This window comes from Phascolarctos cinereus, unplaced genomic scaffold, assembly GCF_003287225.1.
Source record: "Phascolarctos cinereus isolate Bilbo 61053 unplaced genomic scaffold, phaCin_HiC Scaffold_4;HRSCAF=312, whole genome shotgun sequence".
Taxonomy (NCBI): domain Eukaryota; kingdom Metazoa; phylum Chordata; class Mammalia; order Diprotodontia; family Phascolarctidae; genus Phascolarctos; species Phascolarctos cinereus.
Genome location: NW_027555847.1, coordinates 450,769,501 through 450,913,679, shown reverse-complemented (window position 1 = coordinate 450,913,679; position 144,179 = coordinate 450,769,501).

The following is a 144,179-nucleotide window of genomic DNA, read 5'->3' as shown; positions in this document are numbered from 1 at the left end:
AGAGAGAGAGAGAGAGAGGAGAGAGAGAGCGAGCATTTAGTAAACATGTAATATGTGTCAGACATGATTAAAAATACCAGCATAACTTCTTAAAGGAAAGGTCATGTCAAGATAACTCCATTTTCTTTTATGAAACTTGTTGATGAAGAAAATGCTATGAATTATAGTTTGCATAGTTTTTAGATAAGCATTTGATAAAGCATCTCACACAACTGCTGTGAAGAAAATAGAAAAATGTGGATTAAATGATGATGGATTCAGAGCTGGTTGGATGACTAGTCTGAGAGTGGTTGTTAATGGTTCAATGTCGATATGGTAGAAGGTCTACAGTGGAGTGGCCAGAGATCTGTGCCTGATTTTGTATTTTTTGACATTTTTTATCAATGACTTGGAGAAAGATACAGATGAGATGCTTATCAAATTTGCAGATGAAACCAGGGTGAGGTGAAAAGATAACATACTGAAAGACAGAGTCAGAATCCAGAGTCTAAGATCCAGAAAGGTCTTGAAAGGCTAGGAAAGTGGGCTGACTTTAATAAGATGAAATTTAGCAGGAATAAATGTAGAATATTCTATATAGGTTCAAAAATATCAACTTTACAAGTATAGGATAGAGAGGCATGGTTAGACTAGTTTGCCTAAAAAAGATCTGGGAGAATAAGTGGAATAATACTTAATGTGAGTCAGTAGCTTGATGTGACAACCAGAAAAGCTAATGAAATACTGGGATGCATTAAGAGAAACAATGCTTTGATGAAATAGTACATAATAATTTCTCTGCACACTGTCCTTGTTAGACCTCATCTGGAATAATGTGCTCATTGTTCCTTGCCTTGCCTTGCTTTCCCTACCCTTTCCTACCCTTCTTTTCCTTTCTACCACAGTTCTGTAGTTCAAGAATGATATAGAAAAACTGGAAGGCAACCAAGATGGTGGTTGGCCTTGCCTGAGTATATGTACTATGACTATTTTTTGAAGGAACTGGGGATATTTAACCTGTTCCTCACTTGCCTGGCTGAGCCATGTTGCAACACAGAGTTCTGCCATGTTGACATCTTGGCAAGATGACTGGCTTTTGTTTTTCTGTAGCACAGGGAGAAGGGGCCATAGTTGAGTTCTCTTACAAGCCCATGGGTGAGTTTATGTAATCATGACAAAGCATGGTGACAACTGAGGCATGGGGTGCTTAGTGAATGTGTTAGGGATTACAGATTAATCATTTTTGCTATTAGTTCAACAGGTTCTTACCTCATTAGGTCTCTTAGACCATGAAGAAAATGGAAATTGCTTTAACTCTTGTCTATAATTCTCATTTCGGAAAAGTTTAAGAGGCTGTGAGGATTGGAGAAATTATTTATTTCTCCATCTTGTTAATCACATGACCTAGAAGTCCTATATTTATCTTGAGGGGCAGCTAGGTGGTATAGTGGATAAAGTACCAACCCTGGAATCAGAAGGACCTGAGTTCAAATCCAGCCTCAGATACTTACTAGCTATGTGACCCTGAGCAAGTTACTTAATCCTGATTGCTTTGTCGAAAAATAAAAAGGGGAAACTGATTGTTTCCCCTCTAAACTCATTTTGAACCTGAGACCTAGGCATAACCCAGATACAATTATATGACTAGATATTGGTGATAAGGAGGCTAAGATTGACTGAGGTTCTCTTCAGTTTTTTGATATTAGTTAAATGATCCATTAGCACTTTTCCTCATACTTTTTTTTAACATTTCCTTAGAAAAGTGTACCGAAAGACAATTGACAGGCGGCTGGGTGGCACAGTGGATAGAGCACTGTCCCTCAGGAAGACCTGAGTTCAAATCCAACTTCAGACACATAACACTTAATAGCTGTGTGAATCTGAGCAAGTCACTTAACCCCATTGCCTAACAACAACAACAACAAAAAAGACAATTAATAGGCTGAAAATATTCTCTTGCCCAACACTTGATAAAACAAAGATCTGACATTGTGCTTCCTGTTATGATAAAGACTTTTCTAAAATAAATAACTTTTAAAAAGAAAAGGAAATTTCCCAATCAGATGAATAAATGAATGAATTCTCACTATAAGGCCACTAATGGAAATCAATTGAAAAAAAGAACTATGAAACTATTTAGTCTTAATCCTTCTAAAAACAATAATGATGGTAATAATTGTCCATATGATTTGCAGCATGTTTTCCTCACAATAACCTCTTGAACAAAGCAAACAAGTAATCTCCTCAAAGGAAATCAATTAAGTAGATGCAGGGTGTTGTCACATACTAAAAACCAATCTTGGAGTCTTTTCAATATTCTATGCCAAGTTCCTCTAACTGAATCATGGGGCTATATTTTTCAAACTAAGATTTTACAATAGAAATAAGCAGAGACTTCTTGGGGGTGGAGCCAAGATGACAGAGCAGAAGAAGCAGCCAGGCTCTCTCAACATTATCCTCCAAAAAACTTTAAAATAATACCTCAAATCATACTCCAGAATGTCAGAGGGAACAAAAGGTCAGGGAGAGACATTTTCCAGTCTAAGACAACTTGGGAGGTCAGAAGAAGAGATCTGTGACCCTAATGTTGGGTCTGGCATCAAGTCCACTTGGTGTGAACACCAGCTATAGGCCTTGGAGGTACCAATAACATCAGCAGCAGCTTCAGGAGTTCCCAAGCCAGAGATGGTAAGGGTATTGGGCAACAAGTAAGAAAGAGACCACAGGTAACCCCTGTGCTAGCCCTAGCTACAGGACAAGATGCTACTTGGCAACTTCATTGCCTATACCCACTTCCAATCCAAAGTATCAGAACAGAGAGGAGTAATTGCTGTTGCAAAGCAGCAGGAACCCTGAGGAACAATGTTTTTAGTCACAAGAGAGCAGAGATGACATTTCTCCCCAGATCATACCACCTTGGAAGCACTGAAAATTTCTGAACTCCCAGATTTACCTCTGAAAACAGTAGTGCCTAAAAGCCTGAAGCTTGAGACAATGCCCTCCAACCCCCACCCCAACATTCAACCCAGGAATTTTTAACATATAGTTAAAAGTCAAGAAATAGACTGCAAAACAAGAAAATGAATATATATATATATATATATATATATATATATATATATATATATGTACATGTACACACACACACACACACACACACACACACACACACACATATATATATATATATATATATATATATATATATATAATATATATATATATATATATATATATATCCAACTATAAAAAGCTATTATAATGACAGGGAAGATCAAGACACAAAGTCAGAAAGCAATAATGGTGAAATACCTACAAGGAATGCCTTAAAATAAAAATGAGAATTCAACACAAGCCCAACATGAATTCCTAGAAGGGCTAAAAGAAAAATGATTTTCAAAATCAAATAAAAGTGGTAGAGGAAAAATTGGAAAAAGAAATGAGAGTAGTTCAAGAAAATTATGAAAAGGCAACTAGCAGATTATTTTTTTAAAAAGGCAAAAAAATACTGCAGAAAATAATATCTTTTTAAAAACTGACCAAATGGAAAAAGAGGTACAATATTTCATTGATGAACATAACTCTTTAAAAGCAGAATTGGTCAAATGAAAAAAGAAGCACAAAATATCATTGAAGAAAATAATTCTTTAAAATTAAAATTGGGCAACTAAAATATGATGACTCCCTGACACAACAAAAAACAATAAAATGAAGTCAAAAGAATTAAAAATATAAAAGAAAATGTGAAATATATTATCAGAAAAATAACTGACCTCAAGAATTATTGGACAGCCTGAAAATTATAATCAAAGAAAGAACCTAAGCATGATATATCAAAAAAAATTATGAAAACTGCCCTGCAATCCCAGAACCAGGAGGTAAAATTGAAATTAAAAGAATCCACTGATCACCTCCTGAAAAAGATCCCAAAATGAAAACTCCAAGAAATATTATAGCCAAATTCCAGAGCTCCCAGGTCAAACAGAAAATATTTCAATCAGCCACAGAGAAATCATTCAATTATTGTGAGGCCACAGTCAGGTTCACAAAAGATTTAGCAGCTACCACTGTAATGGAACAGAGGGCTTGGGGTAGAATATTCAGGAACGCAAAGGAGATAGGCTTACAACCAAGAATAACTTACCCAGCAAAACTGAGTGGAAACCTTCAGGGGAAAATGGTATTTAATGAAATAGAGACTTTCAAGCATTCTGGATTAAAAAAAAGACAAGAGATAAATAGAAAATTTGGCTTTCAAATACAAGACTCAAGAGAAACATAAAAAGGTAAACATAAAAGGGAAATTATGAGATTCAGTAAGGTTAAACTATTTATTATTCCTATGTGGGAAATGATAGGGCAGTTAGAAGGATTCTACATAGACAGAGAAAATAGGAGTGAGTCAATTATGTTGAGATGATCTGGGAAAAAAATGATGAGTGAGAAAGAGGAATGTGCTAAAAGGAAGAAGACAGGAGAAGTATGGAGAAAATTATTACACATAAAAGAGGCACACAAGGAAGAGCTTTTACAGTGGAGGGAGAAATAATAGTAGGGGTAGTGATGTTTGAAGTTCACTCTCATCTGAATTGGTTCAAAAAGGGAAGAATATATAGATATACATACATACGTATATACATATAAGATCTGCATTGCATATACATATGAAAAGATCACACATTAGGTCAATATGTTATATTTTAGATTATAAATTAGTTTAAGAAATTCAGTGGTCAGAAGCAAAACTGACTTTTGAGCAAGGACAGAATAAAAAGTGAAAGAAAGTTATTCAGAAGAAAATAGGATGAAGTGAAATGCAGTTATTAATAATATTGCACATGCGAATGGAATAAGTTCACCTATAAAAGAGAAGCAGATAGCAGAATGGATTAGAAACTAGAATCCAACAATATGTTGTTTACAGGAAATATACTTGAAACACATAAGGGGCTAGAACAGAATCTCTTATGCTTCAGCTGAAGTAAAAAAAAAAGGTAGTGGTAGTAATTATGATTTCTGACAAAACAAAAGCAAAAATAGACCAAATTAAAGGAGATAAGCAGAGAAACTACATCTTGCTAAAAAACCCCAACAACTATAGAAATGAAGTAAATCAATACTAAACATATATGCACTAAATGGTATAGCATCAAAATTCTTAAAGGGAAAGTTAAATGAGTTACAGGAAGAAATAGACAGCAAAACTATATTAATGAGACATTTCAACTTTCCTGTATCAGAGCTAGATAAATTTAACCATAAAATAAATAAAAAGCAGTAAATGAGATGAATAGAATTTTAGAAAAGTTAGATATGATAGACTTCTGGAGAAAATTGAATAGGAATAGAAAGGCGTATCCCTTTTTTCTTAGCTATGCAGTGCACAATCACAAAAATTGACAATATATTAGGGCATAAAAACCTCACAAACAATTGCAGAAAAGTAAAAATATTAAATGTACCCTTTTCAGACCATAATTCAATAAAATTACATTCAACAAAAGGTCTTGAAAACATAACAAAAATTATTTGGAAACTAAATAAACCAGTCCTAAAGAACAAATAGGTCAAAGAGCAAATCATAGAAACAATTAATAGTTTCATTAAAGAGAATTATAACAATGTACAACAAATCAAAATTTGTGGGATACAGCCAAAGCAGTACTTAGTACTCTCTAAACATGCACATCAATAAAAGAGAGAAATAGTAAATAAATGAATTTGGCATGCAACTAAAAAAACCTCCCCAACTAAATAACAAAATTGAAATCCTGAAAATCAAAGGAAAGTTGAATAAAATTGAAAATAAAAATATATTGAACTAATAAAACTCAAACTAGTTATATGAATAAAAAACCAACAAAATAGATAAAGCATCAGTTAATTGGATTTTAAAAAAAAGAAAAAAGAAAACCAAATTGCTTGCTTCAAAAATGAAAAAGGTGAATATATCATCAATAAAAATGAAATTAAAACAATTGTTAGGCATTATTGTGCCCAATTACATGCCAGTAAAACTGACAATCAATGTGAAATGGATGAATATTTCCAAAATTATAAATTGGCCAGATTAATGGGAGGAAATAAAATACTTAAATGATCTTATCTTAGAAAAAGAAATTGAACAAACTTCTAAGAAAAAGCAAATCTAGGACCATATATATTTACAATTGAATTTCATTAAATATTTAAATATAAGCTATTTGAAAAATAGGCAAAGGGGCACGTAGGTGGTGCAGTGGATAGAGTGCTGGCCCTGAAGTCAGGAGGACCTGAGTTCAAATCCAGTCTCCGACCAAATACAACACTTACTAGCTGTGTGACCTTGGGCAAGTCACTTAACCCCAAATGCCTAAAAATAAAAAATAAAAATAAAAATAATCATTCTTAAAAAGAAAGGAAAATAGGCAAAGAAGGAATCCTATTAAATTCCTTTTATGACACAAATTTGGGTTTTGATACCTAAAGCAGGGACAGCAAAAACAGAGACAGAACTTAATAAGTCAATTTCTCTAATGAATATTGAAGCAAATTTTTAAAATAAAATACTAGGATGGAGATTACAGCAATATATCACAAAAGTCACACATTATATCAATAGATGCAGAAAATGGTTGATTTTGACCAAATACAACACACCTATTCCTATTAAAAAGGAATAAATGAAGTCTTTCTTAAAATGATTAGTATCTATCTAAAACTATAAGTAAGAATTATCTGTAATGGAGATAAACTAGAAGCCTTCCCAATAAGATCAGGAATGAAACAAGGGTGGCTGTTGTCACCACTATCATTTAATATGGTACTAGAAATGCTAGCTATAGTAATAAAAAAAAAGAAAAAGAAAAGAAAAAGAAATAGAAGGAATAAAAATAGGCAATGAGGAAAGAAAAGTGTCACTCTTTGCAGATGATGTGATAATATACTTAAAGAATCCTTGAGAATCAACTTTAAAACTAGTTGAAAAAATTAACAACTTTAGCAAGTTAAAGGTTATAAACTGAGTCCATGTAAATCATTAGCTTTTCTATATGTTACCAACAAAATCCACCAAGAAGAGATAGAAAGAGAAATTCCATTTAAAGTAACTGCAGAAAATATAAAATAATTGGGAGTCAACCCACCAAGACAAAATCAGGGACTATATGAACACAATTACAAAATACTTTTTACACAAATAAATATCTAAACAATTGAAGAAACATTCATTGCTTAAGGGTAGGCTGAATCAATATAATAAAAATGATAATTCATTTAAATTAATTTACTTATTCAATGCCATACTAATGAAATCACCAAAGAATTATTTTATATAGTTAGAAAAAATGGTAACAGAACTCTTCAAAAAGAACAAAAGGTCAAGAATATCTAAGGAATCAATGAGAAAAAATGTGAAGGAAGTGGCCTAGCAGTACCATATTTCAAACTCTATTGTAAAGCAGTAATCATCAGAACAATCTAGGACTGACTAATAAATAGAGTGGTAGATCAGTGTTAGTTATCCAGTACACAGTAGTAAATGACCTTATTACTCTAGTGTTTGATAAACCCAGAACATCCAACATTTTAGGGCAAGAACCCACCAATTGACAAAAATTGCTAGGAAAATTGGACAGCAGTTTGGCAGAATCTAGGCACAGCCCAATAACTCACCATGTATACCAAAGTCAAAATGGAAACACGAACTGAACACAAAAGGTGATATCAACAAATTACAGGAAAATGAAAAATGCATAATCAGATCTATGAATGACGGAAAAATTCATGACCAAATAAGAGATAGAGAGGATCATGGAAAGAAAGAAAAAAGCTTTATAACAACCAAAACCAATGTAACCAAAATTAGAAGGAAAACAGGAAATTTGAAAACGAAAATTACAGCAAGTTTCCCTGAAAAAGGCTTTATTCTTCAAATATATATGGAATTGAGCCAAATTTATTAAAATATGAGCCATTCCCCAACTGACAAATGACCAAGGGATTTGAACAAGTAATTTTCAGAAGAAGAAATCAAAGTTATCAATAGTTATATGAAAAAATTCTCTAAATTACTATTATTTAGAGAAATGCAAATTAAAACAGCTCTGAGGTACCACTTCACACCTGTCTGAATGGCTAAGATGACAGAAAAAGAAAATGACAAATCTTGGAATGGATATGGAAAAACAGTGATATGAATGCACTGTTGGTGGAGTTGTGTACTGGTCCAAGCATTTTGAAGAACAGTTTTGAACTATATCCAAAGGGCTATAAAACAATGTATACCCTTTGACACAGAAAAAACGCTACTAAGATTGTATTCCAAAGAGGTCAAAGTAAAGGGGAAAGGACCCATATGTACAAAAACATTTATAGTACCTCTTTCTGTGGTGGCAAAGAATTGGAAATTGAGGGAATGTCCATCAACTGGAGAATAGCTGGACAAGTTGTGGCATATGATAGTGACAGAATGCTATTTTGCTGTAAGAAATGAGAGGGATGATTTTCAGAAAAAAAAATACGTATAGGTATAAAATGAAGTGAACAGAACCTAGAGAGCATTGTATAAACTAATAGCAATATTGTAACAATGATGAACTGTGAAAGACTTAGTTATTCCGAACAAAACAATGAACAAAGACAATTCCAAAGGACTCATGAGAAAAGCTTTCCTCTTCTACATAAGCATAAAGAGTACAGAAGCATACTTTTTTCACTTTATGATAATTTTTTAGAATATGATTAATATGGAAATATGTTTTGCATTATTTCAGATTTATTATTGATACCATATTGCTTGCCTTTTCAGTATGTGAGAAAGGGTAGAGAGACAGTGACAGAATTTGAAACTCATTTTTAAAAAATAAATGTCAATAAATAAATAATGTGAAAATTAAAAAAGCAAGTTTCAGCTAAGGGACTCTCTCTTTTTCTTTTTTCTTCTCATTTTAATTTTTTTTATTTAGTATTTTCCCCCAGTTACATGTAAACACAATTTTTAACATTCCTTTTTTAAAACTTTGAATTCTAAATTCTCTCCCTTTCTTCCTCCTTCCCTCTCCCCCAATTGAGAAGGCAAGCAATTTGATATAGGTTATACATATGTAATCATGCAAAATATATCCATAATAGTCGTTTTTGAAAAGAAAAAACATAGACAAGAAAAAAAACTCAAGAAAAATAAAGTAAAAAACAATGTGTAATTCAATCTATATTCAGATATCATCAGTTCATTCTCTGTGGATGGATAGCATTTTTCATCATAAGTTCTTCAGAGTTGTCTTGTATTGCTGAGAATAGCTAAGTCATTCACAGCTGATCATCTTATAATATTGCTGTTACTTATACAATACATTTCACTTTGCATCAGCCTGTATGAGTCTTTCCAGGTTTTTCTGAGACCATCCTACTCATCATCTCCTATAGTACAATACAATAGTTGAAACTGCATAATTGAAACCACAACTTCTTCATCTATCCACCAATTGATGGGCATCCCCTCAATTTCTCATTCTTTACCCCCAGAAAAGAGCTGCTATAAATATTTTTGTACATATAGGCTCTTTTTCTTTTTGTTTTTATCTCTTTTTGGATATAGACCTAGTAGTGGTACTGCTGGGTCAAAAACTATGCATGGTTTTATAGCCCTTTGGCATAGTTCTAAATTGCTTCATAGAGTGGTTGAATCAGTTCACAACTCTACCAACAATGCATGAAAATCTCATTTTTCCCACACCTCCTCTATTTGTCATCTACCTTTTCTGTCCTATTAGCCAATCTAATAGGTATGAGGTAGTATTTCAGAATTATTTTGATTTGCATTTCTCCAATCAATAGTGAGTTAGAGTGTTTTTCATATGGCTCTAGATAGCTTTGATTACTTCATCTGAAAATTGATCATATCTTTTGATCATTTATCAATTGAGGAATGGCTTTTATTTTTATAAATTTGATTCAGTTCTCTATAAGTTTTAGAAATGAGATCTTTAACAGAGAAACTTGCTTCAAACTTTTTCACAGTTACTATTGCTAGCTGTATTTCCCTCCATCCTATTGCCCCCATTTGTTCTAGTTTTTCTCTCATTTCACCCTATTCCTCATCAAAAATGTACTGCTACTCCTCCGCTAACCTGCCCTTCCTTCTCTTCTCTTATCCCCTTGCCCTCCTACTCTCCTGTAGGGTAAGTAAGATAGAGTTCTATAACCAATAAAGTGTGCATGTTGTTCCCTCTTTGAGCCAATTCTGTTGAGAGAAAGGTTCACTTACTCCCCCTCTCCTCTCCCCTCTTCCCCTTCACTGTAAATGATTTTTTCTTGCTTCTTTTATGTGAGATAATTTACCCCATTCTACCTCTACCTCTCTCTTCTCCCAGAACATTCCTCTCTTACCCCTTAATTTTAGTTTTTAGATATCATCCCTTTGTATTCAACTCACACCTGTGCCCTCTCTCTAGATATACACTTTCTAACTACCCTAATAATGAGAAAGGTCTTATGAGTTACAAATATCATCTTCCCATGTAGGAATGTAACCAGTTTAGACTTATTAAGCCCCTTATGATTTCCCTCTCTGGTTTACCTTTTTATGCTTCTATTGAGTCTTCTATTTGAAAGTCAAATTTTCTATTCAGCTCTGGCCTTTTCAAGAATACTTGAAAGTCTCCTACCTCATTGAATATCCATTTTCCCCCCTGAAGGATTGTACTCACTTGTGCTGGGTAGGTGATTCTTTCTTTCTTTCTTTCTTTCTTTCTTTCTTTCTTTCTTTCTTTCTTTCTTTCTTTCTTTCTTTCTTTCTTTCTTTCTTTCGGCTAGGCAATGGTGTAGTGACTTGCCCAGGGTCACACAGCTAGTAAGTGTTATGTGTCTGATACCGGATTTGAACTCAGGTCCTCCTGACTTCAGGGCTGGTGCTCTATCCACTGTGCCATCTACCTGCCCCTGGGTAGGTGATTCTTGATCGTAATCCTAGCTCCTTTGTCTTCCTGAATATCATACTCCAAGCCCTCTCATCCTTTAATGTAGAAGCTGCTAAATCTTGTGTTATCCTGACTGTGGCTCCACCATACTTGAATTGTTTCTTTCTGGCTGCTTGCAATATTTTCTCCTTGACCTGGGAACTCTGGAATTTGGCTATAATATTTCTGGTAGTGTTCATTTGGGAATCTCATTCAGAAGGTGATTGGTAGAGTCTTTCCCTTTCTATTTTGCCTTCTTGTTCTAAAATATTTGGGCAGTTTTCCTTGATAATTTCTTGAAAGGTGATGTCTAGACTCTTTTTTTTTTTATCATGGCTTTCAGGTAGCTCAATAATTTTTAAATTCTTTCCTGAATCTATTTTCCAGGTTAGTTGTTTTTTCCAATGAGATATTTCACATTGTCATCTATTTTTTCATTCTTTTGGATTTATTTTATTGTTTCTTGATTTCTCATGAAGTTGTTAGCTTCCATTCTTTTCCTCTTTGACCATTTGGGTTAGTCTGTTTTTAAGGTGTTATTTTCTTCAGTATTTTTTTGTGTCTCCTTTACCAAGTTGTTGACTCACTTGTCATGATTTTCTTCCAGCACTCATTTCTTTTCCCAATTTTTCCTCTACCTCTCTTACTTGATTTTCAAAATCCCTTTTGAGCTCTTCCATGGCCTGAGACCAATTAATATTTTTTTCTTGGAGGCTTTGGAGGTAGGAGCTTTGACTTTGTTGATTTCTTCTGAGTGTATTTTGATATTCCTTATCACCATAGTAACTTTCAATAGTCAGAGTTTTTTTTCCCCATTATTTGCTCATTTTCCCAGCCTATTAGTTGACTTTTAATTCTTTATAAAGTAGGGCTCTGCTTCCAGGATAGAAGGCAAACTGTCCCAAGTTTCAGAGGGTTTGTACAGCTGTTTTCAGAGACACTTCTAGGGACCTGTAAGTTTTTAGTTCTTCCAAGGTGGTATGATTTAAGAAGAGGTGTTTACTACTCTCCTGGCCTGTGTTCTTGTCTGAGAGACCATAAGCACTCATTTTTGCCCTGGAATTGTGAGGAGGGTACCCCCTCTTCTGCTGCTTCAAGCTCTGCTATGTTCCTCTTCACCTTAGGACTGCCACCCAGGACTGTGACTCAGATCTGAGTATAGACAAAGCAACAGACTCCTGCTTTAGAGCTAGCAAAAAGATGCCTGTAATCTCCTTCTGACCACTTGTTTGATCCCTTTACCACCTGTGGGCAGAGACCTCCTGAAGCAGCCACTGCAGCTGCTGAATCAGTGGCTCCCAAAACCTGCTCCTAATTCCTGGGGGCTGAGGTTGTGCTGGCATGGCCTATGCTGGACTGCACTCCATTCTCACATTGGTGTGACAGACCTTTCCTGCTAACCTTCCAAATTCCAAGTTGTCTTTGGTATCTGTGGGCTAAGAGGTCTGGAAACTGCCACTAGTGGCAATGATTTCAGTTTCCCTGAGGCCTGCTCTGGGTTTGCTGGAGCCAGGGCTAAGCTGGCACAACTTGGACTGGACTGTGCTCTCCTCTCACACTGGTGCAACATACCTTTCCTACTGATCTTCCAAGTTGTCTTGGGCTAGAAATTTGCTTCACTTCATCTTTTTGTGGGTTATGCTACTCTAAGAGTCATTTTTTAAAAAAGGTATTTGAAGAGGTTTGGGGGAGAGCTCATGTAAGTCTCTGCCTTTACTCAGCCATCTTGACTCAGCCTCCCCTAACTCTCTTTTTCTCCCCTATTTTTATCTCAAGCACATAGCACAGTGTCTTGCACAAAGCACTTTCACAACTGACTATTTTCTTTATATTGGAGGACCTGAAATTAGAACACCTAGATTTGAGTTCTAGCACTGCCATTTATCAGCTGTGTGGCAGTGAGCACCTAACTTTCCTTTCCTTATCTTGAAAAATACTTGCACTAATTACAGCATATGTTTGCTGTGAAAAATTAAGTGAGATAATGTGTTTAGTATACTTTGTGGAGAGGTGACAAAGACCGTTCTTAAGGAAAGATTAATGAGGGCTGGAGGGAATTTTTTTTCTTTTTTCTCCTTTTCTGCTAACAAAAATCCCCATATTTTGTGTCTCCATATATTGTCTCTGTCTTTACCTATCACCCTTTTGTGTCTTGAGACTTTTGTAAAGCATCTTATTCCCTGTGGAACCATCTTTGTATCCCTTCTTCTTATCCCTTGTAACTGTAAAACAGTATATAAATGTAAGCTATTAGTATTCTGTTCCATCCCATTGAGAAAACAGTTTAGAGCATCTTAAGGCTGTTTGGAGGATTCATCAATCTATCCTCAGCTTTTGGTTTAATGGATAGGAACAGTCTATGGGCCAAACTGTACAGCCTTAATGTAGATCTCAGGTTAATTTCACACTTTTCAGTATGTTGATTAGTTTCACTCAACAGTTTTCTCTCTTTTTTTTATTTCTTACAACAGATGTCTTTTTGACAAAGGGAAAGTATAAAGATTCACTGAAAATAAAGATAAATTTATGTTAAAAAACAAATAAAAACTGTATCAAACCACCTCCATTAAAATCAGAATAAATAGGAATGTTGGCCTTGTATAATTTATTGTTAGGTCAAAAATCATTTAAGTATTTTACTATGTGCCAGGTACTACTTTAAGCTTAATGAATATTAAAAAAAAAAAACAAATTATTGTGAACTTAACAAGATGAAACTGGGGATAGTTATCCTGAAGAAAAGTTTCTTAGAAAGCTAGCCTTGAGGTCAGGAAGAATTGGGTTCCAGTCCTACTTCTGTTACATAGTGGTTTGGGACCTTCAGCAAGTCATTTAATCTCTCCATGCTCTGAGTTTCTCAATGTCTCTAAGTTGTAGAGAAATGTGTAGACCTTTACCTTGACTGGTAGAGGAAATTTCCTCATCTGACAGTTGCTAAAATCATGGAAATTATAAGTCTAGGTCTATTCCTTAGTCCCTACAAGAAGAGTCAAGGACGTTATAGCTGTTGAAGTAATCAGAGGGCTGATATGTGGGAGAGCCCAGAGAGTAGAGCTAGTAGTGACAAGAAGGATTTGCAAAAGACATTTTTAGGATTGATCTCAGGAATAACTTCCTGACAGAGCTGTCTAAAAGGAGAATGGACTGCTTTAGGTAGCAGTGTGTTCCTCCTCATGGGAGTCCTTCATGCAAAGATTATATAACCATTTGTCAGCTATGGCAATAGAAGGGATAGTTTATTGTTAGTCAGTAAAAATCATTTACTAAATGTTTACTGTGTGCCAGGCACTGCTATAAACTTGGTGAATATTAAAAAAGACAAATTATTGTGAACTTAAAAAGGTGAAACTGGGGATCTTGAAAAGCTAAGACGCTATGGTTTGGGCTACATGACCTCTGAGGTCCTTTTTAGTTTCAATTCAAAGTTGAATTGAAACTAAAATTGAAATGCCAGTTGTTATGGCATTTCAACTGGGCTAAGGCCAAGTAACCCCTGCTTTTGTTTGACAGTGAAACAACTTAATACAACCATGAAGTGAAATAAACGCATGTCTTCCTTCTATATAAAATAAGATACCAAGTGTCCTCCTTTGTAGATCACTTAAGTCTTTTTCATGGTAGGACCTTAAGAAAGATTAGACCTATTAGCTAGTTATTACAAGAAAGAACAGCTTACAGTAATTAATCTAATCATAATCTCTTATCATCCCAATTTTCTCTGTGTCTTACAACACTAAGCCTGTTTTTTTCTTCAAAGTGACACCCAATCTTTCCACTCCTCAATTATTTCCCAGCCTTTCACAGACTACACTTTACTACCTTCCATAAAGTTCTGAGATCTATAGAAGCTCTCTTAGAGTAAATTATGCAGTACATCAAATCAATTTAAACAGAATGATTCATTTTCCAAAAGTACTAGAATTTTAATTGTTCAGATGTCTTTCTTCCTTATTTTCTGTTTCTGTGCTATGGTCTAGATAGTACAGTTTGCTGGATCAGTGCTCATAATAGGCAAAACATTATCACATCTTAAATATGTTCACAAACACTTAAGGAATTCCAGACTTCATAAATCAGGAAATGGAACACTTGTGTATAATGGCAGGAACAAAGATATGACCATCTCTATGTGTAGCTAAGATGGAGAGGAGAAGAGAATCATGGGAATTTAGTAGATTGAGAAAGTGGGAAGTTAGGCTACTTGAATGAGTATAAATATTTATGTTGAAGTCCCTTGGTATGAAGTCAGGAACTGGCTAGTTCTATTACACCATGATGCTGGCTAGCATTTCCCCTTGAGTTCAGCTAATAATCAGTGTATTAAGACCTTCTGGGTCTCTATGCACAAAGACTATGAGAGCCTTTACTGTTAGTCAATAATGAAAACAATCAAACAAACCTATTATAGCTCATTAAGTTTTTAAAAATCCTCACATAACACCTTTTAAATAAAATTTTCAGTGCAATATTAGTACCTCCAAGCTACATGTGTTATTTGAAGGACTAGAGGAAACCCCGTGGCAAATTGTGTGGATCTTCTTTGGAAGACTTATGAAAGACGTAAAAAAGAATCATGTAAGATAAGATTCTAGGGGGATTGTAATCTTCATCTATAGAAAGAGTAACCTTTCTTTTCTCCTTTCTGCCTCTAAGTATACCCCTGGTACCAATTCTTATCAATTGTGGCAACTGCCTTCACCACCTTATTCATCTTACTTGTCAGTACCTCAAACTCCAGGAGTCTGAAACTGAACAGCTTTTCCCCAAAATCTGTTCCTCTTTCTGACTATTTTAATGAGTACCACAACCATTTCCCTCAGACCTCTGTTTTTGACCCTTACCTCTCCCTCACTTCCCACACTCACTTCTCATATCCTATCAGTTGCCAAATTCTAACAATACAATTTCCATAATGTATCTAGATTTCAATCTCTTATCTCTGTTTCCATTACCACCACTCTGGTGCAAATCTCCATCACCATCCATCTAAATTATTGCAACAACTTAACAAAATCTTACTACCTTCATCTTATTACCTCTCCAAATTGGTACCTTGTGACACTGACAATTCAATTTAAATTAGCTCAGCATATTTGTTTAGTAAGAACTGTGTGTACGATTCCATAGAGGAGATATAAAACAATACAAAAAAATGTGTGCCAACCTAAAGAAATTTACATTTTATTGAGGGAAGCCAAATGTAAGCAAAGAGATGAATAGAAGATAATTTGAGTAGGGTAGTATTACTAACAACTAGGAGGATCAAGAAAAAGCTTCAAGAAAGAGTTGCCATTTGAACTGAATCTTACAGGAGAGACTTTCTTTTGGGCAAGGTGGACAGTCTATATAACGGGCACCAAGGCTGGAGATGAAATTTTGAGTTGGAGAAAAGGAAATAGGCTACAATGGTGTATGCTTGAAGAAGACTTAAATGAAATAACAAAACTCATCATTTTTTCCCTGTAAACTAGCCACTCATCCAAACTTTTCCTTTATTTTGAGGGCATAATCATTCTTCTAATCCTGCCAGTGCATAATCTTAAATTTATCACTGACCCTTCCACCTCTCTCCTTCTGTATAACTAAACAATAGCTCAAATTTGTCAATCCAACCTCCAAAACATCTCTCATATTCTACCCTCTCTCTTTAATCATACAGATGAACTCTAACTCAGGTCCTCATTGCCCCCCTCCTGAATTACTGTAGTAGCATCTTAATTTATTTCCCCTTTTTTAGTACCTTCCTTCTCCCATTCTCCCTCCAAACAGCCAAAATGATCTTTCTAAGGTATAGATAAATCATGTCACTCTCCTGTTGAAAAAACTTTAGCTGGTTCTCCATTATCAATAGCATATAAGACAAGCTCCTTTTCCATTTAAGTCCTGCCACAGTCTGGCTCTTATCTCTACTTTCAGCCTTATTTCATACTACTCCCCCTTAAAAACCTCTGCCCTCCAGTCAAACTGGATTACTGGCCAATTTCAAAATCTGATGCACCATCTACTGCTTCTATCCATTCATTAAATATATTTACCATGCTTGGATCATACTCATCTTTGCCTTTCAGAGTCCTTAAACTCCTTTAAGACTGCTCATAATCTTTCACCATCCTATTTTATATGATTTGAATATGAATTTGTATTCTAAACCCCTGTTGCCTTTGGCTGCATGTATCTCTGTTTGACAAGGAGGTCAAATTTTTATTAAGGCAATTCTTTTGGTTCTTTTTTTTATCCTCCTTATGATGACTGTTTTACATTGATTAAACTTTTATATAAAATTGTCATCATTGAAGTAACCATTTCATAGATATCTGTTGAATGGAATTCATTCATTCCTTTCTAAGATCTGACACAACTTCTACAAAATGCAGGTTTCCTATGAGCAAAAGTACAAGGAGATTGAAGTATTTTTTTACATTATAGAAATTGTCAGAAAGTACAAACAGTCCTGTAATTCCACAACTAGAACAAAAAGACTGCCAGAGTATTGAAATAAAAATGAAACCATTCTTTACTTTCAAATGGAGGTACTCCAAAGTTTATATTGAAACTTCATTCAGAAGAGCCATGCTTGCTTCCTCCTTAGTCAAAGTCCAGTATAGGAGTCTCTGCCTATGAACTAAGTTTTTTCTCATCTATTGATCGTTATATTGACTTTCTAGAATGGCCCCTACAGGGACTTTGTTCACACTTTAATGTATCCTCTCTTTTCAGCAAGACAGGCATTTTTGTAGAGACCAATAGTTGGCCTATGGGATCAGTTTTATTATTAAAATGTTGCTGTTTCTTTATAATTAAACATTTCTTTATTTTTAAATTTTTCTATGAATATTGACAACCCAAGTGATAGTGGGGTTAAAGCACATAAGAAATAAATGAACTGCATGGGATAAGTGATGAAATTTGGGGAATTTGACACCAGAATGATTCAGCTAATTCCCAAACAAGAACATGTATTGGAAGTATTGTGAAATATTCCAGCATGCAGTCTGAGATATAGATAATTTTGCTCCAGGAAGAAAGCAGGGTCTTTCATGGTCATCTTTATAGAAGGGGGCCCAAAAAGGACATAAATAGCTCAAAGGGACAACAAAAGCCATATGTGTAGGCTAACAAGACATCTCCCAGTTCTTGAAATCTCTTAAAACTGCCTGTAACCATCTGCATTCCCTATACTAAGAATATGGCAAAGTAATAGGTCCCACTTTAAAAAAAAAACAACATTGGAAATTATCTAGCACATTAAATTAATGATACGGTAGATATTCTCAGGCAGAATTAATTGGTTGGTTTCTACCTGGTACAGACTTTTGCTTATATTTCAACTGAACATAAGATGGCTGATAACAAGGAGGTCAATACTAAAAGGACAGAAAAGGGGGGCAAATTCAACGGCAGAGAATAATTCTCTCTTCTTTTGTTTCCTTCACATATTAAACCATAGAGGTAAGACTGGAACATCTGACTTGGTGTGACTAATCTCTAAATCAATTTCTTATTTGGTGTCAAGCATATGCAGCACTAATATGCCCAAACAAGGCCTGTCCGAGCCAAATGTTGCAAGAATACTTCCTGAGTAAGAGGCCATGTATCTGTACACCACATGTAGAGAAAAAGGAATACTGTTGAACAGAACTTAGATCCTGACATCAATAGAGCCAAGAGGCTGGATGAAATTTACCCTGCTAATGATAGCAATATAACAATAATCATGATAATAGTCATGTAATAATAATGACAAAAAATCAAGGGAAAGACACTAAAGATCAATTAGTTAAGAGGGCTTCGTAAATATCCATAATTTCTTCTCCATTTTCTGGAAAAACTAAGGATTGCCTATTGCTTATGAAAAAATTATTTTTATTTTTTACTTACATGACATTGAACCCAACATGTTTTAAGCTACACATTAGAGTGTATTTGTCTGTCTATAGTCATATTTAATTGATGAAGACAAAGAGGATGCATCTCTGTATTTTAAAGGAATCAGGGTGGTATTTGTGGGCTAATGGTATGCCTAATATAATTTGTTACCTTTAAGAGCTATAATTTAATATAAATCCAGGCAATAAGTCCCAGAATTCTTCTAATATCAGAGGTCATCTAGTCAGTGTCTCCTTCATTGTCTTGAAAAAAGTGATCATTTCTAAATCGACTCTTATAGGGGTTAGTAATTTAGTGAAAACTAGTAGAAAGAGTAGGAATGCTTATGGCTAATTTAGATGAATCACATTCATGAATTTCAGATTATGCAGAGATCACAAAGACATTGTTCAAAGAAGATTAAAATTATAAATCTAATGCAACAAGGTAGTGAAATCTATAATTGAATGTAGGCAGAGGTTTCCTGAGTGTGCTACTGTTTTTGTGTCAAGTAATATTAACCACATCTAAGAAATGATTCCAGTGACTATTCACAATTCATTCCCTCAAAAATGGAGTGATATTATAGTGTGCCTGATTTTCACTACAAAAATATCAAGAGATCAGGCCCTAAATTTTCCTCAATTCCATATTCATTGTGAATGACTTCTGAATGTTATTCACTGGTTTTGTTTTCTGGCAGTAAAGGAACTCCAACTACACGATTCCAGGATGAAATTGTACACCTCATACCAGTAAGATACAGATTAAGGAAAATAGATGAGCAAGCAGGAAGAGTTGCAACAAGAGTTTTAAGCACACAAAAGATTCATAATAAGACTAATGGATCTGGAAAACCAGTTCTGCAGCCTCTTTTTCTTCCCACCCTCTAATATACTCACTCAGCACGCAGTTTCCTTTCAGTCAGATAGAAGCTTAGATGATTAACATTTTGATGTAGGTTTGAGTTATCAAGGGATTTTCACTTGATGCTACAACAAAGCAGGATGAATATATTGATTTGTCTTGTTTACTGAAGCTAGAAGAGCATTTTGCTGACCCTGCATCCAGTTTCATTCTGTAGGGAAGAATTTAGTCAGGCCTGTGATTTAGGTCAGTCAAAAATAAACAAAGAGGAAAAAAATATATATATATATATCATTATATATGTATGTATATATATATATATTATATATACACATATATGTGTGTGTGCGTGTGTGTGTGTGTGTGTGTGTTAGATATAATATATGTATTATAATAGCTTTTTTTTTTAACATTTCCAGGGTAGAGGTGAGTAAGGGGTGGTTAATAAGCAGATAACTCTATCTCCATCTATAAAAATCAGTAAATATTAACAACAATAATGTCAAGGATGATTTTTCCCTAAATATTTGGAGGAACAGAGAAAGGTTAATTTCCTTTGCCTTGACAGAAGTGCACACAAGTCAGTAACAGCATGTCTCATTTGTTAGGGAGCACACATATTATCGATTGTACTAAGCCTAATACAGCCAAGTAAAAGTGAGAAAAATGCATAGGTGGGTAGTAACTGTTAAGGACAAAGAAATTATTTCCAACTTGCCAGTGATTCAAGTACATTATTTTCCGTGATTCTTTAGGCATGGAATTACTTCCATTATCCTCCCTCCTGTTCTTTTTTCCTGCACTTCAGAATCAGATATGTGGAAAAGACAGAAAGTAAGATGCAATTTACAACCTTTTACTTTTCTTTTTTTCAAAAGCAGGGATGCTGACCCACCACTTTTCACTGTGCAGGAGATCATCAATGTTGCAAACTACATTTAAATAATGTTGCTCACACCAAATGTGACCTTCTCTACAATAACTTTCTCTGAGTATTCTTTGTCCTTAATAAATTCAAAGTTCTTGACCCTGCTACTTGGCCATGTAAGCTTGGGCAAGTCACTTATCTCTATGGATCTCAGCTTGCCACCTCACCTTTAAAATCAGGGATGCATTAGATGATAGCTAGGTTCCCTTCCAACTTAAAAATTCCAAGATTCTATGACCATAGTTTCTTTTAAAGCCTAAGAGGTGAAATTTCCATGTCGCATGGTACCATTAGATTTTCCAACAGCAACAATAACCATTAGCTAACATTTGTATGGTATCTACCACATGTCAGGCACTGTGTTAAGCATTTTACAGTTATCTCATTTAATCCTTACAACAACTCTGAGATGTAGGTATTATTATTATTACCCTCACCTTACAGGTGAAAAAACTGAGTTGGACAGAGGTTAAGTGACTTGCCCAGGGTCACAAAGCTATTAAGTGTCTGAGGTCAAATTTTAACTTGGGCCTTCCTGACTCCAGGTCCAGCACTTTATCAATTGTGATACCTTGTAGCTGCCCAACAGGGGACAATAAGAGGTGAGGACAGGTGAGAATGTTAATTGAGATGCTTGAAGAGATTTTCTAGTAAGGGTAACTCTAGCTATGAATTTTAAGAGGTAATTAGTATGTAAGGCAAAAGACTGCATAGATATATGACCCAGAGGGATAAGGTCAGATCAACAGACTATGAAAAACCCTAAAATGTATAGAAAAGGACAGATTGGAGATAAGACAGAAGCAGTCTGGGTCAGCCAAGGAACATTCAGGAAGATCACTTAGGAAAATCAGGCTCAATGCAGAGAAGGACACTTTACATCAGGGCTCAAAGCCAGGAGTAACTAAATGAATGCTGTGGATGAGGTCCAAAAAAGGAAGTGAAGAAAGCTGGTGCACTAAAGCCATAGAATCTTGGAAACGAAGGTTCGCTCAGAGCTCGTGTACTAACTTCTGATAGCTGAAATAGGAATCTCTTCTATTACCTCCTAATAAGCAATTATACAGCCTCCAAAGGAAAAACTTCTATTGAAGAGAAACACTATTTCCTGAAGTAAATACCCTCTACTTGGGACAGCTCTAATCTGGGGGAAAATAAAGTCTAAGCCAAAATTAAAGAATCATAGACTTAGAGTTGGAAAAGACCTTAAAGGCCTCATTTTTCAACGGAGGTAACTAAGGCCCAGAGGGGATGATTTGATTCCCTAAGATCCCAGAGGTTATAAATTCCAGAGCCAGGGTTTGTACCTGGGTCCTCTGATTCCAGAGATAGCACCCTTTCCTTTATAATTTGTCTCCACTGCTTTCATTTATGGCTCTTAGGTTCCAGTAAATAACAGTTTAATCCCTCTTTCCCTCTTCTGCATGATCATCACCCTTCAAATTTCTGAAGATAGGTCTCGTGCAGGGTCGCTAAGTGGCCCAGTGGATAGAGCACTGGCCCTGAAGTCAGGAGAACCTGAGTTCAAACCCAGCCTCAGACCAAACACTTGAGACTTACTACCTGTGTGACTTAACCCCAATTGCCAAAAAACAAAACAAAACCCAAAACCAAAGATTTCTCTTCCTCAAGCCAAATATTTGTACTCTCTATTGATCTTTGTTTGGCATGTTTATTACTCTTCTAATGATTCTGGTTGGCTATATAACTGGAATACACTCCTTCTACACCTTCACCTTTTAGAAATTTCCATTATATTCAAAACTCAGCTCAAAGCACCACCTTCTGTAAGAAGTCCTTTCTGAACCCACCTACGACCAAGTTACTTATGTCTTCTCAAAAGTTACCTTGCATTTATGTCCTGCTTATATATATCTCCCCCAGTAGAATATCAGTTCCTTGAGTGTACTAATGTTTCATTTTTTTGTCCCAAGTGTATTGGAAAAAAAAAATAGTGCGCAAATGTCAGAAAAATGAATCACTAATCCATAATCTGAAAATTGTTCCCTGAAATCCAAGACATAATAAATAATAAACTAGACATAATAAATAGATAGATAGATGGATAAATGAATGGATGAATAAATAAACAAATAAATAAATAAATGAATGAATGAAGGATGGATGAATGAATAAATAAATAAATGTATAAATGAATGAATAAACAAACAAATGAATGAATGAATAAATAAATAGATAAATAAATAGATAAATAGATAATAAATAAAAAATAAACAAATAAATAAATAAATAAAGACTCCCAAGTGGTTTGCATCTCAAGTGGTTCCTGGAGTGTGCTGGAGAGAGCTCATACTGGCTTAAGAGAAGCAATAGTTTAATTTTCAGTGTGAACATTTCCATCTTGGAAATCAGCAAATCAAGGTTAGAGTTATTGTTTTTTCTATTATCTAGACTTAAGAAAGTGATAGAGAAAATGTTGATAACGCAATAATGCATATTAAACTCCAAGGTGTATCATTTGTATGTTTTGCACATATTTATTTATTCAAATAGCTATTTATTAAACATTCACCAGCATACTCCTGCATCCCCTAATACCTGGTAAATAATAGGTGCTTAATAAGTGCTTGTTAACGGAGTGAATCAGAATCAAGGAAACTCTGGGCATAATTATAAAAATGTGCATAGAAAGAACAACCAACACCACCAAAACTGAAACTCAACGTGGTATAATCATAATGACCAATCAATACCAGGTAACAGAGATGAGAGAGCACACTCCCTCCCTTCTTTGTAGAGGTGGGAGAATATGGGCATAGAACTGTCAGTCTTGGATGATGTGTTAGTTGGTTTTGCTAAAATGCTTTTGCTTTTTTTCTTTATTTTTTCTTCTTTGTTGTAGGGGATTACTTATCAGGAAGACAAAGGATATATATTTAGACAGGTAGGTGTTACAGTGGATAAAGTGTAAGACTTAAAGTCATGTAATGCTAGCTGTGTGACCATCAGCAAGTCACTTAATTTCTATCTTCCTCAGTTTCCTAATCTGGAAAATGGGGATGATAAGAGCATATACCTAAGAGGGTTGTTGTGAGTATTAAATAGGATAACATGTAAAGTGGTTTGTAAGCACCTTAAAGTGCTATGTAAATCTAGCTATTATTATTATTATTATTATTATTGCTTTTATTATTAACAGAAAGGTAATGAAAGATGTAAAAACTCAGTTTCAATCTCACAATTCCACAGGACCCATGAATAAGCATGCTACCTATCTTCTGACAAATAGTTCTTGGAGTCAGGATGCAAAAGATATTACAATAAAAATCAAATGATTGCTGCAATTATGACTGATTTATATTTTGGTTTTGTCTACAGGAAGTTTGGAGACTCATTCTGTCCATTACTTCCCATCAAGTAAATCAATACAATCTTTCTTTATTTGGAGTCACTATTTTATTGTTTTGGATTTCAGGGAATAATTTTCAGAATGTGGATTAATGATCATTTTTATGTCATTTGTCCACTATGTTTTTTTTAAATTAAATTCTAACTGCATATATTATGCATTGACTAGCTGCCAGGCCTTTGGGATACAAAGGCTCAAAATGGCCTGTGCCTTAAAGAAGCTTACCTATTCAGTTAGACTATGTCCAAACACTTCTTCTTTAAAAAAAATAAGTAATCTTTTTAATTAACAATTTTTTAAAAAAATGTAATAGGTGTGAATAGTCAAGGAAGATGAATTGCCGCATTGACCATGTGAAAAATGTCTAAATATGCATCCTAAGTTTAAGACCTATCTGTCAGAAGCATTTTGTCATAAGCCTGTTCAAGGGTCCCCTGGAATTGGGAGATTTAAAATGAGTTCTTACGTCTTTCAAAGTCGTACGATTTTGGTTCTGTTTGTTTTTAATTTGTTGAATTTACTTAAGCTGAATTCCTATGTTTTTCAAAGTTTTTTTAAATATTATTATTATATTAATTGTTCTTCTGATTCATCAGTTCACATATGCCTTCCCAAGCTTTTCAGAAACTGTACCTTCATCTTTTTTATAGCACAATAACATTCCACCAGATTCAAATAACATAATTTGTTCAGTTGTTTACGAGTTAGGTGGGCGCCGCACTAAATTACAATTCTTTAAAAAGAGCTGCTATAAATATTTTTGAACACATTGGTATCTTTCCTGTTTCTTTCATCTCTTTGGAGTACAGACTTAGTAGTGTTATTAGTGTGTAACAATCTATGTGATCCTGAACCTTATGTAAATCATCCTCAAGGTCCTGGGATTGGGGTTTAATGAGAAAAGAATATGAGAAAAGAGAGCCTAGCTCCTTTATATTAAAAACAGCATTCCTGGGTCTAGATCAGAGGAGAAGAGAGAGGACATGAAACTCTTGCTCCTGTGGGCATAGGAACCTCAAGTTCTGACTTCTCAGGCTAATTTTATGAGACAAATATTACATTCATTTTAAATACTGGCAAAATTGACATTGAATTTAAAATTTTCAACAAATTTCCTTGACGAATATAAGCACAAAATACAAAATGAAATATTAGCTAATAGAATGCTAAAGCATATTTTTTAAAATCACCCCGAACAAAGAGTATTTTATACCAGATATGCAAGACTGGTTCAAGAAGAGAAAAAATGTCAACATAATACAGCTCACATTAAAAAATTAATTAAATGATTACATTAACATGCGGGGAAAGTCTTTAATAAAATCATTCATTCATGATAAAAATTCTGAAAGGAAGGTGGGGCTAGGTGGTGCAGTGCCAGCTGTGGAGTCAGGAGTGTATCAGTTCAAATCTGGCCTCAGACACTTGACACTTCCTAGCTGTGTGACCCTCTGCAAGTCACTTAACCCTGATTGACTCACCAAAAAAAAAAAAAACCTGAAAGGAATACAAATAGAGGTATTCTTTTTTTTCCTTTGATACAATAAATAACATCTACCTTAAGACAAGAGCCACAACTATTAGCATCTGAGAAACAGAGGTGATTCCACTACGAGAGAGAGAGAGAGAGAGAGAGAGAGAGAGAGAGAGAGAGAGAGAGAGAGAGAGAGAGAGAAATACACAATGCTTCTATTTCTATTGGGCATCCAAGATGTAGGAGATATGCACCGGATTTGTGACTTCAATGACATAAATGCTGGAAAATGAAATTTCCTCTGCCAATGAAAGTCAGCACTTTCTCTATAACTGAAATCTTGGGGGAATTTCTTATGATGCTGAGAGGCCAAGGGACTTGACCTGGGGTCACACTACTAGTACTTGACATAATACTGGGAAATACTATCAATTTTTAAGAAGACTGGAAAAAGAGAAGGATTAATACTGAAAATGAAGAGGTCAAGTATTTGCACAAGAAATCATCATTTGGAGTTTCAAAACATCAATGTAACAATGTATCTAGAAAAAGCAATTGTCTCAAAGAATTAATTGAGACAATTCAATTCCATTTGCAAGAATGAAAGGTGAAAGGTTAAACCATAGAATCATACATGCTATTATATACTAGCAATAAAGATCAAGAAATTATCATAAAAATGCTCATACATAATAACTAACGTAAGATATTTTATAACTAACTGCCTCCCTGTACACCTATCGTGTTAAAAGATAATTATAAAACTATAATGATTTTTAAAAATCCAATGTTCATGAATGGGCCACATTAATATGGTGAAAATGATAAAATCTTGAAAATAATATACATGTTAATATTATAATAATAAAATAGTAATGGTGTTTTGCAGAGAATCAGATAAAATACAATGGAAATTTATATGGGAAAATTAACCAGCAAGAATATAAAGAAAAATGCAAAAAAGTTGGTAAAGATGGTTTTGAGTTTCCCGTCTTCTAGATCATATTATAAAGCAGTTATCATCAAACCTATCTGACTTTGGTCAATGTATACATTTCTATACAAACATACACATATACATACATAGTTTTGTATATATATAGAGAGAGAGAGAGAAAATGTAGGGTTTGAATTGGGGAAAAGCCCTAAAATACAGCAATAAATGAAAAGCCATAAAAACTTAAATTCTATGAAAGGTGGAAGCCTGAACATGGTGACCTGTTTACAATCATAACTAATACACTGAGTCATAATTTGAGATACTATGACCTATGAAACCCATAATAAGAATATTGTGACCTTACAGAGAGAGAAAAATACACAAATAAAACAAAATAGACACAGCCATATGTATACGTACAATAAATATTTCACTAAAATTTAAAAAAACATAGAAAAAAGGTTATTTAACAAATAGATATGGGGAAAATTTGTTTGTTAAATGGAGGAAAATATATTTAGAGCACGATCTCACACCATATACTTCAGTGAATTGCAGCTAAATGCTAAACATCTTTTACAAGTACAAAAATATAAAAGAATTATAGATATTCCAGATTTCATTAAAATAAAAAAGTGCATCAAAATATAAAAAGAAAAAAATATAGAATGAGAAAGTATTGTGGCATGCAAGACAGATACTTATTCTAAAATATATAACAAATTGTAAAAATTGTAAAAAAGTAATTTTCAGTTCCTAATTGATAAGAGGTCAAAGATCATAGTTTATACAAGAAGAAGCATAAGTTATTAGTAATTTAAAATTATTAAATCTCAGCAACAAATCAAAAAGATAAAAAACCTTAGAGAAACAATAGTATGCTTATTAAATTATCAAAAATAATTAAAAGCAATAACATTCTTTGGTGTGATAGAGAAATGTCTACATTCATTCATTGCAGATAAAATTGCAAAATAATAGAATCTCTTTGCTAAGTAATCTCGCATTGAAATTTAGGAAAAAATAATAAATGCTTGAGAATGCTATCAAAAGGAAAAACTAGCTCTTAAAAATATTTTATAGAATTATTTATAATAGCATAAAATTGGATATGATTTGTTTCCATCAGGAGAACATTTAAATAAGGTATATTAATGCAATCTTACATTTGTACAATTTAACAATAAAATATAATTATGATATATGTGTATGAAGAATATATTTCCTTTTTAAATCCATCCTCCACATAGCTCCAAAATTAACATTTCTATGGGACAGGTTAATCCTATTTTCATAAACCTTCAGTACCAATTAGGTAAAATAAAAATTGGGGATACACACACATACACACACACATTTATGATGAGGGCCTGAACCTGGACCTGGTGATTGGATTTTCAAAAGAGAAAGGGAGCCTATATGAGGGATGTGACAAATGTAGACATGATATAACTTGACCACTGATTGGGAAGATGACACCTAGATTAGGAGCCTGGGTGAATGGAAGGATGGAATTTCTTTAACAATAATAGGTACGTAATTGCAACAAAAAAAAAGTATAGATAGTTTCTCTAATTAAAGTCTTTGTATCTCAAATAAATAGAGAACTGAGTCAAATTTATAAGAATATGTTATTCCTCAATCAATAAATGGTTAAAGGATATGAACAGGAAGTTTTGGGAAGAAATCAAAGCAATATAAAGTCATATGAAAAACGCTCTAAATCATTATTGATTAGAGAAATGCAAATTAAAACAACTTTGATGTACCATTGCACATCTATCAGATTAGGTAAAAAGATAGAAGAGGAAAATGACAAATGTTGGAAGGAGTGAGGAAAATTGAGAAACTAATACACTTTGGGTGGAATTGTGAACTCATCCACCATTTTGGGAAGTAATTTGGAATTTTGCCCAAGGAGTTATAAAATTGTGTATACCCTTTGGCCCAGCAATATCACTGGTAGAGCTGTTTCCCAAGGTGATCAAGGAAAAAGGAAAAGAGTCTATACATTTTAAAATATTTATAGCTGCTCTGTGGTAGCAAAGAACTGGAAATTGAGGAGATGTCCATCAATTGGGAAATGACTGAATAATTTATAGTATATGAATGTGATGAAATACCACCACGCTGTAAGAAATGACAAACAAGTTGATTTTAGAAAAACATAGAAAAGCTTACATGAGATATTTAATGCAGAGTGAAATGAGCAGAAACAAGAGAACATTGTACACAGTAACAGCAATATTGTTCAAAGATTAACTGTGAGTGACTAAGCTATTCTGAGTAATATGAATATTTAAATCAAATATGAAGGACTTATGAAGTAAAATGCTATCCATATCCAGAGAAAGAATGGATCTATATGGAATTATATATTGTATGGTTCCATTTATGTATGTGTGTGTGTGTGTGTATATATATATTATATATGTATGTATATATATATATGTATGTATGTATATGTATGTTATGATTTATGTTAGCCTTCTCTAATGCAGGGTTGGGAAGGAGGGAGGGAGACAATTTGGAACTCAAAATATTAACAAAAATAAAATAAATATTTTACAAAACAGTAACAAGGAAGTTAGGTAAAGGAGCCAGTTTTTTTTCTGTTTTGTTTTTTTGCTAAGTAATAGGATTAAGTGACTTGCCCAGGGTCATACAGCTAGTAAGTGTTATGTGTCTGAGGCCTGATTTGAACTCAGGTCCTCCTGCCTCCAGGGCTGGTGCTCTATCAATTGCACCACCTAGCTGCCCCATGGGGCCAGTTATGAAGGAAAGATAATGATTTCAGTTTTGGACATGTTGAGTTTAAGATATCCGTAAGACATTCAGTTTGATGTGTCCAGTAGGCAGTCCTAACCTAGAGGTTAGGAGGAATGTGAGGGCTGGACAAACAGATCTGAGAGTCATCTGCACAGAAATGATCATTGAACCCATGGGAGCTGATGAGATCATCAAATGAAATAAGTACATAGAGAAAAAAGCGGAGGCTCCAGGAAAGAGCCCTGGAGTGCACCCAAATATAGTGGACATCATGTGAATGGATGAAGCAAAGGATACTGAGAAGCAGTCAGACAGGTGGAAGGAAAATCAGGAGAGAGCAGTGCTATGAAAACTTAAAAAGATGAGCATCAAGCAATTTTTTTTTCAATCTTGCACATGCACAGCCTTGTTTGTTTGTGACTCAGTCAGGGTGATGTAAAAAGATTGTCTTGACACTCTAATGGCATTGTTGAAATAAACTTGTAGTGGACCCACTCAACATGTAGTTTTTTCTCCTCTCGTCAGTCTGCAGTGTGTGTACAAGTAAAGGCAGTGGTGATGTGATAGAACTCTGGGAATGGAATTACAAATATACAATGATTGTTACCTACTTACAAAAATAATTATATAGACTAAAAGCTTAGTAAGATGCAGTGTGCATTGAGAGACACTTTAGTCTGGTCTAGTAACATCAGCTTTACAAACATGCATAAATTGCAGAAGAAACTTAAAGACAGAGAGGGAATAAAGGAGAAAAAAACAGAGAAGGTCAACAAATAGGTCCTGTGTGTGTGCAAGAATAAAAAAATGCTCAATAATGTGAAATTTGATGGGAGGCATAATGAGTAAATTTGGAAAACTATTTTTAGCACTCAGGCATATCATTTCGTTGGTCCCTGATGGCTGAAGCACAAACTAAGCATTTACACATAAACACACATATATATCATATATATCATACACATACATACACACACACACAAACATACATACCTATCTTGAAATATTGGAACCACAGTGAATTCTCTCTTGTAATGAAAGGTTAATAAGCAAGAAGCATATATTTCAGTCAATTTTAGATCTGCAAGCTGTTCTAGATGCTGTGGAGACAATCCTAAGTCTACTTGTCACTAGCTTTCTCATTGTTTTCAGGTTCCCTAAGCTTGAGGAGAACATTAAATTCTTACTTCAAGTTAGAGACTTCTAGAATGAACTGCTCCAAAACAAATTTCAATATGAAGTATTTCACTTCCTCTGCCTCTCCTTTCCAACTAATGATGAGATTATGAGCTGGAGAATGTCCTCATAATTTTTAATCTAACAGTATTGTGGTTTTACAATACCAAGGAATTACTTTTTTTGAGAGGGGGAAGAATTTTGGCATTTTCTTTTTCTCTCTTACTTAAGTGAAATTTCTAATTATTGCTAGACTTTATTGTCACCTCCAATTTAAATCAGCCTCTGACCAATGAATTTGTTTTTTCACACATCTAAGGAGGTAGAAATGGATTTACATTTTAGTGTGTATATTTCAAATATTAACTGAGTTATGTAGTTGTGTTTTGTAAATACATAAAAAGCTTTGGGGGATTTGGGGGATTTTTGGCTGCTGCTGTGGCTGTTGCTGTTCAGTTTTGGGGGATTTGGGGATTTTTGGCTGCTGCTGTTGCTATTGTTGTTCAGTTACTTCAGTCACATCCAATTCTTTGTGACTCTATTAGGGATTTTCTTGGCAAAGACACTGGAGTGGTTTGCCATTTCCTTCTCCAGCTCCTTTTACAGATGAGGAATGGAGGCAGACAGGGTTAAGTGACTTGCCCAGGTTCACACAGCTAGCTGAAGCAAGATTTGAACTCAAAAAGATGTCTTCCTAAATATAGGCTCAGTACTCTATCTACTGTGCCACCTAACTGCCCCAACATAAAAAGTTATTTATCCAAAATTGTCTTCTGATTAGCCTTGTCTTGCCGATGCTTGATGCTATATATACAGCAACAGCCTTACTATTCACCAAATCATCAGATACGATGTAAGGACTGACTATCTGAAATTCTATATTAATCCATTTCCCTCTATCTGATTATTTTACTGATAAAGCAGGATATACACATAGTAGAAATATGTACAACAGAAAATATACATATAGTAGAAATGCATATAATTACAGGAGAAATATATCTATATGTGCATATGTGTATGTATTCATGTACATATATACATATGTATATTTGTATGTTAGTATTATAAGCATTAGCCAAATAATTTCTCATATTAATATTCAATAGTACTAAACACTGTCTAGGCATTTTCAGACAAAATGTTGTCAGAATTTTCTACTCAAGAGATTAATTTCATCAGTGGTACAAAAAACTCAGTGGAAATCCCACATGTATGCAGTTGAACTCTAGTTCCAACTCTTGGCCTCTTTACCATTTTTTTAATGTCAACCAGAAAGAGCCAGGAGGAAAATGGCAAACAGACAGAAAGTAAAAGGAATGTCAGAATTGTCTTTGGAAGCTTTTGATATTTTGATGTCCATGGGACTGAAGAAAATAATGGGATTTTAACTTTTAATGAGATAATGCTTAGCAACTCATATTAAAAACTGGGTAGCTGGCTAAAGATCACCCATTCAATCCTAGAAAAAGTTAAGGAAGGAGGAGAAAACTGTCAACATTTCATAATTTTGAAAAAATAAAATTGACTCAATAAAATGATTTCATTAAAAAAAAGAATGCTTCCCTTAACTCCTACAGAAACAAGTACTCTACTGAGATTTATTGAAGAATATAGGAATAGCTTACCAGACCTCAGGTGAAATATGAGAGCTAGTAATATGAATGTATAAGTAGAGCCTATATCAGATTACATGCCATCTTGGGGATGGGAAAGAACAGGGAGGGGGAGAAAATTAAAAACTCAAAATCTTATGGAAGTGAATGTTGAAAACTAAAAATCAATAAATTGTTTAATAAAAAAATGAGAGCTGGCATCTCAACTACTATTGTAATACAGAACATTATTTTGCCATTTTAGGTAGTAGGGCCCTTCAAGCCATGGAAAGCAAAAGTTGGTGCTTAATCTTGCCCCAGACCTCTTTCCTCCTAAATCTAAACAATAGTGAAATGTACTCTTGCATAGCTCAGCATAGCCCATACCTCCAACGCAAATGGATAAGAAAGCTTGCAATATAATTGCTTTAGATAATTATGTTTATACCAGACACCAGGACACCTGGTCTGGTTTGTGTGATCTCTGATCCGTAATAATGGGGTGCTTGGGTGCTTGTGCTTGTACTTGTGCCCCAATTTCTCCTTAGTCTCAGAAACACTGTCTCTGACAACCATTCCCCAGCCCAAGGACACTGTGCCTAGCAGTTATTCATGCATGGGCCTCAGCATGACCCTTATCTCTCTCCCTGGTACACAAAGCTGGGCTGCTGAGGCCCCAGCCCTCAGATCATGTCTCTGGAAGCCTCCCAATTCCTCAGTAAGTTCCTGTGTTGTGAGAAAGCTTTCCCTTGTTGCAGAGCATTCTCTCATCAAGACAAGGGAGAGGGGTGTCCTTGACCAGCCCAAGAACTCTTCCTCTTGCCAGACTTCAAAGATCCATCCCCCTCCCTGTCCTGTATACTCCCTGTACTTTCCCATCCATAGCCCCAAAGACACCTGCATCTTTGGATTACCTCATCAGTGTTCCTCGCATTTCTTCCCATGCTCTTTTCTATATAAACCTTAGCTCGACCCCTGATGGGGGCTGCTTGATTTGGATGTAAATACCCCTGGCAGCCGCGCGCTAATAAATCCACATCTTAAATTATGCCTTGATCTCAACTCGCTGATTTCTCGGTACAACATTATGGTTCTTTGCTGTCTTCCTATAAAATTCTATAAAATGTGTTCTTTGCCAACTCATGATGCCACACAAAAATCAGTATCCATGGATCAAAATTATAGAATGGTAGTAGCACAAGTTGAGCATCTGTGTGATTTTTCTTTATACAGAGAAAAAAATCCTGTCACATATTGATAATGCATATGTGCTTCCACACTTTTCAGGGTCCTAAGACAATGTTCAGATAAGATGTAGCTAAATATGGATTTACAGTGAATGACTCTTCACTTTACCCAATGGCTTGGGATAATGGATTTTAGAAAATAAACAAAGATTCCATTACCTGTATATGGCCTAGATATGTGTTTTAACTCTTTACTTTTTTAAGATAATCCCTAAACTTTGTTGGTATGATTATAAAAAATAACTTAAAATTAAGTAGAAAAATGACTAAAATAATAGTAACCTTTTGGTCAGTCTTCTAGTGTTGGGTCTGGCATTTCCACATGGCAATACATTATAGAATGTCACAATGCCCATAAAATAAAAATTATGAATAACCCAATGGGCAATGGAAAGACAAATAAGCATGAACAGGCTGAGTATAATAACACTAAAGACTCATGTGAGAAATCACATAACAGATTTATTGAGGATGTGTATGACTAGTAAAGTAGAGGATAATCACCTGCATAGGAGAAACAACAGTGAACAGTTCAAGGGACACACTGGAAATCTTCAGATGTTACAGAATAAGAATGTCAGTATGTTGGAGTGTTTCCTCTTTAGATGATTTATGGAAAGAAATGGACAAAAATTATAAAGAAAGATAAAGTTAGTCAATCAACATTTATTAAGTGCCTACTATATGCTGGCAATGTGCCAAGTGCAGAGGATATAATGAAAGGCAAAAAACAGTCCTTGTTCTCAAGGAACTCACAGCCTGACAAGAGAGACAACATATAAGCAATTGTGCAAGCAAGCTATATGTAGGATAGAATTGGAGATAATCAACAGAGAGAAGAGCTAGAATTAAGGGAGTAAAAAAAACTTTAAAAAACCCTTCTTATAGAAGGTAGCATTTTATCTGAAACTTGAAGGAAGTCAGGGAAGTGAGGAGGTGGAGAGAGGAGAGAGAGTATTTCAGATATGGGGAACAAACATTGAAAATGTCCCTGGGTCAGGAGATGGAGTGTTTTCTGTAAGGAATAGCAAGGAGGAGAGTGTCCTCAGATCAAAGGATACAAAACATGGAGATATAAATGTAAGAAGCCTGGGAAGATGGAGGGAGGCACGTTATGAAGGGCTTTGAATGTCAAACAGAAGCATTTGGAGGTGACAAGGTAACAAGGAGGTGGTGGTGACAAGGTCACATTTGTGTTTTTGGAATATTACTTTGGCAGCCAAATAGAAGATGGAATAGAGTGGGGAGAACCTTGGAAAATCAACCAGCAGGTCATTGCTATAGTCTAAATGTGAGATGGTAGCAGAGTTACTGTTTATGTGTGTGTGAAATACATTATAAAGGTAAAACTGACAGGTCTTGGGAAAATAGTGGTTATGAGGGAGGTGGAATGAGAGAAAATGAGACGTCCAGGATAAGAAGTAGGTCATGAGCCTGGGAGATTGGGAGGATGGTGGTACCCAGGGCAATAATCAGGAAGTTAAGGGAGGGTTTGGGGGATTTCTGATCTACATTCGTGAAAGACATAACCATCCTTATTTGGGAGATCCTCTCACTGGGAAATATAAATGTAATTTTTCATCTACAAAAAATCACCTTTCAGTCAAGTGTATAGGATGAAACACAATCAATGAAGAATTATATAGATATTGTGGAAAGGATGTCCTCTTCCTCCCTGGTAATTTGTCAGTGCATTTGTAATCTTAGACTGGTTGTTTTATTTTGTTTCACTTTGGGGGTGGGGTTGTTACTATATATCTCTTGTTGATAATGAGATTCATAATTTACCATATAATGAAGCTTTTGACCTCTTTTGACCTCCATATTGTGACAACTGATTGACATCGATTGAACTTTTGCAAGAAGTGGTGACAACAACATCAATATCTTTGCCTTGTTTCTTTTCTTTTGTCACTCTAAAATACTGTGCTTCTACTTCTTGTCTTAGTTATCTATATGTATATTTGAATTCCTACAACATATTTGAAATTCCTTAAGGGAAGAAAACACATCTTATTGTCCTCTGCCTTCTATCCTCATTGACTCACCTAGCAAGTGCTTTGGATCTTGTAGGATTTTTTGCATGTTGAAAAAAATGAGTGAATGAAATAATTGAGACAATACCATTAGCATGTGTCCAACAAGATTCTGTTGCTATTTGAAAGACCCATGATATCACCTTTACCTTTCAATATATGTTATACTAGCCCTCAAATCATCCCTGAACTCTAGGAAGTAGAGTTCCCCCCCTCCCATGTTCAGTAAGTATTTTTTTTTTAGAAAGAAGGGCACCTAAGTTCATATGGGGAGTTAAAAACAGAGGGCAAACATTTCTCCCTCAAGCTAATAAATCCTATGGTTTCTGGACTTCTTTCCACATTGTGAAAAAAGGAAAGGGAGAGAGACTCCTTATTTGTTTTGTTTTGTTTTGTTTTTCTGAATGGTTGTCTTGAATTTCCCTATAATATGTAAATTCACTGTTACTAAAAGGTCATTGGTCTTAGCACATGAACATTTTTAAATATGCAATGAGATTTATTTATGAATTCATGAAAAACAAAAATAAGCAATGGAGATATCAAAAATGCTTGTGGATTATAAAGTCCTTAAGTACAGGGAGATATACAGAGGCTGCTCAAAATGTGCTTCTTGAATGAATTCATTTTTATTAAGGACAGATTTCTATTCATTTAAAAACTATCATTTAACTCAACTTCTTGCACTTGAAAAAGTATTTTCTGACCTGAATCCAAATGGTTGCCCAATGCATCTCAATATGTAATAAATCACCATTTAGTTTTCTTAGAAATATTCAGAAGTTGCTGCAAGACTTAGTACAGTAATCAGCATCGAATCTTTCTCCTGACATCCCTTACGCACTATTTGCTGACTCAGAATGAATCATGAAACAGACAATACAGACAAAAATAGTGACTTCTGTAGCTAGGATATATTTGGCCAGGGAGTAGACTCAGGCTAAAACCTGATTAATTCAAAAATCAGCACATATATATTATATCACTAGGCTCAATACTGTGCCTTGGGTAATGCACTTTGGACATAAGGAAGAGAGCAGTTTTTTCCTACAGTGTTACATTTCCTGCCTACCCCTGCTCTTATGTTGCTCATTCCCAACCTTGAGTTCTATGGTTTGCTCAGGATTGAACAAGGTTGAAGGGGGGAATGAGCTGACTATCTCAAGGAGATATGCTCTCAACTCCATGAATGTGTTCATAGAGGAGCAACCCCTGTGGGAAAGGGGTCTATATGATCAGCTTTGATTCCAACTCCCTCCACTCCTATTACCACTGTCCAGGGAAGCAATGCTTGTGGAGATTAGACCTTGCAATTGCTTCCACAGATGAGGTAGGCCCAGCCTCTTCAGCAGAGAGAGCTAATGAAGACTCAGAAAAGACAGCTTTTGCAACCAAAGTCCTTGGCACCATCAACTGGTTGACCATCAAAACTTGTTGTGGTTTTATTAATAGAAATAATGATAAAGGGACATATTAGCATCTACCTTTCTATGACACCTATTTCCATCTGAGTTGCAACTGGGACCTCGTATGTATTCTACCTCCCTCCAATGGAATGTGACTTCCTTGAAAGCAGAGATTATTTTATTTTTCTATTTGTAACCTGAATGATTAGTCCAGAATTTTGCACAAAATAGGCACTTAATTAACTAACTAGAGTTATCCAAATGGAATGAACTGCCTTTGGGAATTGATTTCACCATCACCAGACAGTTTCAAGTAGTTTTAATGACCACTTATTGGGGATATTGTGGAAGAGATTCCTGTTGAGGCATATATGTATTAAGTGGCCCCTGAGGGTTTTTTTTAACTAATTTTGAGCTTTTCTGATCTTAAGATGACCTATACATGCTGTCCAAATTCACATCTGCCAAGCCATGTTAGAGGTCTGAGTGGTAATGGTAGCTTACTTTGAAAGAATACTTTAGCGATTACAATGTGCTTTCTTCACAGTACTCCTACCTCACAGTGGGTAGTTTAAGTATAATTATTCTCATTTTTTAAATAAGGAAACTGTGACCCAGAGGGATTTAATGTCTTTTCCAGAGTCATACAGTGAATATATTTCAGATGGAGGATGCAAATGATAGCACACTTCTTCTAATATGAGCTCTCTTTAACTACACCACTCTATCCTCACTATATAAATATGTTGGACCTTATGTCCACATCAGGGTCACAATTTTCCCTTACCTGATAAGGCAAAAAATATTGGTTCTTGTGAGAGGTTTTGCCAATACATTCTCATCTTGCACACTGTAGAGAATCAGAATAGTTGTGCTATTTGGGATGACATATATTATAGTCAGCACCTCCAAATCATAATGGAATGGTGTATGCTCCTTCAGGTTAAAGATCAGGGCTTCTATTGCTAAACCTCTCTTTTCCAGCTTGAGAAGATAACCTCTTCCTCACATTTCATCAGACACAGCCCTCTAGCCTTATCTGTAATATCAAATCTTTTACTGTGTTTTACTATAGCAGGCTGGGCTGTGAGTTGAATAAGGATTGCAAAAGATGGCCACTGAGGCCTTTTCCTTTCCAAAATTCAGTGATTCTGTGATTTGATGATACTATGTACAAGGTTCTGTTCTAAGGACTGTGAATAGAATAATAAAAAAACCACTTCATCCTCCCTCCTTCTCTCTGCAATTTTGTATAACCTGGAGGCCTGCATTTTTTCCCTGCTGCTCTCATCAGCTAGGTATACTTAGCTCCCACTGATGAATGTTACTTTGCAAGATTTGACAAGTACTATTCTGATATTCTAATATCTTTTGAATAAGCCATAAATTCTACCTCTGAAACAGAGAAAGAACACCAAAAACACAGAAACAATTACACTGATTGGCTTATTATGTTGGAAGGTGGTCAATTTCTTGACAAATAATATCTTATATAATAGGTAGAGCAGCATATTGGAGAACAAGAAGTCTGAATTTTAGTTCCAACCTTGCTGTCTAATTGGTATGTGACCTTGGATGAACCAAATAAAGCCCTTTGCCTCAATTTTATCATCTTTTAAAGAGAATACATGTTTAAAAATCTTCCAAAGCCCTTTGCCACCTTTTCTTCTTAAACCTTACTCCCCTCCATGTAATCTATCACCTAGTGGAATTGGCCTCCATGCTACCCCTCCAACAGGACAATCCATCTTCGTCATTTTCAGAGGCTGCCTCTCCCATACCTCAAATGTTCTCCTTCCTCTTTTTGGTATACTTTGTTCCCTGGCTTCATTAAAATGTCAGCCAAAACCCTACCTTCTCCATGAAAGTTTTCCTGAGCCCCTTTAACATTAATTCATTCTCTTTGAAAAATCTCCAATTTATCCCATATATGTCTTGTTTGTTCTTAATTGTTTGCATGTTGACTTCTCTATTACATTGTGAGTTCCTGGAAGGGAAAGACTGGGTTTTGCTTTTCCTTATATCGTCAGGGCTTGGCATATAGCAAGTGCTTGTTGACTTGACATGTTAAATAAAGAGATGAGACTAGATGATATCTAATACACCTTCAAGCTCCATGTTCCTTAAGGTTATGTTTTTAGCAGAGTAGTAGTCAATAAGTGAAGATGCATTTATTAAACAACTACTATGTGCCAGGGACTGGTGAAGCATTGCATCGTTAAATAAAGGTTGGACATCTCTGCCCTATAGTTTTATAGGCTATTGAATCCTCACATCTTCTGATACATATAATATTTTATAGAGGAAAGAGATCAAAGAGAGTTATCTGACCAGAGACCATATGTTATAACGGAATGAACAATGAATTGAAATCATACATACATACTGCATTTGAAATCTTGCCTCTGTTACTTAATAGTAGTGTGACTTTAGACAAATCACTAGATCTTGCTGGGCCTCAGATTCTTTAACTACAAGATGAAGAGTTCAGTTGGTGTACTTGAATGTTAATTACAGTTCTATGACCCCTATAATCTCTCTCCTTAAAGTATTTCCAATCCAGCAGTAATTAGCCATGAGTAGCTTATACATTCTAAGTAACAGTAGCCCACAAATAAGTAAAGACCTGGCATTTTAATGTTTAATATCATTCATGAAACAATGCTGACAAGGTTCCATAGAACTTTGTTTTTAATCTGTCCTGCACTTTCAACCTCTATTTGTATTATAATTATTTGTGTAATGGTCAATACCTGCATTAATTTGGAAGGTCAACAGAGACAGGAAAAACTGTGCCCATTTTTCTTCATATTCTTGATATCCTCCTAGTAGAAAAACATATAATAAGTGCTCTGTGACTGTACATGCAATTTAATTTATTGCTTCTATGAAATAAGAAGTTATTTAAAGCTGTCAAATGAAGGGAACAGGTTTGGTTGTGTGCTTTTCACTTTATTTATTTATTATTTAACATTAATTAGAAATATATGAAATATAAAACATAAACAAGATCAAAATCAAAACTAAAGATAAGCCAATTAAAATGATCAGAGAAATGAATGTCCTGGGCACCTGGATATTAGTTATGTAACTGGCTCCCAAATTTACTTCTTTAAGAAATGTAAAACAAAATAAAGACAAAATTTAAAATTTCTTGTCCTCATCTGATGAAGGAAAAAATATAAGAGGTATTCTCTTTAGCAAGCAAGTCACGTTGCCCATATGTTTTATTAAAAGGTCCCACTCTTGAACCTGCATCCACTTCCCCAAACCATTTCCTGTGTTAACATCCTTGCCAGCTAAAATTAGACAGCTTGCCAAATAGATCCAAGTATTAGACCCAGGTATGTCAACTCTCACTATACCTTATTACATAATCAGATAATGTAATCTAAATTCACTCTCTTTTCCAATTGATTTTGATGAAGTTCCAAATTACATGTCAAGATCTTTATGTTAGGGTAAGCAGAACTTCTAAGTTATTATTGGGCTACCTCCCAAATGGATGTTTGCTACCACTGAGGATGGGGCACTACTGAAGTCTCAAAACATATTTGAATTGCTCCATTTCTCTCAGAGAATGGAGAAAAATGCATTAGCAGAAAAACCTTATTGTAGAAAACTGAATAGTTATTAATTCAATAGCAAAGAACTTCTGGTCCCCCAAGAAGTAAAAGGCCCTAAGCTCACCCTCATGGGTGAGATGAATATGGTTTAATGCTGCCTCTCAGTGCAACTTAAAATATAGTAGAGAAGCTTATTTTCCTTCCTTACAACTTTCCTTTTTAAAAACAGAGTCCACTCACAGAGGTAACATACTAACACCTTTCTCACTAACTTCACATTGACCATTTGACAGGCAGAGAGGTAAATTCAGGTCATCTAGTTTTTATTATGCTACCTCAACTTCACAGTTATTATGATAGCTGCAGTATTAAAGTCAACGAAATCTAATGAACAGTTATGAAACACCTTATGTATATATATATATATATATATGTATATATATATATATATATATATATATATATATATATATATATATATCTTCAGTGTAGTGATAGATCCTTAGGATAAAGATAAAAATGAACCAGTACCCTTGTTCTCAAGGAGTGTGCATTGTGCAGATGAATTCAACATATACATATAAAAGTGAATACAAAGTGCATGGAAAGAAAATATTTTTTAAAAAATTGGCTGGGGATGGGGAGGTAGTAACAATTAATGAGGTAATGAAAGGGTTTGTATAAAAAAGAGCATGAGTTTAGACTTGAAGGAATCTAGCAATTCCAAAAAGTGAAGGTAAAGAGAGAAAGTATGACAGGCACAAGGAACAAATAACTTTTATGAGTATGTGGAGGCAAGAGATGGAATGTCACATGGACACAAGTGGGTCACTGAGGCTGGAATGTAGCTAATATTGTGTCTTTGAACCTTTCATTCACGTTGGAACTTATTCCACACTATGATGAAGAAGAAAATGAGACAGTCTCAAAAGCATTTCCTATCAATAAGGTAATCATTACTTTAAGGTTTCACTGAAGAAAAAGTGGCATGTTGTGTCTTAAAGGCATAGTTTCTTCATTCATTAGGACCCCATATCTTATAGGTTCTGCTCCATGGTTGTCAAATGATTTGAGAATAATCTCACTATTCTGATAGTATTGTGGTTTCAAGAAGGAATAGTGTGGTGATAAAATCATGGTTTCAGATGTGCTTATACAGGATGTAGAATAACATGAACATGAATGGATGGGAAAAGACACTAAATTGGAACACTAAATTGTATAAAGGAAATCTGAGCTGAAGATGATATAATTAGGAAAACATGGATAGATTGATAAGGAAAGTATTGGAAGAGAGAGAAGATAGCAAAAACTTCTTATTAAATCTGATAAAAAATAAAACCAACATCAATAGCTACTGACCTACATGCCTACTCTCCTATGTATGCAAAATCCTCATGGGAGTTACCTGTGTTGTTGTTTGTCCTTTGTTCATGAAAAGGACCATGACATATGATAGGAGATTTCATGACATAAGTGAATTGGATTTCAGTCAGGTAGGGCTATGCAAAGTCACCAGCTTACTCTCTCCTCTGGAGACATCTCAGTCCAGTGGTAAGATATAGATTAGGATGACTGGAGGTGGCCCCAGATGCAGTGGGAGGCCTAGGGTCTTTCCCAGGTCTCAGGTTGTCTGAGGCAACATCCATTCAGTGATTAAGATGAGGTAAAAATGAAGCAAAGATTGCCTCTTACCTAGCTAAAAAAAATAAGTTTAGGAGGGTTTCTGGTCAAAACACTCACTCTGAGCCATCAGAATCCAAACAATGGCCAAGTATGGCTTGTGCTGAGAACCATTGTTGGCCAATCAATGAGAACCAGAGTGAAACGGGTTTAGTGGATGGTCCATAAAAAATGAAATCTAGCCTGAAAACCCCAAGATATCTTGCTAGGTTTCAATGATCAAAATTTATAATCCTTTGGGCAGAGCACCTGCAGGTAAGGGTAGATTCCCTAAGTGGACAGAGGGAGAGGAAAGAGAGGAGGGAGGGGAGGAAGGGAGAGAAGAAAGGAAGGAAGGAAGGAAGGAAGGAAGGAAGGAAGGAAGGAAGGAAGGAAGGAAGGAAGGAAGGAAGGAAGGAAGGAAGGATCCCATGGACCAAAATTCTATAAAGGAAATCAGCCCATTAAAGATGGGAATACTACAACAACAATATTCTGAGGACACAAATAGAAAAAAAAATCTATTAAGGAGAAAGAAGTTTACAAATCAGAGCATCAGAAAATAGGCTTTATTTCATCACAACTGACCAGGGTATAGAGAGACTATATCTTCGTTATCTCTTGAAGCTGTGCTTCTTTTACTATAGTCCAAAATAACATTTACCTTTTTGGCTACCACATCAGACTAATGACCCATATTGAATTTGCAATCCCCTAAAACCTCCAAATTCTTTTCAGGCAAGTTATGCCTCCCCCATTATGGGCTTGTGAAGTTGATTTTTAAACCCCAGTATCAGTTGTTAAATTTATTCCTATTAAATTTCATCTCTGATTTGACCAACATCCTAGGCTTTTAGGAGTTTTTGTGAATCCTGACTATCATCCAGTGATTTAGCAATCATTTTCAGTTTCATACCATCTGCAAATTTGATGAATATGCCATCTATGCCTTTATTCAATCATTGATAAGAATGCTGAATATTCCTGGGCCTCACACATATCCCTGGGGCACTCCACTGTAGACCTTCTTCAAAATTGGCATCAAACCCTTTTTGATGACTATTGGATCTGGCTATTCAATTGGCTACAAATCAGGATTATTGTATTACCATTTAACTCACATTTCTCTATCTTTTCCACAATAATAACATAAAGTATTTATCAAGTGATTTGCTAAAATGTAAGTAAACTCCATCCTGTTTTCTGGAACTATTTATTTAGTAACCCTTTTTGAAAAAAGGAAGTAAAGTTAGTTTGGCATAATTTGTTCTTAAGAAAACCATGCTGTTGCTATATAACAATCATATTTTTTTAAAGGATTTTCACCAATTCTCTTTTATGATTCATTCTAGAATTTTCTGAAAGTGGTACTATTATCAATCTCATTTTATTGAAGTGGACACTTACTTATAATTATACAACTAGTCTAAGAGCCAAGGCTATACTCAAGTTTCTCTGTTATGCAGGCTACTCATCTTTTCATTCTTAAGAGATGAAATTTAATGCAGGGGAAAAGCCTTAGACTATAAATTAGAGTACTTAAATTCTAATTTGGTCATTAACTCCTGTGAGCCCAGAAAATGCCTTACCTATCTGGGTCTATTTTTCTTCATCTATAAAATGAAGAGATGTTTGTTAAGGGGCCTTACAAATCCCAGAAATTTTTAATTCAATTTTGAGGATCAAGCTTTACAAATTACATATTCTTATCAACTTACTAAAAAAAAAAGTCACCTAAATTCCTCCTCCTCCTCCTCCCTCTCCTCCTCCTTCCAATAATTATCATTATCCTCACAGCAAATACAATAATAACAGCTAACATCATATGGGAATTTGAGATTTTCAAAGGCTTTTTCATATTTTATCTCTCTTGATTTTCACAACAGAGAAGGAAAATGTATGATCCCTTGGACCAAATTCTACTGAGGATATAAGCCCAGGAGGCATGGGAAGACTACAACAATGAAATTCTGAAGATATAAATAGAAAAGACATAATATTAAGACATAAATAGGAAAAAAATTCCTGTAGGAGGAAAGAAGTTTACAAATTAGAGTATCAGTCAGTAAATAGGCTTTATTTCATCAATACTGGGCAGGGTATAAAGGGACAATACCTCCCTTATCTCTTGAAGTTGTGCTTCTTTTACTGTACTCCAAAACAATCTTTACCTTTCTTACTATCATATCATATTGAACTTGCAGATTTCTCCACTTAAAAATACTTTTTAGTATACTTTAAGTTACCAAGTAGACATAACTGAACTGTATTCAAAATACATATATATATATATATACATATATGTTCATATATGTGTGTATATATATGCATATGTATATGTATGTGTGTGGATGGATGGGTGGGGAGAGAGAGAGAGAAAAAGAGAGAGAGAGAGAGAGAGAGAGAGAGAGAGAGAGAGAGAGAGAGAGAGAGAGAGAGAGAGAGAGAGAGAGAGAGAGAACTATTTCTGGGAGGCAGAGCCAAGATAGCAAAGTAAACACAGTGGCTCATCTGAGCTCTCCCTAATTCCCATCCAAACACCTCAAATTTAATTCTGGGGTAACAGAACAGTAAAAGGTTGGGGTGAAACAATTTTCTAGCCCAGGGCAACTTAGTTCAGCAGGAAAGGTCTGTCTCAGTGAGGTGGTAGTTGGACCTGGAGCCTAGTACAGACCTCACAATGCAGGCCAAGGAGGTAGTTCAGCAGAAGTAGCAGCTCTAGGAGCTTTCAAACCACAAAGGGGTAGGACCACTGGTCAGAAGGAGATTACACTCACAGCCACATCATTGCAGAGGCTCTGGTTGCAGTTCCAAGGCAGAGAAGAGTGCTTGTGGTTGCTCACAGATCAGAACAGAGGCCACAAGAACAGTTACCATACCTCTCCTTAGTCATACCACCTTGGAAGAAGTATAAATTTATAGACCCCCTCCAGAACTAGCTCTGAAAACAGCAGTATGAAAAACTTGAAACTTGGGACAGTACCCCATCCTCCCTGGGAGCAGAGCTAAACCTTAACATAGAGTTACGTCAAAAAATATGCTGGAAAAGTGAACATACAATAATAATAATTTAAAAAAAGAACTTGACAGTTGAACGTTACTATGGTGACAGGGAAGATTAAGACACACATTTAGAAGACAACAAAGTCAAAGCAGCTACATACAAAGGTTCAAAGAAAAATATGAATTGGTCACAGGCCCCAAGATAATTCCCAGAAAAGCTCAAAAAGGATAAAAAAAAAAGAAGAAAGGTAGAGGAATAATTTTAAAAAGAAGAGTAAAAAAAAACAAAGAGAAAAAGAAAAAGAATTTGAAAAAAGAAGAAAATGAGCCAATTCTTGATGCATTCCAGGTTGAAGAATCATAAATTGAACATGTCTAACATAGAATTCATTCTTTCCCCTCAAACCTCTTAGGTGCAGCTAGGTGGTGCAGTGGATAGAGCACCTGCCCTGAAGTCAGGAGGACCTGAGTTCAAATCTGACCCAAGACCAAACACTTGACTCTTACGAGCTGTGTGACTCTGGGCAAGTCACTTAACCCCAATTGCCTAATTAAAAAAAAAAGAAGTAAGAGTGATGCAAGAGAAATATGAAAAGAGATTCAACCACTTGGGAAAAGAGGAACAAAAAATACTAAAGAAAATAACACCTTAAAAATAGAATTGGCCAAATGGGAAAAAAAGATACAAAAAGACATTGAAAAATATAAATAAGACTTTAAAAAGTAGATTTGGACAAATGGAAAAGGATAAACAAAAGAGCAAATGGATTCACAAGTGAATTCTACCAAACACTTAAAGAACAATTAATTCCAATATTATAAAAAAAACTATTTGGAAAAATAGGCAAAAAGGGAGTCTTACCAAATTCCTTCCATCACACAAATATTGTGCTGATACCTAAAACAAGAAGAATAAAAACAGACAGAGAAGCTATAGACCAATCTACATAATGAATACCAATGCAAAAATTTTAAATAAAATACTAACAAAAATATTATAACAATATATCACAAAGATCATACACTATGACAAAGTAGGATTTATATCAGGAATTCAGGACTGGTTCCATATTAGGAAAACTATCATCATAATTGACCATATTAGTAATGAGATCAACAAAAAATATATGATTGTCTCAATATATACAGAAAAAGTGTTTGACAAAATACAACATTCATTCTTATTAAAAGCACATAGAATCATAAGAAGAAATTGAGATTTACTTAAAAAGAGAAGTAATATCTATTTAAAACTATCAGTTAACATTATTTGTAACAGGTATAAGCTAGAAACCTTCCCAATAAGATCAGGTGTAAAGCAAGGATACCCATTATTAACACTGATAGTTAATATTGTACTACAAATACTATGGTGATAAGAGAAGAAAAAGGAATTAGAGTAGGCAATGAGGAAACAAAATTTTGACTCTTTGCAGATGATATTATGGCATAGTTAAAGAATCCTAGAGAATCAACTAAAAAAACCACTTGAAATAATTTATGTAAGCAAATTAGGAGAGCATGGAATAGTTTACCTGTCAGATCTATGGATAAGGGAAGAATTTAGGACAAAATGAGAGATAGAAAGCTTAACTAGAAGTTAAATGCATAATTTTGATTACATCAAATTAAAAAGGTTTTGTGCAAAGAAAACCATGGAGCTAAGATTAGAAGGAAAACAGAAAATGAGGGTAAAATTTTATAGCAATCTTCTCTGATAAAGATCTCATTTCTCAGTGCAGAAAACTAAATCAAACAAATAAGAAACAAGTCATTCCCCATCCAAGAAACAAGCAGTTTTCAGAAGGAGAAATCAAAACTATCTATAGTCACATGAAAAAATGCTCTCAATCATTATTGATTAGAGAAATGCAAATTAAAACAACTCTGAGGTACCACCTCATACTCATAAGATTGGCTAAAAGATAGAAAAGGAAAAAAATGACAAATGTTGGAGGGGATGTGGGACATTAATACACTGTTGGTAGAGTAGTAAACTGATCCAACCATTCTGCAGAGCAATTTGGAACCATGCCCAAAGAGCTATAAAACTATACATACCCTTTAACCCAGCAATAGCATTACTACACCTATATTCCAAAGAGATTTCCAAAAGAAGGCAGAATCCTTGGAGAGTCAGGGGATAGGTTAAGCAATAGTAGGGTAAGGTAGTGGATAGAAGCCAAAAGAAGGAAAAGGACCTATATGCATAAAAATATTTACAACAGGTATATGATTATGATGGAATACTATTGTGCTATAAGAAATAACAAGTAGGATGGTTTCAGAAAAACCTAGAAAGACTTACATGAACTGATACAAAGTGTAGTAAGAACACTGTACACAGTAACAAGAATAATGCATGATAATCAATGGTGAATGACAATTATTCTTAACAATACAATGATCCAAGAGAATTCTGAAGGACTTATGGTGAAAAATGCTATTCACCTTCACAGAAAGAACTGATGGAGTCTGAATGCAGATGAAAGAATCTCCTTTTTTTTTTTACTCCTTATTTTCTTGGGTTGTCTTGGGGGGAAGGGTCTGTGTTTTTTTTTTCTTTTTTTGCTACATGAGTAACATGGAAATAGGTTTAGTATGACTATTCATGTGTAATCTATATAAAATTCCTTGGTTTCTCAAAAGCGGGGACCGGGGAGGGAAGAAGGGAAGAAATTTGGAACTCTAAATTTTAAAAAATGAATGCCAAGAGTCAAGCTTCTTATAGGCCAAATGTGAAGCAGAAACATTTGACCTTAACACCTAATCAGCATTGAAAACATTCAAAAGGATTTCTAAAAATAATATATATAGATATAGATATATTCTTAAATTTCTTTTAATTTTTAAAACTAAACTTTAAAATTAAGTTTATAAAACAAAATTTTAAAAATTAAATTTAAAATAGAGGTTTGCACTTTAACTTTTTAATTTTTAAAATATTATATTAACATGTATTCTACAATTCAAATTGACTTTTTCTTAGAAGTCTAAATTAGAAAATTATGCCATAATTAAATATCATAAGCTGATAAGCATAAATATATCATCTTGTGTGTGCTCTTATTAACAAAATATCTATCAAGTGATTTTTAAGCACTAAAATTTTCATATAAAGTGATTGTGAAAAAGATCACATACTGGTTTGTTTCATAAGAATCTAAACAAATAATGCATTTATACTACTCCACCAGTGCCTGGATCATTGGAAAGGCTGTATTGTAAACTCCTGTAAAGCTCTATTTGAGGGATGCCAAGAGAGCTGAACAACAACATTCACAGTTACTCTGTGTCCCACACAAGATATAAGCATATAAGATTGGTCATATTACTGAGTCATTTTCTGAAGAGTCAGAGCAAAGGGACTTAATTCTCTACATCCTTTCTCTAGGCAACTTCTAGACAGTCTGGGAGACCTAGTGTTAAATCCCTCTTCTGAAAAATAATGGCTACATAACCCTGAACTAATTAATCTCTTACAAATTACAAATTACAAAACCAAACTAAAATTGCAAAGAAAGTACCAACTTGCATTGGTAAAGAGTTTCCTCATCCTGGAGTTCCCTGTAGCAATGGAATAATAGGCCTAATTCCTATTCTTTCCACTAATCGTTATGAAGGTTTGGGAGCAATTTATGATTGAAAAGACTAAAATGTGACCTAGCCCCTGGATGAGGAAGGAGGCCTGGCCCTGGCCAAATACACTGAACCACTTAGTACTAAGAGTAATGGCCCTCCAAGACCCACCTCTCAGCATATTCTGCCTGGGTGAAAGTAGCAGCATGCCAGCCAGCACCTCTGGGACTAGTGCTCCCCAACTTTTAATCAGTTTACCAACATAGTCCCTTAAAACACAACAATTCAGGGCAAAGGGGACAATTTCGAACTTTATTCTTGACCAGGGTCTGTGAGCATGGTCTTGGAAATGGCTGATAAGAATTAAATTATGATAGGCTGCCCTGAGATACAAGATTTTGTTTTGTTTTGTTTTGTTTTGGGAGTGGGAGGGGAAGAAAGTGGTTGGCTTTGAAATCTCTTTGCCTTGCCTCCATGAAAGCAAATCACTGTTATAAGGGTTACCTCTTCACCCTCCCTGTCACCCAAGAATCAAGCTTCTTATGGACCAAATGTGAAGTGGAAACATTTGACCTTAACATCTGATCAGTTGAGATAGGAATGATTAAGGCATTGGTGGAACAATGGAAAAAACAATTCACCTCTGGAATCAAAGGACCTGGTTTCAAATCTTACCTCCAGTGCTCACTGCCTGAGGCAAGTAACTCAATCCTCCTGGGTCTCTTACCTTGTCTATAAAACGAGAGGGTTGCACTAGATGGTTTTTGACGACAATTTGAAAAGATAGCCTACTTCCCAAGCTACCTGGGGGAGGGCTGTAGACTTCTTAGCAGAAGTCTCATTGTTTCTTCTACGGGGTTTGTCAAGGGCCACTCTCCTTCTCAGTAGTGAATGGCTTAAATAGCTATTGCCCTGAAGTACTATGGGTAGTTTTTGACCTAGGCTCAAGAATCCTTAGTTCTAGCATTATCTCCTGTCACTCATACATTCACTTCACACTCTAGTTTGCAAAGTACTTTAAATATATGATTTAATTTGATCCTCACAAGAACCTTATGAGGTAATTACTACAGGTTTTCTTGTCCCCATTTTATAGATGAGGAAACTGAGGGTCAGTGATGCTATTATATGACCTTAGACTACTATTTGTTGCAAGGGGAGTTTGAATTAAGGCAAGTATTCTTGACATCATCTAGAACTCTATCCTAAGAATTCTTAATCTTTTTTTTTTATGTCATGGATTCCTTTGGAAGGCTTGTGAAGCCCTTAGACCTCTTTTCTGAATAATGTTTTCAAGTGTATAAAAGTTTAAAAAATGATTTTGAAAGAAATCAATTATATTGAAATATAATTATCAGGATATTTGTATGAGGTCCTGACTGAAGTTTAAGATCCCACACTCCATTCACTATGTCACACTGCTTCAAACATTTGGGCAATGCTGGTGGAGCAGGGGTGATGGTAAGGACTCTAAACCTGTGATTTTATTGTTATGATGTTCTCTGCTGTGGAAACTCCTACTAATAATAATTTATAGTATTGGAGTGTTGCTTGGTACACTGGGAGGTTAAGTGTCCTCACCTTGGCCACATAGCTAGTGTGTGTCTGAGGCAAGACTTGAAACCACTTTTTCCTAACTCCTAGGCTGACCTTTATTCACTATGTCATGTTGTCTCTCATTTCATCTCCAACCTCGTGAAGGAAAGAGTGAAAATATTATTAAGTAAAGGAGATGAGGACATAGACACCAAGCTCATGGTCACATAACTAGGCAAAGGCAGAGGTGGGATTCAAGCCCAGTTCTTCTGATTCACTGAAGTATACTTTCCACCACTCCATCCTGCCTCTTGACTAGAAAATGTTCCCATGATAGCCTGGGAACCAACTGAATATTTTTTTTGTTACTATACAGTAAAACAGCAAAGGAAATCAGGATTACAACATTATACCCTACTGACAGTTATGGAGAACATAGCTTTTAAGGGCATTCAGTGCCACATTACTCAGTTTTAATCATATTGTGAAGCAATATGGATTTGTGTGCCAGATGGCTCCCAGCAATTCTGAGTAAGAACTACAATAAAAAAAGAAAATCTTCCTGATAAAGGTTCTTCACCTCTTGAAGTGCTTTTCCATGAACCCCTGTGGAAACCTTCAGGGTCTGCTTAAATCTGGAGAGATTTCTTCCTAAAATGTTACAGTATTTGACAAAAATCCCAGGAAGACTCAGGCAACCAGGGCATACTGTACCTAGCAGTGAGGGAAACGGTAGCATGAATATCACCTTGTGTGGTAGCATAAGCTACATCTTTTTTTTCCTCCATCAGCTTTCCCAGGTTTCAATTCACCAGTAGCCTCTTCAGGTTTCTAGCTGCTAACTTTATTCCTTGTTTGCCAGAGTCCTCTCTGGAGAGGAGATTATAAAATCTTCTGCCGTTCAGTCCTTTGATGACAGGGAATGTTTTGTTTGCTTTTGTATCTCCAGTGCCAGCACAGTGCTTTGTACATACTCCAATGACATTTAATAAGTATGCTTAAAATTGAATTAAATTGAATTTGCCTCATCTGCTGTCCTTTGAAAAGAACACACCAGTCTTACTGATATTTAAGGGATTTTTACCACAAAAGCATGTAGCTAGTGGTAACTTATGCATTAGAAATGCTGCAAAAGCCATTGAAAAATACATATACAACCAAGAGGGATAATGAATATTAACATCACATTATTGCCTATTTTTCCAAAGATGTTTTGGCTAGATGGAGAAAATACTATTTCAATTTTGCTTATGTAGGAATTGAGTTTTAATGCATGTTATACATAGGCAGAAAGAACTACAAAAAGAACTTGCAAAAGAGACCACAGGCCTAACCCAATGATACGATGCAGTAGTGATAGGAGATTCCATCTATCCAGGTATCCACTGTAGCTTATTTTCTGCAAGCAGTTAACTAATTCTTGGATTGGCTTTGTAATAACTTCATGATTCAAATGATTGCAGAAACAATGAAAGGATTGCTATTTTTTGGCCTGAATCTGACCAGTGAGAAGTAACTGGTTACCTTCTTTAGAGAGAAGGAACCACTCCACCTTCAAATTTGTGATAGAAGAATGGATAAATGGACATAATCTGAAATACGCACTAGATTCAATGAAAGCGGGTCTCCCAAGAATTCAGAGAAGGAATGGATAGAATCCCATGGATTAAATTTCTACAGGGGAAATCAGCTCAAGAGAGCTAGGAAGATCATAAGAATCAAATTCTGAAGACACAAATAGACATCATTCATGTAAAATGAAAAGGGAAAATGTCACAGAAAGAAATCTGCTATTTACAATTTAATATGCAAGTCAGTGAAAAGGATTTATTTCAGCTAAAGTTAAAAGCCAAGGCAAAGAGAAATATTCATTGGCACATATAGAAGGGAAGTGTCTATGGAGCTATGGGCCTCTAAATTAAAACTATTTCCCACAGACACTTAAACATATAGTTTACATAAACATATAGCTTATAGACACAGAAAACATATGGTTACGCTGGTCTCATAGCCAGTAAGTCACTAGATTTGAGGGTGGGATATATGGGGTGTTCAGGGAGACTAGTACCTTTGGTGTGAGGCTCCCAAGCCCTTTTCAGGGCTGTTCATCCACTTTTAGTGTCTACCTGCCACTCAGCTCCCATCTGTGGCTCCAAGAAACTATAGCATGCACAGTGTTCATGCCTTGGTAAAAGCATCACAGAAGATGGGCTAAACCAGGTTGAGGGTGACTCAACCTTTCAGTGGGGTGTCTACCCAAAGTATGTGAAGATTCACCCACTATAATAGGCTGATGTGAACATTTTGTTTCAACAGGTCCTGAAGGCAGTGGAAGCAGGCACTGTGGAATACTTAGAGTTTGGTTAGACATCAAAGATGCCAAGGTCATCTGCTGCATCCAGTGCCATCCACTGAGTCATACTGACTTGCATCTTGCCACTAGGCTTTGATGACTCTGAACCAACCTCAGTGAAGCATGCTTTCCACCACTCAATCTTGCCTCTTAGATAGAAAATGTTCCCATGATAGCCTAGGAACAAATTGAGTTGCGTTGTTTTTTTTTTTTTGAGAGTAAGGCTGATGACTTTGCTCAACTCTGTCTCACCTAAATCTGATTTATACATAAATAGAAAGGCATTACCCCTACCATTTTACTATTCAATAATTTTATCATTTTATTATTTTACTTCTACTATTTTATTATGTTATTATTTTATTATTTTCATATTTTACCTACCTTAAAGTCCTGTGGTGACAGACTAGTGCCAAAGCAGCAGGTGCAGATTCAGTGAGTGCTATAGACCTGCACATAGGTGACCCAGGTCATAGAGTTGTCTTCTTAGGACTGAAGCAGCAATGAGATTCAGTAGCCCCCTGAGAGTCTGAGCAGCCTTCTTAAGGATCACACTGCTCACCTCCTGGTGTGAAGGAGGAACTAGAAAAGGGGCCTAAACATTGTCTGCCCCACTTATCCCTGGTCTGCTTACCATGGCAGGCAGGGATCTCAACTTGTGGTCAAAGTACAAAATCATGTAGAAAAAATTTTGCAAAGGTCATTCTACTCACCATTGGTACATGGAACTGGTGCACAATTATGGACCACAAGATATCAGTAGATCTGAAAGATGAAGAGCTTTTGTGAGAGAAATCAGCAGGTATTAGATCCGAAAAAGCAGCCCTAAGTGAAATAAGGCTGGCAAATGAAGCCCAGTTCACCAAAGTCAGAGCTGGATACATGTTTTTCGGGAGTGGTTGCAGTGCTGGGAGTGCTGTGAAGCTGGTGTCAGTTTGCCAATCAAATCTAATCTAATTAACAAGCTTGCATGCCTCCCAAAAGTAGTGAATGACAGGCTTATGATAATGTGATTGCCACTTTCAGGAAAGTGCCACAGCACTGTCATCAGTGCCTATGCTCCCACCATGACGAACCCTAATAAGATCAAAGAAAAATTTTATGATGATCTGAAAACCCTCATCATCAACATGCTGAAAGAGGACAAGTTTTCAATTCTGGATACTTTAATGCCAGAGTAGGCACAGACTATCAGACATGGCACAGAGTCCTTGGAAGGAATGGAGTTGGAAACAGCAAGAGAAGTAATAACTTATTATTGAAGATTTATGTGTCTCATGACCTTCTTATCACCAGTACTGTCTTCCACTTACCTAAAAGCAAGAAAACTTCATGGATGCACCCTCACAGCAAAGACTGGCATTTAATAGACTGTCATTTTAAGGAGAAGAGACAGGCAGATTTAAGAGAGATGAAGGCAATAAGTGACACAGAATGATAGACTAATCATAGACTTATCTTCTCCAAGCAAAACATTTTCATTCAAGAAAAGTAGTGGTCCTATGGCATGGATGACTATTAGAACACTCAATATCAACAGATTAGATTACTTCTCTGTATGTGAACAGTTTGTTACTGACTTGGAAGGAAAGCTGAGCCGACACACTGCTCATAAAAGTGTAGCAGAAAAGGAGTGGGCAGCTTTCAGAGATTGAGTGTGCAGTGCCACATTTTCTTATCTGGGCCAGAACACTCACAAACATCAGGACTGGTTTGAAGGCCATTTATGGGCCAAAGACCTGTGATGTATCTCAGCTACCCAACAGTGATGGAGCCACACTGATAAGGGATAGGGACGTGATCCTAGAGAGATGGGCTGGACACTTCCATAGTGCTCTCAGAAGACTATCATCAACCCACACTGAAGCCATTGACAGTTTACCTCAAGTTGAAAGCAATCCCTCTCAAGCCAAACTTCCAACTGAAGAAGAGGTTTTGAATGTCATTAGGCTCCTCTCATGTGGCAAAATGCCTGGTGTTAATTCTATTTCGACAGAGATTTACAAGGCAAGGGGTTCGCTGCTTATACAAAGGCTGAAGGAAATCATCTGAGTTGTATGGCAAGTGGAGGTTATCCCCCAAGAGATAAAGGATGCCTCCATTGTCCATCAATATAAAGGAAAAGGAAATATGTTGCCCTGTGACAACTACATGGAGGAGGGGTAGGTCTCTCTCTTTATCATTGACAGGAAGATTTTTGTCAGAGTCCTTCTTAATCAACCAATCCTTTATCTGAAAGACGGTCATCTACCCAAGAGCCAGTGTGGCTACAGAAAGGGCCAAAGAACAGTTGGCATGGTGTTTGCTAGCTGATGACTCCAGGAGAAATACTAGGAGCAGAACAGAAGTCTATAAATACTGTTCATCAATCAAAACAAGGCCTTTGATACTGTCAGTTGTGAAGGGCTGTGGAAGATCATAGCAACATTGGTTGCCTGGAGAAGTTTATCAACATTGTAAGTCAGTTTCATGATGGCATGCTTTCCAGGATTCTGGATAATGGATGACGCTTTCATACTTTCCCAGTCACCAATGGAGTGAAGCAGGACTGTGGGCTTGTTCCTGTGCTTTTTAGGATGATACTTTCACAATATTGTCAGATGCCTTCAGTAAGGATGAAAACTTCATAACAGTAAACTACTCCACTGATGGTGAATTATTTAACTTGAAAAGGCGACAAATCAAGAATAAAGTGGAAAGAGAATTGGTGTGTGACTTTTTTGTTCACAGATGACTGTGCATTCAGTGCAGCCTCTGAGACTGAAATGAAACAAAGCATGGATACATTGATTCTATGCTGCTTGTACTAATTCTAGTCTAACAGTTAACACCAAGAAAACAGGTTCTCCACCAGCCAGCATTGCATCATACATATATAGTACCAGTGGTTACAGCACATGGAGAAATTAGAAGCTGTGGATAAGTTCACTTGCCTTGGCAGTATACTTTGAGTTGATGCATGCATTGCCAAAGCCAGCTCAGCATTTGAGAGGCTCTGAAAGAATATGTGGGAGAGAAGAGGTATTAGACTGCCTACCAAACTGAAGGTCTACAGAGCCATTGTGCTGACCACACTGTTGTATGCCTGTGAAATCTGGGCAGTCTACCAATGCCATGCCAGATAATTGAATTGCTTCTATTTGAATTGTCTTAGGAAGATCTAAAGATCACCTGTCAGGATAAGGTGCCAGACACTGAGATCCTTTCTTGAACTATACTGCTAAGCATTCAAACTCTACTGCAGAGAACACAGTTCTGATGGGCTGGCCACATTGTTTGAATGCCAAATATATGTTTTCCTAAAAGACTTTTTTTTTGAAGAGAACTAACACAAGGCAGATGCTCAGATGGTGGTCAGAAAAAGTGATACAAGAACACTCTCAAGGTCTCTCTGAAGAATTTTGGAATCAACTGTGAGACGTGGGAGATATTAGCATAGGATCATCCAGCATAGCGGGTCTGCATTAAAGAAGGCACTGTGCTGTATAAGCAAAGCAAAATTGTGATAGCTCAAAAGAAATGTGAGATGCACAAATTTAGAGACATCTCTCTCTCAAATGAACTGTTTGTGCCTGATCTGTGGTAGAACTTTTTGGGCTTATATTGGCATAATCGGTCACAGCTAGACACACCATACATTGACCCTGACACTGTACATGCCCCCTTTGGGGGAAGTTTTTTGTTTTTCAGGAGAAAGGATAGAGATCCTAAACTGTTTGTCTGTCTTTGGCCTCAAAGATCCAACACAGGGCATATTTAGTTGTCTTTTTGGTGGACCTTGCCCTGGATCCAAGGTAAAGAAGGACTAAAACATAAGGGGTAGAAGTGAGTGCCTATTTACATCGAAATTCATGTCAAGAAAGGAAAAATATTGTTGTTTTCCTTCCCCCATCAAAGGGCACCATTGTGAGTGCAATGAGAACTAATGAACCACATTAGATTTTAAAAGGTCAGGTATAACAGGTGGAATCAAGGGCAGCTATCAGAGGGAGGATTAAAAAATGCAGTATAGTTTCATAAGGATGTTGCTAACAGTCAGAATCATCTGAGGCTAGTGAGGAAAGCTAAGGACAGTAAATACATTGTTTTGGTTTGGTTTTTGGTGATTTTCTCTCAAGCTACATAGGGGAAAGAACATTAAAGATGGGAATGCACCACTGCTTATTGGTGGATGAAACCATGATAATAGATAACAGAGAAGTCAGATCTATTCACCTCTCATCTTTACTTGTATTTTCTCTGACAAAGAAAATAATCTTTTGACTTTGAAGAACTGAACACAATTAGCAAACAATTTGTTGAAATACAATATTAGAAGGGAGAAGTTAAAAAAGAGTTTTGGTCCCTTGATGAATTTGATTCAATAGGGCAGTTGATTGGTTTTCCTACAATTAGGCATGTTTAAGCTCTGTGACTAAGATAGAGGCAGAGGGATAGAGAAAGGCTTCATGACCAAGCAAGGAATAGCAGAATAACAGAAGATAAGTTATACAATTTTGACTACATAAAATATAAAAGGTTTTGCATAAATAAATCCAATGTAAGTAAGATTACAATGGACAGTTAACAGGGAAATAATCTTTATAATAAGTTTCATTGAAAAAGGTCTCATTTCCAAGACATATAGGAAACACACCCCTTTCTTTATAAGATTAAGAGCCATTCCTTAATTGATAAATGGCCAAATGATATAAACAGGCTGTTTTAAGGGAAGAAAGCCAAGCCATATGGAAAAAATGCTTCAAATTAATGATGATTAAAGAAAATAAAATTAAGGTAACTATGAGGTTCCATTTCACACCCATCAAATTGGCAAAGGTGACCAAAAAAGAAAAAAAATATGTATATATATACAGCAAATGGTGGAGGGAATGTGGGGAAACGGACACATTGATGCATTGGTGGTGAAGATTTGAATAATCTTTCTGGAAAGAAACTTGAAACTATGCCCCCAAAGTAACTCAACTATGCATCCCATTTAATGCAGAAATACAATTACTAGGCCTATATACCCACAAGGAAATCAGAGCAAGAAGAAAAGGTTTTATATGCACAAAAATATTTAGAGCAACTTTTTTTTGTGATAGCAAGGAATTGAAAAGTAGGTGTTCTCATCAATAGGGGAATAACTGAACAAATAATAGCATGTGTATGTAATGGAATGTGGTTGCTCTCCACGCTGTAATCTGGATGTCCTGATCCTAGAAGCTCTCCCTAGACCCAAAATTCACTTATTGGAGGTAACCTCTGACTCTGAGGCTTCTCCTTTTGATTTAATGACTCTGCCAGAACCTCTGTTTAAGGAGAGGGGCCAAGGCAGCCATGTCTTAATCTTTTTCTAGTTTATATTCAGAAATTTCTCTACCTTCCACCCCTTCTTAGCTCCCTTTTTTGTATTGTTTTCCCCAATTAGAGTAAGCTTCTCAAGGGCAAGGACTGTCCTTATTCTGCTTATATTATATTTCCAGCACTTAACATAGTGACTGACACATAGTAAGCAGTTAATAAGTGTTTCTTGTTAACTTGCTCTTTTCACTTGTTCCACTCTTTAGAGACAAGACAGAGGCAGTTTTGGGTAAAAAAAAACTTAGAATGACTTATATGACTAGATGCAAAATAAAGTGAGCAGGACCAGGAAAACAATTTATACTAAAAGATCAACATTGTAAAATTACACAATTCTGAAAGACTGAAGAACTCTGATCAATGTAATGATCATAATTCCAGAGGACCAATGAAAAAAGAAAGCTACCCTCTTTCTAATGGAGAAGTAGTGAATGAATATGCAGTGGGAGAAGGTAGAAGAAAGACAAAAATAAATGTTTGAAAATTGGGGAAAACCCATTCAATTAAAAAAGCAGAATATTAGGATCCTCAGGACTCAGAAACCTGGGGTTAGACAAGAATGGTCAATGAAAACAGTTCATATCATGGGGGAAGAATGCCCTGGGTCAGAGTCTAAGTTCTAGCATGCTTGTCTCTATGACTGTGAAAGATAAGAGAATGAAATGTCAAAACAATAAAAAAGTAAAAAAAAAAAGCAACCTGAGTTTTGATTGACGTGGTTGAACATGGATGCATTCACTTAATATTGTTTGGCTATAGAGAAAATATTAATATATTTTAATACTACTGCTTTAATTTACAACACTTTGCGTATTTCTTCACTTGATTCTCATAAAAAAAAACCTGAGATAAGTGATTATATAAGTGTCCCCATTTTATGATGAGGAAGAAATGAGGTCCAGACAGATTAAATACCTTTCTTAAATCACACAGCTAGTAAATTATGCAGCTCAGATTCAAACCCAGGACTTCTGACAATTATGCCAACGCTCTTCCTATCATATAGCTTCTTCCTTATTTTTATCTGTTCATGAATAAATGCTGCCTTTAGTTATTATTCTGCAAATGCAGCTGGGGATTTTTCCACCTACTCAGAAACACTCAAGTCAACAGATATCAGAAAATGAGATTCTGAGGCATATAATATATCAAGGATGGCTTTACTGAGCATTCTTAAAAAGCAAAAACTTTATTGGTGGGGGCAATGGGGCAGCCAGGGGAGTTGGAAAAGGTAACGCTTTCTTAGGTGTTTCAAAAGGTAATTGGAAAGAAAGGAGAATTAATCAGGCTCTTCTCCTTTCCCCTTAAGGACTTCTGCCAGGGACAAAAGCAGAACCTTTTGGAACAGAGCCACGTGGTGAATTTTGTGTCCAGTGAGAGACTGTTGCTAGGGAGAGATTGATCATGATCTATGCTAAAGATACAAAGGAGGATTTTTTTTTTTAATTGAGAAATAGGAATTCACGCTTTTGCCTGACTTTAGCATTAGCTATTGCTATCTGTATTTTTTGGTTTTTACCTCTAACATCCCTCCCACCTCCCTCTCCCTCTCTTCCTTCCCCCTCTCCACATGTGTGTGTGTATGTATATGTATATTTCTGTCTCCTTCCCTCTCCTCAATTCTCTCTTTCTCCCCTTTTAGACCTCAACCACTTTGTGGCTTCTTCTCACTCTGTCATTATTATTGTTATGTGAGTTTTATTTTAACAAGAAACATGAGAAAATAGAGGTTTTCTCCACCAGTTCTCTAACGTTAACATTTGTGATGGCTGCCTGTGAGAGGATAAAGTAGCATGGTTAAGCAGGTGACAGCCATAAAGGCCATGTGGCCAGTGAGAGTGTCCATGAGCTGTCCTGGAAAGTAGTATATTTCTATTGCATGTAGACAGGTATAATGAATTCAACTCTTAGTAAAGGAAGACAGCCAGAATTCCATCAACCATCCCTAAGTAGGATTTTATTAAAAAAGAGAATAAATCCCAGGGTCTTATTTCATATGTCACCCTCCAAAAAAGCATTCTCTATCTTTTTGTCTTCATACTTAGTCAAAACAAGCAAGAAGATATAGTGGAAAGAACCTAATAGGCTTATTGTTTCAGTACTGGCCCCAGCATTTACTAGCTGAGTGACCTTGGGCAAACCTCTAAACTAACCTCTCCTAGCTACAATTTTGGATTGCAAAAACAAACCATCTATAAAATGAGGATTGAAGTATCTGTGCTCCTGATCCTTGTAGGGCTGTGTGAAGAAAGCATTTTGTAAACCTTAAAGTACTTTATAAATATGAATTGTTGTCCTTAATTTTGAGGATAATCTATATTCTTAGAGGCAGTGAGTTTTACTGGATACAGTATGGGGTATATTCTTTTGGCCAATGGATCTGAAGCAAGAAATCCTGGGTTTGAATCTTACTTCTGTCACTTACTGGCTGTGTGTACTCTAAGACATATACTAAGTTATAGAGGAGCAGCCAACTGCTTCAATTTAAATGATTCCCACACCTATGAATCACAGAACCTTGAGTAACAAGGCACATAATAGAGAAGTATGATCAGAATGCATCCTTTCTTGAATTCCTACTTGATTAAAATTCTGTCCCCTCACACCATCATAAAATGGTCCCGTCTCTATGCTAATTTCAAATCTCTCATCTCCACTTCCTTTCCTGACACCTTGAACTGAATTTCCAGTAGACACCTTAAACTCAATGTGTCCAAAACTAAACTCGTTATCTTTCCCCCAAACCTTCCCCCCCCATTAACTTCTTTATCACTGTAGATGGCAACACAATCTTCCCAGTCCCTCAGGCTTGTAACCTAGGTATCTTTCTTGACTCCTCATTATCTCTCACAACCCCCATATATAATTTATTGTCAAGGCCTGTCAATTTTGCCTTCATCTCTTCAATAAGCCCCCATCTCTCCTTTGACACGGTCCCCACAATTTTAAAGGTCCTCATCACCTCAAGCCTGGATTACTGCAATAGCCTTATGGTGAGTCTGCCTGACTCAAATCTCTCCCTACTTCAATCTATCCTTCATTCATCCACCAGAATGATTCTCATAAGGCACAGGTCTGACCAGGTCACACATACCCCCTCCCAACACATACATATACTCAATAAATTGATAATTCCCAGGCTTGGTGTTCAAAGCTTTCCATAACCTGCCTCCACCACCACCTCTCCAGGCTTCTTATACCTTACATTCCCCAAACAATGCCAGTGGCATTGGCCTCCTTGCCACTCTGCAAAAAAAAAAAAAAAAAAGACATTTCATCTTTGGGCTCCAGACATTTTCTCTGGTTATCTCCCATGCCTGGAATGCTCTCTTTCTTCATTTCTTCCTATTGCCTACCTTGGCTTCCTCTAAGTTTCAACTAAACGCCCATTTTCCACAGGAAGACTTTCCCAACCTCTTTTAATTCTAATACCTTTCTCTCCCAATTGTTTCCTAATTTTTTTCTGTATATACCTTGTTTGTACATATTTACTTGCTTCCATTAGATTGTGAGCTACTTGAGGACAGGGAATGTCTCTTGTTTTCTTTGTATCCCAAGAGCATAGCACAGCACCTGACACATAGCAGATCTATTATTGAATGACTAACTGAAAGTTCTATTTGAAGGAGCTGCCAAAGAGTACCTTGGAATTTCTCACCTGCATTCTAAACAACATGCCAAGTCTTTGCATACAGGAAAATCTCAAATTCTCTCTTCCAATAAAGAGCTGAAATCTCGATCCTATTTGGGTCAGTTTCTAACTAGATGTGTCCAGTTTAAACAACTGGTAGAAAAGTAAAGGCAAACATCTGTCACTGATCATAAAACTAATTGAGATGAACTAACCTTTCTCTGCATTTATTTCCACTTTTGTCTTTTAAAGCAAAGATATTAACCACTTGTCACATTAAGGGAGAATATGTGAAAGACACATCTGTTTTTCCATTGGACCAAATAGGGGCAGGCCCAGGCTTATGCTTAACAACATTAAACTGAATTCCTCATTGATTTTGTGTACAGTCTCCCCCAGGGTTCCTATTAGATGCTACCTAACCAGACTGGGCTTCTACATATTCGAGTAGTGACAATCTGGAGCCGAGAATAAAATTTGATTCTGTTTCAGACCAAGGTGGGGCGCCTTGAGGTCACTCACAGTCCTGAAAAATAGGGCATCTCTGAGCTGTGATCTGTGCTGCTATAAGGTGCAGTTTCACAGGTTACTTTACAGACTTTTGGCCTGGTGATGGTTTGGCAGCTAACTGAGCTGCACTGAAAATGTGTGGAATGTTCATGGAATGTCCTGATTTGATTGTGATTTGCATTTGCCAGTCCATTTTCAGGCAGGAGAAGAGCAATTATTCCATCTTCATGGACTTGATCACTTTTCTCCAGGGTCCAGGGTATTAAAAGGTTTTTGGTTAAAACAGTATGTGATTGGGAGGCAGAACCAAGACAATGGAGTAGCAGAAAATAGTACAGTGAGATCCACCCTTTCCCACCAAAAAACCCCTTCAGATTTAGAAACTGAACTCAACAGAATCCTAATAGGGAAATACAAGAAAAATTTACAATTCACTGTTCCAGCCCAGTTCAGCATAAGGACATAGACTGAAAGATCTGTGGACACTTAAAATGAAGTCAGCTAGGAAGACACAATGCAGAGCATTCTAGCACAGGGAGCAGGTACCCACCAAAGCAAGCAGAATTCCCAAACATATACCAGGCCACTGTGATGGGAGTGGGTGCCATTTGGTAGCTTTATCATCTACCACCCAATTCTGGATCACAGATTCAGGGTGAATTAAGGAGGGGACCTGTGTTCAAGGGCAGCATTTCACAGTCAGGAGTAGTCACAGACTACTAGGAATAAATTCAGAATCAAGCAGCACTTGTGTGACTTAGATCCCAGGAGCAAAACTGAGTCTTGGTTCTAGCTTCTAGCCCAATCTGAAGCCTGAAGAGGGGTACCCTGGACAAGAATCTCAAACCAAAGGAGAGCCTGCAGTTGTCACTCTCAGCCAACAGAGCTACCCATTTTTTCAGAATGGCTGAGTCCAGTCTACTGTTGCTCAGACCCTAACCCAGGTGAGGAACTTGCAGAATGCAGACTAGGGGAGCAGCAGGGGTACTTTGTCCTGAATTAGACTATTTTGGGAGTCCTGTAAGCTTTCAAATCCTCAGCTTGAGCTGTCCCTGAGATCCTGGGATAACATGACATCCAACAGCTCAAGAGAACAGCAAAAGGGCTAGCCCAAACCTTCCCTCAGAAAGTGTACAGAGCACAGACGTAATATGAAGTCCAAAGTCAGAAAGTAGCCTGAAAGGATGAGGAAACAAACAAAAAAGAATCCCACTATAAAATATCTATTATGCTGACAGGGATGATTGCCACACCCAGAAGAAGAGGACAACTCCAAAGCATTCAGCAGCAAAACTTGAAAGAAAAATATAGCTTGGGCACAAATTAAACAAGAATTCCTAGAAGAAATGAAGCAAGAATTTTTAAGAGTTTAAATGATTTTTATAAATGAAATGAGAGTGCTAGAGAAAAAAAATAGAAGAGAAATTACAGCTATAGAAAAAATAGTTGAAAAGGGAATCAACAGCTTGGTACAAGAGGTACAAAACCTTGCCCGAGAAACAAAAGCCCTAAAAATTAAAATGAACCAAATAGAAACCAATGAAAGCCAAGAAATATTAAAATAACAACAAAAGAATGAAAAAAATAGAAGAAAATGTAAGGAATCTCAGAGCAAAAACAACTGATGTAGAAAATAGAGGAGAAAAAATTAAGAATCATTGGACTATCTGCATGCCTTGATCAAAGGAGAGCCTAGAACCCATATTTCAATAAATCTTTAGAGAAAACTACCCACATCTCTTAGAATAAAAGGACAAAGTAGAAACTGGAAAAATCCACCTGTCACATCCTGGAAAAAGCACCAAAATGAAAGCTCCCAAGAACATCATAGTCAAAATCCAGAGTCTTAAGGTGAAAAAAAAAATACTGTGAGCAGGTAGAAAGAACTAAAATACTGAGGAGCTACAATCAGCATCCCACATGACAAAGCAGCCACAATTACAAAGGAATAGAGAGTTTGGAATACAATATTTCAGAAGACAAAGGATAGGCTTACAGCCAAGAATAACTTGCCCAGCAAAATTGGAAATAAGGATAAGGTGCTTATATTCCAATATGGAGAGAGGATACCTGTGTTTCCACTGAACTCTATCTTCATCAAGGGTCATTAAGTGAGGAGGGTGGGGAACACCTGAAACTTTATCATCACTCTCACCTGAACTGGTCAAAGGCAAGAAGAACACACAAAAATATATTTCACTCAATAGAAAAAAACAGGAAAAGGAAAAAAGAGAATAGGGAAAATAATAGAGACAGCATACTAAGGGAGGGATTAACCCAAAGCAAAAAAAAAATTCTTAGTTTGCACAAAAATAATTTATAGATCTTTTTGAGATGACAAAGAAAAGATGCCCATAAGTTGGGGAATGGATGAATGTGTTATGTCATGTAAATGTGACTGGACTACCATTGTGCTGTAAGATATGATAAATGGAATAGTCACAGAAAAACCTGGGAAGATTTGTGTGAACGACTTTATGAAGAGTGAAATGAACAGAACCAGGACAATTTCTACAATGACAATAATATACTAAAGACAAACAACTTTAAAATGCTTAGGAACTGTAATAGATACAACCACCAGTCACAATCCCAGAAGAGTAATGATACATTCTATCCATCTCCTAATAGAGAGGTAAAGGAATCAAAATGAGACATATGTTTTTTGCATGGCCAATGCAGAAATCTATTTTGCTTCATATACATATTTGAAATGTAATTTTTCCCCTTTCATTCTCAAGTGGGGTAGAGTTAGAGTAATAGGAAAAGAAGAAAAATTTTTGCTGATTGAGAAAAAATTAAATGTAATTTTAAGTGGTGTATGATCAATTTAAGGAGAGAATATTATGTAAAATGAATTTTAGTGACATATTTTGTTCTTACATCACCTAAATTTTCCTTGTATCCCTCTTCTTCCCCCCTCATAGAGGCCCCTCATACAACAAATAATTTTTTAAAGGAATAATAAGACCTAGAATTTATATAGCACATTACAAATATCATCTCTCAATTTATCCTTACAACAACCCTGTGTGGTAGGTATTATTATTTTCATCCCCATTTTTGCAGGTAGCTAAACTGAAGCAGAGAGGTTAGGTATCTTGTTCAGGGTCACATAGCTAGTAAGTATCTGAGGATGGCTTTGAATTCAGATCTTCCTTTTTCCAAGTTCAGACTGCTAAACACTGCACCACCTAATTCTCTTATTGTGGTTAATAATTCAGAAATGTAGAAAATAGATAAATTATTTTTAAAATAATTAGAAAAGGAAAAAAATCAATAAAACTGATTAATGGATTAAAATCTTTCAAAAATGTAATGTTCAAAATGCCGCCCCTGCAAAGGAGTGATGGGAGGTGTCTTCTCATTTCTAGAAGAAGATATTCTTGTTTTCCCCCTGCAGTATGAATAATCAAAAATATTATTTTAATAATAACCATTTGGGCACAGCATGTTACTTGAAAATAGCTATAGCACTTAGCATTTTATGAGCTTTTCCAGTGATCCTGAGAGAGATCACCACCTTTAGTTAGTTACCACAATCAAGAAAGCAAGCTAGTTGAACTGTGAGGGCCCGGAGGCAACAGCTGCTGCCTATAGCCTTAATTAGGACACCAGACACCCTCCTTAGAAGGCTGCCTATAGGCAGCAGATAAAAGAAGGGAGAGAGAGTGAGCACTTCTTACTTGGTGTTTATACTTGACTGGCTTCCTATAACTGCAGTTCCGGCACTGTTTGTCTTGGAAGGAGGGAAGACTGAAAAAAACACGAAGTGAGTCTTCTTAATGGGAGAAGTATGACTTAGGAGATCTGATATGCCTGTGTAGCTTTCCCTCTATGTTTCCATATTCCCTTGTGCTGAGTGCCCATTTAAAAAATGTCTTTTGTGCTGGGTCCTTCTGGGAGCTTAGGTCTTGGCCATAATGAATACTGGAGGATTTGGACAATGATAGGTCTTTGTCAAAGTCAGGATTAGCTACAGCCTAGAAAATACCTTTTGAGTGCTTCTTTATTCTCTCAGCTGTTCCTGCATTAAAAAAAAAAAATCCCGATGTAACTGAGGTGCTGCACAACTGAGCTCTGCTCCTGTAACCTTACCTCTCATTATCTGTAATATAGACTTTGTGCTCTAATCAGACAGGCTGCTATCACAGGCCATGTTTACTTATGCCTTATTTGATTTTGTTCATGCTTTTTCTCCACTCCACACACCCTAGATAGCCTCCTTTTCCACTGGGGCAGTGTGGTTTAGTGGAAAGAACAATAACTTAACAGCATAGGCTCTACTACTGACTAGTTGTGGCAGGTGAATAAACGAGCACTTACTAAGCACCTACAATGAACCTGGCAAGGTGCCAAATTCTGGGGACAGAAAAGCAAAAACAATCCCTTGCCTTCAAGAAGTTCACATTCTAATAGGGGAGACAACATTTAAATAACTAGGTATATATTAGCTACAGATAGAGTAGATGGAACGTAATCTTAGAGGGGAGGGCACTAGGTGGTGGGGGAATGGGATAGGTTTCCTGCCAAAGGTAGTATTTGAGCTGACATTTGAATAAAGACCAGGAAAAATAAGTGGCAGAGGTGAGGAGAGAGAACATTCCAGGCTTAGGGGACAACCAGTGAAAAAGTGTTGAGATGGCAGTTGGAGTGTTGCAGAGGGCTAAATTTTCCACATCTTGAAGGGTTTAAATTTCATATCTGATGATCTAAATCACAGATTGTCTTCCATCACCCAGATAAAGTCCCATCTTCTCTAGCTCTTGTGTCCACACCGCTGTCTCTCGCTGTCTCTCGCTGTCTCTCGCTGTCTCTCGCTGTCTCTCGCTGTCTCTCGCTGTCTCTCGCTGTCTCTCGCTGTCTCTCGCTGTCTCTCGCTGTCTCTCGCTGTCTCTCGCTGTCTCTCGCTGTCTCTCGCTGTCTCTCGCATTCAAATTCCTTTCAAATACTTAACAACAAATTCTTGGTTTAGTGTCTACTTCTATAATTAGCTTGTCTGGATTTACTGCAAGTTCCTTGAAGGGAAGGACCATATCTTAAACTTTTTCTCAAAGCATCTAAGATGACAGGACAGAGACTTTGCTAAACTATTTGACCAACAAAACATGGTTTATACTTATACACTTGACTTTAATTTATTATACAAAAAAAATTGTCAATAGACACAGTTCCCATCACATGAGACTTTACAATCTCAGAAATAGATAACAAGCTTCAGTTGCATTTTTTTGCAAGGGAAAATGGAGTTATGGAAAGGGAGCTAAGAAGTTTCTAAAGGTCTCAAGTCTACACCATTCCCAAGTGGTATGACCAATCTCTAATCACTTTTCTTCTTTTTTTGTGGGGGGTAGGGACTAAGACATGTTGTTGTTGTTGTTGTTGTTTTTATTTAGGTGGAAAATTCCAAGCATGGAAACTCTATTCACTAGTGTAAGTCAGTAGCTCATCTACACCACATAGTCTTGCAGAGCTGCCTGAGACACTGAAGGCTTTTGGGCCTTGCTCATAGTTTCATATCAGTATGTGTCAGAAGTCAGATTTGATCAAACACCCTAAGATAGTATCTCTAGATCTTGAAAGAACTTTTGAAACCATCAGGGGTGGGGAACCTGCAGCCTTGAGGCCACATGTGGCCTTTGAGGTCTTTGGGTATGGCCTTTTGACTGAGTCCAAGTTTTACAGAACAGTCATTTATTAAGGGGATTCACTGTGAAGTTTGGATTCAGTCAGAAGGCCAGTCACACTTGAGGGCATAGAGGGCCACGTGTGGCCTCAAGGCCACAGGTTCCCCACCCCTGATCCAGACCCACCTCCTCATCTGTAAAATGAGGAAATTGAGGTTCAGGGAGGCAAAATTACCTTACCCAAGGTCATACTAGAAGTTAACATCAGAAGTAGGCTTCAACCCAAGGCCTTTGACTACAGAGCAAGAATTCTTTCCATGTTTTACCTCTGTGGTCACATTCCTATACGCTATGTCAGCAGTACTCAAAATATGGCTGTTGTCAATGCCTTGTCATCCTGGGTTTACAAATGCTCAGCCACTGGCCTGAAAGACCTTATTATGATTATGTTCCTGGGGAGAGGGCAGAGAATTCCTAGTTTGCTAGTCTAGTTTTGACGTCTGAGACAGGGTAGATGCTGTATTTTTGGCTGGCCTTGCTAAAGATTTTGGGTAAGGATACCAAAAGATCCTTAGGGTAAAGGAGGTCAAAATATAGAGGTTAGATGTGACTACCCATTTACATTAAAATAGAGGTGTACTTTAAAAATGGAACATATAGGACATACTCCTCCAACATTGCCATCCAACTTCTAAGGTAGCCTATTCCATTTTTGCATAGCTTGAAGGGTTTTTTTGTTTCATTATTGCTTGTGACTAACCTAAATCTCCCTCCATTTTCAATAAAATTGCTCTTAATTCTGACTTCAGGGGTCAATCAGAACAAGTCTAATCCTTTCATATGGTAAACTATTAAATATATTATGATGACTATCATGTCCTCAATGACCTGATGACATTATTTTCAGGTTAAAAATTTCTAATTTACATGTGACAGGATTTTGAGGCCATTCACCAGCAGATTCTCTCCTCTGTTTGCTTTCTAGGTTGTCAATATGTTCCCTAAAACATCCCCAAAACTGAACTCCAGAAGTATGCTAACCAAAACACAGTACCATGGGATTTGTTACCTCCTTAATCCTGAGAAACTTGCTAGATAACAGATTTGCTGTAATCTCTAACATTTAAATCTGCTGAAGGCACTAATGTATGGTGATGGCATGCTGTGTTTTCACCCTTTACCAGAAGTAGTTTGCATGCTAAAGAGAAATTTACAGAGCCAGGAGGCTTTAAATCAAAAACATGACTCTTTAATAGAAGAAAATTTAGGTATAGTGTTAAAAGAGATTTTGGGGGTAAGAGTGTCTTTTAATTGTCTTAGAACTTTGGACCTTTTCATAAGGCAGAACTTTTCTCTAAAGAATATCGTTGAACAGAACTTACCTTTTCTATGTCTTGGTTACTTATCTTGGAAGAAAGATGGAAGGAAATCAACCACTTATCATTCATTTGAGAGGAGGGCAGCAGGGAGAGTGCTGGATTTTAGTCTGAGAATCTAGATTAAAATCCTGGCTCTACCACTTACTGAACATCATTTAATCTGTGTAGGCCCCAGTGAACCCATTTGTAAAAAGAAGGGGTTGAATTAGATGACCTCTAAGACTACCTATGGTCTTAATGACTTGAAATTTCAAAGAATAGGTGGAACTAGAAAAATTTACTGTCTTCCCCAATCAGGTTTATTGGAGGCATAAGTGTGAGCTGTAATCATATGTACATAAATGCAGCCTATGAAATGCCCTAGGCATGTAATTGGTTCTGAAAGCCTGCAGCTAGATTTTTTTCCCTCTCCTTGAACTGAGTATCGTGAAAGAAAGGAGAAGGTTTAATGGAGAAAGAAATGACAAGACTATAAGAAAAGTGCTATACATTTTTTTGTAAGATCAGAATAGGTAAGGTCAGGATAGGTATACCTTTTATATCAGTCGTTAATTTATCCAAGGAAAAAGATGTTCTTCATTTCTGATGAAAGAAAAATCCAAGAAAATTTTGCCATACTTCGGTGTCTCTGATTTTTCCATGAAAAAATGAGCATGTAATATGAGGATTTGATTGTTTCATTATGTATATTTGTTACAAAAGTTTTGTTTTTCTTTCATTTTCCCCTTCAGTAAGATAAGTGGGAAGGAGAAAAAATCTATGCTTTTTAATTGAAAATAGGTCTAATACAAAAGCATCCCTGAAGTTCTGCTGGCAGGCCCACAAAAAAGAAAGGAAACAATGTCTGTGGTTTAACATTGCTGAACAAAAGGCACAGAATTTCTTTACACCTCTGATTCCATCGCAAAATACTGTTTAGGTCAGATCAAATCTTATCTGCCACAAATATTTAACTAGCATTTTCTGCATCATGCATGCATTTTTATCATGGATTTATTTGATAAATATGTAATATTTGGTCTTTGGAAATGAATTCTGAGTTTGCACTATGGAAATATAGAAGAAAAGACCATCTTGATTTAGTGGGTCAGGTCAGGAATTGAATGGTCCCTGGTGGCTACAGGAACTCTAGGCATGCAGATCTGTTGCTAGGGAACCATATTGATCCTTTCTAACCTCCTCACAGGCAGCCTCATCTGCTTTCCTGTGATTGATCACCATCATTTACAGCAGTTGGGTAGTTAGAAGCTTTGACTCTCCTTTAATATTTATGAAGTAAAAAAAAAAAATGACCGTTGCAACTTTAAACGCTTAATGACATTTTATTTTTTCACAACAGAAATCTGTCTTTGGAGCTGCTTCTTTCAGTCTGCTGTTTGGTCATGGATGAGTTAAATGGGATGATTTTATTCTCTCAAATCTAAACAGCAGGGTGATTTGGCCAAGAATAATTTCCTTCACATTCCTGTCCTGTCTTTTCTTCTTTGGCAAGATCATTTCAATCTGCCTTACTTGTTCCAAGGAAGTTTCTGTTCCTAATGCTAAACATTCTGCCTCTTTGAAAATACTATGATTTAATTAGTTATGCCATAATATCAGACACCTGGGCCTTAAAGTAGAAGTTAGCTGTTATTTTCAACATCTCTATTACTACTTTGGTGAGCCTTATCTTTTTCTTTCTCTCCTTATTTAACTGGATAGATAGCTGGGTGGAGTACTATATAGTAGAATGACAATTCACTAACATTTAATAAACAAAAATCCATAGATCATAAAATCCTAAAATTCTTGGTGTTTAACTTGCTTTGGGCCCTCACTGCTGCTCAGAGTCCTTTGTTTCTATTTATGAATCGTTTTAGTCCACTTTGTCATCTACATCTCTCTCCCCCAGCTCTGTAACACACCCAGAAACTAAATTTATAAACAGATGAAGCCTCCTGTTTCACTGAGATTGAACCTGTCTGAACTTCTCCTTTTTCACCTCTTGTTAGAAAGGAAGAAAAATGTCTACTTCTAGCTAAGGTTAATCTCTCCACCTATGCCCTTGATCCCATTTCCTTCTGGGCCATGCTGAAGCAATCATTACCTCTGTCTCAAGCATTTTTAATCTCTTACTACACTGGCTTTTTCTTTTCCTTTACAAACATCGGATCAATATTTTAAAAGAAGAAAAAAAACCTTCCCTTGAGCTTTCTATCTCATCTAACTATGATACCATATTTTTTCCCTTCACTAATTTTTCAAAAAAAGTTGTCTATACTCAATTCTTTTAATTCTTCACCCAGGTTCATACAGTTAGTAAGACATGGTTCTCAATAACTCAGCACACTAAGTCATTGTCCATCCCACAAAAGCTCAGCCAATGAGGGCCTGTGTTTTCAGTAACCATAGAATGGAAGATACTGATGAGAGGTAGGTTACAGTAATAGAATGGGAATGGCTTAATTATTAATTAATAATTGATAATAAATTAAGGGAGAAAAAAGACAAATACCAGAAAGATAATACAAAAGTTTCAAAGATAGACTGTAATGACTGTGTCACTGAATGGAAGGAGAAACAAGTTTAGGGTGAAAGACATGTTCAATCAGAGCAATTTCATAAGACTCTTCATTGGTAAAAAACACTGATGCCTGTATGAGGGGGTAAAGTTGCCAAATACTTCAGAGATATTAAAAAGTATGAAGATTGAGAAAGCACACTGGGGTTTGGTGGTTATGGGTAAAGTGATCCATGAATGGGGGGCATTGCCTAGGAAAGTAGTAACTTCCCACTCTTTGGAGGACTTGAAGAAGAGGCTTAAATGACCATTTGAGTATATTATAGTGGAGATTTCTCATGTGTAGTTTGTACTAGGTGGTCTGAGATGTTCATTTAGATTCAAAATCATTTAATTCTATGATTCTAGGGTTGTGACCTACACCTGTAAAGATAGTAGGCACATCAGTGAAATCACACACCCATCAAAGAATCACAACAGCATTTATAAAGCAAAGTTCTTTATCTAAGAGTAAACCCAATGTATTCCTTTTTCCCTAGGCCTGCAAAATTTTTGTACTTTACATTCAATAATCTTCATCCTCCTGTTTCTTGTTTAGAATGAGAATATCTACAAAGTCAATTTTATTTATCAGAATTAAATGGAAGAAATTTATGAATAAATTAAATGAGGAAAAAATTAAATGTTGGTTAGCCTAAATTTTTTTTAATCCATCTTTCACTAAAGAAATTCATCCATAGATTTAAAAAAATCTTTTGATCCTCCCTGGCTTTTGTATCAGGACCATATTTGTGTCATAGAAGAAATTTGGTAGGATCCCTTCTCTACCTATTTATTCAAATGCTTTTTAGAATTAATTGTTCTTTAAATGTTTGGTAGAATTCACTTACATCTGGTCCCAGTTTTATTTTTTCTTTGGATGTTCATTTATGCACTGCTCAATTCCTTTTTTCTAAGATGGGATTATTTTAAGTCCTTGATTTCCTGTTCTTTTAATATAGGTGATGTTATTTTTATAAATGGTAATCTATTTTATTTAGCTTGTAAGTTTTATCTACATGTAGTTGGGTGTAATTGTTCCTAACTGCTTTGATCTCATCTTCATTAGTTATCAAAAATTTAAAAAGTGAATTCATATTTTTTTAAATAAAATTACCTAATGACATCTATTTGATTGTGGTGTGGTGAGAGGGTGTTAACAACAACAAAAAAGCAAACAAACCCTTCCTATTTCTATTAGCTCAATGGTTTGTTTTGCTTTCAAATTTTAAAATCTCTCCTTGATTTTTCAGGATATCCATTTTGGTGTTTAATTGAGGGGGGTTAATTTGATTTTTCTAGGTTTTTTTTTTTAGTTGCAAAACAAATTTGTTCATCTTTTTTTCTCTTAATGTTGTAGACATTTAGAGATATGGATTTTGCACTAAGTGGTGCTTTTGCATCACAAATTTTCACATGTTTTATCGCCATATTTAATGGAATTATTGTTATAAATTATTCTTTGACTCACTTATTCTTTAGAATTAAATTATTCCATTTCAAATTAATTTTAATCTAACTTCAAAGGCTCTTTATTGAGTGTGATTTTTATTGCCTTATGGTCTGAAAAGATGCATTTAAAACTTCTACTTTTCTGCATTTGCATATGATTTTGTGCCCAGATATATGGTTAAATTTTGTAAAGCTGAGAAACAGGTGTATTCCTTTCTATTTCCATTCAATATTTTCCATATTTAACTTTTCTAAAATTCTATTCATTTCCTAAACTTCTTTCTTGTTAATTTTATCATTAGATTTGTCTGGATCTGAGGAGCAAATCGAGGTTCCCTACTATTATAGTTTTACTGTATTTCCTCCTCTAGCTCCTTTAATTTTAAGAACCAAAATCCTATTCCATTTTGTGCATTTTTGATACTTTTGTTGAGTATTAATATTCACCACCTATGGTATCTTTCAGAAAAATGTAGTTTCCCTTTGTATCTATTTTAATTAGTTCTATTTCTTAGGGATTTTTTGTTTGTTCTGAGATCATGATTGCTACACCTGTCCTTTTTAGTTCAGCAAAGCTTAATAGATTTTCTTCCAGTCCCTTATTTTAACTCTGCATATTTTTGTATTTCAGGTATGTTTCTTGTAAACAATGTATTGTTGGATTCTAGTTTCCAAACTGTTCCGCTATCCTGTTCCATTTTGAGGGAGTTCATCCTATTCAGTTGAGAGTGATAACTCTATTTCCTTCTGTCCTATTCTCTTATATCCTTCCTCCTCTCCCCCTCCTTCCTTCCTCCCCTCCCCTGTCTTCTCTTAGTTTGTTTTCCTCCTGATTACAGCCTCTTAATCTTCCTTGCCTCTTCCCCTCTCCCACTTCCCTGCTTTTTTTCCTTTACACTTTCGATTCCTACCAGGCTATTGAAAGTAAATTTCTGTACCCAACCAGGTGTATGTGTGTTCTTCCCTCATTTAATCAGTTCAAGTGAGAATGATGAAGTACTGCTCACTCCTCTTCCACTGTATAAATTCTTCCTTGGATACCTCATTTATAAAATAATGTTCTTCATTCCTCTTCCTTTTCCTCTCTCCCAATGTATTTCTTTTTTCCACCTTCCCATTTTTGGTGGGTCATCTAAAGATAATAGAATGATACCCAGGCCATCTGTCTAACTAGACTCTACTACCCAATCTAGTATAAAAGAAAACTATTTATTAAGCAACTATGTGCTAGGCGTTGTGCTAAGTTCTGGGGATACAATTACTAAAAAGACAGTCATTGCCTGCAAGGAGTTTGCAGTCTAAAGGAGGAGACAACATGCAAAAGGAAATAAAAAAGGGAATGAGGGAAGAAGCAGGGAGGAGTGATGGCATATTGTTCCTGTGGGTTTGAAACCAGTCAGAGCAGCAGATGCAAAGTGGAATGAGAGTTCCATCCTTGCCTTCTATAAAGAAAGGCATTGGGAAAATTTTGGTATTCTGTCTTTCAACCCACCAATCAGAGAGAAGAGAAGGCCAAGGGAGAGATGGTATCCACTGAAGCTTGAGTTAGCAGAATGGTGGAGAGTTTAGAAATAATGAGCTTATCTTGGGAGGGACCATGTGTTCCTTGGAGTTGAAACCAGGCAGAGTGCAAAATGAAACAAGAGAGTCCAGCTTCTACCCCCTACAAAGAAAGGCTTTGGGAAATCCCTAGTAACGATCAAGTACTGCAGGATTGATATGTATCATCTCTCTGTATAAGTATGCAAACAACGATACCTTGTTTAGTTCCTGATGATTTCTCACTCATATTTATCTTTTAATATTTCTCTTGAGTCCTGTGTCCAATTTTCTATTTAGCTCTCATCATTTCATTAGGACTGCTTGAAAGTCCTCTGTTTCATTAAAGCTCCTTTTTTCCCCCTGAAAGATTATACTCAAGTTACTGGGTAAGTTAGAATATCATGTTTCAAGTTCCCCATTCCACCATAAAGGTGATGGCTGCTGAATATTATGTGATCCTAATTATATCTCCATGGTATTTAAATTATTTCTTTCTTTCTAGCTGCTTGCAGGATTTTTTTCTTGACCTACGAGCTCTTAATGTTGGCTCTAATATTCCTAGAAGTTTTCATTTTGTGGTCCTTTTTAGGAGGTGATTTCAATTTCCATTTTTGTCTCTGGCTCTTTTGTTGCTGTTATTGTTATAATTTTCATGTAGTTGAATAATTCTCAAATTGTATGATCCATTTTTAGGTCAATTATCTCTCCTATGAGTACATTTATTTAAGTCTTTTGACTTTGTTTCATCATTCTTGATGTCTCATGACATCATTAGCTTCCATAAGGCCAAATCTAATTTTCAAGCAGTTATTTTCTTAGTAAGGTGTTTTTGTTTGTTTTTATTTTACTATTTACTAAGCTATTCTTTTTGTAACTCTCTTCTTGTAACTCTCATTTGGTTTTGAGAATATTATTTTTTAAAATTTATTTTGTTTTCAACATTCATTTCCACAAGATTTTTAGTTCCAAAATTTCTCTCCATTTTGCCTCTCCCCTTGCCCTAAGGCAGTGTGCATTCTGAATACCCCTTCCCCTAATCTGCCTTCCCTTCTATCACCCTCTCCTTCTCTCATCCTCTTCCCTTTTTATTTTCCTGTAGGGCAGGATAGATTTCTATACCTCATTGCCTGTATATCTCATTTCCCAGTTAATATCTGTTTTTGAAACTTTGGAATCAAATTCTCTCCCTTCCTTCCTACCACCCTCACTGAGAAGGCAAGCAACTTAATACAGGTTATACCTATGTAGTCATGCAAAATTCTTCCATAGTAGTCATGTTGTGAAAAACTACATTTCCCCTCATTCTATCTCGCTCCCCATTTTTTCTATTCTCTCTTTTAACCCTGTCGCTCCTTAGCAGTGTTTCCTTCTGATTGTTCCTTCCCTCAATCTGCCCTCCCTTCTATCATCCACCTCCTCTCTTATCCCTTTCCCTTTATTTTCCTGTAGGATAGATAGATTTTCATACCCAATTGAGTGTGCATGTTATTCCCTCCTTAAGCCAAATACAATGAGAAGATTCACTCATTCCCTCTCACCTTCCCACATTTCCCCTCCACTGTAAATGCTTTTTCTTGTCTGTTTCATGTGAGATAATTTAGCCCCATCCTATCTCTCCCTTCCTCCTTCTCCCAGTACAATCTTCTCACCCCTTAACTTTATTTTTTAGATATAACTCTTTCATCTTCAATTCGCCCTGTTCTGTCCCTCTGTCCCTCCAACTACTGTAATACCGACAAAGATCTCATGAGTTAGAAATATCATCTTTACATGTAGGAATGTAAATTCAACTTCAATAAGTCCCTTTTGATCGCTCTTTCCTGTTCACCTTTTCGTGCTTCTCTTGAGTTTTGTATTCGAAAGTCAAATTTTCTATTCAGCTCTGATCTTTTCATCAAGAATGCTTGAAAATCCTCTATTTCACTGAAGGTTGATATTTTTCCCTGAAGGATTATACTCAGTTTTGATGGGTAGGTGATTCTTGGTTGTAATCCTATCTCCTTTGCCCTCTGGAATATCATATTCCAAGTCCTCCAATACCTTAAGGCAGAAGCTGCTAAATCTTGTATTACCCTGACTCTATGGCTCTACCATACTTGAGTTATTTGTTCCTGGCTGCTTGCAATATTTTCTCCTTCACCTGGGAACTCTGGAATTTAGCTATAATGTTCCTAGGAGCTTTACTTTGAGGATCTCTTTCAGGAGGTGATCAGTGGATTCTTTCAATTTCTATTTTTCCTCTGGTTCAAGAATATCAAGGCAGTTTTCCTTAATTTCTTGAAAGATGATGTTGAGACTCTTTTTTTTTTTTTCTTATCATGGATTTCAGGTAGTCCAATACTCTTTAAATTATCTCTCCTGGATCTATTTTCAAGGTCAGTCATTCTTCCAATGAGATATTTCACATTGTCTTCTATTTTTTTATTCTTTTGGTTTTGTTTTACAATTTCTTGATTTCTCAAAGGCATTGCCTTCCATTTCCTCCATTCTAATTTTTGAGAAAATATTTTCTTCAGTAAGCTTTTAGACTTCCTTTTCCATTTGGCCAATTTTGCTTTTTAAGGCATTCTTCTTCTCATTGGCTTTTTGGACCTCTTTTGCCATTTGTGGGTTAGGCTATTTTTTAAGGTGTTATTTTCTTCATTATTTTTTGGGTCTCCTTTAGCAAACTATTGACTTGTTTTTCATGATTTTCTTGCATTGCTCTCATTTCTCTGCCTAGTTTTTTCCTCTACTTCTCTTACTTGCTTCTCAAAATCCTTTTTGAGTTCTTCCATGGCCTGGAACCAATTCATATTTTTCTTAGAGGCCTTGTATGTAGGAGCTGTGACTTTGTTGTCTTCTTCTGATTGTATGTTTTGATCTTGTCACCAAAGAAAGATTCTATGGTCTGACTTTTTTGAGCAGTTTGCTCATGTTCCCAGCTAATTACCTGAGTTTTAAACTCTTTGTCAAGGTAAGGGTCTACTTCCAGTGTGGAGAATGTACTGTCCCAAGCTTCAGGGCATTTATGCAGTCATTTTCAGAGATGCTTCTAGGGACTGTAAGTTTTCACTTCTTCAAGGTGGTATGATCAAGGGAGAGGTGTTTACTCCTTTCCTGGCCTGTGCTCTGTTCTTTGAGTGACCACAAGGATTCTTTTTTTCTGCCTTGGAACTGTGAGGAGAATTCTCTCTATACCACTGCCACAAGCTCCACCATGCCAACACTCCTCACCCAAGGACCTCCACCCAGGACTGACTCAGTCCCAAGTATGGGCAAAGCAAGAGAATTCTGCCTCAGCACCAGCAAAGAGATCCCTTTAAATCCCTCTCTGATCAGCCACTAGATTTCCCCCCTCCATCTATGGGCCAAGAGCTTCAGAAGCTCTGTGCTGTGCCAGGAGCGGGGCTGGACTGGGCTCCTCTCTCACCAAGGTCTAACAGACCTTTCCTACCAACGTAAGTTGTCTTTGGTGTTTGTGCATTCAGAAGTCTGGAAACCACAACTCCCCTTGATTCAGTCCCTTGAGGCCTGGTCTTTGTTTGCATGGCCCATGCTGAACAGTGTTCCTCTCCCAGACTGGTGCAACAGACCTTTCCAATCAATCTTCCAGGTTGTCTTGGCTGGAAATTTGTTTTGGTCTGTCTTTTTGTGGGTTCTGCTACTCCAGAATTTGTTTAGAGTCATATTTGGAGGGGTGTGGGGGAGAGCTCAAGCAAGTCACTGCTTTTACTCCACTATCTTGGCTTCATCCCCCAAGAATATTATTTTTGCCATTAGAAAAGGAAAAAAAAGAAACCTAACTTTTCTAGGAGTTCTTGTTGGGCTTATGTCCAATCTGCATTTTTCTTTGAAGCTTAGCTCACAGATGTTTCAAGTCATTATCTTCTATACATGTGTCTTGAATTTCCCTATAACCATAGTGGCTCTTTATGGACAATACTTAGCACAGTATCCCCAGCACTTAGCACAGTGCCTAGCATGTAGTAGATGCTTAAGAAATGTACTTTAGGAGTTCAATTTGGGGACCTGTGTGTTTTTAGTGTTCCCAAAATGATATAACCTGAGGAAAAATCTCTTCACTACCCTTCTTGTCTGAGTGCTACAAGCTCCTGTACAAGGTTTAAGTCTATTAGCTTGTGAATAGTTGTATTACGATAGACTCCTACTATACTCAAGTTACTGTTAGCCCACTGAGAAGATCTGCAGGTTAGGAGTGATTGAAATACTGGCTTTTATTTGGTCTGGGACTTCTGCCCTTGTTCCAGTGCAAGTCTACATGCCAGGCTAAATGCTAGAACTGAGTCATGGCTCTTTTCCTGGACTCGGAGCGGTACAGGTGTATTTCCTTGTTCTTTGCTTGGGGCCTATAACTAAGGCCCATGATTGCCCGCAAACTCTCCTTTCCACTATGCATCTGTGATCCAGATTTGGTAACATGAGATAGATGCTGCTTAGCCACATATTCCTATTCTCAACACTAGTTCAGGAATATCCTGGCCTGGTGCCTCCTTCCTGGTCCTCTGTCCTCTGTCTCAACCCTCTTTTCATCATTGGAAGCTAGAATATTCCCTACTGCTGCCTTCACACAGGCTCTTGGCCAGCCCCAGTATCCACAGACCTGTCTGCCTCCTTAAGCTGCCCTGGCCTGAAAAATTACTTATTGTAACTTTTTTTCCTGTGGTTTTCCCAGTCAAAATTTGGTCTGGCATATTTTCTAGGTCAGTGTGGAGAAGGGATGTGCTGGGTGAGCTTCCTCTCATCATACCATCTTGCCTCTATCTCCTGTGCACATGTCCATTGTCATTTGTGAAATGAGGGAGTTGGTTCTACTAGATAGCCAGCAAAGCCTCTTACAATGCTAGTACCTTCCATGATAATGTGACAATCAGCAACCTTTCACTTCTCATTTTCTTATACTGCAGATATAGCTCAAATTCAACATTTATCTTTTATCCCAACTTCAGAAAACTCATATGTGTTAATGCAACACACAGTATATAATTGGCATGGCAATTGTGCAAAATCTGGCTTCAGCACCTGAATTTTGCTGGAGTTATGATATATAAACTTTTGAAGACTGCATGGGCCTCTCTTTTTCTTTTGACCCTTGTAAATGGTAAAGGATAATCTCATTGAATTGTCTTTGGGGTCAACAAAGAAATCGCATCTGTAAAATATATAGTTTTAACACATCATCATTGGCAAAACAAATGGCTCCATTCATACAGTAATAATGATTTATAATTAAATGATCAAGAGATTTCTTCTTTTGGAATTAGTATGTAAAAAACCAGTCTCCCACAGTAAATTGATCATTTTAATCTCATCATATTTTAGTTGGGCAAAATTTCTACAGCTTATAAATATTATACCTTGAATATCATTTTTCTATAATCTGTAATTTCACATTATTATATAATGCATAGAGTTTGAGACTTAGGATCAGGAAGATTTGAGTTTTAAACCTGCCTCAAATATTGACTGGCCCTGCAAAAGTCATTTAACTTTTGTCTATTTTCTTATCTATAAAATTGGGCATTATGGTATTTACCTCACAGTTGTTTGGAGGATGAAATGAAATAACATGTGTATATCATTTTGCAAACCTTAAAGCATTATATAAATGTTGTCACTTCTTTCATAAGTGATTCATGCGAATGAAATATTTCATATGGTTTTCCCTCCATAAAGGTAGTCCTACTTAAAAAAAAAAAGTCATGCACTCTAGACAGGTACTTTTAAGGTAAATCTCCTATTAACTGTATTGTTAATTTCAAGTTGGTAAGGATGATTGCACATTTTAACCAATCATCAGGCCCAATTTTTTCCAGTTAGAATACCCTTGATTGGGACATCTCCCAATTAGAACTCTTCAGAGTCTCTGCTATGTAGTATAACAGGAAGGTGATAAATGTGCCCTCAACAAAATTATACTCATTACTGAAGTAATGAGTCATAGAATTTAGTCATAGATTAAGACATTTGAAATGACCTTAGAGAGCCTTGAATACAAGAATAACAGGATTGGTAAGGAAAATGCCAAACTTGAGTTCCTATCATGGCTTTGGCACGTATTATTGGTGTGACCTTGGGCAGAACACCCTCTCTAGACCTCAGTTTCCTCACCTGTATAATAAGAGATTTTGATGATTTACCAACATTTACCATGTTTAATAGTTATAATATTTAATGGTACTTGCAGCTCTAAATATATGAACCAACTCATTTCTTTTACAGATGAGGAAAGTAAGGCCAAAAGAAACTAACTGGAATATCCGAAGTCAACATATTGCATTAGTTGTTTAACTGTCTGCCCAACACAGATTTTTGGACTTTAAATACAGTTTTCTTTTCATTATAACTTATTGTCTCTGTTCTTCTGCTATTGAGAATGTGCTACAGTATACAATTATAGAAATCTGAAATATATAAAAGACACCAAATGATAAAAACCATTACATTTTGCCAGCATCCCTAGCAAATATGTATAATATCCCTGACCTTTGCTACTCATTCCTTTAAGCAAAAAAAAAAAAAAGGTTTTTTTTTTCAGGTGTATCTCTAATTTTAGTTAGCATAAAAAGACCAGAGGACTCTGTTTCAAAAGTTATGGCTAGAGAAGAGTTGTCTCCCTAATTTCATAATTCTGGCAAGTTCTCAGGAGGTATCCTTTTTATAATAGCATAAATAGATAGAAAGGGCTGCTTCTTATAGGCTTTCTACAAAGTCATCATGGAAAGAACCATTTTATAGGTGACCAACATGGCAACATCATGCAGCCACATCTGTACTGTGGGCCTTATATGATACAGACTACATGATATAAACTGTGAATTCAGAAACTTACTCTAATCCAACCCCTTAGTACATGGAAAACCTATTTTTTCTTTTTTCTTTTTTTTTTTAATTTTGTTTTTGATGAGGCAATTGGGGTTAAGTGACTTGCCCAAGGTCACAGCTAGTGTCAACTGTCTGAGGCCAGATTTGAACTCAAGTCCTCCTGACTCTAAAGTCAGAGCTCTATCCACTGCACCACCACCTACCTGCCCCCAAAACTATTTTTTTCTTGTTAAAATAAGTCAAGGATATGTTAGGGTGGTATCACAGTGAATAGAGTGTTATACTTAGGAAGACCTGACTTTGAATCTTGTTGGACATTTGCTAGTTTTGTAACCCTGGGCAGGTCATTTAACCATTCTGTTTCAGTTTTCTCATCTATAAAGTGGGGACAATAACATATGTACATCATACGGTAATTGTGGGATTATTATATATATGTATATATATGCATGTATGTATATATGTATGTATATATGTATGTATGTATATATATGTATGTATATATATGTATGTATATATATGTATGTATATATATGTATGTGTATATATGTATGTGTATATATATGTATGTGTATATATATGTATGTATATATATGTATGTATATATATATGTATGTATATGTGTGTGCATGTATATATGTATATGTGTGTATGTATGTATATATAGAATATTTTCAAACCATAAACTACTATGTAATTTACTATCATCATCATTGTTATTATACAGCATACATTCTAGTTTTTCTTACAAGTCTTCAAATATGTATAAGTATAGTTAGTTAAAACATTACTTCATTATTAATTCTATAGGACTAACTTCAATGATCAAACCAGGAGTGATACATTGAGGAATGAGAAAGCTGTCAAGTTTTATATACAAATGTACTTCAGGATATGTACTGTATTCTGGATCATACCTTCAACTGGAATAATACTTTGAGGGTCATGGGGGCACAACGTTGAATACTTATCCAATGTGTGTCAAAAAACTTAAGTGCAAATTATGAGCCAAGTATTGCCTTAAGCACTGGGGATACAAAGAAAAGAGAGGGAGAGGGGATAGGTATGGTCAGGTGTACTTTGGGAAAATCACATTGTCAGCTAAATGAATGGTTGGAATGGGAAGAGATTTGAGACAGGAAAAATGTTCTTGCAAAAGTCCATACATAAGCTGCTGAGGGCCAACACCAGGGTGATTTCTGTATGAGTGGAGAGGAGACTTATAGGAGAGAAGTATTAAAGGTAGCCATGACAAGAATTTTACAACAGATTAGATGTGTGGAGAGTGCAAATAAGGAGTCAAGGAAGAAGCTGAGATTGCAAGTCTATGTGGTTGGGAGAATGGTGATGCCCTTGAATTGGAATGGTGGGGAAAAGGAAGAATTCTGGGGGAAGAGAAAATGAGTTCTATTTTAGACATGCTGAATTTGAGATTCCCATAGAATATCCAGTTAAAAATGTCCAAAAGAATTGCTGATGCAAGACTACAGTTGAAGGGAGATGTTTCAACTAGAACTGCAAATCGTGGGTATAGAGATGACCACTGAAGCCTTGGGAGATGATATATCTCAGTGAGAAAATAAAAGGGTAAAGAGAAAAGGATTCAGGATAGACCCTTAGGGTTAATTTTGTGTTAACTGGATGAAAATCCAGCAAGAGAGACTGAGGAGTGGTTAGAAAAGTAGGAAGGAGAACCAGGATAAGACAGTGTTGTGAAACTTTAGAAAGGAGAGAGTATACAGCAATGTTAAAACACTATGGATAGGTCAAGAATGGTGAGAGTGAGAAGATCATTAGATTTTATCAATTAAGAGATTGCTGGTAACTTAAAGAGTAGTTTCAGTTGAATTGTGAAGTTAATAGCAATATTGCAGAGGACTTAAATGATAGAAAGAAGAGTTGACTGGATCTACTTAGTGAATACAGCTTTATCAATTAGTTTAACTGAATGTAAAGAAAAGTAGCTAGCAACTATGGGTAGATCAAATGAATGTTTTAGAAGGGTAGGAATGACATGGGTGTGTCTTTTAGGTAGCAGGGTAGGAAGCAATAAGATGGGAGATTCAAAATTGGTTTAGAGGTAAAGAGTATAGGGCTATTTGCTGGAAACACAAGAGTTTGGGATCATGGGTGCATGTTGAGGTGTTTATCATGGCGAAAAGTCCATCTCTTTCTGTGAGTTAGGGGTGACAGGGAAGATAGGTGGGGAAGACAGCTGAACGATAGGAGGTGATAGAAATAACCTCAGTTTTTTTTTTTTCAATGAAGAATCAAGATTCTTAACTAAGAGGGTAGTGGACTTGAGGGATAAGAATGGGACTACTCTATGATGAGTCAGTGCACTGATTAGAGAGGTATAAAAGGATTACCTTGCTACAATGAGGACTCAGTTGAGATTCTGTAATCTAAATTTGGAATGGCAGCAGTCAGCTTAGATTCATGATTCCCTCCAGTTCTGTTTAGCAGCCTATGCATAGAAACAAAATGAAGAAAATAATACTAGGTCTCAATTTAACAAGGTGTGATGAGAAATAGGACAGGGAGCAAAGAAATCTAGCCATGGACAAATGGAACATTTGTGGGTGATAGCAAGATTAAACATCTCTGTGGATTACTAAAATGGGTGAAGGTCAAGAGAATTAAAAATGAACTGTGAGATTAGGGCATTTGAGTGAACATCCCAATGCATCTTTAATTCACCTAGTATAGGCGTGGGAGTTCTAGTGGAAAGAAAAAACTAAACCAAACTATTGAATTCATTAAGGAAAGAGAGAATGATTTGGGGGTTAGTAGATAACAGCCACTGTGATCTGGATTATGTGGTAAATTTTAATATTCTAGACCACAAAGGAAGAGATACATATGAGTGATGGTAGCAGAGGAAATCTGAAAGTGGTCATGGAGAATGGAGAATATTCTGATAGTAAGTTGGCTATTTTGAGTGAAGGAGTAGACAGGATTGTAATGGCACAAGGAGGGAAACCAGATCTTGAGTGAATATCAGAATATGGAAGAAGGGAGAAAAAAAAAGGTTCAAAGTAGAAGTCAGTTTGTTAATTATGTGAAATGTTACATAAACTTACTGTCCACAAAGTGTTCAACCCAGGTGAGATAAATTCAAATCTATTGTCAAATGAGTATTTGAAAAATCTGTGTTGCAAAAAAAAGAAAAATCTGTCCATAGAACTATAATTATTGCAGTTTAAAGCTCACTCAAAGTCTTCTTTAGAAGCAGTCTGCCATAATCAGAAAGATCCTCAGAGAGTATGGTTAATATTAATATGTCATCTTGACCAAGGCTTCTTGGTTATTTCCCCAGGAAAAGCAGATATCTTTAGCAAATTTTATAAGATCGACCATATTCCTAAAAGTCATTTAAATATCATAATTAAGTTTTGGCCACCAAACATAGCCTCTAGGTAATGTTTTCAAGAATATAATTCTTGAATGTATTACTGATTCCCTGATACCCCACAGTTGAATGAACTTCAGTATTATACAGAAACATTTGTGAGTACTCTCGTAAATCCTGGCATGTCTTGAAGCATTACTGAAATCTGGCTACCTCCTTATATTACATCCCCAGATATTGTTCTTGGGCTCCTATCTGGATAGGATACAAATCCAAGGTTTTGCTGCCTTGTGAATTATCAAGTTCATTTGATGTTTGGTGATGTGAGCTGCTAGGATAATTTTTGGGTATCCTTCTGGGTCCTGAAAGTATTCCTGGGTGTCACCCTAGAATATTTTTGTAAATATCATATTCTCAAGGTGACTGTTCTTGAATCTTCCCTCCTCATACCTGAATATGCAAACTCGGGGATCAGTGTAACTTCACATCTGAGCAGAAGTTTTTGTGCTATCACAATAATCAGATTATTCTTTTGAGCATGCATTTTTCTGTTTTGCCCCTCTCTAGGCAAGTCATTAGTTCTTCTCCTCATTCTTGACTCTTGACTCTCTCTCATTCCTCATCCAGTCAGTTGCCAAATACCGTTGATAGTACTTCCATAACAACTCCTGCATCTGCCCTCTTCTCTTCCCTCATGTGGTTAATAACCTAGTACAGGGTGGGGCACCTGCAGCCTCAAGGCCACATGTGGCCTTCTAGGCCCTTGGGTTGCAGCCTTTTGACTGAGTCCAAGTTTTATAGAACAAATCCCCTTTAAGGGACTTGTTCTGTGAAGTCTGGATTCAGTCAAAGGGCTGCAATTGAGGACCTAGAGGGCTACATGTGGCCTCAAGGCTGCAGGTTCCCCACCCCTGTGCCTAGTTAGACCATCATCACTTCTCCACCACTGGCCCACAAGTTACTATAGAAGGGAAATAAAACAGAAGATTTTTACTTGTCTTACCCCCATCTCTTGTCTAACTTTCTCACAGTTTCCAAAATAAACTTTCTAAACAGCAGGACTAATGCCTGCGATGCTTAAGGCATTTAAAGCCTTCTACAGTGTCAATCCTAACTCCCTTACCAACCTTAATTAATATTATGTTCCTCCTATGATCAATCAAACTAGTAGTTCCCCAAATTCAACACTTCATCTTTGTATTTTCACAAAGGTTATTCCAAGTTTTGGCATGTCCTTTTCAGTTCAGTTGTAACTTTTTCTTGAAGCTTCCCTGATTCCTGCAGTTGATAGTGACCTTTCCCTCCTCACATCATATTGTGTGTGTGTGTGTGTGTATGTGTGTGTATTACATGTGTGTGTTATATCCTCTCCCCACCCAGTAAAATATGTGTTCTTTAAGATATAGATTGATTTCTTTTGTCTTCACATTCTTGGGCATTCACATATCAGATGCTTAATGAATATTTGTTCAACTGAATTGAAGAATTTCCCAATAGGGTATTGTGAATGACATTGATATTCAGATTTTTTTCCCCTTAAATTTGGTGAAAGGTAGTAAGGCAGTCTATCAAACTAGGCCCTGAAAAGGAGGGAACTATTGACTGATTTCATTGTTTATATAGTATGATCATGCAACATGCCATCAATGAAATTCCATAGTTTAGTGCATCATTTGGCATAACTCTTCAACATAAAAGTTTTAATGGCCTAATTAAGCTATTTCATTTATAAATTTAAATCTTTGAATGGTCACTGAAAATAGTGACCTTTCAGTAGTTTAACAAGTATCTTTAGGCCCCAGGGATTAATAGATCAGTCAGGGCCTTCTATATAGTTTACTTTCATGTTAGAAAGTTTCTTTATGTAATGACTCCAGGTAGATCCACATAAAACTTCATATATCTCTATACAACCATATTAAGTACAAACACCACAGGATTCTAGCTTGGAGACTGCAACCGGCTTTTTAGTAGAAGTTTCATTTTTTTTTAAGTTATACTTCCTACAATTGCCCATCTTTAATAGAATCCCATCCTTATTAACAAAATAAATGTTCTATTGAGTACCTGTACCAAAGAAGGACAAACAAGACTGACTATACTTCACCACTGCAGGAGCCATGGTGCTCAGGAATCATTTTTTGTAAATAACAATGCTGCTTCCAGAAGATCTGCTCTAAATAGTTTTAAGCATTATTTTCAGTTCCTTTTCCACATGGTTGGAAAAAGACCCTAGAGTATCAACAAAAGAATATTTGTGAAAGTTTTTTGTAACCATCACTATAGAAAAATAAGTCATTGTGACATCTCTTATTATTGTCTTTAACATCTCAGGTTGTTCTAGCACAAAACCCTCAAAACTGCTGGGAAAAGTAGCATTGCTTTATGATGACAGTCCCATAATGAATTAGAAGTGATTTTTTTTATTCACATAAAAATTAAAGGTAGATTACATGTGTTGTAGGTACATATTAATGTTATATGTTTCTGTATGTGTTTTATAAAGAAAGATGGAACGAGATCTGCAGAAGGAGATCCATGATATACAAAAAAGGATGGAACAGCTTCAGAAAGAGATAAAGGAACTGCAGCTTGTGTCACAAAAGCTGCAAGGGACACAAGAGAAACAACAAGGAATGCAACCAAAGATTCAAGGCAAGCAACAAGGAATGCCAGAAAAGCATGACGGAGATGCAGCAACACAGGATACCACTGAGCTGCCAAAGCATGCAGAAACTGAGCAAAAAGTGGAAAGCCTTCAAGATGCACAAGAAGAAAAGCACAGTGTACATGGAGAGACAAGCAGAGACATTAAAGAAACATATCAAAATTTGCAAGAAGAGAGAAAACGTATGATGCTGGAAAGAGAAACTGTAAAATCGATTTATGAAAAAATGCAACAGAACATGCAAGAGGTGAGCGAGATGCATCAAAAGATTGTACAATATTTACAAGAATTAAAAAAATACATCAAGAACTTTAAAGAGTAACAGTATTCACTGGGTTTCACAAGGAGAACCACTGCTGTAGAGATACTGACTGATATTGAGCTAGAATCAAGATAGCCATTTATTTTGCTAAAGCTTGTCATTTCCTTTAATCTGCTCCTGTCCATATTACTAGAAGATTCAGATTCCTGTTGCAGTCAGACACCATCTCCATTGTCATGTCACTAGCTAATCTTATCCTGCTTAAGTAAATGGATTCTAGTTGGCCAATGTAGCTAAGTGTGGAAACATTCAGCTGTTCTGTCTCTCACCTATTCACGTTCTAATCTAGCTTTCTTCACTGGTTAGCGATGTTATATGTAGCATTCTACTGATACCCAATTTGGAGAAGAGGTTTTCAACCTGCACAGAGCCACGTATCAAACAAAGAGCAAGACAGCAATGCACATGTTTTAGATGATTTGAAGGGGATGCTTTTCCCAATTCACTTAGTCACTAATACTTCAAGCTTTACAAGTCCATCTATATTTCTTGTCAATCAGCTTAGCTGACATCACAGAATGTTTATGTAATAGAATGGCTACATTTTGCCACCTGCACTGTCATATCCATTGAGGAAGATGCTATCATTTTTGTAATTATATATATATATATGATGTGATTAAATTCAATAAATGTTTATTGAGCATTTACATTGTCTAATGCAGTATTGTTTGTGCAACAAAACCGTAACCCCCCCAACACACACAAAATACATTTATTCACTTCACCTTCACAATCTCCCTCTTGTTAGTAAAGTGTATTTATTTCCAAATAAGTCCTATGTGTCACTTGCTGTGTGACCTTGAATAGATCACTGAGTCTCATTTTCCTTATCTGTAAAATTAGACTGTTAGATTAAATTTATCTCTAAAGTAAAGAACTTAACTTCATCCTAGGCAGGCAGTAGTATGCTGATAAGTGTTCAACAACCAGCTTTCTAGGGGAAAAAGTTGCTCACAACATATTTTCAAGTTTAATCTACATTTTTAAACATTTTCTTAACTTTTTTACATAGAGTAGGCAGTCAACATAACAGTAAATCAAGCTTGGATTTGTAGAGTTTACTGATTTTTAAGGATAAATACTCAAAATTTAACAGTGAGCTCTCGAACCAGTTTGAGTTGATTCCAGCACACCTCTGATCTTAGGTTACCTGCCTTAACTCTACCCTATTACTGTTATACTCTAGCATGATTCAGTCACAAAGAAAGCCTGAACTTTTAAAAAGATATATTAATTCCAATACTTATCTATCTCATTCTGAACTTTCTTATAACCTTTACTGTTTATTTGCAATCATTTGTGGATGTTCTTTTTTTTTTATTGTCTTTATTTTTTTTGTAATCCCCAAACCTCAACTTCTTCCCGCCAACTAAAAATTAAAGACACGCTGGCTGTGATTGAAAATTCATAGTTCATTCTGCACCTCTGGTCCAACATCTCTTTGCCAAGAGTTAGGAAGCATAATCTACATCAGTCATCTGAAGGTGTGATTTCTCATGGTATTGATCTGAATTCTGAAGTCCTTCAAAGTTCTCTTCCTTTGCATTATTATAGTCATTGCATAAATTGTTCTCTTGGTTTTGCTCATTTTATTGTGTATTACTTTAAAAGGCCTCCTGTGTTTTTCTGACCTATCTCTTCCATCATTTCTGATGGTGTGATATTATTTCTTTATATTTCTTCATAATATTTTTTCAGCAATTCCACTTGGAGTGCTCATTTTTTTCCAATTTCCTTACTGCAAAAAAAAATACCACAAATATTTTTATACATGAGTCTTTTCCCTTTTCCTTGATTTCTTTGAGGTATATGCCTAGTAGCAGTATTACTGAATTAAAGAATATGCATTGTTCAATAACTTTTGGAATATGGTTCCAGCTAGCTTCTAGAATAGAGACCAAAGTGCATTATTGTTCCAATTTTCTACTCTTCTGCAACAATGTTCATATCCATTTTTATATCATCTTTGACAATTTAATGGGTATTAAATGTTATCTGAAATTTGTTTTAATTTGTATTTCTTGTTATTGATGATTTTTGGAGCATTTTGGTATGGTTGATAGCTTATTTTTATTCTTTTGAGAACTGACTGTTCATATCCTTTATATTTCAAGGAATTACTTATTATATAATTATGTAATCTTATTCTTATATAACATTAATTTCCTATGGAGCTTAACTACTAGACCTTTATTACAGAAGTCTGCATAATATAACCCAAGATTGGACTAATTTATTTGCCTCACACTTCACATATTGAGCTTAACAGTCCAACAAAATTCCTATTTAGAACTGCTATCTTGACCATACCTCTCCCATCTTCTACTTTTGAAATCAAGTTTTCATACTCAAGTGTAAGACTTCCTGTTTATTACTATTGAAATTTTTTCTTATTAGATTCAGAACAGTGTCCTAGTCTTCCACGATCTTTTTAAATTCTGACTTAATCATCCAGTGCGTTACCTCCTAGTTTGTCATATGCAAGTTTAATGATTATGCTATTTATGTCTTTTTCCATGTCATGGATAAAAAAAAATGTTAAGCCACCCAGAGTCAAGAACAGATACATAGGGTACTCCACAGGTAATCTCCTGTTACATTGAAAATTGCCCTTTGAATCCAGCTGTCCAATCAGTTACGAATCCATCTCATTTTATTCTCGCCTAATCCACATTTTTCTAACTTCTCAACATTATACTTTGGAGTAAAATGAACTAATGACCTACATTTCAAAGTCTCCCCCTTGGGGTGTAACTCGGAAAATATAATAAGAGAAGTATTTTTTTGTCTACAATGCTATAAAAAGAAAAAGCAACTAACAGCTGCCATGCATTTGTCCCTGTTGCATTTAACCCAGGTAAAGCAATAAATAAGATGAAGAAATAAAGATGTGGGGAAAGCCACTTATGATTTGGGATGAATTATCTAGTAATCTCTTGGCATGGAAACTATGTCTTGATAGCTTGAGAATAATCCTCCTAAAACCTAGGAAGGAATAGATGACACACTGACATTGCTTTTCACAGCTGCAATTCTGTGTTATTTTTCTCCTTCCCCTTTGATTGTGAAATATAATAAAAGTCATAATAGAAAAATTCAAAAGAGAAGGGGGCAGTTTGGTCCAATGGAAAGTGTGATGGCTGTAGAATCAGATGACCTGAGTTTGAATTCTGGCTCAGTCTCTTTGACCTATGTGAAGCCTTGTGATTATCATTTAAATTTTTCTGCCCTTCAGTTTTCTCATTTGCAAAATGAAAGAAATGAACTCAGTGACTTCTAAATTTTCTTTCAGCAATGAATCTAAGATCAAAAGATTTCTGAAATAGACCCTGTGTGAAAAATTTTCCATGAAAGAAAATGTCTCCTCTTATTGATAAAATTAGTGACCTTTTTAAAAACTAATATCTGCTAGAGAATTTAAGGCTCAAGAAGATTGTCTTCAAAGGCAAAAGCCGAACAATCAAATCAAATCAATTAACAGCTACTAATAGAGCATGAAATGTGTACAATACAGTAGTTAGTTAAAAAAGTAGCAGACTCCTTTGTGGAGAATATCAAGACACCAATATTGTGAGGTGTAAAACAAGTGATTGATTTTATTTTTCCAATTGTCATGGCTTTGTGTAGACGTAGCTTGAGTGTCCTGCTCACTATCATACACACAGAGTAAATCTTTAATTAAAAACTAGATCACCAGCCATCTGAGAAAATAACACCCTCTTAAAAAATTCTTTGCTGTCTACTACAGCAAACTATAAGACTATATGGGACAACAAGAACATTTTATTAAATGGATCAAAAAAAAGAATCATCCATTTCCACATCTTCGTTACCTACATATCCCAATGATCACTACTCCCTAAAGCTCTGAACCAACTTAAATTCAAATAACTTTTGTAAGTCTGTCACCCGAGAATTATAGCACTGTCAAAGAACAGGAAATTAGCACATTTCCCCTAACCAAAACTACCAGCCCAGAGAATGTGTATTGAGGATATTGGGCAATCAGAGGCCTTCAAAACAATGAGAGTGATTTGATTTCCCATCAGTATTCCTCCTGGAGCTAAGTGGAGGAGCCTACAGTCAACAAGTGCTAATTATTTAATATAGAAAAATAAAAGATCTGTATCCACCCTTTCTAAACAAGGGAGGAAAACTGACCTATAAGCAGTTTCCACTGAGAACAATCATATTTGGCTAAAAAGATATTAACCTGATTCAGCAGATTTTGAGCTCTTGAATCACACTGGGGGGATTAGCATATTAGGCTAATTTCTCTCAGTTTAAAAGATAGTTTTTAAAAACTCAAAATAAAGAGAAAGAATTAAGTTCTCCACCCTATTTTAATTCCTATATTTGGTAGCAAATCATTCCCCAAATGAATGTGTTTTTTTTTTTTTTGTGGTGAGTCAGCATCCATTTTAGAAGAAGAAAAAGAGCTTTGAATGTGTGCATCCAAATGGGATTTACTGAAGTATATGTTCTATCATCCATCCAGACTTTGGGAGGTTGAGAAATGAAAGTGGAACAAATTTCTAATAAATGTCACATCATTAATGAGATTGGGTGTGAGTATGGAGAGCAGGAATGGAAGGTCCAAAAATGTCTATCCAGCTTTCCCCTACTGGGTCCCATCCTATACATATTAGTGAGTTATTTCTTCCTAGGCATTATAGGGAAATGAATGATAAGAAAACAGAATATGTTCTATTATCCCTGGTTCCAGTTCTACATCCTGAGAACTTTGAGATATGTAGTTGGTTTGGACACTGAAGGTGGGGGTGGGAAAGGAATCAAGGTAGAAACACAAGTGGCCATTGGCTCATAACAGGACTCATGGCAGAAAGAATAAAGGTATCATTAAGATTTTCCATGACCTGGATTTAGTTCAATTCTTCTGAGCCAGTATCCAGGCTCTAGTGCATGTTATAAGTGCAGTAAATAAGTTAGCATTCACTCAGGAGCTTTTGCTCAATAAATTCATGTGTTGAGGTATCTCATATCTGTGAGGTAGGCCAGTAGAAAGTGCCAGAGACTAGAATGAACCTGAACACAGCCAGCAAATGTCAATTTGTGTTCTTGTCACAGCAGACAAATATCTGGAATTTTATGTAATGACACTATAGAATGTAAGTTCCTTCAGGGAAGGGGTTGTATCATTTATATATTATGTGTGCCCAACACCTAGTACAATGCTTCTCATGTAGTAGGCACTTAAATGTTTGCCAATCATTTTATTTCTGTATAGATCATAATACCAACTACCCAGAGAAGATTGTGTTAGCTTAGGACATCAGGTACTTGAAGGGGCATAAGGGCAGCTAGGTGGCACAGGGGATATACAGTGCTGTGTCTGGAGTCAGGAAGACCCATCTTCATGAGTTCAAATCTGGTCTCAGGCACTTACTAGCTGTGTGACACTGCACAAGTAACTTAACCTTGTTTGACTCATTTTCTCATTTGTAAAATGGGCTGGAGAAGGAAATGGCAAACCACTCTAATATCTTTGCCAAGAAAACCCCAAATGGGGTGACAAAGCGTCAGAAACAACTGAACAACAATATTTTCCTACACTTCGGGGCCACATTTTTTTTAATAATCATGTACACACTGCTTGAGAAGAGTCCATATCTAACCGCAGGCCCCTTTCCAGCAGGCTATGTCTAAAAATTGTTCACTATATATTTTAAGATCTTACTTTGAAAAAAATCTTTTTTTTTTTTTTGGCAATTGGGATTAAGTGACTTGCCCAGGGTCACATAGCTAGTAAGTGTCAAGTGTTTGGTCTGAGGTCAGATTTGAACTCAGGTCCTCCTGACTTCAGGGCCAGTGGTCTATCCACTGCGCCACCTAGCTGCCCCTAAAAAATCATCTATTCAAAAAAGGCACAGGAAAAGCAAACAAAACAAAACCAAAACAAAACAATTTGAGAGAGTTAAGAGACTGAATAACTAATTGAACATTGCATAATAACTAATAGAGACTGAATAACTAATTGGACAAACAATTAGATGATTCCCAGAAAAGGCTGAATGTGTTAACAAATGGGCACAAACTAAGGTCTTTATTGGCTAAGCAAAGGAGACAGTATGTACTATCTTATTTTCCTTGGCTCACTATGCTCAATCTACTTTTTCAGGTAGTCTTCATTTCTGCCCTCTGCTCCCTAATGCCTGCTATTTCACTGCAAGGACGAACAGTCTTTAGCCATGAATACTCTTCTTACTCCCTACAAGAACAGCTCTGAGGATCTTTTATCAATTGACCTATCACCAACAACAGTTCATTAGCACTTGAATATAACTCTACATATAGATGACAGCAGAACTTTGATATATAAATGTTTCTTACATTTTTGTTAGAACAATCTAACCTGGATTTTCTGAATATAAAGTTTCATATTCATGTTATGTGTATTTCTCTTGTTATAGTCATTTGATTAACCCAGATAGATGACCATAATGTGAAACTGTTGAAAATATTTGATTTATGTTTTTTCCCCCGGTGTTGTATCAGGGAAAGTCATTTAACCTCTCTGGACCTGTTTTCTCATTTATTAAACAGAGATTATTATACTTGAATCACCTACTTTCTAAGGTTGTTGTGAGGAAAGTACTTTGAAAATTTGAACATTCTATATAAATTATTATCATATTATTGATGTATTGGCATATTACACTTTTATCTGATCGCATGCAATCTAGTAAGTCAAGGGATCATAGAAATGCTTAAATATTACATATATGTATGCATGTGTGCGTGCACATATGGAGGCATATATTCCATTACAACTGCATGTTGTAATGGAAAGAACACTGAAGAACACAAATAGGCATCCAAAATGGATTTTTTATTCTTATACCACATATATTTATATGAAGTGGTTTATTATCATAAGGAACTTGGCATGATTTACAAAGCTTTCTTGCATATTTGTTTTAATCTTCACTAATCTGAAAAGTATATTAAAGAGGAAAATAGATGGCATGATTCAGATATGTGACTATATTCTAAATTAAGACAAATTACATTCAATTACTATATTTTTTTCAAATAAAGAATCCTTGAAACATATAGAATTGATAGGAATTTATACTTACCTATATTGGAATGAAGTCAAGAGACCAGGGTTCTTAATAGCTCTCAAGCTGTAAGAGTCACTTAACCTTTCTAAGCTTTAATTTTCTCATCTGTAAAATCAGAGGTAAGTTTAAAAAAAACAGCTCCAAATCCTTTCAACCTTTTAGCTCAGAAATGCTAATTACATGTCAAGTAACATGAAGAAAATTTAAAAACCCAGGATGCTATCCATGGTGCTGTTTGTTCTGGGACCGGAAAGGTTTGGGGGTGTGAGTGTTGCAGGTTGTCTGGAGTGTCTGAGTTAAAGTTCACAGGAAAGAGAAAAAAATATTGTTCTTTATATGAAAAATAGAAACCAGAGTCACATAGAGGATCAGTTGGAGTGCAATGAGTGGAAAGAAAATACTTTGTTAGTAGTTTTAAGTACCAAAAGAATGGAGGCACAAAAGTGGATACATTCATAAATACAATTCACAAAGTATATTTGCATTAGCACCATCCCTAGTAATTCTGTGACTGAGGACTCCATTCTACATGTAACAAAAAAACCCTAACTACATAATCAACAAGAAGAAATTTTGTCTTTGGGTAACAGTTTACTCTGGTGAGTTGTTCTTTAAATATATGGTATACTTTGTTTTTCCTGGGGAAAATACATAAATATGATAAAATTATGATTGATGACAAAGACATACCAAAAGACACAGTCCTGAAAAAACTGAAAGTAAATTTTTTGGCCAGTGAGAAATGCAATGAGCTTGAAAATTAGTTACCAAAACAACTAAAGTTTATGGATTTATTTTTATTAATTTGAATAAAACCCAACAACAATTTATGAAGTGCTTACCATTTGCAAAAGTCCTATGGCAGGAAATGTGGGTACAAAGATCAAACCAGAAAATAGTCCTTGTCCCTGAAAGGAGTTTACATTCTACTTGGGAGGAGGGGAGGGATGTTTATAACATGAGAACAAAATGTATAAACATAATTATTTGAGAATGGAGAATACACTAACAACTAAGGAATCAAGAAAATCTTCCATGGGATAAAACATATGACCTGAGTCTTGGAGAAATCCAGATGTTGCAAAAGGTAGAAGTGAGAAAGGAGTGTATTACATACATACAATTACATACCAAATTCAAAGACACAAAGGTGAGAGGTGGAATTTCAAGCTCAGGGAATACAAATATCCAATCTCTTTTTGCAAATGTCCTACTCCTTCTTGAGGCTCAGTATATCTTCCATATCTAGCACCCTTATTGTCATGGCACTCATCTTTCTACTCCAAAGAGGAAAAGAGACCATGCTGAGGTTTATAGTATGGCAAAGTGGTTATTTGAGGTGGGGGTAGGAGGAACCACAGTGACTGAAAATAAGCAAACTGAAATATCCTGCAGAATATGGATGACTGTATCTTTAAGTCAAAACTACATTTAAAAAAAGACGTGGTGTTAATTTGATCAGCCCTTTCAATTTTCCAACTAGCTCCTATAAAATCTCACCCTTGCTCATAAGTGTTATCGTCCCAGAGCATTATGTTCCTGGCAAAGTGAGGAAGGTTTCCTGTAAACTTACAGGAACAGCTCACCTTGCACTGGCTCAGATCCTAATTTGAATTTACTTTGACTATTTCTACATGATGCCAAAAATAATAATGAAAATGCAGTCAATTTGATCAACCCAGAAAAATATAAGTCATCATGGTTGGTTGAATAGGCCAGGAATTTGATCAAATTTACCCATCAAAATCATCAGTCTTAAGGATAGAACTATAAACCCAAGTTTAAAATCTGTAGCATTATTTGGGTTCCAAATTAGAAAATCAATTTACTTAACATTCACACAAGGATTTGCATACAATAGACATCACTCAATAAATGCTTGTTGAATGAATAAATAAAAAGTACATGGAAGTGTATTGTTCTTCCTATAACTACAGCTCAGTGATTCTGATTTTCTGCACCAAAAGACTTTTGTCTGTAGCAGACCTATAAAGAAAAGAATAATTTCCAATTTTCACCAAGGCCCAGGGCCTAGTTCAAGCAGACAATACAGAAAGAACAGACACACAAGAAAGATTTTTCTCTGTTCTTTTTTTTTTAGTATAAATATTTATGTCACAATCAGGAATCAGAGTCAAGAGCTGGGAATAATCAAAGAAAAATGGTACAAAGAATTAAGAGGCGGAAGAACCTAAGCCTCAAGGCCAAGAAGTCAAAGACAAAATGAAGAATTAAAACATGTAGCAAGGTTGAAGCAAATAGCAATCATGGCCTAGAACACAGCTGGAGTCAGAAACAGTGGTCAACCAAACTGGAACCAAGGTCCAAATCCAGGGTCGTAATCTATAAAAAGTATCAAGGCAAGAGGAATATAATATAGATAAGTATGCTGGAGTAATTAATGAGGGTTAATGTTGAAACTACGAGGTTCTTGGGCTCTTTATTTCTGGTGAATTTACCTGATTGCATGGGCAGGTCCAGCCTGGGAGGAAGAGGATGAATAAATAAGGATCAACAGGTTAGTCTTCCCTCATCAGTCCAAGATCCATACACATCAGCCAGGCACTATTAGGGAGACCCTGCAAGTTTACCTGCATGAGAAGATATTATCGAAGACTATAATTATCTCAAGGTAAGGAGTAATGTAAATTATGTAAATGCATACTTTATCTTTTATTCATCATATGTAGTGCCATAGGCTTTTAAGAAAGGTGATGCAGCACAGACATGATCCTGAAAGCCTTGGGTTGTGATTTTCAGTTTATGAAACTTACTGGATAAATAATTTAAACTTCAATTTGCTATTTTTAAAATAGGAAAAAAATCACAAGATTTTTTTCTCACCATAACCGATAGAAAAAAATAATATAAATTATTGCAAAGGAATTTGCAAGAAAGAAATGCTATTAAATGTTTATTCACCATGTAGATAAACAGTAAGTAGATGAAGAGCTATAGGACCCTAAGGAAAAAATAAATCTTAAGATTTTAAAAAAAGAAATAGTTGAGGGAAAAAGTCAGAATGCATAAATAACACTCCAAATAGATGTGGGATATCTTTTGTGTCTGAAATTAAGAAGAATCTATACCTCATAAATAAGATTGAAATGTTATTTGGTCAACCTGTGAAATTTCTTAGAAGTAACTCATCCTATAAGAGTCATGTAACTTATGAAATTAGGATGTTTATCTTTATATAATCAAAGCATAGCCAGCCTCAGATACAATCAATGAAACAGAATCTGTAATTTTGAGATATTATTACCTGCAGCTGGAACTATTATGCCCCCCCACAAAAAACTCAAAGCTGTAAAATGAACAGACCTCGTTAGGAGAAGTAAAGTTCTGATCAACAACTAAATCCATATAAGGGACACAAAATATATATGACCATTCATCCAAGGAGAGCTCCAACCTGCCCCTTATCTTGTATCCTCCTGAATGTGCACAGATGAAGGTTGGAAGATGTATACTGGGAGCCAAAGAGAAGCAAGTGTTACCTCAAAGACCCTATATAGCCAATCATGAAAGGAGAAAATTGGGCTTGCCTAATACAAGGTCTGCATTTCAAAAAATAGCTTTTGCATCAGAGACTCCTGATTTTCACAAAGCATATGGCCTTCCAGTTCTTTGAAACTAGTGAACATAGTGGTAGAAATCAACTTCTCCATGAATAAACTGTCCATGGATTGATGTCAGTTTGAGTTTTAAAGCTAGAATGAATGTGTTTTTTAGTGTAGGGAAGGGGATTTGTTAGTTGGTGATAGTATGAGTCATGTAACTGACTGAATCTTCTTTGACCCTTCAGTTGTCAGAATGGATAAATATCGAGAAACTGCAGCCTTCTCAGTGGCCTAGAACAGCTGGCAAGATTGGCCTTCAAGGAAGAACTTGTATAATTACAGTGAGCACTTTCTAAGGCATTCTGTTAGTCTCCATTTGGATTAATTAGGGTTGCAGCAAGGGCTTCACCCTGCTGGTGAACTGTAGCAAACAAGCCCCATAAACCTGACAAAGCTATTATTGCTTGTGTACTCGATCTTCAGTAGGAGTAGAAACATACCCAAAAGGCTGTTGCTGAGCAGACTACCTCAGGATATTTATCAGAGCTTTGGAAATATCCAAATTTAAGGTATAAAACTAATCACTATACCATGTTCTTAAATACATGCCAGTTTACCCTCTATACTTCTTTCCTCTTTGGGTTGACAAGATAAACAAAGGTGAACAATGGTTAGAAAGAAGGAAGAAGCATTACTTTGGCACATTAATGGTACATGCTCTTCTTAATAGAAATCACCAATCTTTCACATTCAGGGGTGGGCTGAAACCCATTCTAAGCAGCTTTTAAGCTAATTGTTCAATATGCAGTGTGATCCTTTAAACCTCAGAAATTATACCTAGAAGTAATGGCTTGATTTATTATTTTGTTGATTGTCTAGACCTAAGGAACTGTTAATAATGCAGATTAAATTTTAAAATGTGTGTTAATACATTTTTTGCAGAGAATCTAGGTGTTAAATATTTACCAGCATACTCCAGTATTTTTCTATAAACATTGCTTGAACTCAGCAGGAGTACAGTAGGATTATGGAAAGAAGTAACCACCAGAGTAGAGGCCTAGAGAATGAAGGCTAAAAAATAGTTACAGTAACAATAAGCATTTATGTAGCACTTTAAGCTTTGCAAAGTGCTTTGCATCCGTTATCTTGTTTGAGTTTCACAACACCCTATCCACCTTTAAAAAATTATTTGTACGTTCCACTACACACACACACACACACACACACACACACACACACACACACACACACAATATACACATACACACTCAATACATGAATGTATGAAAATAAATTCATGAGGTTTAGTGAATTTCTGTGGTCAAAACCAAAATATGTGACCTCTGGTAGTAAGTCTCTCTAAGCTTAACTGAACCAATCATTGGGTGAAAACCATATACAGAGTGTCTCCAAAATTTGAGTGCAGTTTTGAGTTTTCATAACTTAAAACTGCTCAGATTTGGAGGATTTTGGAAAATATTCAACTCTTTTCCACCTTGAAGAGTTTTCAAGAACTCACATCATGCTTGTGTAGTCTTAAATGAACTGCTGTGATCTCCATGCCATAATGGGCTATCAGAGCACTACTTGGGTGGAGCAGTTTAATATTCTTCAATAAGCATCACCTTTAATGAAGTGCTACTGAGGAAAGGGTCAACATGAAAGTGACCAATTCATCCCACTTCCTGTAGTAATTTACCTTGCCTTGTTTAAAAATTAATTGGAGAGCAAGTAAAATGAAACTTAGCCTACCAAATATCATGAAAGGTGGTAGTATTGAGCATTCCAGCACAGAAGCAAAATAAAATATTCTAATTCCATCCCCTGCCCTTAGAGGGAAAACATGCTATAGGGAAATAATTCACTTTGTATCATGTATACTTAATTAAATTTCAAGGGACCAGAACAAATAATCCAGTCTCCAAATACATAGGTTCTAACTGGGTTATTCAATCAATTACCATACACACAGTGATGTCAATTCCCAATACTAATGATTAATACTTTTAATTAAAAAGAATCAAGATCACTTTAACTATGATATGTAAAGAAATATGGACTCAACAAATATTCATTGACCTTGTACTGGTCATAGAATCTTAAAGTTAGGGGGGACTTCAAAGGTCATTTAGCGTGTGGCACATTGTAGATATTTAATAAAAGTTTACTGATTGAGCTAATCTAACCTCAGCCCATGCAGCATTCTTTTCTATCTCTCTGGTTGGTAATGCCCCTTCTCTACCTTTCAGGGATCAGCTTTAAATTTTCCTGATGTGATTCCCAGACAGAAAGAAGAGAGAGACTGAGGAGGTGATAATGTCCTTTTAGGCCTACACTAAATAATTTGCTCTTCCAGCTCTGAAGCCAATAATGAGACTTCTGACATTTTGACTTGCAAATTTTTAACCCCCGAATCACACATAGCATGTAGCTGACTCCAAAGCTTTTGGCTTGGTCAACTGGGACTAAGTAAGGTAGCTATGATCATACTCTGTGGTATAGCCTCTATAGACCATTTAAATAACAATTCTATGCTAAACTATATGAGATTAACTTCAGAAGCAAAAGAATTCAAAGAACACTAGAAAAGTTGGAGAAGTTGAAAACTGAGCTGAGATTTGAAGGACAGGATAAATAGATAAATAATGATATCCAGACTGAGGATAACAAATTGAGTACAGCAGTGACTGTAGTCTAGGGAGCTCTGCCACAATAGAGATGGAGATGAGTCCTAAGGAGCAAGAGAAATTAATGAGGTATAAGTAAAACAAATCAGATCAGAGAGGACCTTGAATTCCAGGCAGAGAAATTTAGATATGATGTGGTAGGAGTCTCCACAAACTGCCGAGCAAGAGAGATTTTTCCAAATTGGTGCTCATACAGCAGCAAAGAAATGGGTCATACTAGGAAGGTATCATTAACAAAAAAGTTCATATGGAATCCAAAATCAGACTGTTTACCAAATCAGAGTCAAGGCAGGGGATAAAACACAATCAATGGAGGTCCAGGAATGCAGATTGAGGCAGGCCAAATTGAAGTTATAGAAAGCCTAGTTATGACATTCCTTTAAGGTCAAGAATTTGGTCAGAGGTGTGGGATGAAAGGAAATATATTGGCATCAGGCAGAAAGTCTATTTACTGGGAAGGAATAAGAGGGATAACACAGAAAGAAAGCTGTTATTTAATACTAATATACAAGAAAGAGACTGCAGTTACTGGAAAATTACCATATAAAGTAAGAACTCTTATAAAGGAATAATGATAATAGCTCACATTTATACAGTGTTTTACGATTTTTCAAAGAGCTGTTCTCATAACAATCTTGTCAGAAAGGTAATGTGTGTGTGTGTGTGTGTGTGTGTGTGTGTGTGTGTGTGTGTGTGTGTGTGTGTAAAGCAATATGGAAGCATTGAGAATTTGACTGGGTGTATTACAAAGTTTGATGGATTTATAGCCAGAAACTCTAGTTTCATCTTGGTTCCGCCCCTTTCTATCCATGTGGCCATGAACAAATAATTTCACCTTTTAGACCTGTAAAATGAAAGAGCTAGCTGGATAGCCTCTATTATTCCTTCAAATCACACTTTTATGAATATATAACTTGCCCAAGGTCACATAACTAAGTGTCCAACTCCAGCACTCTTCACTACACCATGTTGCCACCATTACTCAGTATGCTACACTGGCTTCTTATTGTCTACAACACTAAGTCTAAAAGTGTCTGGAATCTGACATTGACAGGCCAGCTACTTGAGAAAAAAAAAGCTGTCAGGTGATAACTCTGCAGTGAGATTTGTTGAATATTGAGCTGGTGAACTATTGATCTAGGAACAAACAGATAGCATACTAGGTAGAGTGCTGGACTTGGAGTCTAGTATATAGGAATTCTAAGCCTCCCTCACATACTAGATTTGTGACCTTGGACAAGTCACTTAAACTCTTTGTGCCTGTTTCCTCATCTGTTAAATGGCAGTATGGGTAGACTTGATGGCCTCGAAGGTCTCTTTCAGCTCTAAATCTAAAAGCCTATACTCCCTATCTATTGTCAAGATTTGTACAATTGAATTTAACCAATTTACTTTATTGCACATCCGCTATGCAGGCCACAGTGGCATGTACTGAGAATACAGAGATGAAAATCATTGTTGTAACCCTCCAGGAGTTTGTTATCTACATGGGGTAATAAGACATCAATACAAATAAGTATACTATCAGGTAGAATGTGATAAATGAATAAAAGAGGCTTGGAAAAATAAATAAAGAAGAGTTCATAGCAGGTATTAACACAAAAGTTTAGGGGGATACAGGAGTAGTGGGCTAGGTAGACTATTAAATACATTAAAGAAAACATTATGTTATAGTGGATAGACTTGCATTACAGAAAAAAAAGATGAGAGGTCAAGATCTACAAGGAAATAATATAGATATTGCTTAGGACAAAGAACTCAAATTTAGTACTTTAAAAATGTTAATTCCATGAGTAACATAAGTATAATGAACTAATGAATAAGTATAAAATCTGAATCAAAGAATGTAATATTAGAATAGACAGAAAGGAAGAGAATGACTAATGAGAATAATACAACAAAATCTTTTAGAAAAAGACACAGAAAACAAAAATTAAAGGTAACATACAAAAGATGACAGTTGAGGAAAATGGGGACATTTTGAATTGAACAAAAAGAGAGAAAAAAGCAGGAAATAAGATAAGAATTGGATAAATAAAAGGAATAAAGAAAAATAAATCAAAAAGTAAACAAAAAAATAAGGGAAAAGATCAACAAATAGGAAGCTGGGATAAGGGTAAAGGGAAGGTGACCTGGGATAAAAAGGTTGTCTGAAGTACAATATGCAAAAAGAGCCATATGTAAAGAGTACTACCTTAAAAGAAAAAGGGCAACAGAAAATACTAATTAAAAAAAAAGAAATAATATTAAAGGCACAAATTGAAAATATAAATCTTACTTTCATAACTTTAAATGTGAATGGATTAAACAACCCAATAAAAAAATAAAATCCCATGATCTCTGGTATACAAGTCAATCTTCCTGCTATACAGTACATCTCCCTAATCAATTCTCTACCCCAACTCACAACAATGACTCTTTCAAAACTTCTCTTCAAGTCTTCTACACTATTTTCCCCCACTTTGTCACCTGAGAATCTTGCTTCATACTTCATAAAAAGAAAATAAGACCATATGCTCAGACTTCCTTTTCACTTCATATTCCTCTGATATCATCCTATCTGATTCGTTCCAATTTTTTATTTAAAAAAAAAGGTGGTCCTTGTCTTTTCCAAGGCTGATCCCCCTATATATAACCTTTATCCCATTCCTTCTAACTTTCTCCAAAATTTCTATTTTTTTCTAATCTTCAATCTTTCCATTTCTAGTGCTTCCTTCATTGTTGTTTGTAAATATGTTCATAGCTTCATCATCCTAAAAAGAAAAATCAGTAGATTCTACCACCTTTGCTAGTCATTGTCTCATTTTTGGTTAATGTTCCTGAAAATTCCATCTATGTTCAGTGCTTCCATTTACTCTCTTCACTGTCTCTTACTAACCCTCTGTAATCTGGCTTCTGCACTAATAATTTAACTGAAATATTTCAGTTTATAGTGATCTCCTAATTGTCAAATCTAATGGTTGTTTCTTAATTCTCATTCTTCTTGACTTTTTTGGTAGCATTTCACAATATTGATCACCTATTTCTTCTAAACACTCTCTGCTTTCTGGATTTTCATAATGCAATCTCATGTATTTTCCCTAATCACTAATTGCCAACTTGTGTGCCAATTTATATATTAATCATCCTAGTAATAACTATATTTGAGTGAATATATATACATATAAATATACACACATCCACATATGCATACACACATATATAAATGCATACATACAAATGCTCCAAATGTTTGAAAAGTTCAACAAATGCCTCAGGCAGCCTACTTCCTTGAAATTATTTATACAAACCATACCCCAATTTTTACGAGCTTCAATTTCTTACTTTTAATTAAATCAGGGTGAAAACAACACATCTTCACCTAATCCAAGATAAAATAAATGGTAATTATGAAAGGGAACAGAAATAGGTTTGTTCCTTTAAATAGCACATAGCCAGAGAAAGAGATATGGAAGTGTTTACTGCTTATAAAATATCTTCCAAAGATTTAATTCCAACATGAGTAGGGTAACACTGTAATTTTCCTACTTTACAAAAAAAAATAATAATTTATTCATCCTCTAGTTCTTTTCCTGCCTAGTTCTATATGAACACAGCAAATCAAATGTAGGGCTAAAATCACTCTTGGCCACCTTAATGGCATTTGAGCAAAGGGATAACTCCTTTATGGCCAAACTTCAGCAACAGTCCAGCTGCATCAAATCAGATAGATCAAGTGCAATTCAGTTCTTCTCATCTAGAGCTAGCCTAAGGTCATTTCTGCACTGAAGCAAAAGAACCATTACTACTCATGACTTCCAGTTGGGTCTATCAGTCCCCGTCATTTTACATGATTGGTCTAATTGAGAGTTACGTTCAGAATGTTCTTGTAATGGAGCAGCCTAAGTCTCACACTGAAATATATTAAGCTTGGTACATCTCTTCCTGCTTGCAGACATTTGCCCTCCAGATGCATGAAAGAGAGAAGAGCCCCACACAGAACTAATTCTCATTCAATCCAACAAGCATTTATTAAGTGCCTACTCTGAGTAAGGCAGATAAAAACTCATATCTTAAATACCTACTCTGTACCTGGCATTATATCAAAGACTAGGGATGCAAAGACAAAATAATAAATAATACCTGCACTACGGGACCTTATGTTCTACCAGGTGCATACAATATATAAAAATAAGTAGATTCATGACAATATGAAGAGGAAGGAGAGCATAGCAGTAAATAAATAAATGCTTTCTCATACATCCATATGTTATGGGACTGTGGCCAGTTTTTGCTGAGACATAGAAGCAAGTTTAAAGAACTACAAGGCATCCAAGACACTGCTATGGTAGCCTGAAGGGAGCTGCTACACAGCCTATCCTTCATGGCCTGGAGCTGGGCTGGCTTATGATAATACTCTATGACTAACATGGCTAATAGAATTTACAGACATGGTAGCAGCAGGAGGAGGAAAAAAGGGGAGGTGACTATGGTAGCAGGTGACAGAGGAAAGAGGAGAATCAAATGGTGGAGTGCCTTCCGGGTACCCAGTGCCATGCCTAGTGCTAGTAGCAATTCCCACTCCACCTCCTTTGACCCAAAGAAGTGTTGGCCCTACCTATGCAGTAGAGATGGATCACTGCAGCATAATTCTCCAGCCATATTCAGTCAGGAGTCTCTGTACTGCAAGGTCAAACAGGTCTGAGGATCTATTTCTCATTTCTGGATTTTGAACAGAACTTCTCCAAACATTGGTCTTCATCTACAAACAAAACTTTTAGAGATTAAACCTGGATGCTGTTTCTTCAGGTGCTGAAGCCCCACTGCCTAAGATTCCATTCAAACCAGAAAAGAAAGTTCTTGCCACCAAAATCATAGGTACTGTGAGATCAGTCAGTCAACATCATTTCTTTAGCATGTACTATCTGCCAGGCATTATGGTAAGCATTAGGGATAAGAAGAAAGTCCTGTCATTCAAGGAGCTAGCATTCTCAAAAAACATTTTTTTTAACCCCATTCCTTTTAGTAAATATGTATAGTCAAGCAAAATATGTTTAATTCAAAACCTTAAATCCATCTCCTTTCTATAATGGAAAATATGTTTTACCATGGAGTCATGAATGGACATCATATTGAATACAATGCTTAGAGCTATCAAAAAATTTTGTTTTTACCGTGTTGTTATTATATAAGTTATTTTAGTTCACATCTCCTTCTTCATCAAAGTCTTTGAAATTCTTCATTTTAATTACATTGATATCATAATATCAATTTTCTGGTTTTACTTATTTCACTCTGCATCCATTCATATCAGTGTCTATATGTCTTTGAAATGATTTATATCCTTATTTCTTATAGCACAATATTATTCCATCATATTTGTATGCTACCACTTATTCAGTCATTCCTCAATTGCTGGGTATCCTTGAACTTCTAGGGTCTTTTTTTCCACCACAAAAAGATCTGCTATAAGATTTAGGTATGTACGTATACACACAAATACATACATATACGAATATATATATATGTAAATTTCCTTTTCTCATTTCTTTCACCTCTTTAGCATATAGGCCTAGGCCTAGTAGTGATATAGATCAATCACAGGGTAAATGATATTTAGTAACTTTTTGTGCATAATTCTAAATTACCTTCCAGAATGGTTTTGCTTATTCACAGATCCACCAACAATGCCTGTTTTCATAGTTTCTCCAAATTTATCAGATTCCTTTTTTGCCACTCCAAGGGTACAAGATATAATCTGAGAATTGCTTTGATTTGAATTTCTCTTTAAGCAATAATTTGATTTGGAACATTTTTTCTCATAACTATAGATAGCCTGTTTTTTGGTTTTGGGTTTGGGGATTTTTTGCCCTTGCGTAGTACTTATCAATTGGAGAATGGCTCTTTTTTTTCCTATGAATTTGATTCAATTCATTATATGCTTTGGAAACAAGAGGTTTATCAAAGAAACTTGCTGCAAAGTTTTCTACAGTTAGTTGTATCCCTTTTAATTTTGGCTTTATGAGATTTCGGCAAAAACTGTTTCAAATTTTGTATAATCAAAATTATTCCACTCAACATTTTCCAGAGACCCAATATATGCATTTTCAATTCTATTTGGGTTCTTAACTTCTTTCTTGTTTGTTTTTGTTTATCCAAGTTTGTTGGGGGTAAATGGGTATCTCCATTATTATAGTTTTTTTTATCTATTTCTCCATGTACTTCATTTAGTTTTTCTTTAAGTCTTTAGAAGCTCTGACATTGTGTAAAATTAAGTATTTAAATTAATTGTCTGTTACCTTTTAGCAAAATGTAGTTTCCCTCTTTATCTCTTTCAAAAGTTGTTATTGTTTCATCTGAAATTATAATTGCTACTTCTGTTTTTTTTATTCAGCTGAAGCATAATAAATTTTGCTTCAGCCCCATGTTTTAGCTCTGTATGTCTTTATATTTCATGTGTTTCTTGTAAACAATATAATGTTAGATTTTGCTTTCTAATCCATTTTGTTCACTTCTATTATATAGGTGAGTTCATCCCATTCACATTTACTTTTATGATAGTTAATTATTTATTTACCTCCATTCTATTATCTAATACTTTTTCTTCTCTATACTCCTAAATCACTGTTTATTAAAAAGGAATTACTTTTTTTTTCCTTTTACCTTTTCTTCCCTATTCCCTCTCCAAGTTTGGAAATTGTTTTGCTTATGACTATTCCTTCCCCAAATCTACCATCCCTCTTATATTCTTTTTCTACATTCCTGTTGAGTTGAATAAATTTCTGCCCCAAAATCTTTATATACATGTTTGTGTGTATTCTACCCACTTTTGATGTTTAGATGAAAACAAAATTCAACTGATAATTGCTTCCCTCCAATCCCTCCATGTTTGTGGATAGCTCTTTGTACAACCTAATTATGTGTTTTAACAGGTTCCCCTATCACTTTTCCCATTTTCCCTTCAAGCATCTTCATCTCTCTTCTCATTATTTTTTAAAACTTATTTATGTTTAGTTTTCAACATTTACTTCCACAAGATTTTGAGTTCCAAATTTTCACCTCATATTGCCCCTCCCCTCTGCCCTCCTTTCTATCTCTCCCCTCCTTTTCTTATCACCTTCCCCTTCTACTTTCCTATAGGACAGGGCAGATCTCTGTACCCCATTTCCTGTATTTCTTATTTCCTAGTTGCATGTGAAAATATTTTTCTTAAATGTATTTTTAAAACTTTGGGTTCCAAATTTTCTCCTTTCCTCCCTCCCCACACACCCTCATTGAAAAGGCAAGCAACTCAATATAGGTTATACATGTGCAGTCATGCAAAACACTTCCATAGCAGACATGTTGTGAAAAACTAACTCTATTTCCCTTAATCGTATCCCACCCTCCATTTATTCTATTCTTTCTTTTGACCCTGTCCCTCCTCAGAAGTGTTTGCTTCTGATAACCCCCTTTCCCAATCTGCCCTCCTCTCTATCATTCCCCTGCTCTCTTGCACCCTTCTCCTCATATTTTCCTTTAGGGTAAGACAGATCTCCCTACCCAATTGAGTGTGTATGTTATTCCCTCAAGTCAAATCCTATGAGATAAGATTCACTCATTCCCTCTCACCTTCCCTTGTTTTCCCTTCACTGTAAGATCCTTTTTCTTTTCTGTTTTTTTTGTGAGATAATTTATCCCATTCTACCTCTCCCTTTCTCCTTCTCCCAGTATAATTTTCTCTCACCCCTTAATTTTATTCTCCAGCTATGACCCCTTCATCTTCAACTCACCCTATGCCATCTATCTATCTATCTATCTATCTATCTATCTATCTATCTATCTATCTATCTATCTCTGTCTCTATCTCTATCTCTATAAACATTCATATAATTTTTTCCCTCCAACTACTGTAATACTGACAAAGGTCTCATGAGTTACAAATATCATCTTTCCCTGCAGGAATGTAAGCATTTCAACCTTAATAAGTCTCTTATAATTTCTCTTTCCTGTTTACCTCTTCATGTTCTACTTGAGTCTTGTATTTGAAAGTCAAATTTTCTATTCAGCTCTGGTGTTTTCATAAAGAATGCTTGAAAATCCTCTATTTCACTGAATGACCATTTTTTCTCCTGAAGGATTATGTTCAGTTTTGCTGGGTAGATGATTCTTGGTTGTAATCCTATCTCCTTTGTCCTCCAGAATATTATATTCCAAGCCCCGTGGTCCCTTAATGCAGAAACTGCTAAATCTTGTGTTATCCTGATTGTGTTTCCACAATACTTGAATTGTTTCTTTCTGGCTGCTTGCAATATTTGCTCCTTGACTTGGGAACTCTGGAATATGGCTACAATATTTGTAGTCATTTTCCTTTGGGGATCTTTTTCAGGAGGAGATTGGTGGATTCTTTCAATTTCTATTTTGCCCTCTGGTTCTAATATATCAGGGCAGTTTTCCTTGATAATTTCTTGAAAGATGATGTCTAGGCTCTTTTTTTGATCATGGCTTTCAGATAGTCCAATAATTTTTAAATTCTCTCTCCTGGATCTATTTTCCAGGTCAGTTGTTTTTCCAATGAGATATTTCACATTGTTTTCTAATTTTTCATTCTTTTGGATTTGTTTTACAGTGTCTTGAGTTCTCATAAAGTCACTAGCTTCCAATTGCTTATTCTAATTTTTAAGGAAGTATTTTCTTCGGTAAGCTTTTGGACTTCATTTTCCATTTGGCCAGTTTTGCTTTTTAGGTCATTCTTCTCTCATTGGCTTTTTGGACATCTTTTGCCATTTGGGTTAGGCTATTTTAAGGTGTTATTTTCTTCAGTATTTTTTGGGTCTCCTTTAGCAAGCTGTTGACTTGTTTTCATGATTTTCTTGTATCACTCTCACTTCTCTTCCTAGTTTTTCCTTTACTTCTCTTACTTGCTTCTCAAAATCCTTTTTGAGCTCTTCCAAGGCCTGGGAGTGATTCATATTTTTCTTGGAGGCTTTGGATGTAGGAGCTCTGACTTTGCTGTCTACTTCTAGTGGTATGTTTTGATCTTCTTAGTTACCAAAAAAATATTCTATGGTCTGACACTTCTTGCAAGGTTTGCTAATGATTCCAGCCAATTACTTGATTTATAAACTCTTTATTAAGGTAGAGGTCTGTTTCCAATGTGGATGGAGAATGTACTGTCCCAAGCTTTGGGGGTTTGTACAGCTGTTTTCAGAAACACTTCTAGGGACCTGTAAATGTTCAGTTCTTCCAAGGTGGTATGATAAGGGGCAAAGTGTTTACTCCTTTCCTGGCCTGTGCTCTGGTCTTTGAGTGACCACAAGCACTCTTTTCTGTCTTGGAACTGTGAGGAAGATTTACTCTCGCCACCACTACAAGCTTACCACACCAGCACTCCTCCTCACCCCAGGACCGCCACTCAGAACTATGGTCCAGATCCAAGCACAGGCAAAGCAAGAAATTCCTGCCTCAGCACTGGCAAAGAGATCCCTGCAATGCCCCTCTGATCAGCCACTCAATTCTCCCTCAGTCTGTGGGCTGGAAGCTCAGGAAGCAGCCACCACCCCCGGGGCTGTGCTCAGGAACTGGGCTGAGACCTAGCTACTCTCTCACAGCAGAAACAGACTTTTCCCATTGACCTTCTAAGTTGTCTTTGGCGTTCATGGGTTGAGAAGTCTGGAAACTGCCACAGCTGCCAGCGATGCAGTCCTCTGAGGCTGGCTCCAGGTTCTCTGTGGCCTGCACACCCACACCAAACTGCACTCCTCTACCAGTATGGTGTGATATACTTTTCTGATCTACCATCCAGATTGTCTTAGGCTGGAAATTTGTTTCACTCTGACTTTTTGTGGGTTCTACTGCTTTAGAGTTTGTTTAGAGACATTTTTTATAGGTATTTGGAGGGGTTTGGGGGAGAGCTCAAGCAAGTCACTGCTTTCATTCCACCATATTGGTTCCACTCTTCCCATTATTTTTTTAAATAACTTCCAAACATACAAAACTATTTGCAGTTCTTCTGTCTCAATTGACTGCCTCTATGAACTTAAGATTCTGAAAGGACATTTTAATACCTCCATTACAATGTAAACAGCCTATTCTTATGAATTCCTTCTTTATTGTATACTTCTACAGTTATTTCTAAATGTTGCTCTTGACTCTCATATTGGCATTTCAAAATTCCTTTCTAGCTACAGTTTTTTTCATAAACATTTGAAAAATCCTCTATTTCGTTGAAAGACTGGGTTTTTTTTTTCCTTGAAAGATTATACTCAGTTTTTCTGGGTAAATTATCCCAGACTTTTGTTTTGTCTTCTGGAATATTTCATTCCATGTTCTATACTTCTTCAGACTGATAGCTTTTAAATCTTGTTTAATCATGATTGTATTTTCTCTATATCTTACTTCTTTCTTTCTGGCTAATGGTAATATTTTTTTTTCTTTTATCTGAAAGCTCTGGATTTTGGCAATGACATTTCTGAGAGTTTACCTGTTATGGTTTCTCTCAGGAAGTAATCACTGGATTCTTTCTATTTTCAAGTTGCTCTAATGTGTCCCTATTTCTGTACAATTTTCTTTAATAGTTTTTTGAAATATATATTTAGGTACTTTGGGGGTGGCATTTAATGGAATCTCATAATTCTTAAATTCTTTCTCCTTGATCTTTTTTTCAAGATTAATTTTTTTTATATGAGCTAGTTTACATTTTCCCCTATTTTCTCTTTTGACTTTATTTTTAAATTCTTGTTGTCTCTTAGAAATATTTATTTCTATTTGATCCATTATGATTTTTAGGAAGTTTATTATATAGATAAAGTTTTATACTTCTTCTGTTAAGCTGACAATCCCATTTCCAATTCTCTCCACTATAACTCTTATTTATTTATTTTTTTTACTTTAGTACTTAAATCTTTCACTTTTGCTTCAATCCCTTGGGATATTTCTTATTGATGAAGTCTTTCACTTTAATCCTCAAGGGAATCTCATTTGTATTTACTGCTATGGAAAGGAATGAGTTTTTTAGAAACTGGGTACTTTAGTTGTTTGAATAGAATTGGATTAAATTAAAAATTAAATAAATTGGATTAAACTATTTTCTTCTACTCTGGCATCTTGGTCTCTTCCTTATATTCTAATGGGTAGACAGCTTTCCAATAAGTTGCTGTTATTGTTGTTCATCCTTCATTATCAAAGAGGAGCAATGACATCGTGGAGTGAGGTTTTAACTTGCATATGAATTAAACTGAAGTGAAGCAGAGTTGCACAAAGTTATCAGCCTTAGTCTCTCTTCCTGAGTCATTGAAGTCCAGTGGTGAAACAACTGGCAATGGTCCAGGATGGCTGTGGTCAGTGGATGACCTTGGCATCTTCAACGTCTGACAAAGCTGTAAGTGCCCTACAGTACCTGTTCTAGCTTCCTTCATGTCTGTCAGAACAAATTGTTCAAATCCACCCATTATACTGGGGGAAATCTTCACATGCTTAGAGTAGACATCCCCCTTACTCACCAACAGATTTAAATCCTGTTGATCACCCTCAACTGCTTTAGCCTATCTGCTGAGATGGTTTTACCAGGGAGTGACTGCTTCACACACTATAGCTTCTTGAAGCCACAGGTGAGAGTAGGTAAGAGGTAGGCACCAAAGGTAAATGAGCAGCCCTGAAAAGGACTCAGGAAGCCCTCACATCAGAGATGCTCCAAGAACACCTTATACACTTCATTCAAATAAGTATGCACATATAAATATATATGGTTTAGATGTAACTTAAACTTAGTGGGAAGGCACTAGCAACAATGAGGACCAAGAAAGGCCTCCTACCAAAAGTGGGACTTGAGTTAAGTTGTGAAAAGAAGGCTGGGATTGTAAGAAAAAAAAATGATTTATCAATAAAAATGACATTAAAGAAGATGGATTATAGTGTACTTTGCTGCTGCTGTACCCTATGAAGCACCAGGCCTTTCCATCTGACTTGTTTCTGATACCTCCTATCTATGTCAATTTGGCAGTCAACTAGAATTTATTAAGCACCTACTATGTGCCAGACATTGTGCTAAATGCTATCTCCCCTCATTAGAATGTGAGTTGCTTGAAGGAAGGGACTGTCTTTTATTTTTCTATTTATATCCCAGCACTTGGCAGAATGCTTTGCACATAATGACTGCTTGATCAGTCATCCATCTTATTCATCCTTGCATCTCATCCAAGAGTCTCACCTTTCCATCAGGACCCTCTATTAGAGAGAGAGGTTAGTAAAACAGAAAGAGAACCACCAATATACTCAGAGGATCTGGATTCAAATCTCTCCCCAAATGCTTACTACTTGTGTTTCCTGGGGCAATTCATTTTAAATCCCTGATATGAGATCATTGGGGTTATATGGCCCAGATTCAAAGCATAGGTCACCTGGCTCCATCTTTCCATTACCACACCTTATCTGAACATGACAATGTCTCCATCTATTTGGGGGCAGAACTGGTTCGTGCTGTCATTGTAGCAAATCACTGCTATCTGGGGGCCAGACAAAAAATGACCAACCTCCATTTCCCAGAGTGGCTTTAAACTCATTAGAATATAGAAAGAGGCTTTTTTTTGGTGAGGTTGGTTCTGTTTTATTTGGGTATTTGAAGGTTCTTATGGCATAGAGACACACCCTTCACTGAGCAGCAGATGACTGTACAGCTAAATCCCAATTAGCATGAATAATGAATCCCCTAAAGTAGTTGCATTATTTGAATTCATACTGCATATTTCCACTGGTTCCACTGGAACCAATAACCATATTTTACATAACTATAACTTTGAATAGTACAAATCCAAATACCTGTGACCACTTTAGAGGATTTAGTAGTAGCACTAATATATATGGAATCATTGCCATCATACAGTATCACAACCCAACAGGAAAGACTAGACCCAGGGGAAGAGATCTGGAATCCAAGAGAATTCTTTTGTCAGAGAAGCTCTGCTTCTTGTGGTAAGAGAAGTAGAACTGGACAGGAAAAAGGTAGAGAGAAGGAGGGAAACTGCTTTAAAGCCTTGAGACAGAACAGGGTTCTTAAACATATGCAGAATTTCATGGGGTGGGACCAAGCTGTTTATACTCAGACAAAAAGAACAGATTTTACTTCTATCTCTAATTGCATGTTATTTTTATTTGCAAGACTAATTGTATAAACAATACAGATTGCATGAATCTCTCTCCTCTCCTCTTTCACCTTCTTCCCCCAACCCCTCAACATAAAGCTTGTGTGTTGGTGTTTCAGAGCACTAAACAAATTACAGTGTATGGCCACCTTAACAAACCTGTGTAACAAGAATTCAAACTGTCAGCTCCATACAGGTCAGCTCATGGCAGCTATTTGGATAATAATGAAAAAAGTAACTCAGAGCAACATGTGTCTTTATTTCACTGTTTTCTCATTAAAATAATGAACTCTAAGAACTGAAGCAACATGAATGAAATCAACACTGAGAGATACTTTTCATGTTTTTTTTTCCTTTTCCCCAAACCTCCAATATTTTTCCTGCTCAGCATTACCACTAGTGTGGAAATAGATTTTAGTTAGTTCTCATGACTAAATACATTTTGGAATTCATTTTAGTTTTCAGTTTTGATTTCTAGTTCTAATGGAATGCTTTTGCTTTACCTTCTATTTAAACCCTACATATCTTTGGGACTCACTTTACCTCCCTCATGAGGCTATTCCTTTTCTTAGATGTACTGTACCTTAGCCATCATCTAAATTTAATGTCCTCAGTAATGGGAATCTATTATGTGTACATACTCCATCAGCTTGCTAAGATAGCATCTCTGTGTGAAGGACACAAAGGAGCTGCTACTTGGAAAAGCATGATAAATGAAATATACATGGACATTCTGGAACTGGTTCTAATTGACCTACTACATGGTAGGAGGAGTCTTTTTTCAACTAGTTTTGAAGCTGAAACTATCAGTGTCTTCAAAAGTGCTTGAGTTAGTTTCAGTCACAGACATTGGCTGTACTTGTGTCTGGTGGAGTGAGAAGACTCCTTCACTCATGACTTTAGTTGAAAGAACTGTGATATAAGAGGGAAGGTAAAGGGACTTTCCCCTGCCCCTAAAATCACTTTGTTCAGTCATTTAAGTCGTGTCCAACTTTTCTCAACACTATTTGGGTTTTTTTTGGGAAAGATACTTGAGTGGTTTGCCGTTTCTTGCTCCAACTCAGTTTTATAAATGAGGAAACTGAGGCAAACTGGGTTAAGTGGCTTGCCCAGGGTCACACAGGTAGTAAATGTCTGAACCCAGATTTGAACTCATGAAATCTTCCTAACTCCAGGACCAGAACTCTATCAACTGTACTAGTTGACATATTGCCTTCCAAATTGGGCCTGAGTCCTTGGCCTTCTTATTCATTCTTTCTGAGAGAATGAAGAAAGTAGAATTTACAACCTCCAGAGTTTCAGAGGCTAAGGGCTCTAGTAACAGGGATCTGGGAAGCCAGAAATATGAGTGATGGAGCTATCCCAGCATACAGCAATCATCTGGAATGATCTTTAATACCCCAGTCCAATGGAAACTGGAAGCAATGTTGCCTTTGGATGTGAACTTGGTAACACAAATACTACATAGGAAATGAACAAAATTGTAATACTAATCTTCCCCACTCAAAGAAAAGATTCAAAGGTGTTAGAGGAAGTATTATATGCTCAGAGTGTGGGGAAATGATTGTACAATTTTGATTTGTGCTTTTGTTTTTGTTTTTTGTTTGTTTGTTTGTTACTTTGCTATACCTTTGAAGAAAATATTCTTTTGTGAAAGGTAACTGATATTAAGTGACTAAATAGAACTGGCATGCTACTTGCTGTTCCCTTTCTCAGGGGGAACTGATACAGTGGGGACTCAAGCCAATGAAAGATAAAAATGATAGCTACCTCTGAGGGTAGATATACCTTCCTGGCCTTGAGAGCGTGAAGTCATAGCATACTTATCACACCTCATTTTACAAATAAGGAAACTGAGGCTCAGTGAGATAACTTTCCAACAGTCACTTTGACAACCATTTATGAACTCTGTGTGTGTTTGTTTCTTTCCAAAATCTCAAAACTTATTGGCCCTACAAGTTATTTGGCCCATCCTATGCTATTTATATGAAGGCTACAATAAGATGGCAACAAACTTAGAATAAAATAACATTTACTTCTTTCCCCTTAATAAAGATACTTTCATTAAGACTTACCTCAGGTCACATGGAGGAATGGAATACAGTGACAGTGGGATAAATCCTGAAGATTTCAAGACTGGATTCCAGATTCCCCCAAAAACTTATACTTTAAAGTTCTCAGTCTTCTTCAATTGCAAAAATTGTGGAAACAGGGAACAGAAAAATGGAGAATAGGTAAAGAGGGAGAAACATAGGCCTCTTATTCTCTTGACAGAGGCCCAATTCCATTTAGCAGAAGAGAGATAAAATCCTTCCTCCACTGTGCCTAAAGCTGAAGGTAGAAGTGTGGCATATCTAAAAAGGAGCCCAGTCTTAGCCTCATTGACCTTCTTTCTGGTCCATATGCCTTCCTAATTATATGTATCTTGTCATATTTCAGCAAAGGTGTTCCCATTAGTCCATCAGGTTCTCAATTTATTAACTACATTACTTTGGCACTCTTTCCTCTAAATATATTATTATGTAATCTATCCTTTTCTTATTACTCATGTTTATCATCATTATCATTACAACAATGAAATATTTCTAATGTGTAATAACTGGGAGTTATAATAGAAGAGATTTGCCATAATTTTAACTTAAGTTGACAGTTATCAAAAACAATGGAGAGGACAATGTAAACTGGTAGGAAATGTAAAATTATTGCCACTGTTCTAAAATATCTAGAATTGGATACTTGTCAAAGTTAAAGAGCTAATTCCTAACAGTGAAAATAAACCTACAATCATGTAGTAATTTCCTTAAGAACACTAGAAAAACTATGCTTCTCAGACTCTGAGTATAGTCAGATTGTATTTATACAGGGTAATTAGGTAGGCTGTTCAACTAGATTTGACAAGTTCATAAAATAGAATCATTCTTTCAGTCAAGAAGCGTTTATTAAGTACTTACTATGTACTAAGATCTGGAGATGCAAAGAGAAGCGAAAGGAAGCCTCTGCCCTCGAGGAACCCATAACCTAATGGAGAAGATGACACGCAAACAAGTATGTATAAGCAAGCTCTATACAGGAAAATAAGGACATGAGAAATAAAGGGAAGACACTAAAATTAAGAGGAGTTAGAAAAGGCTCCCTATAGAAAGTAGAATTTTAGGTAGGACTTGAAGGAAGCCAGGAAAGGCAGGAGATGGAGCTGAGATGAAAGAGCATTCCAGCCATGGGGAGCAGCTACAGAAAATCCCCAGTCAAGAGGTGGAATGCTTTGCATGAAGAGCAACAAGAAAGCCAGAGTCATTCATTCAAGCAGTATATGGGAGTGATGGTATAAAATGTAAGAAGACCAAAAAGGGGTGGGCTAGTTATTAAGAGCTTCAGAATTTTGTATATAATTCTGGAGGTGAAAGGAAGCCATCAGAGTTTATTGAGTATGAGGGTGATGTGATCAGACCTGTACTTTAGGAAATCTCTTTGGCGGTTGAACGGAAGATAGACTGGAATGGAGAGAGAATTGTAGCAGGCAGACCAACCAGCAGGTTATTGCAGTAGTCTCAGTATCAGAAGATCGAGGGTATGCAACAGGATGGTGGCAGTATCAGAGGTGAAAAGGGAGTGTAAAGATGAAATTGACAAGCCTTGGCTTTTTTGGATATTGAACGACTTGTTTGGATATAGGAGGGCAAACAATACTGAGGAGTTGAAGTTAATACCTAGATTGTGAGCCCAGCGAATTTTGGAATGGGGTGGGTTTAGAGGGAGACAATAAAGAAAGCAAGGATTTCAGTGTCGAATTATTGATTCAGTTAAAACAATTAATCTCCACATTTCAAGATGACACCCCTAGTTGTTAGCCATCTTGAAATTAATTTGTGTAACTTTAGACACATTTTATAGTTACTTATTTGAAAATGTGGTGTATCCTTGCAGTATAATATAAATTCCTGAAGGGCTGAAATTTTCACTTTTGTCTTTGTTAAGTATAATGTCTTACACATAGTAGATGCTTTATATATACACACACACACACACATATACATATATACATATGCATAAATACTAAATAAGCTTTGAAAACAATCTTGAAAATGGTGAAAAGAAAAAGACTTTCATTCTATCATTATTTTACAGATAAACTAAATTGATGCCAAATAGTTGTCACAATGAGGACGCCAAAAGAGCTCAGACAAACCCTCAACTAATAAACCCTTGATTTTCTGGCCAAGTGGAAAGTCATGACAAACAGGGAACCTGACACTTTATAAGGAAAATGCTGAAGAAAGAAGTGACTGAAAAGAACATTGGAGCCTGAGTTACAAAGAGAGAAGCAATTAACATAATTTTGCAAATTCAAGCTGGAATAATCTTCTCAAAAGCATTTCTTAATGAAGTTCAGCCCCAGGATTTCCCAATTCTTGCTGATCTCCTTTTGGGATACCTCAGTCCAATTTAAATTTGTGCCCACAAACAACTGCATTTCAAATAACAGTACACTGCCGCAGTCCTTTTATATGCTCCAGCACATACCTAGAGTGAAGTATTATGTTACCAGCTGAACATTGATCTTGAAAACCTCATTTAAATTATTGATGTTTCCATGGGGTATGATGGATGCTGTCCAAAGTGATCATTATGACTAAAGGATTCCATCAAAGAAAAATATATGATTGAAAAACAACATTGGCTGGTCACTTAGCAAGAGTGAAGAAAAAATGATGGATAGTCCAGGTGCTCCCCTGGAGTACTTGAAATATTAAGAAGAGAAAAGCATATTGGGTGGAGCTCCTGTCATCACACTATGGGACAGCATGGACAAGGGAAGCATAGGATGATTACACATGAATGAGTTATAATCTTCATTGCTGGATGAGAGAAACAGCTAAGCAATCTTGGAAAACTTCACATAGGAGGTGGTAGCTGAGCAGAGTCATAAAAGGAAGAAGTAAATTCTAAGAAATAAACATCAAAGGTTGTGCTTTCCATACATGGAGAACAGTTAGTTGGTCAATTTGGCTAAGACAAAGTGAAGTGCTGGATATGTAAATGCCTGTGCTCCATTAAATACCAACAACTTGAAATGCTTATTCATGATCTTCTCTGTGTCTAGAATGCACTTCTCCTTGTTTCTCTTGAATTTCTGGTTTTCCTTTAAAATCTAGTTCAAATGCCACCTCTTACAGGAAGGCTTCCCTGACATCTCTGGTCTGTAACCACTTTCTCCATTAGAAATTCATAGCACTATGTTCTGTAATTCTTTAATACATTTATATAATATTCTGTATTATAGTTATCTTTTTTCTTCCCTTGTAACTAAGCTAGCATAGTGCTCCATATGTAATAAGTGCTTAATGAAAATTTATTGAATTTGAGATCCCAGGATGATGTCAGGATAAGAAAGAAACCATTTGCCTTCCAGTTTTGTTTTGTTTTTCCCTAGGACTACGGGTGAATGAGTACTAAGTGACGTGGCACAGTGTACAAGAGCCATACTCAGGAGTGCAGAGGTTTATCTCTGTCTGGCAATTCAGTGAACCCAATCACCACCAAGTCTCTATACTGTGTGGTCAGTATAGCTTGTAATCAGTGTAGCCTATGGAATTTTGTGGTAACTTTGGCAAAAATGAAAGAAACCCCTTATTGTCCTTGCCCTGGTCTAGGAGCCAAGGAAATATTCCTACATATAAAGTAAGGAAAAGACTTGAAATCCTGTGAGGGCTTTTCTGTTTAAATCCCTGGTTTTGGCCTAGTGGAAAAATGGCAAGGTGAATTGACCTCAATTTTTTACCTGAATTTATAGAATTGATTGAAGAATAAACTAAACTAACTGGATGAAAAAATCCAATGGGAATGAATATCCCTTAAGTTTTTCCTGATCTAGGTTTAAATCAGTGTCTTAATTGTACAGATATTGTAAAAAATGGAGCTTCATTTTTATTGAGTAGTCATCATTTTTCCTCAGAAATCCTATTTGTTACTCCTGGGACTGGTGTCTCATTCAAGGGAGGTTTCTGAAAAAGCCACATTAAAACATTTAAAATTAACATGTAACATCTATATGCCAGATTCAACTAACCAGCATGTATGTGTATGAATAGAATAAGTTCATCGTTGCTCTCTATGCCCCAGAGGATAGTGTCCTCTCTTCTGTAATAACAGAAAAATTTTCTCTTTGTGGAAATTTATGCTATTCTTTTTACTCACTTGAAATTGGATATCTGATTTGGTTTTACATGGGCTGTCATTACTGGGTTAATCACATTTCCTTAAGCCTTGTAAGGATTCTATGGAGTGATGAATTATTTTGGTTCAGTTGTTTCAGTCATACCTGACTCTTTGTGACCCCATTTGGGTTTTCTTTAGAAAGATACTGAAGTGTTTTGCTATTTCCTTCTCCAGTTCATTTTACAGATAGGGAAACTGAGCAAACAGGGTTTAGTGATTTGTCCAGGGACACACAGCTAGTAAGCATCTGAGGCTAGGTTTGAACTCATGAAGATAAGTCTTCCTGACTCCAAGCCCAGCTCTCTATCCACTGTGCCACCTAGCTGCCCAATGACAGATTGATGCCAAGATAATGTCTGCAATAGTGTGAGGGAAATATTGTCCACAATTCAGGTGGATACTGAGCTCAGGGCAGGAAAAAAGAATTAATGATATGAGTTTATTTCCCTAGGATATCATTGGCATCCACTATTGGGGTCAGTTGGTTCTTGACTTATATGCTTATAGCATAATATGTAATATATGTCCAACCAGACTTTAGCAAAAGAGTCCAATTTTACTAAATCTAAAAAATATGTTATAAATAAATGTTATAACCCCTTTCCTAATTTTTTTTTTTACTCTAGGAGCTTATAAGGCTAAAGACAACTGAAGATTCTTTGGAATAAATCCAACAATCAGTGCCTTTATAAAAGTCTGGTGCCTTTATAAAAGAATATGTTGCTTAAAGCATTAAATAAAATATGCTATGTCCATACATATCATTTAAAGAAATTTGAAACAATCTACAATAAAGCACAATTTATTCATCATACTTTCAATTTAACAACCAGCCTACGTGCACTAATAAAATGTAAGTAGTTTCTTCCCTCTGGTTCCTCTCAAGGAAGAAGTCCACATTATAAACAAATAAAGTATTTATTAAGTACTTGTTATGTGTCAGGAACTGTGCTAAGGGCTGAGGATACAAATGTATGCAAGCAAGATAGTGCCTACCTTCAAGGAGCTTACATTCTAGTGGGGAAATACTACATATAAAGGAGACTTGAATAGGAGAGGTAGATGATGGCATGCTATAGTGATAGCAAGGAAGTAATAGGAATGTGAAAGTCTGGTTCGTAGTGAAAGGTCACCTAAGCAGAGTGGATAGAGTGATAGAATAGAAGTCAGGAATCCTGTCTTAGAAACTGATTAGCTGTGTGACTGGAAAAGTAACTTAAGCTCTCCTAGACTATTTCCTCTTCTATAAAATAGGGATTATAATAGAACCAAATGAGTTAACATGTATAAAGTACTTTGCAAACTTTAAAGTGTTATAAAATGGAAGTGTGATGATGATGATGATGATGATGATGATGATGATGATGATGATGATGATATCCTGGCATACTAAGGGCAGAGTGCAAGTTCTAATGGGAAGAAGTGGAGCATGAGGAAAAGGAGAAGGATAAGGGCGAGGAGGATGAGGTTGAGGTAGATGGATAGACTACAGGCAGCATGGTATGGAGACAGCCCATCATGGGCTACTGACGAACAGGTTCCTTGGTGCTGGCTGAAAAGTTATGGTGGAGTGGGGAAATCAATGTGAGGAATTATATCCAAGAAGTTCTCATTCAGGTAGGGGACAAGATCATGGTGTGCACAAGACAATATCAATAACTGGGAAGATGAGTCATGGAATTGTCGAGGTTTCATGGTGCATTATGGTGGCATGGTCTCAAAGAATTCAGAGTCAGACAGCCCCTAATCCAAGTAAAGGCATTTATTGGGAATGATACCTCCAGCAGACTGACTTCCAAGAAGAACCAGCAACTTAGTAAGACAATACAGGAAATTTTTTAGTGTAATAATGCTAATTATACAACATATATTATGAATATTAAAAAGGTAGGAGGGGTTTGTTAAGGGATTAGGTAACGGGGAGGGGTCTCAGTCTTGGTGAAACTATTCATGTTGATTTCCCATAATGCATACAGAAAAACCCATGGGAAGGGGCTTGCATGTATGATGATATTATAAGAAGCCTCTCTATATGGTAAGTTCACCTAAAGGACAGTTTTTGCTTTCACTGCACAGGTGCCTACTTAGGGAAAATCCCTTCTATTGTTTTGGGGTCCACATCCTGCTCAAGCATTCTGGTAGTGCTGCTTTCTGATTGGCTGGCTACTAAAATTAGATGGATATTGTTGTTGTTGTGGTTGAGTGCATGGACATGCCTGTTGTTTCTGTGGGAAATATGAGAAAAGGGTGTGGGGGCAGTGATAGCTACAGGCAGTGGCTGGGATCCCATCACATGGACACACTTGCTGTTCTAATGAGAAATATGAGTTTATGGGCAGACTTGTTGTTCTAGTGAGCAATGAAGCCTACATGAGAAAGTTAGGATATTGAGTTGGGGGGAGCAGTGGCTAGGCGGGGCAGTGGCTATATTGAGCCTGGGAGTAGTGGCTGGCTAGGGGCAGTGAGCTGGCTGTTCAGAGAGGCCTATGATTGCATCTGGAGGCCTGCGGTGTGGTTAAAGCCAGATTGTGTGGTTAAATATGGACATGCCTGTTGTTCAATGGGACCCATAAGGAAGTTAGAATATTGGGGCTGGGGCAGCTTTAGTAAGATTCCATCAGAACTACATAGGCCAGAGATGGTGTACTAAGGAAGGGTCTTTTAGTGAAAGGCGAAATTTTTAAATTAATCACCAACAGAGCATTAAACTAAACAGAGTTCTCTCAGTTTATCCATTCATCTGTTCTATGTACCTAAGTTTGATTCCAGATGCTCATGACTAACCATGCCTTCAAACTTCCCTGAAGAGCCTGTGATTGAAGAGTTCCTTATACTTTTACCGTCACTGTTCTCAATGTCAATGAATAATTCCATGCAATGGCAGACAACATGAAGTACTTTCTGAATCATCAAAGAAAAATACAGCTTTTTTTTAGTTTTAACATTGAATATATTTAATTGTGCCGAGTTTCTGTGAGCAACAGTAATTGTATTGTTGGTGTTTACTACCCACCCCCACCTCCCAACTACCTTTCCTATACTTATCTCTATATACATGATGTCTACTCCTCCTCCCACCAGTTAAGAGTGGGTAGTATGCTGGTTTGTTTGGGTTTTTTTTGTCTTTATACCCTATTCTTAGCAGAGTTTTGAAAATGGTAGGCCCTTAATAAATGGCTGTTTAACTCAGTAGAAGGGAACTTTGTATTAATCAGGCCACCAAATTAACAAGAATGCCAGGCACATATACCTCCTTACTTAACAAACTCAAAATGGCTGTTACTACCTATCATATCAACTATAAATTTCCCTGTTTAACATTTGAAACTCTTCCCAACTTATCCCTAACCTCCCCATCCAACCTTATTCCATATTACTGTCCTCCGTGCATATGGTAGATAAGCCATACTGGTCTTCTTGTTCCTTACACATCACACTTCCCCTCCCACCTCTTTGACTTGGCACTGTCTGCGTCCCATACTTGACAGGATTTTCAATGCCCTCCTCCTCCACCTTTTAAAGTCCCTGGTTTCTTTCAAGGCTTAGCTTAAGTTCTACCTGCAGGAGACCTTTGCTTATCCCATCACCTAGAGCCAGCTAGGTGACACAGTGAATAAAATACTGGGCCTGGAGTCAAAAAGACCTGAATTCAAATCAGTCTCAAACAATAAATAAATATTTATTAAGCACCTATTATGTGTCAGGCACTGTGCTAAGTGTTAGGGATACAAAAAGATTCAAAAGACAGTTCCTGCTCTGAAGGAACTTACAATCTAATGACCACAGACACCTACTAGCTATATGATCCCAGGCAAGTTACTTATCCTCTGTCTTCTCATTTTCTCCATCTCTTATAAAATGGAGCTAATAATACCACCTACTTCCTGGGATTTTTCTGAGAATCAAATGATTTGATATTTGTGCTTAGCACAGTGTCTGGAACTGTTTAGTAAATGCTTATTCCATTCTATTCTGCAGCTGCTAGTGAAGCATTTATCTTGTATTTACTTTGTTTCTAACCTATATGTGTCTAGATCTGTGCATATTTTCCCCATTATAATGTAAGGTCCTATTTGACTTTTGTATTTGCTGTGCCAGGTACTCAGTCAGCATTTAATAAATGCTTATTGATTGATTTTGATATATAGAGATATAATACCCAGAAAAAAATAGTGGAAAAGGTCAGTCAATAAATAGAAATTGTAAGACCTATCCTCTTCTAAAAATGTAATATTCTTTTGAGCCATTTGAAATGACTTTAAAAATAAATGTCCCAAGAGAGAGAGCTACAGCAGCTACATAGTTGTTATCTTTCTCCAGGTGACCTGTGCTTGCCTAAATGTCTATATTTATTCTAGTTGTCATTTTTCTGAGTCATTAGCAAATCACTGACATTCACAAATTCAAAGCCATCTGTGCAATCCTCCCCAGCATCTAGTCTTTCCATCCAGAAGGCTAACAGCAGATTGGTGTGTTCCCATTCTTAACCTCAGCTCATTATGACCCAGTCTTGATTTATAGGATGTAATCTCCATGGGTGGTAATTTCCCTCTGTTTCACAACTTGCTGCTATTGTACCTTAGGGATCTATGCAGGAAAGAAAGAAAGAAGCATTATTTGGTGGGGGGAAATGAGGCAGAAACTCTTCACTAGATCTTTTCAAATTATTTATTTCAGCTTATTTATTCAAATTTTTTTTTTATTCTTTTCAGATTTGCACAAAGTGGGACATGGAAGCCCTTACACTGACATTTCAAATAACATGAATATTGAAATAACTTATTAGATAGGAGTGGTATGAAATAATGCAGAGCTACCCAGAGTTCAATTCCTCTCCTTTCAATATTGAGTCTTAATATACACCTAATTATGCATGATGAATAAGAAAGATCATGCTAGAATCTCATAACAAATGTGTTCCTGACTGCCCTACTTCCAGCCCAGCAATTGTAGCCATTATCTGAAGAATCAGCTTATCCAGACAAAGGGGCTAGCCATCCCCATAAATTAACAACCAATTGCCCCCACAAGACAGGCATGGTAGCCAGCCTAGCTGAAGCAGCAAGGCACTCTCAGGGAGAAAAAGGAGGCAGCACCTGCCAGGCAATTCAAACTACCACACCACCTTGCCTATGGTCACCCTCAAACACTGTGAACATGCTGGAAGCCTGAAACACTATGAACATCCTGTGAGCCTGAACCCAAGAACCTTGAGACTAGCAATGTCTCCCAAATACTAAAAGTGCTTGTACCATGTAGCCATCCCTGAAGGGAGAAATCATTGAAGAGAAGTAACCTATCTTTCTCATCACCACTAGCAACAACTTCTAACCAGCTGCCACCAACAGGTGGATAAGCACTAAAGCCCTGGGAGGGGATGCACCCCCAGGGGACCAGTTATGCTTTCAGCCTAACTCTCATAGGCATTATCCAAGGAAGTAAGTCCATAAAGAAGGAGTCAATCATCCCCACCAAATGCCAACCAAGTGATATTCACAAGGTAGACAAGACAGACTAACTGAAGAAGGAGACACCCTGAGGGTGAAATAGTAGGAACCACATTCAGGCAAATCAAGTTATTCATACCACCACTGCCTTGACCACCCTACCATTTCCACTCAGACCCTGATGGAAGTAACCCAGAACCTTGAAACCAAGAGCACTGGGAATAGCCAACACTCACAACCCAGTGCCTACAGCCATCATCCTGGGAAGCAAGCTTCCTAGAGGTTCAGCCTGCCAATTGCTCTTGCAGGTGTTATAAATATATCTATTGAAGATTCATGAACAAAAATTCTTCCCACAAAAGTCCTTCATACTGTCCAATGCTTTAATATCAGAATCTGATGATTTTATCAATAGAAATGATCTAAAAGAAGAGGCATCACCATCTGCTTTGCCACACTGTATCTTAATGACCATGGGACCTTTCTACAGCTGGAATCTCCCTTATGTATTATTTTCCCCACTAAAACATTAGCTCCATGAGAGCAGGACCATCTTACTTTTCTATTTGTGTCCTCAATACTTAGCATGATGCTTTGTACATAGTAAGTGATTAATAAATGCCTTATTCATTCATACTTCACTCATTCAGCCTACCCTGGGTAAGCAGTAAACAACTGAATAAAAAAAAACATTCTGAGCCAGATTAGATATGTTACCATCAGTGTTCATCAGAAATCCCTCTGACCATGCACAATGGAGTGGATGGGAGGTGGGGTTGTGTTCAAGATTAAAAATGGACAAAAACAAAAGTCATTCCCCCAAAAGGAAAAACTGGAGCCCCACATGCACAACTGGTTTATTTCTTCCTCTTTCAAAACATTTCAAATGTTCATTTTGAGTGTTTGCAGCTTTATAAATGACAGCTAGAGTATTTCAAAATAGGTTGATGCCCAAGTGCAAAAAGAAGTGCATTGACAAGTTGGTAGACAGTGCCAGATTCAGAGCTTATAAAAATCACTTTAAAATGTAAATTTGCAAAATGAGTTATTGATAGCTGGAATATCAATTTGGCAGCTATGTAGAAGGTGGATTGTAAAGGGGAAGAAATTGGATTCAGAGAGACCAATAAGAAGACTACTAACAAAGTCCAGGTAAGAGATGAGGGCCTGAAAGTACTTTTCTCTTTGCATCCCCAGTGCCACAACAGTGTTTGACCCATTGGAAGCACTCAGTGTATAATTTCTGAATTGAAATGAATTCCCTAACTTCTTCCAAGTCTTAACTCAGATATTACCTTCTAAAAGAAGTCTTTCCCAGGTTCCTCCCTCCAGATGTTAGTGTCTTCCTCTTTTAGAAGACCTCCATCTACTCTGTTTACAGCATGTATGTATGTACTTAGTTATTTGCATGTCATCTCCCCATTAGCATGTTAACTCCTTGAGGGCAGGACCTGTTCTTGAATTTCTTTGTATCTTCAGGGTTTAGCATAACACCTTGTACAGAGTAAGTGCTAAATAATTGCTTGTTGACTAAGCTGAATTGAATTCCTGAAAACAGCCCATTCAATTTTCAGGTAGCATCAATTGACAGGAAGTCTTCTATCCTTCCAGTCCTAGACCAGATTAATCATCCAGAAGAGTGAGATAAGCCCCTCCTCCTATTCTGTCTTCTAATTTGCATGTAAATTCCATTGTTGTGGATCCTTAGTGCTACACAGATGTGACCTTCATGCAGCAGTAGTGAGAATCACTGAGGAATAATAGAATTTACATCCAAGAGCTAGTCTTTGGCTTGAACTTTAAAAAGCCATAAAAACTAAATGATGTAAGGCACATAGACTAAGATGGATGCAGACATAGAGACTGTAGACTGATATGCAGATCCATGAGCCATCTATATACCTAGACATTAGCATCAGACAGAAATATGACATAGAAGCCAAGCCTTGAGAACAGTGGGAGACACAAAAAGGGATATGGTACTCCAATAAGAGAGGGAACAAATAGAATTTATACCTGGAGAAAGTCTGTCTTCTGGAAATGCTCCTGTTTGTCAATTTTCTTCCTAAAATATTATTTCTTCCTTCTATCCTTTGTTCTTCTCTCCCTCTCTTCCTTCCTCCTTCCCATCTTTCCTTCCTTCATTCCTTCAGCTTTCCTTCTCTTCCTCCTTTCTTTTTGGCATTTTATTTACTTCACATCCTTTTTTTTTTAGCTCTCTCTCATTTCCCTTCTTCCCAAACTGAGCAATAAAAAAATAATAAAATAAAACCCTGACAACAAACATACATAGTCTTGAAAAACAAATTCCCACATTGGCTATGTCCAAAAATGTATGTTTCATTCTGCATTTAAAGTTCTTCACTTCTTTGGCAAAAGATGAATAGTACATTTCAGCTTTAGTCCTTTAGCATCATGGTTTATTATTTTATTGATCAGAGTTTTAAAGTCTTTAAAAGTTGTTTTTCATTAGGATGTTGTCATTGTATTGTTTTAGTTCAGTTAACTTTACTCTTCATCAGTTCATTGAGATCTTCCCAATTTCTTGTGAAACTGACCCTGTTATCATTACTTGTAACTTTAGCCATTCCTTAATATTTGCATCCCATTGGTTTCCAGTTTGAGCCTACTGTGAAAATAGCAGCTATAAATATTTTTATACATATGGATCCTTTTCTTTTGATCTCTATAGAGTATAGACCTAGTAGTGGCATAGAGCAGTGGTTTTCAAATAATATGCCATAACTCATTTGTATGCATAGAATTTAGCTACATTTGCTCTGAATTTTATGGAACTTATACTTGTAATTACCTGATTATTCTAGTCTCCTGACTTCCCCACACTGTGCCCACAATTCATTACAGCACAAAATAATATTGAACAAAGAGTAAGAGTGTTTGACAGCCATTGGTATAGAGCTTAGTGGTGTGGAAAAGGAAGAATTATAATACATTGTGAAGCTTGAGGTTGTGAATATACACCTGAAATTAACCTCTCTGTCTTCCTTGAGTTACCTTATTCTGTGTGTGTATATGTATGTGTGTGTGTGTGTGTGTGTGTGTGTGTGTGTGTGTGTCTACTGAACTCAGGTCTTTCTGACTCCAGGTTCATCACCCTAATCACTGCACAATCTAGCTGCCTCACAAGAAAGGGAACAACTGGGGATCAAACTCCTTAGAGAACAGAAGAGACTGGAATGAGTAGATGCATAAGTGTGTTGAGGTTTAGATGCTAGTGGTGCTGGGACCCCAAAATCTAGTGGGTACTGTCTGAAAGAATTCAACACAAGACTTCTTTCAGCTAAAGACAAGGTTTATTAAAGATGAACCATACAGGCCAGACTCTTAAGGAGTCTGAACATTTGTGACACTCCTAAGGATGGGTAGATCTTATATATAGAAAGACTACGGGAGGCATCTGGGAGTGATCAAGTAGTTTTGGGATGCCTGGAGGGGCTGAGAGAAGTGAGTATCTTGATGGTAGTGGCCAATACTGAAGGAGTTTAAGGAGGATCTTGAAGCTAGGGTCAGTCCTGGGAGAATCTTGATGGGAGTGTCTGGGAGGTTGAATGAGGTCATCCTGGAATAAACAATGGAGGACTAGGCTTAATTAGGATAACAAAGAACTGAGAGATTGGGTCTAAACAGCTAAGGAAAGGCCAGTTGAGTGGATTATAACCTCAGGCAACAGTTTGAGACTTCTTTGACCAAGTAATTGAGTTCAAGGAAAGTTAAGGGTTTTCTGGGGCCCCTAGACAAATGGGACCCAAATTCTTTTGAAGTGAGGGGCAAATGTCTCAGCTTGGGCCCATGCCCCCTCAACTATACCCAGTTTCTAATTTGTAGAGTCTCCTTCCAAGCAACCCCAAGTTTTGGTCTGGTGTCTAGGAGCAGCTCTGGAATATTCAAGTATTGCCATCCAATAATATTTGTACCTCTTTGGCTTGATTGTTCGTGGTTGGTATAACTGAAAAGGATATGGATTCTGGGAAGTGTGGCACTATAGTTTTCATAGAAAGGGATGTTTTAGATATTGGATTAAAAAAAAGAGAGAAATCATGTTTACTGAATCAAAACAGCAACTCCTCCATTCCCAGGGTCCAAAGAAAGCAGCCAAGCCCAGGCAGGTACATTGGACAGCAGGATCTGATAGAGGAACAGGAGTGAATAGTAGAAGAGAGACAGGGAGAATACTTTTTTTTTGGCTAGGCAATGGGGTTAAGTGACTTGCCCAGGGTCACACAGCTCGTAAGTGTTATGTGTCCGAGGTCAGATTTGAACTCAGGTCCTCCTGAATCCAGGGCCAGTGCTGTATCCACTGTGCCACCTAGCTGCCCCAGGGAGAATACTTTTCAAATCAAAGTCTTTCCAAACAACTGGAAAGGGAACAAGCTCAGGGGTTATAGGGAAAATGAACTGGGGAAAGAGACTTTAGTCAAAAGCTATACAGTTATATAAACCACAGCTTCAGTGCACCTCTAGTTAAAATCCTCCAAGAAGTTGGGTTTTGGTTGTTATTGTTATTGTTGTTTTTGTTGTTGCTGTTGTTTTGGTGGGGGAAGGTGGAGCATAGAACTCAGTCATCTAAGTCCATAATGAAAAGGGGAGAGAACAAAACCTGCTGAGACTCTATCAGTCCAATGGAAGAACAAATATCTTGCCTGGATCCTAAGGAAGGCACACAAAAAGTGATGTCATCATAGAGGTTCAACCTAATCTAGGAGGCACTATTTGTAGCATGTAGCTTATGGAGTAAGGAAATAAATTAAAGCAATGAAGAGATGGACAGAGAGGAGGCCGTGGGCAGGAGAAAGATATAAATGCTTTGAGGTGGGAAAACAACTGAGACAGAGTGGGATAAGACAATATACCAGGAGAGGGTAGGACTAAGAAACAGTAAGAAAGTAGGACTAGGCTACCCCCATCTTCTCCCTAAGCACCTTAAGAAAAATTTATGTCATATGACAGAAAGACAACACAACCATGTGCAGAAGAGCAGAAATATTATATACATCCTTTACTGATCACAATGCAATAAAAATATATTAAATTAAGAGTAACTTGATACAATTAAAATTAAATGGAAACTAAATAAATTAATCCTAAAGAATTGTTGGATATGGGGCAGCTAGGTGGCACAGTGGATAGGGCTCTGGCCTTGGAGTCAGGAGGACCTGAATTCAAATCCAGCCTCAGACACTTGACACTTACTAGCTGTGTAACCTTGGAGGAGTCACTTAACTCCAATTGCCTCATCAAAAAGCAAAAAAAACAATTGTTGGATCAAAGAACAAATCATAGAAATGATTGATAATTTCATTAAAGATAATGGTAACAATGAGACAACATACTAAATTTTGAGGGATGCAGCCAAAACAGTCCAAGCAAGGAAATTAATATCTTGTGATGTTTAAAAAGCTTGAGAAACATGGTTTCTAGGCAATCAATCATTTTATCAATAATGCTAACATTTTATTAATAAACAGACTGGTCATTTGACCATCTCTTTTGGATCAAAGACTAGTCATAGCTGTGGGCTCACAGTGTACATGTCCTTGGAAGATGGTTGTTCTTGATGATGTCAATCAACTCTGATTAATTAACAATTAATGAGAAGAATGAATATTACAATAAGAGTTGGAGCCATACTAATGAAGGGCTGGGAGATGTACTTCTAACCAGCCTTGGATAATCTAATAAAAAAAAAATCCTCACTCAAGCCTGTGTAGAGCTTCCTCACCTTAGATTAAATTTCTTGTAAAGTTAGGTGGGATCTGACCACAGGAGAGAGTTCATTAAATCTCCTTATCAGTAACGTCCTTCAGAGACTGAACTTTGAAATGAGGACTTAAAAAAAAAGTTGGAACTCTGGATCTACCCAAATCATTGGTTATTAAAAATAATTTCTCTCAATCTTTAAGCACTTTTCTTAACATAAAGAGAAAGAACAGATCAATGAATTAAGAATGTAACCAAAAATACTAGGAAACCAACAAATTTTTAAAAAATTAATTAAGCACCAAAATAACAATCCTGAAAATCAAAGGAGAGATTAACAAATTAAGAAACAATGAAATTGAATTAATAAATAAAATTATGAGCTATATTGACAAACATAAACCATTAGCTAATTTGATTAAAAAGAACAAAGAGGAAAGCCATATTACCAGTATCAATAGAAAAAAAAGTTTCCCAACACATGAACAAGAAATAAAGACATTATCAGAAATGAACCATTATCAGATACGAACTAGAATCTTTTCCAACAAATTCACTACTGAAACAAGTTTCATGGTAGTATGTTTCTACAGGTTCTGGGTAATGGATGTTGCTCTTGCATTTTCCTAGTCATCAGTAGAATGAAGCAATTATGTGCTTGCTCCTGTGCTTTTTAACATTCCTTTCTGCAATGTTATCAGATACCTTCAATGAGGATGAAAATGACACACTGATGGTAAATTATTTACCATGAAAAGGCTACAAGCCAAAACTAAAGTGGAAGAAGAATTCGTATATGACTTTTTTGTCCACAGATTATTTGTGTACTAAATCCAGCCTCTGAAGCTGAGATAAAACAAAGTATGGGCTGATTCTCTGCAGTTTGTGCTTATTTTGGCCTAACAAGTAAGACCAAGAAAACACAGGTCCTCCACCAGCCAGCACCACACCATCCATACATGGAACCCTCAGTTACAGCAAATGGAGAAATATTTAATTCTGTTGGTAAGTTCACTTACCTTGGCAGTTTACTTTAGGTGATGAGGAATGATGCATGCATTACCAAAGCTACCTTGGTGTTTGGGAAGCTCCAAAGGAAAGCATAGGAGAGAAGAAATGTTAGACTGCCTATCAAACTGAAGGTCTTCAGAGCTGCTTTGCTGACCTCATGATTGTATGCCTGTGGAACCTGGACAGTATACCAATGATATGCCAGGAAATTGAATCACTGGCATTTTAATTGTCTTAGGAAGATTATGAAGATCATCCAACAAGATAAGGTACCAGATACTGAGGTCCTTATTCAATCTAAACTGCCAACCATTCAAACCCTACTGCAGAGAGTATAGCTCTGATGGGCTGGCCATGTTGTTCTAATGCCAATCATACTTTTGCCTAAAAGACTATTTATTTCACAGAGAATCACACAAGGCAAATGCTCACAAGAAGGTCAGAAGAAGCAATTCAAGGACACTCTCAAGGTCTCTCTGAAGAACTTTGGAATCAATGACATAATATTGGAGACATTGGCAAAGTAATGCCCAGCATGACATGCCTACATCAAAGAAGACACTATGCTCTATGAATGAAGCAGAACTGCAGTAGCTCAAAAGAAACAAGAAATGCAAAAACTTAGACATCTCCACTCCAAATGTTCATATGGAGTATTTGTGTTTGACCTGTGGTAGAGTCTTCCAAGCTCATATTGGTCTGATCAGCCATAGACAGACACACTGTAACATGACTCAACCTAGTGATGTCCTTTTAGTCCTCTTAAAGAGCGAATGACAACAATCAACCAACTAGTGAAACAGAGGCATCCATTGTCACTGCACTTATTTGGCATAGTAGTAAGCCTGGAGTTTTAAAACACAGGAAGAGGTTGTGCTGTGTGAAGGAGTGTTGTAATTGACAGCAGTTATGTTAGCGATAGGAAGGGGAGATGTTACAGGTTGCAAGTCTCCATCATTTTAAGAGAGGTGTACTAGTGACATGTAACCTTGAACCTAGAGAACAGAGAAGATGTACCACCAAAAGCGGAATATAATCTGGGCTCCCAGATTTTAAAAAATTGATTAAGAAGACAAGAAACACAGAAAATTTTCCATATGTTCATTCATGGAGCTAGACTGCTGTGAGGAGAGAGTCTCTTGGAATGGAAGTGGGTCATTTTAGTGACCAGATCAACTGTGACAGAAAAGGTGTTTATAATCTTGTGTTGTTAGGAATATAAAAATAACTGTCAGTTATTAGACATTTATTAAGTATCTGCTATATGCCAGGCAGTGTGCTAGGTCATAGGGGTACAAAGAAAGGTAAATGATAGTCCCAGCTCACAATGTAAGAGGAGAGACAATATATAAACAATTATGTATAAACAAGTTATGTATAAGATAAATTGCAAATAATCAATAGAGCAAAGGTACTAGAATTAAGAGAAAGGATGAAAGGTTTCCTATAGAAGGTGGAGTTTCATCTGGCACTTGAAGGAAATCAGTGAGCAGAGATGAGGAAAGAGGGTAGTTCAGATACAGTGGACAGCCAATGATAATGTCTAAAATCAAGAGATGAGTGTCTTGTTTGAAGAAGACCACTGTTACTAGATCAAAGTGTATATTATGGAGGTAGGGGTGAGTGTAAGATGAAAGAAAACTGAAAAGGTGGAGGAGAGCAGGTTATGGATGGCTTCAAATGCCAAACAAAGTAGTTTGTATTTGGTTATGTAGAATAAAAGGAGTCATTGAGTTTATTGAGTAGGAAGGATGACATAGTCCCATATCTTAGGAAGATCACCTTGACAGCCGAGTGGAGGATAGACTGCAATTGGAAGAGACATGTGACAGGCAGACCAACCAGCAAACTGTTGCAATAGTCCAGGCGTGAGATGATGAGGGTCTGTACTATGGTGGTTGCAGTGTCAGAGGAGAGAAGGAGGTTTATGTAAGAGTAAAGGTAAAATTAGCAGAACTTGGCAACAAGTGATCATGAACAAGGTGATCACGGCCCATGGTAGTAATAATGCCAGTTAAATCATAATCATCTTTCTAAATTTAGGCCCAGAGGAGAACTCATGATCTATGCCTCAGTTTACAGGTTTTTCATTTGGTTTGATTTTTGGTTTGTGTTTGTTTTAATTTTTCCTTTTGTTTTTATCCAACATATTCCAGCCCACCAGCACTGGTTCATAGTTTTCTGGGTTCAGCAATCTGCAGAGTTTGGCTGCTTGGGCAAGATATGATATTCAGGTGTGTTTGAGAGGGCATTGACCCTTAAAGTTGAACTGGGCAAATGATAATGAGCAACATGCCTTCTGGCGAAACTGCATGATGGAGTAAGTTCTATACTCAATGATGGGGTACCTGACCCCTTGTCAAGTAACACCTTCAAGTTTCGAATATTGCCTTGATGTCCAAGCATTTCTTTTTCTACAAAATGATAATTCTTCTTTGTAGACATGTCCTTGAAAGGAAAAGTATGTGCAAGTCCATAACCAGAACAGCCCCAAATCATGATGAAATAGTCCTGCCCATGAAACTATGCCTATTTCCCAAGATGGACTTTCTGTATATTGTTAGATCAAGATGGAAAGAGAGAAAAGACATCACTTCAAGATGTAAAAATTGTGAAGATTCATTATAAGCAATGGTTCTTTTGTTGTTTTGTTTATAGGTTGCTACAGTTAGGGTTTAGAATTGAGACAGGAAAGTTCTAAACTTCCCAAAGAATTGGTAAGCCCTGGGGCTTGAGAATTTCATCCTGAGGCTTTGATCTTGTTTAAAAGAAATAGAAAAATACATCATATTTCCTATCTCCCCGGGGCCTAGCTCAGTACTGGGCATATAAAAAGTACCTAATCAATGTATGTTGAACAATTGATAATTGAGGTCTAAATAAGGATTTTGGAGAGAGGAGAAAGTGGTCTAAATTATCCATGTTGGCTATTACCATTATCTTGTTCTTCTGTTCATTTCACAGCTTAACTATGAAATCAATTCATTAGAGATATAGTGAAAAATGTTTTGACTTTATACTGCCAAAAATAAACAATGAAAACACATACATATGTATATAAGAAGTAATGTCATATTAGAGATTATCCTTTGCATGCTATTTCCCTGATATTGGATTTCCCAACCAGTTTTAAGAAATTGCATTAAAGCTGAATTAACAGCACATTGGCTTGCCATTCTTCATACTTCACAGAACAATAAACTAAGCCTCTCTTAGTCTTCAGAGGGATAACCACAATCTAATTATCACAGCAGAGATTGCATTGAAGGTAGTTGGGTCAGCCTTGCATTCAAAATAAATCTCTTTCAGAGATGTAAAATGTTCTCCATCAAAAAGTTACTACAAAATCTCCTCAGCCTGAGGATAAATATTTGTATTTAGTAACAACCATGTTTCAGCTTTAATATTTAATTCAGGTCATGTAAAGTTTAAAAGCTTTTGGTCCTTTCTTTGGTTACATATCAGATTAAGAGACTGTAAATGTATGAAGTTGTGATAAGGAATCAATCATCCAAATAAATAACTTTAAAAATGCACAGCAACAGAATTATTAAATGCCACAAGTTGATAAGCCAATGAAAAGTCACCATATCTGGCAGCATTCAAAGAAAATATGTTTGCCCCCTTTGGATTCTTGTTTTTACAGATAAAGAAAGTGCATTAAATACTGACCACCCTCAGGGAAGTGGAATGAGATAATTCCCAGCATGGCAGACAGTATACTCAGATTCATGGCTTTGGGAAAAGGCAGGATGAGATCATGGAAAAGCTATTTGTCTAGTTGAAACAGACAGTGTGCAAAGGAGAATAGAGTGATACAAGCCTGGAAAAATAGTTTGGATCCATATTATGGCAGGGTGTAGGGGAGTTGTAAATACCAAACTAAGCTATTTATCCTGTATATAATTCTGAGTCACTGAAATTTTTCAAGCACAGTAATGCCATGATAACAGAAATAACAGACATTTACATTGTACTTTAAAATGTGAAAAGTGATTTGCATACATCACTCTATTTAGCCTCATAACAACTGGGTCAGAGGTTCTATAGGCATCTTTATCACCATCTTATAGATGAAAAACCAGAAGTATATAGAAACTGGGCAGTAACTGACCTAGGTGAAACTTGAATCAGGGTCTTCTGGATTCCAAGCAGATCATTCTGCCCACCATGCAACACTGCTTCTCCAAATCATATGATCTAAATTTGTCTTTACAAAATTTTCTTTATAAAATAATTTTGGTACACTTTTGAAGGATGGATTAAAGAGAGGAGAGAACAAGAATTAATAGACAATATTTTGTAGACTTTTTAAAGAGTCCTAATGAGAAATTTAACTATAGCATAATGATAAAAGAAGGGATGCACTTGAGAGATGTTCTAGCATTAGAATTAGTTGGGAAGTGGTTGAATGCAAAGGATGAGAACAGAGAAAAGCAGATGGTCGTGTGATTTCAAGGTCAAATGACTGGGAAAATAGGCAAGTTACATTGGAATAGCAGGTTTGGTGGAAGGTAATAAATTTAGTTTTATTGAGTGAGAAGTACCAGATGAACTTCCAGGTGGAGATATCTGGAAAAAGTTGAAAATAAGGGTCCACAGTTCGGGAAAGAGGTGAGGGCTGGAGATTTATAAATATTTCTTGAGAAGTTCCTACTGTGTGCCAGGCACTATACTTAATGGTAGGAATAGAGATTAAAAAAAACGAACCAGTCTCTGTGTATGAATAGTGACTACATGTGAGTCTATACGAAATAAATACAAAGTCATTTGGCAAAAAGAGGAGAGGCATAAAGGACTGAGGGGATCAGGACTGGTCTCATGGAGGAGGTGGCATTTAAGTTAACCTTTGAAGAAAATCAGGGATTCTAAGATGTCGAGGTTAAGGGCAAGTTGATTCTGGTCATAGGGGATAGTCTGTGAAAAGCATTGTGGTGGAAGATGATTATAGCACAACTATCATGTGAGAGGCCTCAAAACATTTAGATATTAAAAAGGAGTCCTCATCCTCAAAAGGGTTGAGAATCACTGCCCTTACTTTATAAAATATAAGCTATTCTTATTTAGTTAGCTAATAACCAATTTATTTATTTATTTTTTTGTAATTGGGGTTAAGTGACTTGCCCAGGGTCACACAGTTAGTAAGTGTCAAGTGTTTGGTCTGAGGCCAGATTTGAATTCAGGTCCTCCTGACTTCAGGGCCAATGCTCTATCCACTGTGTCACATAGCTGCCCCACTAATAATCATTTTTGAGATAGCTTGGGTATAATGGTTCAGAGCTCTACAATGTGTTTGGGGTGATAGGACCAAATATAATCTTTGCTCTTGACAAAGCCAAATCCATTTCATAATATATCACCAAAACAGTTGACTTGGATTTGAGCCCTTCTTTTTCTGGCTGCTATGAACAGGGAAGACTTAGTAGAAGAGGGTAAAATAAACCTAGGAAAAAGTTCAAGTTAAATCATCAGTTCTTTGAGGCCAGGTTTTAGTATCTTTCTATCACACCACTTTCCTAATGTGGAGTGTGTTGTGGTTGCTCCCAAATTTTTTTTGGCTTGCTAAAACGCTTGAGTTCAATATTCTGAGAGAACAGAGGTGATATTTCAATAAAAGAGGCAGCCCAAGGAGCAGGAGAATCATCTGGAAGCAGAGCAGTCAGATGTCCATATTTTTCTTGCTCTTCTATGCTTCATCTGCACCTGCTACTGGGAAAATGAATATTCAGCTGATAACAATGGAAAAGAAACCCAAAGCCCTCTAAAAGAAAACACACACTAATGACCCTTAAAACCTTGATTTTTCAAGATAAGCTATGCCACTTCTCTTCTCAGAGATGTGTTTAATATAGTTTAGAAATGTTAACTAAAACATTCGAATCCCCAATACCAAGCACAGTGCCTTGCACATTGCAGATGTTTAACACTATATATACTTTTTATAAATGGATTGTTAAATTTAATAGGCAATCATCTAACATTTTCAAGGTAAGTTTGGTTTGAGAAGTTTCACTACGACTTCATGGGACAATCCTTACCTTGTTGGTCATTCCAGGGTAAAGAATACTGGATTTGGAGTCAGAGAACTTGGGTTTAAATCCTATCTCTGCCTCCAACTACTTGAGTGACCTTGGGCAACTCATTTTACCACTGGGGGCCTCAGTTTTCTCATCTGAAAAATGGAGGTATTGAAGGGTTCGGCCTCTTTTAACTTAAATCTATGACCTTGTGATTATTAGATACTAGCAAAAGTAAAACCTATCCAGATAAATGTTTAATCCTTACCATATGGAATAAAAACCTTTGCCATTTAGAATAAAAGCCCTTGCCATTTAGAATTTTTTTTAAAAGATATTAAAAATAGTTGCTAAAACAGAATACAGCACATAAAGATGTTTTCATCCCCAATTAACTTTATTGCACCCAAGCTTTCAACTCTAGTCTGGTTTTCTTCCCAGTTGCAAACTCTTCTTCAATGGAAATATGGGTATACATATATATCACCTTTTGTTTAAAGAGGCTCACAGAGGGAGTGACCCACCATGGATTTGGAATGAATTCAGTTCTGCTGGCATCAGGAATTGAGGATCAAATTAGATTTATATATGTGCATTGCAATTTATAAACCTTAAGACCTACATAAATGTGACCTATATAACATGAACACATGATTGTGTCACCTCATTTTTCCCCTTGCTATTACCTACCTTTCTATACTTATATAATGTATTTTTATGTCTGTGTTTCCCTAATTGCTTGCCTCTTATGCATTTGCCTTTGAGCACTGAATCCTCCAGTTTAGAAGATCATTACCTATTCTCCCCAACCATACTCCATTACTGCAATTATTCCCTTCTTTCACAGTTTCCTCTTTAATCTATTTCTTATCCTGTCTAGCTGACTTAGCAATAAAGCTTCCTTTATAAGCTTGTAGCTCTCAACCAATCAGTATATAATATTTATCTACTGCATTTGATATTGTTCTCACTGTGAAGTCCCTCACTTTCCCTGCTGCCCCATGGTCTCAGTAGCAATTCAACATAGACAATGAACAATCTTAGTAGAACAGAATTGTGGTTTCCCAGGGTTTATTTCCTTTTTTCCTCCTATAGACATGAGGAAGCCATTTAGAATCTATATATAACCACTAACCAAAGTGAAAAATCATTGTTTCTGTCATGATATTAGCTCTAGAATCTAAAGTTGGCAGAATCTGTCATTGCAGCTTCACCTCAAATAGGATTCTGGTAAAAGTTCTTCATGAAGGTCAAGAGTCATCAGTACATCTCTTGATGGAGGTGAGTTCCATTTAAGCTAATGACCTTAGTAGAGTCAGTAATAGGCAAATTGTGAAGTATGTTTTTCTGTTCACATGTTTTTCTCCTTTACTGGGCTATCCTTCATAAACCCTCAAGTATCAAATCTTCCCTCTGGATCCCTTTTCTCTCAGCCTCATTATAAAATGAGAAGGTGGGACTAGATGGCCTGAGGCCTTATCCACCTGTAGATCTCCGGCCTTATGACCCCTATCCAAACCCATTTCTCAGAAAATAATCTTAAACTGATTCATACTAATGTACCAATAACTGACCACAGCTTACTGGTACCTAGGAGCATACATTTACATCTGGAAATGTTGTTACAGTATCACCTAGTTAATTTTCTTCATTATACATATGAAGGAATTGAAGCCTAGAGTGGGTGTATCTTGTCCAAGTTCACATAAGTAGTAAGTGGCAAAGTTGATATTACAACTCAGGTCTTCTGATGCTGTCTAGTACTCTTTCTACTAAAACAGATTGCCTTTACTAGCATTCCTTCTTCTGAAGGGATTTCATCACAACAAAGTTTAAAGCTTCCAGTTAAAGGGATGATTGAGAAATGTTAGCCTAGTGTGGGTCAAAGAACTAGACAACAAAATTTGCAATTAACAATGTAGACCTTCTCTCTCCAGCTTCATGCAATCTCCCTAAAGCAACTCTTAGAGCTGAAATGAAAGTGAAAACCTTTTCATCTTTCCAGTTCCTAGACAAAGATAAAAAGGGAAATACAATGGCAAAATATTACATAGCCTATGCTGGAGAAACTGTGGTGAGTATTCTTTAATGCCTGACTTGGATTTTGGAGTATACAATGTTCTAGGTGACAAATGATGCACAATAAAATTTGCAGGTGTTTTACAAAATAAACTTGGAGTATTTCAAGTGCAAGGCAGTAAAAAAAAAAAAAAGAAAAAGAAAAGAAAAAAACCCAAACCTCCCCAAATGCAGATCTAATGAAAATTCTAACCTAATTAAGCAAAATATGACTCTGGCCTTAGTCAGCATGTGATAGAGGGAGCAGTTGTCCCCAGGAGGCTTCACTGTGGCTATTGATGACATGCATCTGCCTACTAAGAGGTCAGATACCTCAGAGATTCCAAAGAGAGAAAACTGGAAATAAGGCTTCCATATAAGGAATCTGAGGATGGAAGTGGACACTTTGCCCCACAAAGCCTTGCCAGCTTAGAAATGATATGTGGAAGAAGAGACAACTAAGCTGGTCCCACCTATAACCTCATTAAAGAGGTCAGCCTTAGGTCATGGAATTTTATTCACATGTGCTAAGCAGAACTCTCCAAGTTTAATGGAATTGCTATTTTTTTTAAAAGAAATAAAATTTCAGATGTGCTAGTAAGGCTTTTCAAACAGCAGTTTCACCTAATAGAATGACAGTCCAACAATGAAATTTCAGGCAACAGATAGCATATGGGGAGTGGGAAGGGTATTTATTTAGAGAAGAGGACATTTTCAGGAGTCCCTGAAATCAATTATAGATGACTAGTGTTAAGCATGTCTCCTCTTTACCATGATCTTCTTTGTGAAGATAAGGATGGAGAAAAGAGAGGAAAAAAGTACAAGACCAAAGGATTAAGGGAAATTAAAAATCAACAATCATAACCATGAATATTAATGGAATGAATTTTACCTGGAAATGGTGGGAATGGACTAGAAATCTGAATCTAACAATATATTGCTTGAAACACACTTGTAACATAAATATTTACTTGGAATTAAAATTAGTGCTTAAAGCAAAATCTATTATGCTTCAGGTGAATCTATAAAGTAGGTGCAGCAATGATGATTTCAGAAAACGCAAATGTAAAAATTCACAAAAAAAATTGATGAGCAAGAAAACTACATTAAATTTTAATGTACCATAGACAGTGAACCAATATCAATATGTGTTACATATGTATTGAATGGCATTGCATCTTCACAGTTATAGTAAAATTTAATCAAATTGTAGGGAGAAATAGAAAGTAAAACTAAAGTAGCACAGGACATCAATGTACTTTTTTAGAACTAGAGAAATATTATAATAAGAGAAACCATAAAGAAGTTGAAGAAAAACTTAGAGAATTAAAAAGGAGAGAGCTCTGCTGATTACTCAATGGGAACAGAGAGGAGTTTACACATAAACAGTGCATGGCACCTTTAAAAAAAAGACAATGTGTTAAGGCATAAAACCTTACAAACATCTACAGCAAGTCATTTATATCAAGCACATAATTTACAAATTACAATGTAAAGAAAATTATGTTCAACAAATATTGTTTAAAGAAGGAATTAAAAATAATTTGAAACTATGTAGATAATCCTAAAACTATTGTTTCAAAGAGAAAATCATAGAAGTGATAGTAAACTTCACCAAATCAAGTAACAATGAGACAACATATCAAAACTTATGAGATTTAGCTAAAGCAATCTTTAAGCAAAATTATGTCTCTAAAAGCTTTTATCAACCAAAGAAAGAAAAAAACTGCAATGACTTGGTCATGCAATTTCTTTTTAAAGCTAGAAAACAATTAGTCTTTCCCCCCCCAAAAAAAAACACCTTCCACCAAAGTAGAAATCAATGAAGAGTGTCAAAATTATAAGTTAACAACTCCAACAATGTTCAACTGATAAATCTAGCAGCTGATTTTTAAAAAGTATTAAAAAGCAATTAGTAACAGATTTAAAAAGAGAAACATCAAATTTCATCAAAATAGAAACGGGGAGTTCACAACTATTAAAGATTTTAAAAGTATCAGAAACCATTTTGCCCAGTTACATGTCAACAAAATTGATAACTTAAATCAAAATGATAAATATTTACAAAAATATAGAATACTAAGATTAACAGAACTACATTATTAAAGAAAACTAACTGTCAAAAAGTAATTTGAATAGCCAGACATGAATTCCTCCACCTCACTCTACCCCTCAAAAAAAAAACTATGGCCACATGCTTTATAAATTAATATTATGTAACTTTCAAAGGACAGTTAATTCCAATATTATATAAATTGGTTACAAAAATAGGAGGAGAAAAGATATCACCTTTCTTTCTTTCCTTCTTTCTCTCTTTCTTTCTTCTTTCTTTCTTTCTTTCTTTCTTTCTTTCTCTCTCTCTCTCTTTCTTTCTTTCTTTCCTTCTTTCTTTCTTTCTTTCTTTCTTTCTTTCCTTCTTTCTTTCTTTCTTTCTTTCTTTCTTTCTTTCTTTCCTTCTTTCTTTCTTTCTTTCTTTCTTTCTTTCTTTCTTTCTTTCTTTCTTTCTTTTCTCTTTCTTTCTTCTTCTTCTTTTTTCTTTCTTTCCTTCTTTCTTCTTTCTTCTTTTCTTTCTCTTTCTTTCTTTCTTTCTTCTTTCTTTCTTCTTTCTTTCTTCTTCTTCTTTCTTTCTTTCTTTCTTTCTTTCTTTCTTTCTTTTTCTTTCTTTCTTTCTTTCTTTCCTTTCTTTCCTTCTTTTTTCTTTCCTTTTTCTTTTTCTTTCTTTCTTTCTTTCTTTCTTTCTTTCTTTCTTTCTTTCTTTCTTTCTTTCTTTCTTTCTATTGTTCCAGTATTATCTTGATACCTAAGCCAGAGAGAGATAAAACACAGAAGTTAAACTATTGAACAATATCTCTAATGAAGATAGATACAAAAGTATTAAATAAAATAGAAGCAAAGAGGACATAACATCTTAAAACTCTTATACACTACAACTACATTGTATCTATTGGGAATTTAGGATTTGTTCAATATTAGAAAACTATGAAAATAATAGGCCATATTAATGGCAATATAATAAAAAAAATCTTGATGTCAATATCATAGATGCTTAAAATTTTTAAATAAAATCCATACCTCTACCTACTAAAATTAATTACAAGTCTTAGGAGAAAGGATATATTCCTTAATAAGGTAATAAATACCTATTTAAAACCAAGAGATATGATTATATATAATATAGAAAGGATAAATGCCTTGATAATAAGATAAGGGGTTAGAAAGGATATCTGTCACTATTACTATATAACACAGTGCTAGAAATATTAATTATTGCAATATGACAAAGAAAAGACATTCTAGGAAATAGGCAAAAAAGAAAAAATATTACTTTTTGCTTTTGATTCTATCTAGAGAATTCAAAAGAGTTGAAAATTAATTGAAATAATAACTTTGGCAAAGTTGCAGTATATAAAATAAATCTCCATAAATCATCTGCATTTCAGTATATTACCAACACAACCCAACAGAAAGAAAGAGAAAGAGAAATTCCATTCAAAATAACTAACAAATAGATGATATATTTTATAGTCTACCCAAATGTATACAGGAACTAATGAGTAAAATTACAAAACACAATAGAAATAGAAACCTAAATAATTGGAGAAATGTTAATTGCTCATGTATAGGTCACACATATATAATAAAAATGGCAATATTGCCTAAATTAATGTATTTATTCTTGCCATATTAATCAGACTATGAAATGATTTTTATAGACCTAGAAAAATAATAATAAAATTCATCAGACAGAACAAAGGACCAAATAATGAATAAGCTGGGAAAAGGAGTCTAGCGATA